The sequence below is a fragment of the Pinus tabuliformis genome, chromosome 1_2 (assembly GCF_031772625.1).
Source record: "Pinus tabuliformis cultivar Carrire ecotype Pingquan chromosome 1_2, CPIR1, whole genome shotgun sequence".
Classification (NCBI taxonomy): Eukaryota; Viridiplantae; Streptophyta; class Pinopsida; order Pinales; family Pinaceae; genus Pinus; species Pinus tabuliformis.
In genome coordinates this window covers 962438658-962582836 of record NC_142298.1, presented here as the reverse complement: position 1 = coordinate 962582836, position 144179 = coordinate 962438658, and positions in this window count along the sequence as shown.

Below are 144179 nucleotides of genomic sequence, written 5' to 3'. Positions count from 1 at the left end.
AAAACAACTCTTCCAGCAACATCCCACCGACATTCCAACTTGGTAGTTATCTTCTTGGCTAGTGTTAGTCAGCCTGGCGCCTTTGCCCAGGTTAATATTTTCGAAATGCAAATACCTATCGATAGAGACGTGATTATATATATAAAATAAATAGATTAATTAAACAAAGTGCATTGATTTTTATTTTGAAATTGTAATTCGCATACCACATACAAAAGGCATCGTGAATCCATGATTTTTATATTGAAATTGTCAATCGCATTATAATTTCGAAAATCAAATAACGGTTACCTATCGATAGTGACGTGTGTATATATATATAATCAATTAATTAATTATTTTGAAATTGTAAATCGCATACCACATAAGGGATCGTGAATCCATTATTTTTATATTGAAATTGTAAATGGCATGCAATCATAAATGCACGTTTAGTCTTATATATATGGTACGATTTTTCTGTACATTTACTCTTATTTCCTAAACATTTATTACATTTTTAATCTCTTTGATTTGTTAGTGATTTTAGAGTGTTTATTTTTTTTAATTATAGAAATAAGATTTTGAAAAATTTTATTAAAAAAAAATATTCACCCAAATTGTATAGATTGTATTGGTTTTATAGAGGTTAATCATCATTATCATTTTGTAACAAACTAAAACCTTAATACCCGCAACTAGTTATTTATATAAAGAAATGAAATGAAAATTTTATTTATTTATTATTTATCATTACACTTTATAACATTTCCTTAGCACTTTGGGTTAGTTGGTGGTGTAAGCACTAATCCCCAGGTGTACAACCTGTAAACGTTCATTTGGCCACCTGCAAACATTCATTTGGCACATGATTATTCAGTGTTGGATAGTTATAATTGAGTTTTTATTATTATCTATGTTTTCTCCATTAGAGTTTAGGGTTGTCAACCTCTGTTTTGATGGGATAAGCTTAGCTTGGGTAATGTACAACTCTGGTCAGAGCTCCATTAATACTTGAAATGGATAATGTTGAATATTGTCTTTTGAATTAGATTTCCATAGCGTGACATTCTTAGTATGTTTTTTCCTCATAAATATGGTTAAAGAAGTACTTGTTAATTCCCACAGATTGACTGGATACGGGTTCTGGTTCAATAACATGGTAGGCTATTAAATTTTCAGTGCGACAGTTTATAATCATAAAATAATAGGAATAGTTGCTCTTCTATTGTAATCTGTCCCTTTACTTAAGGTCTAAAATAGCTTATACATTTTGTTTCAGTGAATGGAAATAAAATATTGTCATTGCCTTTTTCTTTTTATGCAATGATGTATGTAACTATCCGACAATACTGAAAATGTAACGAAATATAGTATGCTTACTATTATCATTGGCATAGTATTACTAGTAATTCATTAGCATGTTAACTTGTTCATTATGTAAAATAAAGCAAATAATCTTTTTCCTACTGATAATTATTAAACACAGAAACACTACTTATCTGTTTCCCGGCTTTGCTTGTAAACATGCACATGTTTCGCCTACTTGGAAGGTCTCACCACCCAGCCATGGATTTGGTAATTATGTCCAGAATCTCGCTCCAAGCTCTTCCAACTCCTGACAATGGCTAAAATGGTTTGGTACCTTGGGCATCAGGCTTATGTCCAGCCTCAAGTCTCGTACCCCTTGGCTTTCATCCATAGTCTTTTCTCACTGGCTAATTTGTCTAGCTTAAGGAAAAACCATTCACAGCATAGTTCCTTCTTCCACTTTTTCCCAACCCCCCCAGGTTTCTATCATTTTTCTTTTTGAAGGAAAATATGGGCAATTGCTTGTAACTATTTCAGGAGTTATTTAACCGATTCTTCAGTTCTTTTACAAACTAATCAAATTATTTTAATTAATAATTAGCAAAATATGTTCTAGCTTTACAGCCTAATTCTTTTAACAATCCAGGCTAAAACAGAATAAAATTGATAGCAATAAGTAAATGTCGTTGCATCCTTGGGTGTTACAACTCCCTCCCCTTGAGAGGAACACCGTCCCTAGTGTTCTTTCAGGCAAACAAAGTCAAATAGGCTTCCTGCATAGCTTCTTCCTTTTCCCAAGTAGCCTCATTTGGGCCAAAATGCTTCCACTGTACTTTAACCTAGGTGATGGCTCATTGGTTTCTCTCTGATCAAGGATACGAAAAGGCTCTGGCAGAAATTCTCCCTCGGGTTCGACCTGCACAAAATATAATCTGCAGTCGGAATTTTTTTTTAAAAACATCAATTTATCAGTTACTGATTTAATTCTTTTATTACCTATATATTCTCCTAGTTAATAATATGTTGAGGGTTGTACATATATTTTTTTAACAAAGAGACATGAAAAACATTGTGGACTCGGATATGGCCTGGGAGTGCTAGCGTGTATGCTACAGGTCCAATCCATTCTAAGATTTGAAATTGTCCATAGTACTAGGGTGCCAATTTAGCACAACTCTTCCACTGTAAGGTACTTTTCCAGGGTTTGACTTTCAAGTATACATGGTCTCCAAACTGAAATTTCTTATAAGATATCTTCTTATCAGCATAAATATTTTTCCTATCCTGGGCGGATTTTAAATTCTTACAGACCTTTTTAACTATATCTTCCATTTCGGCTAACATATTAGGGCCCAGTGTTAGTATATTATTAGGGCTATGGCAATCTGTGGGTACCCTGCACTTTCTTCCATATAATACTTCAAAAGGGCTCATGCCCAGGGAGTTGTGATAACAGTTGCTGTAGGTAAACTCCATCAGGTGGAGGTAGTCCTCCCACTTATGTGGTTGTTGCATAACAAACATTCTCAACATGTCTTCCAAAACCTTATTGATTTGGATTTAAACCGAAACGCAACAAATTACAGATATAACCATAAATACAAAGATGTAGTAGAAATAACACTTCATTTCATTAATATTAAATACTTAAATATGCTTACAAACACAATGGAAATAAGACTAGCTCGGGCGATGTAAGCTTATCTATGAGAAGAGATGTGGTGGCTACATGCCACAAAACTGTGTTACGATGAGGCTCGAATGCCTATTTATTGTTGAGAGACAATGGAAAACCATGAACATCCAAAAACCTAACCCTAGGAGATGAAGTGCCAAACTATGGGCCCCATTTGGGTAAATTGGTGCATCAATTTCCCGGGGTCGTAACTTTGGCATACAATCTCCGTTTCACGTGCAAAATACCTCGTAAGAAAGATATATCCAAGGACTACCACTTTTGATTGAGAAACATTGGTCTAAAACCAATGTTGCTCCAAGTTTTCGCAAAATAACATTATTTAGGTCCTCAAAACGGCTACGGAAGTTCACGACTTGAAAAACTGCCAAAAGTAGTAATTTGTGCTACAAATAAGGAAACTGAAAAACTGAAAGAAACAATGGTGTGGGTCCAAGTGGAATAGGCGGGTGGCCACCAATATCCGCCTCGATCATTCCTGCCCCCTTAGGAAGTAATGGTCCCCATTGCATTGAGTTCCTCCATGAGATGAGGAAACTTCTACTGAACTTGGCCCCTGTTAAGCCACTTTCCCTGGTGAAGGAGTTGGCTTGCTTTGACAACTCGATATAGTTGGATCATTTTTTGTCAGGTGTTCTTGATGTGCATGTCCATTATCTGATTAGTTGTGGCTTGCTCCATGCAATTTGGATTTAACTATGTAGGTGTGAGTTGTTCTGCAATGTCTGATGTGTCCAACAATGGTGGGAAGTATGGTTGAAGGCAATCCACATTGAACACTAGGTGCAGGCCAAGGAATGGGGGAATGTTGAGCTCAAATGCATTGTAACCCACGGCCTTCGTAATGGTGTAAGGACCATATCAAAGTGGTATGAGTTTATGATAGGCTCTGGTAAGGCATTCCTTCTACAAATGCAACCAGACTTTGTCGCCCACCTGAAACTTGTGTGGCACCCGATGTTGATCATGTCGTTGTTTGTACTTGGCATTTTATTTCTCTAGAATGTCATGGACCAGCTGACGTATACATTGGATGTGGTCAATGAAGTTGTTTGCCTTATCAACTTCTGACTAGACATGAGCTGATTCTGCCTGAGTAGTGTTGAGTCCCAAACTTACATCTTCCCTATACACCTTTTTAGCCTTCTTTTCCAGTTACTTGACCCACCAAGCTGTCAAATCATTGCATATTAGTTTAAAAAGAGCTTATAAAATGGTTTCCTAACTATGTCTTGTGACTGCTGTTTGATTTAGATTTTTGTTCAATCAGCTGCAGAAACTTGTCACTTTCCGCAGCCAGCTCAAGTTTCCGCAGCCATTTTGTTGAAGTCCATGTTACAGGTGTCTACTGGAGAATCTGGCCACATGGGCAAGCTGCAAATGACGTGTACATGGAGCGTGTCCCCTTGGTTCAGCCGAATCACTCACAAACAGCCATGGTCAAGGACAGTCAAAGCAGTGGTCAACATAAGAGTTTTGCGGTGGCACGACTCTGTTTTTACCACGTGAAGATTTGCGTGGCAAGTTCCTCAATCTCCGGAGGTGTGCTAACACCTGTGGATCGATCCGTGAACCAAATCGAACAGCCACCACTCCATAGATTTAATTGTCACGGCTACCATACTGCTAGATCTCAGGACGTGGATATTCACGTGTCTGTTTGGCAGCGCAGAATTTAGGAATTAGTTATAGCATCCTCAGTTATAAATAACGCATTATCATACGCTTGATAGCTAGCTTTTTATATGTAATCTTGATTGTTTTTACAAGCCCACTGTGTCGTGCTATATCTTTATCTTATGACTGCATTTTAATATATGAGAAGACAACGTTCTTAAGTTCAATTCGTGACTGAGTATTGATTGGCCGAGGTTGCAGAGGGCCCCTGTACACCAAGGCTCTGTATCTACTATATAGTTTCTTGCTTGCTTTCATTATGTTACTGCTTTTATAATCATTTGCTTGTATATATTACACTGTTCTGATATTCATGTTAACTGCTGTCCATCTTTTCTTTTATGCTTTCTCATGATTGTTAACTAATCAGTGTTTTTCTTTCAGGTTCTTGTAGACAGCCCGGGCAATTTACATAGTTTTTAATGACTAATGACATGAAATCATCTTGTCCTTCTGCTGATTTATGATTCTGAGTTTTAATTCCAGCATTGTCATTTCTTTCAGTTCTGTTTTGCTCATTTACTTTCATGCAATTTAGATATCATATTACTCCATTTGTTTATGATTACCTCCTATAGCCAAGCGACTCAAATAGTGAGGAATCAGAATATTAGTTGATGTAGTATGATTTAGTTTACTTTTCTGCAAGTTAGTGATTAGATTACTCATGTCATTTTCAGAGATTGAAATATGAATGCGTAGTTTAATCTTAGTTTCATTTTATGCAATTTCATTTCATGCAATTTAGATATCAGATTACTCAATTTGTTTATGATTACCTCCTATAGCCAGAGCGAGTCGAATGGTGAGGGGTCAGAATATGAGTTGAAGTAGTGTGATTTAGTTTGCTTTGCTTACAGTCTTTGAATTGCTTTGAGTTCAGTTTTTTTCTCTTTTTATACAGCAGCAAGGATACTGGGCTTCATTGTCACTAGCTCACTGTTTTGGTACATTTTTTTTTTTTTTTTAGGAATTGATTTCATCACAGCCAGTTTGAAAACCTTTTTGAGAACTTTAAAGTTTGGAAAAATCATTGTAGAAGTCACCATTGCCATCCATACTTGACTTTCAATTCTGTCATCTCACATTAGGGAATCAACAGAAGATAAACCCAAAAACAAACCAAAAACTCAAAAACGACAAAGAAATAAGAAATCGGTTATCTTGCATATACAGTGCACTTCACTTCAGCAGTTTACGACTCTCGGATTGACATTTTAAATAGCAATTTAGGACACACTAAATTGACCAAACATTTTGGCGCCGTTGCCGGGGAAGTGAAACTGGGTAGCCAATTTCTTAAAAAAAAAAAAAAACAAGAAAATTTCAAGGGAGGTAAAAATTGATAACTTCTCAAAGTATGCTCTCCTCTTGCACCTAGTGTGATCTGGAGGATCAGAAAAGAGAGTTATTGGTTTAATAATTTTTTGAGTATGCTCTCTTCTTGCACCTAGAGTGACCTAGAAGATCAGAAAGAGAATTATTATCCCAACTTGAAGAAAAATAAAAAATGACATGCATAGAGCAAGAGATTCTAGGGGAATGTTTTTAGCTAGGGCCAAGAGTTCGATTTTTACAAATCCATCTACTTCAAGGAATAGACAAGAAACACCTCCATAATCTCCAATGCACACTCCTAGCCTTAGGATTCCTGGAGTTCAAGAGGCAATAGTTGAATTAGGAGACTCTCCCACACTATCCACCGAATCTGAGTTAGGAAAAGACCCTTTCTTTACTTCTATAGGAAAACACATTGTAATTGAGGAAGTAGAATCACCTGAAGAAGAAGAGGGAGAAATTCCTCCTCGTTCGCCATTGGTAGAAGAACCAGAGGACTCTGAGGTCTTTGAGGAAACTGTCATGACAGAGGAAGTAGTAAATGGATTTGGTAGAGGTAGAGGTAGAGGAGGAGGAGGAAACAATGGAGAAGGTAGAGGTAACAATGGGGGAAATAGGGATGGAGATAACTAATTCGGATTTCCTATAGTTGATGAGGATTCTCGAGTAACAATGAAAAACATCTCACCATCTGTCCTCCCAAACTTTCATCGGTTACGAAATGAGGATCCTGAAACATTTCTATTTCAGTTTGAAGTCATGTGTCGAACTTATGATTATCTGGAAGACTCTCAAAAACTCAAATTGTTTCCTTCAACATTAAAGGGAGCTGCTTTGAAATGGTTCATGGGATTAGTCACTCAATCCATTAGGACTTGGAATGATATGAAACAAACATTTTTGGATAGATACCTGGACTATTGTATGCCCACCAATCACAAGGATGAGGTATTCAAAATGGTGCAAAGAGAAGATGAAAACTTGGAGGATTTACTTGAAATATTTCAATACAACCTAAAAAGAGCAAAAATGAATAACTTAAATGAGGAAACCTTGAAATCCCTTCTATTAAAAGCCATTAGAGATGAATGGATAGATATTTTGAACATCATGGGGAAAAGGAGATTTATCTCAACTTCCACTTCATGATATAGCAGAGCTATGTGTCCATCTCTCAAGGGGAAATCTAAAACTGGAAAAGGGCCTAGAGACCCTTCTCTCATTAGAGCAAACAAATCTGCAACTGGATCAGTAAGTAGGGCTGCGATTGGCAACATGGTTGATGAATTCAAAAATGATATTTTAGGGAGTCTTAGTGAGCAACTAGACACCCTTAATATACAAAAAAAGCAAAAAGCAGAAGCTAAAGCTTTGGCCATCTTTTGTCCAAAATGTAGAAAGAAACATGCTCTAGGGGAATGTCCCCTGGATGCAAAAGTTGTAGAAACATGTGTGATTTGCTCAGAAAACCATGAGACCAAGGATTGTCCTTCAATTCCTGGGCTCAAAGCTGTCTCTTAAGAAGATCTAAATTCAATTGAGTCTCTCTGTTTTGTTGCAAGGAGACCTTGGCAGGGGCAACAAAATCAATCGTTTAACAATTCTATGAACTTTCAACCCCCACCAAATTGGAATCCTTGGCAACAACCTTGGTCCCAACCTCAAAATCCTTTTCAATCATGGGTACAAGGTATGAAAAATCCTTATGGGAGATTTGCTCAATTTTATCAATGTCCTCCATCTTTTCAAAATCAACAAGCTCCACAACTTCCAAATCAAAATCCACAATTATCATTGCCATTTCCACAACAACAACAACCTTCTCAACAGAATCCAAATTCTCAACTCTTGCTTCCATTTCAACAGAAGACAAATCAACTACCTACCCAGCCATTGCCGAACCCCAACAATAAAAACCCTCAAAATGCTTACATGGTATAAGGACAACAATTTCCTACCTATATGATTGTTCCTCTTAATGATGTACAACTCAGATCTGGTAGAGTTTTAGACAAGCCTTCTATAGATGCTCAAAAGAAAAGCATTTTTGAGGAAGACTCTCTTGAAGCCAATAAAGTTTCTAAAGCACCTCTTCAAAACCCAAGTACTCAAAAAGAAAAAGAAAAAGAGTCAACCCCCACAACTCCTATAGTTGAGCAACCTGCATCTTCATCTACACCTCCTTTTCTTGAAAGATTACAAATTGACAAAGGGGTGGAAAAACAAATCTTGTTGCCTGATTATGATTTTCTAGATGAATTAAAGAATGTCTGTATCAAGATTCCCTTGTTACAAGCCATTAGAGAGATTCCTATTCTAGCAAAAACAATAAAGGAGTTGAGTCTTAAAAGACCAGGAAGGAAATCAAGAGATACAAGAAGAATCCACCTGGTAGGAAAAATTGCAGATATCATGATGGGAAAAATTACTATGCAGAAGTATGTGGATCCCGGTAGTCCAATTGTTAAAACACATATCAATGAGATAGAGATTCCAAATACTTTGATTGATTTAGGGACTGCTATCAACATTATGAGTAGACAGACTATGGAACAGCTAAAACTTCCTAATCTTCTTTTTACACCTACTTTACTGCAACTTGCAGATCGTTCAATTATTAAACCAGATGGTGTATTAGAAGACATTTTGGTTTCCTTAGATTCTTGGGAATATCCAGTAGATTTCATGATTTTAACTCCCAAGAGTAATCTAGGAGGACACCCACTCATTTTAGGAAGACCTTGGCTAGCCACAGCTGATGCTTTTATCAGTTGTAGATTTGGGGATATGTATATTTCTGATGGTAATTCGACAAAGAAATTCAATTTGTATCCTCCAGCAAAAGCAATTACAGAAGTAGGGGATAATGAATGGGTTGATGATGAGGATACTATACAACCTGTCTTTACCATTTCTGAAATCAGTGAAGATAGTCAAATTCTGAACACATTAGAAAACTTTGAAACATCTTCAGAATATGACCACACACAATTTCAGTTAGATTATGACATTGAGTATCTATCATCTAGACAAATGTCTCTTTACTCTATGGAAGAGTTTGGTAGTTCCGCCATTGAGATCTTTCCAGGTAAAACATTGAATATTAACAAAAACTTGGAAAAATCACAACAAGGAGAGCTAACCAAAATCTTGCAAAAACATTCTACTGCATTTGCATGGGAGTATACTGATATGAAAGGTATTGACCCTAAAACTTGCATTCATCACATCTACATTGAGGAAAATAGTAGACCAATTAGACAACCTCAGATAAGGATGAATCCAAACCTTAGGGAGATAGTGAAAGAAGAGCTCCAAAAACTACTCAATGTAAACTTCATTTATCCAATTTCAGATAGCCGATGGGTTTCTCCTTTGGTTATAGTACCTAAAAAGAATGGTAAATGGAGGGTATGCATTGATTACAGGGAATTGAACAAAGCAACTTTGAAGGATCACTTTCCTTTACCCTTTATCGATCAGGTATTAGATACTCTAGCAGGCAAAAAGTACTTTTCATTCTTGGATGGTTTTAGTGGCTATAATCAAATTCAGGTAGCACCTGAAGATCAAGATAAGACCACATTTACCTGTCCATGGGGAACTTTTGCCTACTGAGTGCTTCCTTTTGGATTATGTAATGCACCCGCAACATTTCAAAGGGCAGTACTAGGAATTTTTTCTGATCTAATCCATGATTGTGTAGAGGTTTATATGGATGATTTTACAGTTAATGGTGATTCATTTGAAGAGGCATTAGAGAATTTGGAAAAAGCCCTTATAAGGTGTAAAGAAACAAACCTTTCATTGAGTCATGAAAAATGCTTTATGATGTTTATTGAAGGTATTGTTTTGGGACATCATATTTCAGGGGATGGGATTAAAGTTGATAGATCAAAAGTTGAAGTCATCTCCAAGTTGCCTATTCCAAATTGTCAAAAAGATGTTAGAAGTTTTCTAAGATTTACTGGGTACTATAGAAGATTTATAGAAAACTTTACCAAAATAGCATCTCCCCTCTTCAAATTACTTACAAAAGACTGTGAATTCAAATGGGATCCTGATTATCAATCAGCATTTGAAACTTTGAAAACAAGAATATCTGAAGCACCTATCTTGAGAGGACCAAATTGGAAACTTCCTTTCCATATTTCTACAGATGCTTCAGATACAGCTCTAGGAGCTTTGTTGGGTCAAAAGGATTTAGTTCCTTATGCCATTTACTATACCAGTAAAAATTTGACTCCCACTAAGTTGAACTATACTGTGACTGAAAAAGAGTTCTTAGCTGTTGTTCATGCAATCAATAAGTTTAGACATTATATAATAGGCTATGAAACTTTTGTCCATACTGATCATTCTGCAATTAGATATCTAATGAACAAACCTGCTACTAATGGCAGAGTTACAAGATGGCTCTTACTTTTACAGGAATTCAATATTAATGTGTTGGATAGACCAGGGAAACAAAATACAGTAGTTGATTTCTTGTCTAGGATCCAAAATACTAATGAAGATTCTCCTGTAGAGGATAAGTTTCCAGATGAATATTTATTTGCAGTAACTACTAAGACTCCTTGGTATGCAGATATTGCTAACTATTTGGTTACAGGGAAGCTACCTCCACATTTATTTCCTAGTGAAAAAAGAAGAATTATTCAGGAGAGTTCAAATTATTCATGGATTTCTAACGAATTGTTTAAAACAGGGCTAGATTGTGTAATCAGAAGATGTGTTCGGGAAGATGAAATGCCCGACATACTCAAGGCATGTCATGATGAACCATGCGGTGGACACTTTGCTGACAAAAGGACGGCCTATAAAATCCTTTCTTTAGGATATTATTGGCCTTCCCTCTTCAAAGATACAAAACAATATGTCAGAAGGTGTGACAGCTGCCAAAGAGTAGGGAAACCGACTCTTTCAAATGAAATGCCATTACAACCACAGGTACTCATCTAACCCTTTGAAAAATGGGCTTTAGATTTCATTGGACCCATTAATACACCATCTAAACAGAAGAAGTATATATTGGTATGCACTGATTATGTCACTAAATGGGTAGAAGCCAAAGAATTACTTTTTGCTATTGAAAATTCAGTTGTTAATTTTCTTTATGAGGATATTTTTACTCGTTTTAGTGTCCCAAGAGAAATTGTGACAGATCAGGGAAGTCAATTTACATCTAACTTGATGGAGAAGCTGATGGAAGAATACAAAATCAAGCACAGAAAATCTACTCCTTACCATCCGCAAGCAAATGGCCAAGTGGAGTCTACAAACAAAGTTATTGAGAACATCATCACCAAAACTGTTCATCTACACAGAAGAGATTAGGCAGAAAGGCTCCCTGAAGCCCTGTGGGCCTACAAAACTACATGGAGGAATACAACAGGACATTCTCCCTATGAACTTGTTTATGGGAAAGAAGTCCTGCTCCCCATTGAGTTTCAAGTCAAGACTTTCGAGATGGCAGTTTAGTTGGGGATGAACCTATCAGAAGCCCAAAAGCACAGAATGGAGTAGCTGAATGAGCTAGATGAGATCAGACAAGAAGAAATCCTAAGAACTGATCTAGTTCAACATCAAAGAGCTAAGTGGCATGACAGATACATCAAAGAGAAAAAGTTTCAAGAAGGAGATTGGGCACTACTGTTTGATTCCAAGTTTAAAGACTTTAAAGGTAAATTTCAGACCCATTGGTTTGGGCCATATGAGATTGATAAAGTCTTTAGCAATGGAGCGGTAAGAATCAAGACCATTGATGAATTTCAAACTCCTCTTATTGTGAATGGCCACAGATTGAAAATTTATCATAAGCCACTCTCAAAAGAGGAATTTGTCAAAATATTTCAAGAGAATTCTGCAATAAGGCTGGTGAAGAAGAATCCTTCTTTCCCACCAGCCTAGCCTTTGTTTCTTTCAGTAAAAAATAAAAAATAAAAAAATAAAATAAAATTGTATAAGCCTGAAAACCAATCACTGATTGGCGGTCTTATACAGGAAATGTAGAGTGAAAATCAGGGACACCTGACACTCTATATTTTCCAAAAAAAAAATTCTCCCCTTCTTTTTCATTTTCACTCCACCTCATTTTCCATTCCACTCCATATCCATTTCATTTTCATTTCACTTCACTCCGCTTCATCTCATTCCATTTCATTCATTTCATTCCATTTCATCAATAAATGTCTCTTTCAGGACCATTTCCACTCAGTTAGTTATTATTTAACTATCTTTGTTCATCCAAGTGGGTGCTGTGTCAGTTTCCGTAGCTGGAAGCAGTTTCCGCAGCCAGAAGCAGTTTCCGTAGCTACCACTCTATTTTTCAAATTTACAGTCAAAATGTTAGTGCAATAATCATGAAAATGCAGGTGTGATTGAGCATATGCTATGAAGACATGGAGCATCTCCAAACATCAATAAAGAGTAGTTGGTTAAAGGCTAATGGACAACAAATGACAAGGATTCCAAAGGTATGAGCAAAAATTTCTTTCAAATAGCAATTAAAGGCACAATTTTGCATAGTTGTCAAACCATAAAAGCTCTACTATGTGCAATGATTATCACGATAGCTCCATTACCCATTACCATCCCACGACATTATTCCACAAACCATGCATTTATTCCTTAATGGTCTCATGATTGATTTTCGGGTTTAACTCATAGTCGACTGCACTTTCATACCCCACTTGTAATCATGAGATGTGACCTATTTCATTACGGCTCCTCTCCACCACATTTTCCGCAGCCATTCATTAAACGTGTAACATTTCGTACGCAGCCGTTTAATTCAAAATCCCGACTTCACTCCATTTCCTTATCATTCTGTTAAGACCATCTTCTTCACATACGTCTGCACTTCATTTTGTGAACTCACCTTGGCTACTCATCCTCTGTTTCCGCTTGCAGTTCTGGAACACTCTCGTTACCTGTTATCCTCCAATTGCATCCACTGTATTTTTGCCATAAACCCTGCAACCGAGCCACCTTACCTCTGCTAAACCCTCACACGCAATTGAATTTTCAGTTGAATTTCAAAACAGAGGAAAGAATGGGACGATTACTAAGGGCAGAACCAGAAGGACCTAAGTACTTAGAAGGTTACCCTCAAGCAAAAGATTTGCTGAAGAAAGCAAAATGGTTACGCTTCATCCAAAAATTTAAGGGCCATAATAAAGAGGTAACAAAAGCCTTTGCACGGTCTTTCGACGACCAGATGGTGGAAATTGGAGACTTGAAGTTCACAGTCACTGAAGCAACAGTAGCAGCTGCCACAGACTTGCCCCAGGAAGGTGAGCGTTGGTTTAAAAACAAAAGTGTGGATGAGCAGGCATGGAGAATTATGTTACGTAACCCAGGTATGGATGTTACTGTGTTTACAAGAGGAATTCTTGTTCATGCATTGAAAGAAGAATGGGCCAGCTTGTTGTTAATCATCCAAAAGTTTATCACTTGCGAAGGACATTTTGGTTCAATGTACATGTATCATGCTAGTTTACTGATGAACTTCTTAGAGAGTCAAACTCTTAATTTGCCTTATTTCTTACTGCTGAGTTTGAAAAAGATGAGTACCACAGTCCAAAAGCACATAGGAAATATAGAACCTCATTTATATCATCATGGACTTGTAAGGATTCTCATTGAAGACCAACTGAAGAAAAACAAAGATACCTGGGAACGATTCTTAGTAAGAAATTACTTTCAAGAGCCATCTGAGGCACCTGAAAGTAGTACACCAAAGACACCGAGAAGGAGTAGGAGAAAAGAAAAGAGTGCCATAGTCCAAGACTCTCCTATTACCAAAACTCAAGAAGTTGGTCAAAAAGAAAAGGAGAAAAGAACTAAGGACAGGAAACAGAGAAAATTGAAAGGCAAAAGAAACATAGAAGAAGTCTACCAATCACCTGAGCCATCTATAGAGGAAGACTATCAAACATTGTCTGAGAGACTAGTGCATCTTCAAAAACAAGCTGCTACAGCAAAGAAGAAGGAAAAAGGAAAATAGAGCACAAAAGAAGGGAGTACTAGTCCACAGTATTTAAGAAGGAGCAATAGGCTTAGAGGAACGGGGAGTAAAACACAAGTAAAATGACCCCACTTCATTGACTTGGGTGGGGAAGCACCTGAGAAACCTCCCGCTGGCCATAGTCCATCTCATCCTCAGCCAACTATTGAAACTAGTCCTCTAGATGTTGATATAAGCCCTTCTTGGTCGGAATTAGAAAGCAGTCCTCCTCCTCCACAAGACTTTGAAGTCAATCCAAGAAAAACACCCGAAATAGATCCAAGTCAACATGAGGTGTATGACTACCTTGAATCTTTAGAAAAGACAGCTGCAGGCCCGAGTACCACTCTGCCCCACATGACACAAGATGCACAAGTCCAATCCTTAAAGCAAGAAGTATTTGAATTAGAGGTTCTAAATAGGCATATTAAGCAAGAAAATGAAGCACTTAAGGAGCAGAGCAAAGTGGACAAAATTATTCATGATAATACTATGCTTCATTTGGGACTATGGCAAAAGAAGAACAAGAAACTAAAGAAAAAGTGTAGAAAGTTGAGCAGAGAATTAATCAATCTCAAATTCAGATGTCTGATAAGGAAACCCAGGATGGTGGTAGCACCAAGAAAGAAGAGAAGAGGACTGGATGTACTAGCAGAGGCTTCAGAACATATGGATTAAAGGGGAATGACTAAAATTTTGGTTGCATGAGGACATGCAACACCTTCACAGTGGGGGTATGTTGAGTCCCAAACTTACATCTTCCCTATACACCTTTTTAGCCTTCTTTTCCAGTTACTTGACCCACCAAGCTGTCAAATCATTGCATATTAGTTTAAAAAGAGCTTATAAAATGGTTTCCTAACTATGTCTTGTGACTGCTGTTTGATTTAGATTTTTGTTCAATCAGCTGCGGAAACTTGTCACTTTCCGCAGCCAGCTCAAGTTTCCACAGCCATTTTGTTGAAGTCCATGTTACAGGTGTCTACTGGAGAATCCGGCCACATGGGCAAGCTGCAAATGACGTGTACATGGAGTGTGTCCCCTTGGTTCAGCCGAATCACTCACAAATAGCCATGGTCAAGGACAGTCAAAGCAGTGGTCAACATAAGAGTTTTGCGGTGGCACGACTCTGTTTTTACCACGTGAAGATTTGCGTGGCAAGTTCCTCAATCTCCGGAGGTGTGCTAACACTTGTAGATCGATCCGTGAACCAAATCGAACAACCACCACTCCATAGATTTAATTGTCACAGCTACCATACTGCTAGATCTCAGGACGTGGATATTCACATGTCTGTTTGGCAGCGCAGAATTTAGGAATTAGTTATAGCATCCTCAGTTATAAATAATGCGTTATCATACGCTTGATAGCTAGCTTTTTATATGTAATCTTGACTGTTTTTACAAGCCCACTGTGTCGTGCTATATCTTTATCTTATGACTGCATTTTAATATATGAGAAGACAACATTCTTAAGTTCAATTCGTGACTGAGTATTGATTGGCCGAGGTTGCAGAGGGCCCCTGTACACCAAGGCTCTATATCTATTGTATAGTTTCTTGCTTGCTTTCATTATGTTACTGCTTTTATAATCATTTGCTTGTATATATTACATTGTTCTGATATTCATGTTAACTGCTGTCCATCTTTTCTTTTATGCTTTCTCATGATTGTTAACTGATCAGTGTTTTTCTTTCAGGTTCTTGTAGACAGCCCGAGCAATTTACATAGTTTTTAATGACTAATGACATGAAATCATCTTGTCCTTCTGCTGATTTATGATTCTGAGTTTTAATTCCAGCATTGTCATTTCTTTCAGTTCTGTTTTGCTCATTTACTTTCATGCAATTTAGATATCATATTACTCCATTTGTTTATGATTACCTCCTATAGCCAAGCGACTCAAATAGTGAGGAATCAGAATATTAGTTGATGTAGTATGATTTAGTTTACTTTTCTGCAAGTTAGTGATTAGATTACTCATGTCATTTTCAGAGATTGAAATATGAATGTGTAGTTTAATCTTAGTTTCATTTTATGCAATTTCATTTCATGCAATTTAGATATCAGATTACTCAATTTGTTTATGATTACCTCCTATAGACAGAGCGAGTCGAATGGTGAGGGGTCAGAATATGAGTTGAAGTAGTGTGATTTAGTTTTCTTTTATTACAGTCTTTGAATTGCTTTGAGTTCAGTTTTTTTCTCCTTTTATACAGCAGCAAGGATACTGGACTTCATTGTCACTAGTTCACCGTTTTGGTACATTTTTTTTTTTTTTTTTCTTAGGAATTGATTTCATCACAGCCAGTTTGAAAACCTTTTTGAGAACTTTAAAGTTTGGAAAAATCATTGTAGAAGTCACCATTGCCATCCATACTTGACTTTCAATTTTGTCATCTCACATTAGGGAATCAACAGAAGATAAACCCAAAAACAAACCAAAAACTCAAAAATGACAAAGAAATAAGAAATCGGTTATGTTGCATATATAGTGCACTTCACTTCAGTAGTTTACGACTCTCGGATTGACATTTTAAATAGCAATTTAGGACACACTAAATTGACCAAACAAGTAGCTGCAAATGGTATGGCCACATTAATGGGACATAGTGGCTAGAATCTCAAGCCCATTTGAAAAGGGTTGTGGCCAGTCGAGCTGTGGAGAGCCCGGTTATAGCTGTGTTGGACATAGGGAAGGCTCTCATCCCATGTGCATGGATGCTTTGAGTTGTACATATGTAGAATGTGTATGATCATCTTGTTGATGTCCTATGTTTCGCCATCAGTTTGGGTATGGAAAGTTGTGGACTTAGTGAGCTTGGTGTTCAACATCGACCAGAGATTGGACCAAAATGTACTGAGGAACCTACTATCCCGATCTGAGATGATAGATTGTGGGACCCCAAAGTGTACCCACACTCATTCAAAGAAGAGTTTAGCAGTGGCTTCTGCTCTGATATTCTTCTTGTAGGCCGCCATAATGGCCATCTTTGAGAATCTATCGACGACCATAAAAAACAATCATTTTCGTGCTTAGTAGAAGGAAGGCCTAACATGTAATCCATGGAGATGGATTCCCAAGGTTGAATATGGGTAGGTAGCGGAGTATAGAGGCCTTGCTTCTAGATGGTAGGTTTGGCAATAGCGTAGGTAGTGCATGATCTATTGCACTTCCCAAAATCTTGTCGAAGATTCAGCCAATAGAAATACTTTTGCAGTATTGCCACTATTTTCTTAACCCCTAAATTCCCAATGGCCCGACTATAGTGCACTTCCAAAATCATCTTGGCTCGCTTTCTTGAAGGGACACAAAGGTGTCCCAGGTGGCATAACATGGCATCCTGGAGGTGAAAATATGGAACTTGCTGGCCCTCCAAGAGCATCTAGTATGGGTGGTCGAATTCCGGGTCACTTTTGTAGAGAAGTGGCCAATCAGAAGTCTCGTGCTCACAAGAGTTGAGTATGGTGGTTAACGCCATGATCGGTGGTCAACTGAGACAGTCTGCAACATTATTGGTGCTACCCTTCTTATACTTGATATTCAAATGGAACCGCTGCAAGTATGTGAACTTCTTTTGATAGCGATCATTCTACAACTTCCCTTGCGTCTTTATGAACTGCAAGGTTTAGTGGTCTATGTGAATGATCATTTCCTTCCCCAAAATGTAATGCTTCCATTGTCGGTAAGCTTGCACAATGGAATACATCTCTTTGTCATAAGTGGGATACTTTCGGACTGTGTCTGAAAGTGTCTCACTGTGATATGCCACTGGATGCCCCTATTGAGTAAGGTCTGCCCCATTAGCATAGTCAGAGGCATCTGTGTCGATCTCAAATGGTTGTTGCAAGTCTGGTAAAGTGAGCACTGGTGCAGAGCAGAGGCAATGTTTCAACTCTGCAAATGCCTTCTGTTGAGATTCAGACCAAAAGAATTTTTCTTTCACTCCTCCCTTGGTGACTTGACTCAAGGGCCAAGTGATATGAGAGAATCCCAACACAAACTTGCGATAGAAATTGGCAAGACCCAGAAAGCTGTGAAGCTCTGTCAGAGTGGTTGGGGTTGGCCAATCCCGAATGACTTGGATCTTGGATAGATCCACATGCACCCTTCTTTCATCAATAATGTATCTCGGATACTGAACCTAGGTCATTCCAAAAGTGCATTTCTCCAAATTAGCACATAGATTATGTTGCCACAGTGTTTGGAGAACCTGTCGGATGCGGTGAAGGTGCTCTTCCTCACTCTGGCTGAAGATCAAGATGTCATCCAATTATACCACTACAAATGAGTTGGTGAATGGCCACAAGATGTCATCCATCAACCTCATGAATGTTGCAGGAGCATTCGTCAACCCAAAAGGCATAACCAACCTTTCGAAAAGGCCCTCCTTGGCTTTGAAGGAAGTCTTCCACACATCGGAGGGTTCGATTGGTATGTGGTGATAGTCGGACTTCAAGTTGATCTTGCAAAAATATTTTTCCCCCTTTAGTTGGTCCAGAAGGTCATCAATCCATGGGATCAGGTACCTATTCTGGACAATGATCTTGTTCAACGCCCGGTAGTCAATAGAGAGTCTCTAAATCCCATCCTTCTTCTGTACCAACACGATCAGGCTCCCACAGGGCGATGAACTCAGATGGATGTGACCTTTTTGCAGAAGCTCGTGAATCTGACTCTTGATTTCTTCGTTCTGTAGAACAGAGCGCCAATAGATTGGTCCATTGGGCAGCGGCACAGATGGGGTCAGATCGATGGAGTGCTTGACCAGACAGTGCAAAGGCACCCCTGTGGGGGAGGTAAAGATGTCCTCGTACTCCTCCACAACCTTGTCCATTTGTTGTTTCCGTGCGAAGGGACCCTGTCTAGAGGTTGTGGCTATCGTCTTCTTCTTTCCCTAAGGGCGTATCATCAGGAAAATGAATTTCCCAGTTTCGGAAATGAGCTTACTGCATTGCTTTCCAATAACCAAAGAGATGGCGGTAGGCGGTGCTACCTCCATATCCTATACAACTTATTTCCTAAAGTAACAATAACAACATGAGGCCTTGACTCATACACAACATGTCGCTTCCATAAGTATGGTTTGCCTAATAATACATCACAAAAATCAAGGGGAGCAACATCACATAATACATCATCTGTTAAGGGCTTGATGTTGTATGGAAGGCGACACTACTCGCTCATGCGAAGATATTGTCCTTGGTGAAGCCAATCGATTATGTACGGTTGTGGACGTGCTATGGTTGGTATCCCCATCCGATTCATGACCTCTTCCGAAATGAGGTTTCTCTGGCTCCCGCTATTGACAATGAATTGTAGCGAGGAACCCTTTACCCATATTAGGGAGTGGAAGAGGTGCTCCTCCTCCTCTGGATCTTCGAGTTCCTCCTTCTGGATCTTCGCGGTGGCAATGGTGGCATTGGGATCCGCATCGATAATCTGTTTCCCCTTTTCATTCCACTTGTTGGGTTCTGACTCAAAGTCAGAACATGCATCTGATTCCGAAGCCTTTAGCTTGGCCACCAGTGACTGCTTGGCCCAACACTCACATGTGTTGTGAGTGGAGCTCTTATGGAACTCACACCACTTTCCTGTGTCTTTCTTCGGCTTCGCGGTGTTGTTCTTTGCTTGCGGCTTTAGTGGGTTGTCCTGGGCTACCCCGCCTTGGCTTTGTCCTTTGTTCTGCTCTTTGCAGGCACCTTTTCCTTGCTTCGGATTCGCAGTTCCAAATTCTCACTTCTTCTATTTAAACTTTTGCTCGATCTTGACAAGATATCGATATGGCATGCCAAGCGAGGAGATGTCTAGGAATTCTATCTTGTGCTGGATGTACCTGTGTAGGTAGCCGCGGTACTTGAGAACCAAATTCTTCTCAGAACCCTTGATACCCAACTTCGTGTGAAGGGTATGAAAAACATTGGTAAACTCTGGAACATCTTAGTCCCTTCCTTGTCGCAGCATTGTCCACTTTATGTATTTATCCTCATAGCTCCCGACGCGGTATTACTGCTCCTTGATGGCATCCCGGAATGAGTTCCAAGTGGGTGCAACTGAAAACAGTGAGTTCGTACATTCATCCTTATGGTCACAGTAGGTTTCCCACCAGTCCCTGACGTGGGGGGCTACTTTGAGAAGTACAAAGTGAGCTTTTCTGGGCTAGAAAAATCATGAATGGAAAAATATCCTTCTATCAGATTTAACCATTTATCTATAACGTCTACATTTATCTGACCCTCAAATATGGGAATGTCAAAGTTAACTTGTTCCTTAAAGGGTGTGGCACCTCCAAAGTAGCTACCAGAAGTAGATGCGTCAACCTTGGGTAGTCGCTAAAGGATCTGGGAAAAGTTATCAATCATCACATTCCTTTGTCTCTTGTGGGCTTTTTCGAGCAAGATTTTGATAGGATCTCCTACCCCCTCATTGTTATGCTCTTAACCTGCAAAATGGTACCCAAATACAGAATATGCGAAGAAAAGATACCCAGAACATAGAATAGCAATGATTTTATTATTCAGAGAGTAATGTTGACTTGCCTCTTCGAGGGGGCAACCTCCAATAGAGCAGAGCTCGATTACAAAATAAGACACGATGCTCCTCGCAGGGAGTCTCTATCCTTTATATATGACTCATACATGCAATACCATGGGCCAATACCGTGGGTTTTATTAATACCATCTATCTAATACTACGGCCCATTTGTAACTAACTGTGGTTCCATCATTAATTGTGGATTAACCACTTACAATTATTAATATGGGCTTTATTGAATCTTGACTATGACGTGATCCCATTACATAAATAAGGGGGTTAGGGTGGGACCCTAACATGCCCTCCCCCTTAAGACTAGCCTTGTCCTCAAGGCTGAAGCTGCGGAAACTACTAAAGAATAGTGGCTGGTTCCCAATTTGCATCTTCTGGAGAGGTGTCTTTCCATTTGACGAGGACTTCCTTAATCATGCGTCCGCGCAGTTGCTTGTCTCGTGTGTCTAGGACCTGTTCGAGTTGAAGCAAGATGGACCCTTCTTCGTCCAATTCAGGTAGACTAGTCTGAATTCTGCAATTGTTCCCAATCACTTTCTTGAGGCATGAGACATGGAAAACTGGATGGATTTTTGCAGTAGGTGGCAAGGCCAACTTGTAAGACACTTCTCCAATGTGCTGAAGTACTTGATATGGTCCATAGAATTTGGGAGATAGTTTCTGACACCCTTTGTCTTTGAGTGATGTTTGCTTATATGGTTGTAGCCGTAAAAAGACCTGATCCCCTTCTTGAAATTGGCGCTCTGAGTGATGCTGGTCTACCTGTTGCTTCATGCGGTTCTGAGCTTGATGAAGATTCTCTCGAAGATGGGCGAGCATGGTTGCACGGTGTTGTAGGAGTTGATCCACTGCTTGTACTTTTGAGCACCCCTTGAGATACAAAGTAGGTGAAGGCGGGAGTTGACCATATACTGCTTCATAGGGAGTCATTTTGGTGGTGGCATGATAGTTGGTGTTATACCACCATTCAGCTAGAGGTAACCACTGTACCCAAAGGTGTTGCTTTTCTGAAGTGAAACACCTAAGGTAGGTTTCTAGACATTTGTTGACGGCTTCAGTTTGACCATCTGTTTGCGGATGATAGGAAGTACTGAGTTTTAGTTGAGTGCCTTGTATTCTGAAGAGTTCCTGCCAAAAATTACTGGTGAAGATCGGGTCGCAGTCAGACACAATAGAAGTGGGCATGCCATGCAATTTGAAGATCTGATCCATGAAAGATTGAGCAACCAAAGTTGGTGTAAATGGGTGGGGTAGGGCGCAGAAATGAGCATACTTCGACAGTCGGTCCACAACCACCATGATGACTGACTTGTTCCCTAACTTTGGAAGACCTGTAATGAAATCCATAGAAACCTCCGTCCAAATTGATGCCGGAATGGGCAATGGTTGTAATGTGCCTGGTGTGTTGACGGTTTCCCCTTTGTGGCGTTGATAGACATCGCATTCTGCTACGAAAGTAAGGATGTCCTTTTTCATGCCTGTCCAAAAAAATGATCTTCTGGTGCGAGCATACGTCTTCTGAAAGCCCGAATGTCCTGCAATGGGAGATGAGTGCAATTCTGCCAAAATGCGACTTTTGAGGGTGGATGTTGGTGATATTACGACTCTATCCTTGTAGCGAAGAATATCATCCTGCCACGAGTAGCCCTTGGTGGAATTTGGATCTACCTGCAATTGAGAAATGAGTTGGGAGAGCCCGGGGTGTGAAAACCATTCCCTGCGAGCCTCTTCAATCCATTCTGGAATGGGGAGGGAAATTGCTAACAGAGTACTTTCCTCCTCAAATCGGTGAGATAATGCATCTGCTACACTATTGTCTTTCCCTTTCTTGTAAATGATCTCATAATCATATCCCAGCATTTTGGCGAGCCATTTATTTTGTTGTGGGGAGGATAGGCGTTGCTCCAAAAAATATTTAAGACTGTGATGATCTGTGCGGATTTGGAAATGTCGCCCCAATAAGTAAGGTCGCCAAGTCTCGACTGCATGTAAGATGGCCATCATTTCCTTCTCGTAGGTAGATTGGCCCAGATTCCTCCCACTTAGTTGTTGGCTTGTGAAGGCCAATGGTCGCCCTTCCTGCATTAATACCGCCCCAATACCTGTACCCGAAGCATCACATTCAATGACAAAAGATTTGGTGAAGTCAAGTAGTGCTAAGACTGGAGTGGAACACATGGCATTTTTTAGAGCTGTAAAGGCCTGTTGTGCTTCCTCATTCCAAAAGAATGAATTTTTCTTTAGGAGTTGGGTGAGGGGCTTCGCTATGCGACCATAGTTGTGGACAAATTTACGATAATAGCCTGTGAGACCCAAAAATCCTCTCAAGCTCTTCAAGGTCTTAGGTTGAGGCCATTCCTGCATTGCTTGGATCTTTTTGGGGTCCACCTTGACACCTTCACGCCCCACAATGTGGCCCAAATACTCTACTTCTGCCATGCCAAACGAACACTTGGACATCTTGACAAATAATTTATGCTTGTGGAGCAGTTGCAAGAGTAGATCTACATGCTGAAGATGTGTGGCCCAAGTGCAACTATAGATGAGGATGTCATCGAAGAAGACAAGGACAAATTTCCTGAGATATGGTTTGAGAATGTGGTTCATAAGGCTCTGAAAAGTAGAGGGGGCATTACAAAGACCAAATGGCATGACCAGGAATTCATAATGGCCTTCATGAGTTCTGAAAGCAGTCTTGGGAATGTCGACTTCCTTCATGCGAATTTGGTGGTAGCCTGAGTGAAGATCCAGCTTAGTGAAGAATTGAGCCCCATTGAGTTCATCCAGCAAATCATCAACCACCGGGATGGGAAATTTATCTTTGACTGTCAACTTATTGAGGGCCCTGAAGTCGGGACACATCCGCCACTCCCCATCTTTCTTGAGCACCATGACCACTGGGGATGAATAAGGACTAATGCTGGGACGAATGACACCTGCTTCCAAAAGTTCCTTGATGATTTTTTCTATTTCATTCTTTTGGGTGAATGGATATCTGTATGGGCACACATTTGGGGGTTGGGCCCCTAGAACCAAGGTGATGCTATGATCATGTTCCCCTCGCGAGGGTGGAAGCTCATGAGGCTTGTCAAAGACCGGCAGATGGTTATTTAAAATCTGTTGCATCTCAGGATGAATTGGCAGAGGCTTGGTTTCGACTGCCTGGATGGCATTAAATTGAGTTACAACTCCATGATTGCCCATTTTTAACAATTTTTCCATCCTATGCGAGTTGATGATAGAGGGGGCTCCCGCCTGGAGTCCACGGAGGGTATGTGTGTAGTTGTTCTGCTTAAAATGCATATATAACTCCTGGAAATCCATTGTGATTGGCCCAAGAGTGCGGAGCCATTCAGCGCCGAGGACAACGTCGCAACCCCCCATGTGTATGGAAAACATGTGGGTTTTCAACTGATAATCCCCCATTTGAAGTTTGACATTTTCACAGCGTCCTTCACATTTCATTGTGCCTCCATCCACAATTTGAACTTGGAAGTTAGAAACTGCTCGTACAAAACAACGCACTGCTTTTGCGACTTTTTGATGGATGAAATTATGTGTACTTCCACTATTAATCAAGACTACTACTGGGCGATGTTTAATAAAACCTCTGATTTTGAGAGTTTGAGGGGAAGAAATTCCTGCCAAAGCATGCAACGAAATAACTGGTTCATCAGAGACATTGTCCTTTTGGTTGTCTTCTTCTAGCGGCTCATGTTCCTCCAGTGGTGGATCTTCCTCTGTTGAGCTGTAGTCAGTGGCATCAATTTGAAAAAATTTGGGCTCCTTGCATTTATGACCTGGGGAGTATTTTTCATCACAGTAGTAACATAGGCCTTGCTTTCTTCTTTCGGCCATTTCCGCAGGTGACACCTTTTGGACCTTAAGTGTTTGAGTCGTGTTGTGAGCCTGTGGGGGGCGACCTTTAGCGGAGAAATTTGGGCGACTGTATTGGGCTGCTAATGCACTGTCCACGTTACGAGCTACCTTGAAAGCCTCCGTCCATGTGGGAGGGTGGTGTAGTAGGACTTGGGCTTTGATAGCTTCTTTAAGACCACTGATAAAACATTCCGTGTAGAACACATCTGAGAGACCCCAAGTGCGGAAGGCTAAGGCTTCAAAAGCTGTAATATATTCATCCACTGTACCAGTCTGTCAGAGCTTAGTAAGACGACCCAAAAAAGATGATTCCTGGTCAAAGTGGTCTTGAAGAGCTTTGGTGAATTTGGTCCAAGTCCTAAAAGGTCCAGTGCAACGTTGATGCCATTCCCACCATTGCCACCTTTCATTGTCCAAGTACATGCTCCCCAACATAAGCTGAGTCTCATCATCGAAGATGTGATTCAGTTTGAAATACTGCTCCATTTGTGCTATCCATGCCGACGGGTGAGAACCGTCAAATTTATGCATATCCAACTTGGGAGGTCGCTGACTGGGTTGTTGGTGGGTGTGCCAGACGTGAGGAGAGTGGCTAGACTCACCCTCATTGTGTCCATTGCCATTATACGCCTCCTCGTGGGCTTGCTCCTTGCCCTTCGGGATTATTTTCTTGACCATGCTACATAGTCCGCTATGCTGAATGTGGAGGGATTGCACTGATTCTTCAAGTTTGTCCATCCTTTCATTGGCCATCGCTTGAGCTCTAGTTTCTACCATACACCAACCTGATTTTTTTGAAAATTGGGACCGTTTTTTTTTTTTTTTTTTTTTTTTTTTTTTTTTTTTTTTTTTTTTTCTGAAAACTCCTCCTAACGGAGTGCAGTGGCCAAATCCTCAAAATGTCAATGCGGCCAAAAGTCCTGCAAAAATTATACCCCGGTATAGGAACCCTTCACAACGACTCCGATCTGGTGGATCTGAGAGATCTGAATGGCGGATCTGATAGCTCTTGGCGGTGGAACAGACTGCTTCTGCAGATCTGATGGATCTAATAGATCGGAATGGCTGATCTGCGAACTCGAGACTACGGGACTGATGTCTGCTGCTGCTGCACCCCTTTGCACAAGCGGATCTGGAAGAGATGATGTGTGATCCCCCAATAGAAAAGGGAACTATGGTCTTGAGGAGTGTTAGGTGCTACAGATCGCAATATACATAAGGGTCTAGCAGTAGTACTCGGCCCAATGTTTCAGGGCTCTAACTAAGGAGGATCGACCGTACACTTAGCCGTACAACCCGACTACCCTATCGTACGGGCAAGTAATCTCTCTGAGTGCTGTTCTCGGTGTACTGTAGCTGCAAGACGGCCGACGGTTTATCTATGGCGAGGTTTCAAGGGAGCCTAGGGGGCTTCCGATATACCCAAAGGGTACGTGGAAGACAGTCCGTGCGCGGTTCTATCTAATGCGCTACTACTCCAAGGGGTACCCACAGGGGTTACAAGGGAGTCCAACAGACGTGACCACCTCTTGTATTTCCTGCGTGCATGCCTCCCCAAATCCGCAGGTTTATGTGCTCAACGACAGATCCCGTGGTTTAAAGACGCCGGAACACGTCTCTAGCCAAACAAAAAAAAAAAAATTGCTAAGAAATGGAGATCCCACCGGCCCTGGAAAGTGCTTTGATACCACTTGTTATGCTCTTAACCTGCAAAATGATACCCAAATATAGAATATGCGAAGAAAAGATACCCAAAACACAGAATAGAAATGATTTTATTATTCAGAGAGTAATGTTCACTTGCCTCTTCGAGGGGGCAACCTCCAATAGAGCAGAGCTCAATTACAAAATAAGACACGATGCTCCTCGCAGGGAGTCTCTATCCTTTATATATGACTCATACATGCAATACCATGGGCCAATACCGTGGGTTTTATTAATACCATCTATCTAATACTACGGCCCATTTGTAACTAACTGTGGTTCCGTCATTAATTGTGGATTAACCACTTACAATTATTAATATGGGCTTTATTGACTCTTGACTATGACGTGATCCCATTACATAAATAAGGGGGTTAGGGTGGGACCTTAACACTCATCCTTCTTTTCATTCACCATTGGAGGCCATCAGGATTTGTGACGTTGGTCTTGCAAAGGTTCGACTAGTTCAAGCCCTAACTCCTTATATCCCGACCTTGTTGGGAACATGCAAAGAAAAATAGAGAAAGATTAGACCCCTCTGATACCACGGGTCCGGATTTGAACAAGACCACAACAAAGTATAGATATAACCATAAATACAAATATGCAGTAGAAATAACACTTCATTTCAATAATATCAAATACTAAAATATGCTTACAAACAGAATGGAAATAAGACTAGCTTGGGCGATCGTAGCTTATCTTTGAGAAGAGATGTGAAGGCTACATGCCTTTGAACTATGTTACAATGAGGCTCGAAGGCCTATTTATTGTTGAGAAACAATGCAAAACCCTAAACATCCAAAAACCTAACCCTAGGAGATGAAGCGCCAAACTATGGGCCTCGTTTGGGTAAATTGGTACATCAGCTTCCCGGGGTTGTAATTTTGGCATACGATCTTTGTTTGACACACACAATACCTCGTTATAAAGATCTATTCGAGGACTACAAATTTCGAGTGAGAAGCGTCAATATATATCCCATGTTGCTCCTGGTTTTCCCAAAAAACCTCGTTTACGGCCTCAAAACGGTTCTAGAAGTTCAGGACCTGAAAAAATGCCAAAAATAGTAAATTGTGCTACAAATAAGGAAACTTGAAACTGAAAGAAACAATGGTGGGGGTCCAAGTGGAATAGGCGGGTGGCCACCAATATCCACCTAGTTCACTGATTTACCCTCTTTGTTTGGTCATCCATCTATGGGTGGTAAACTGTACTAAATTGAATCTGGGTACCCAATCCGGAGAAGAGGTTTTCCTAAAACTTGGATATAAATTTTACATCCCTTTCTGAGATTACTACTCAGGGTATCCTGTGTAGCCAGAAGATTTCCCTCATAAATATGTCTGCGATCTCCACCATCTTGTAGGTGGAATTTATGGGTATGAAATGAGCGGTTTTTCTTAGCTTTCCCACTACTACCATGACTGAGTCATGCTGCTTCTTAGTACGAGGTAACCCGGTGATAAAGTCTAGGGTGATCGTCTCCCATTTCCACTCAAGAATGGGTAATGGTTGAAATAGACCGGAAGGGTGCTAATGTTCTGCCTTCACCAACTGGCATTCTAAGCATTTGGATAGATACTTAGCCACATCCTTCCTTAATGCTAGCCAAAAATAATTTTTCCTGATGGAAGAAAACAATTTCTGGTATCCTGGGTGAGTGGCGTATGGCTTCCTATGGAATTCATTCAATAATAATTGCTTGACAGAATTCTGGTTATGAATATATATTATGTTTATGAATGTTAGCAATTTGTTGAGATTAATACCATAATCTGACTGTTCCCCTTTTTCTTGAACTTTCGAGGCTTGCTGCCAAAGAAAAGCATATTCAGAGTCTTTGGGAGATGCTTCTCTGATGACATCCGGTAGGTTAGATCATACTTGGTTTTACTGCACTTCATAAATACAATGTAATTTTTTGCTTAGTGCATCAACCACTCGATTTTCCTTCCCCTTAAAGTATTTCATGTCAAAGTCAATTTCACTCAAGAATGTGGTCCATCTGGCCTGTCAAGCATTTAAACTAGACTAGTTAAAGAAATTTGTAAGGCTGCTATGATCGGTTAATAACAAAAATTTCTTTCCTAGGAGGTAGTGTCACCACATTTTGAGTGCGTGTACTACTGCAGTCAACTCCAGATCATATGCAGAGCATCACTGCTCATAATCTTTAGTTTGCATGATTCATAGGCTATAACCTTCCCTTCTTGTGTTAATACACCACCGACACCCTCCTTACTTGCATCTGTGCATACCACAAATGATTTTTTCGGATCTGCTACCTTTAGCATCAGTGTAGTAGTAAGTAATTGCTTTAACTGCTCAAAACTTTGCTGACATTCCACTGTCTAGTGGAAGGCACACCCTTTTTCTGTAGTGAGGTCATAGGAAAAGCTATTTTTGAAAATCCTTTAATGAATTGGTGGTAATAACCCGCCAGGCCCAAAAATGATCTAATGTTAGCAACGTTTTTTAGAGTGGTCCATTCCATAATAGTTTTGATCTTTTCTGGATCCACCATTATTCCCTCAGCTGATATAACATGGCCTAGGTACTGAATTTGACTTTTGTAAAAATCACACTTGCTATACTTTGTATACAGCTGGTTGTCTCGCAAAATCTGCAATATTATTCTCATGTGCTTCTCATGCTCCTCTTGATTTTTTTAATAAATTAGTATATCGACCATAAAAATCAGTACAAATTTATCTATAAATCGCTGAAAAATGTCGTGCATTAGGCTCATGAAAGTGGTTGGAGCATTGGTAAGGCCAAAAGGAAGTATCATGAACTCGTAATGGCCGTAACGAATTTGGAATGTGGTTTTGCAAATGTCTTCATCCTTTATTCTGATCTGGTGGTAGACAGACCTTAAGTAAATTTTTGAGAATACACATTCCCCTGCACTTGATCAAATAAATCATCAATATGGGGTAAAGGGTACTTATTTTTGACAGTCAGTTTATTTAGCTGACGATAATCAATGCATAGTCTTAAGGTTCCGTCCTTCTTTCGCACAAACAACACAGGGGCTCCCCAAGGAGACACACTAGGGCGAATGTACCCTTTATCCAATAGTTTTTGAAGCTGTATTTTGAGTTATGTTTACTCATGGATGCTCATGTGGTAAGGATATTTCGAAACAGGAGCTTCTCCAGGTATTAATTCAATGGTAAAATCAATATCACGCCTAGGTAGCAATCGAGGGATGGATTCAGGGAACACATCTATGAAATCCTGAATTATAGGAATATTCTCCAATGAAGTCATCTTGTTTCAGTCATTGGTGTATCCTGCTTAGAAAAAATAGATTTGGCAACCCTTTCTAATGCATCTTCCTAGCTGGTTAGCAGTAATAGGATGTAATTTAATGCTTTTCTTGATCCGTTGAATTTCCTTTCTCTGCCCCGACTCTGTGAGGTAGCTTATAGATTTCTCTTTACAATTAACGAGGAACCAATGCCCTTCCAACTAGTCCATCCCTATTAGTACATCATATGAACCTAATGGGAGTATATTTAGATCAACATGGATGGGTTGTCCTGAAACTATTATAAGGAAGTTTTCTATTTTCACGGATACCCTTCTCTTTGTTTTGGTGGTTAGCTGAAGTAGCCAAGATTTCTTAAATTTACTATTTTGCAGTTGACATTTCTCTACTACTTTAGGAATAATTTAGCTTAGGTTAGCACCCGGATCAAATAAAATAGAAAGGGGTTGATCAGCTATCAATAGAATAAAGGAAGTAAAACCAGATATGGTATTTATTCAGGAGACAAAATGTTCAATGGAGAAAATAAGAGAAATTCACAATAAATGGCTAATCAAGTATGAATATTTGGAGGTTAAAACAAATAACTCTGTAGGTGGGATTCTCACTTTGTGGGATCCACAGAAATTAGGAATCCTGGACGCTGAGGCATCCAGGAACTATCTTTCTTTGGTTTGTAGTCCCGTAGGGGATAAGGAGACTTACATGTTAACTAACGTGTATGGCCCTCAACAGCAAGCAGATAAACTCAAGCTTCTCACCTCCTTGGAAGGTCTCAGAGCTCGCTATCCCAACATACCTTGGATTCTTGCAGGGGATTTCAATATGATAAGATCTCTTTCGGAAAAAAAAAAAAAGGAGGGATGAGACAGCTTGGTAGGGACTTTGAAGCCTTCCAAGACTTCCTCATGAACATGGGACTGGTGGACATAGAAACCATAAATGGAACCTTCACTTGGAACAACAAAATAGGAGGGTTTCCCAAGTGGCCTCAAAATTGGATAGGTTTACTATTTCTGAGGATCTCATACTCACAGGATCAGCACTCACAGTGTCCATTCTGCCCTTTGGAGGCTCGGATCACTAGCCTGTTCAGTTAGAAGCTTCCTTAATGGGCACTCCAAGGATTAGGCCTTTCAGATTCGAAAATTCCTACCTCCTTCACCCTAATTTCACTAATAACATTGCCACTTGGTGGAAGGAGGATTTGAATATTCAGGGTACCAAGATGTACATGCTCCAGCAGAGACTGAAATATATCAAATCCAAACTTAAGGACTAGAACAAAAATGAATTTGGGGACATCATCAAGTCCAGAAAATGTACGGAACAGAAACTCGAGGAAATCAATCAAATCAACATCATAGAGGGCTTCAATGAGGAAAGTTAGAACCTAACTGATTCTCTGTAGAGAGAATGGGATGAGCGCTACCTCCAAGAGGAAACATTTTGGAGACAAAAATCCAGAATCCAATGGATCAAGGAGGGAGAAAGCAACACCAAGTTCTTCCACAAATCCATAGGGCACACAACAAAATCACAAAGCTAAAGGATTCTCAAGGGATTGAGCTTGTCACTCACAAGGACATGGAAGCGACCCTAGTACACCACTTCTCTAACATTGCAACAGAACCAATGGAAGATAGGACTAGGTACATTGATAAAATCACTCAGCACATTCCCAAGTTGGTCACAAGGGAGGACAACCACAATCTCAACAGGCCAGTCTTGGAAGAGGAGATCAGTGAGGTGATCAAGGAAATGCAGAATGGAAAAGCACCAGGCCCAGATGGTTTCAATGTTGATTTCTTCAAAGCCTGCTGGGATACAGTTAAACAAGACATCCTAGAGGTGGTGGAAGACTCGAGACAACATAAAAAGGTTATGAAAGCTCTGAATGCGACCTTTATAGCTTTAATCCCAAAAAAGGAGAACGCCATTACTCCGGAGGGATATAGGCCCATCGCCTTATGCAATGTGGTGTGTAAAATTATCTCCAAAGTGATAGCCAATAGACTCAAGCCACTGCCACCTTCACTCATCTCAGAAGAGCAAACAGGCTATGGGGAAGGAAGAAAGATTCTTAAAAACATCATCCAAGCACACGAGGTTGTTCACTCTCTCAAAAGCAACAAGCAAGCAGGAATGTTCATTCAATTGGACCTTGCAAAGGCCTATGACAAACTCAACTGGTCTTACATAAAATCCATTCTAAAAGCCTATGGCTTTGACCAAAATTGGATTATATGGGTCATGGCACTAGTCACCTCAACCAGTTTCTCCATTCTACTTAATGGAGCTCCCTCTAACACTTTTATACCTTCCAGAGGGCTCAGACAAGGTGATCTGCTTTCTCCCTTCCTCTTTGTCCTCGTGATGGAAGGGCTAGGGAGGGCAATCAAATTGGCAAATGTTGAAGGCAGAATTTAGGGAATCAAGCTTACCCTGGATGGAGAGGCTAACACTCATCAACAATTTGTGGATGATACTATGCTGCAGGGCATACCCACAGTTAGGGAGGCAAGGGCAATCAAAGAGATCTTAAACGATTTCACTATGGCAGCAGGCACAGAGGTAAGCCAAAACAAGTCCAAAGTTTTCTTCTTTAACACTCATATTGCTATATGGAGGAACATTACTAGGATTCTTGGTTTTCAAAGGGAACAATTGCCCTCCAAATATCTGGGCATACCTCTTACTGACAAACCTCTATGTAAGAAAATATGGGAACCAATTTTAAACAAACTTCAAAACAAAATCAGCAATTGGACTTGCCGTGCTTTAAACTTAGCAAGAAGACTGGTGCTCACTCAGGCGGTTCTGCAAGCCATTCCAATTTTTATGTTTGCAGCTATCCTTGCTCCACAAAGCATTAAGCAACAAATAAGAAGCATACAAAGAAATTTTCTGTGGGGCAGATGGGAAAAGAAAAGTAAGTGGGCTCTAGTTGCCTAGGACAAGCTCTGTAAACCCAAAAGCCATGGTGGTTTAGGGCTGGAGGATCTGGAAACTCTAAGTAAAGCTTCGGGTGCCAAACTATGGTGGCGTTGGATCAAAGATTCGAGAGCGCCATGGGCCAAGCTTTGGACACAAAAGTATGCCAGACATTGGTAGGAATATGATCTCATCAGAATGACTGGACAAATCAAAGGCTCTCACATCTGGAACCTTGTGTGGGAGAACAAAAGTATTGTTCAACAACACTGTTTCTGGGAAATTAGTGCAGGGGACTAGGCTCACTTCTGGGAGGACAGTTGGCAACAAAAACCCATCATAAACAAGAGTGAACTGGTAGCACTCAAGAGAGATACAGTGAGCAAAGGACTTTTACTAGTAAAATATTTCTGGGATCAGGGGAGGGAAAAGGAAAAATGGAGGAAATGGAAGAACCTAAGTTATAATGAGGAGAGTCCTTTGAAGGCCATGGCAGAGGCTCTAGCCAAGGATTTAGAGCAAAGAAGGATTATGGTCTCCTCCTCACCTAACCAATTAAGATGGGGAAAGAATAATGAAGGAAACTATAATCTCAAAGAGGCCAAACAGGTAGTCACAGGTTTCAACTCTGTAAATGCTAAGAAAGTTTGGTAGGATTTGTGGCAAACTCCTTAGTGGATAAAAATAAAACTATTTATCTGGCTGGTGCATCAAAGGAAAATTCTCACATGGGATAACCTTCTCAAGAAAGGTTTCATTGGACCCTCTAAATGTCACCTTTGTGGCTCGCAAGAGGAATCGATCGAACACCTTCTAAATCTTTGTTCTTTCTCCACTAAAATTTGGGACTGGGTTGCCTATAGCTTCAGAAAGACTAACAGGGATAGGCTCAGCATATCCAATACTTTAACAAACTGGAGAAAGAACTTCTTAGACAATGAAATCATTAACAAGGCCTAGATGCTTGTGCCAGGCTTTGTCATCTGGAATATTTGGAAAGAACGAAACATGAAGATCTTCAAAGACAAAGCCAGGGAGCCCCTGCTTATCATCAGTCAAATTTCAAAACAACTCAAGGAAACTGTTAGAATAATTTTGAAATCAAACCCCTCAAATCCTCCACTACCTCATGAGATGCACATTTTTACCACTCTGGATCTTCAATCCCTCATCCCTCAAGGAGTTAAGAAGAATGTGAGAACTATAAACACTAGGGATAGGGGATGGCAATCCCCTCCTTAGGGCTTCTTCAAAGTTAATATTGATGGAGCCTCCAAGGGCAAACCCGGGCAAGCTGGCTTGGGGGGTGTCATAAGGGATTCTAAGGGGCTGACAAAGTACATTTTCCATGGCCACCTAGAAAAGGGTACCAATAACATGGCTGAGCTTCTGGTGCTAGATCAATGTATGGAGATCCTAGTGGAAACAAATTTACAGAATGTTATAATTGAGGCAGATTCGGAACTGGTCATCAAAGCAGCAAAGCAAATTCAAAATGGAACCTCGCCCAACAAAGTGTCCAAGCACTGGAAGATACTATAGGTGTTTAACCATATCCAATCTCAATTGCAAATCCTTAAAACAATAAGATTTGTCCATGTCAGGAGGAAGGCAAATATGTTGGCAGATAAGTTGGCCAACAAAGGCGTAGCTAATAAAGTCAGGGATTCACGGCATCCATGGGATTTACTTTCTGTAGGGAAGCTACGAGAGGACTGTGCCACACTAGCAAATATAGATTGGGGTTTGTGGATGGACAGTGCTGACAAGGGGGACAGGGGTGGTGACGATATTGCCTAATTTGTCTTCGTTTTATGTTCATGGGGATGATGGATGCAGGCTCTGAGTCATACAATGATATGAATTGGGCTCATTTGGCTCAGTGGGTCTCTAATGGCGACTCCTATTGGACAGCTCAGATAGGCCGAATGCAGCTTAGCCGACGGAAGGGCGTGGATGTTCTTCTTTTGGCATTTTCTCGAATGAAAAACCACAAGTGGTTTATCGCACAGGCTCTAAACGGTTTCTGGTTTTGTGGTAGGAGCATGTGATTCCACTCAAGACATGACACGTGGCATCGTGATGAGAGAGAAAACTGCTCTCATCATGCGGTTAACCCCCGTGCTTCTCGGCTTTGTGATATCATCGAGGGGCATTGGATTGGGACGCTTCCCTCAATGGTTAGGATTAATCGAGCAGGTTACTCAAAGGGGATGACGCGTGGCTTACCCCCAGGCTTCTTGGTCATGTGTTTCCCACGCAGGCCATTTTCTTGTCCTCTTCGGAGGGGATTGCTCGTCCTTACTGCGTGCGGGCCTTTATTCTAAGGCTCAGGTCTGTGGAATTTTGGTCTTGTTCCCGTTTTCTCTTAAGACTCTCATTCTTCTGTTGTTGTGTCTGTAAGAGGGGTGGAAGTTAGCGCTTCTTTGGCCTGGTGGTTTTTATCCTTTTTCTTCTTTGCTGCCCTACTTTCTGGGGCTTCCTATACATAATGTAACTTACTTTGTTTAATAGAAGGTTTGTCTCTTACTTAGCAAAAAAGAAAAGAAAAAAAAGCCTAAGAGTGAAAAATGAAAAATGAAAGAAATTCCTTAACAACATTTTGAGTATTTAGTCGAAATAATGTTGAATTATAATTCAATTCTAAATCCCTTTTACTAGAGTTAATAATATACAGAAAGGGAAAACTCCAAAAGTCCTTGAATTTTCCTGAAGGAATTAAATAGTATGAATGTTCTTCTTTCACCTACAATCGTAATATAATAAATTCGACAAGGTAGTTGAGATAAGGGTAAAAACATATTCTCAACCCTCTCTCTCTTGTGACAATATCGACCCAAATAAAATGAATGCAAGGTAAATATGAGGCTTGGATTTGAAAATTAAGAGTAAAGGAGAAAAAATTACCTCAACAATAAACTAGATAGCAAATAGAAGGGTTTGGACAAATGCTGTACATGCCACCTGTACAACATAATGGTTTGTGAGGAAACCCTCTCCAATGTCAAAAAATGAAAATTAATTCAAAAGAAAAGAAAGGCCTCATCGAATAATACCTCTAAAGAAGAAATTGAAACCCAAGCGACTCGGTCGAAGGCCATTAATTTCCTAGTAGTGGGCTCATTGTTTTTCCTTCCTAAAGAAATTGAAAATTACAAAGAAATAAGTAAGTTACATTACAGGGAGATAAATTTAACAAAAGCCAACAAATACAATGCAAAAATACCAAATATAATGTACTTGTGAAATTATAAAAAGACTAGAATGAATCCTAATGATACAGACATTCCTTCAAGATGAGTTATAATTGTAGTGGAGGCCAAATGGCCATAAAAATATGACCCTGACCAATGATACTTTTCCAAACCACAAAGCGGTGCTCTGGTGGATTCAAAAGACAAATGAATTTTAATGAGTAGGGTAAGTAGATTAGGTTTAACCCTAATCAATCTTTGCCCTCCAATATTACAAACAAGAACTCCATCGTTGAAAGTGCCCAAGTACCAAGAGTCAGATGGGCTTACATGGACTCCTGAAGACAATAATTCTCTAACTAGATAATTGGATTCATTATTTGAAAGTGGATTATAGTAATCTACCATTTAAATATAAGAATTATCATGAATATGAACATTTTTCCCAAAAGGTCCAAAAGTAAAAGAAATCTAGAAAAATAAAGAGGAAGAATAGAAATGACAACAACAAAAAAGAAGAAAGGGTTCCCTATGGAAAAATACATCCACAAGTAGACAAAAAGGAAATGGAATGGGACCTAAAAGCCAAAGTTAAATAATTATCCTCTAGAAAGAACAAGGGTTTGGAAGGGAACATATTTGATACCCTCAATCAAATAGACGAAGAAGGGGAAATCCCTAATCAATTATACCAAGATATCTAGTTGGTCAAGTCCCAACACACTAGCTCTAAGGTTCAAAATGACATGCCTCCCATTGAATATGTTCAAACTCACAAAAATTTAGTCATGGAGGAAGAGGCTATATCAGATGAGTAACAAGTATTTCATTCCCCTAGAAACACTAGGAACTATCAGGGATCTTTGGTTTAAGGATTTTCATATGAAAAATGAGAAATTGAAATGGTAATATGTAAAAAGCTACATAAGAAAGTAGGTTTCTACACTAATAGAGATGTTATAAGTGCACATGTAGAAAAGTATAAAGACCCAGACTATTGAAGGTCATTGGAAGAGGCCTTTAATATATCCCCTAAACAAACCTAAGACAAGGACTTCGGAGCAGAAAAAGAAGCTACACATCCAAAAAGGAGAAAAAAAGGAAGGTGATATTGCACCTGCAAAAAATTTGAAGATGAATGCTTCTTCCTATCCATCCTTTTTAGATGTGTTAAAAAAAAATTCCAGAACCTCGCCTCTTTTAAAAAGAGGTAGGAAAGACTCCAAAGAAAGAAACTCCAACTCCCAAAAATCTCCAAGCTACTTCGATTTAGTGGGAGTGTTTTTTAATTATCCTTGATCAGGCTCTATTTTTGTATTACTTTGTGTAAAGGACCCAAAGATGTTGTCTCGCCTCTTGTCAGTTAATATGTGTTGTAAACTGTATCAAATTTTGCAAGTATTTTGTCATATTGATGCATATAGACATAATGGTTAACCAAAAAAAAAAAAAAACTTTTTGATCCATTGGGCATTCCAAAGAATTATGTGTAAGAATAAAATAAATAAAATAATCTCTCTTTTATTGTAATTAAACTTATCTTTTATTATAATTATTATATCCATAATATATTTTTTATAAATATAAGATTCTCATTCAAATTTTTAAAAAATATAAATCACAAATAATATAATTATGTAATCCAAATCATGTATTTTCAAAACTAATACCAAACTATATACATATTTCTCCATCAATTATCAATCATACTTAACATCGTTTTTTTTAATGGACTTGGGTTTTTCTTCTTGATTTTCCAAGTTCTGTTCAAACGTCTTTGCGAGAATCACTAAAACCATAATTAAAGTTTTGGTTTTCTTCTTCCGCTAATTATTTTTTGATTTTCCTTTGGATGGAAATTTGTCTTTGAATATCATTTGGAACGATTTCTATAAATAAGTATTTGTCCCACATATATATATATGTATATATATATATAACTGTTTGCCAACTATATATTTGTTTATTTATTGCAAAGTATGTAGATCAAAATAAAAGTGGTTATAACTTATAAGAACTAAGATTTATTATTATAGAAAGTGATTATATCTATGCAAATGGAGGTAGAAATTAGTAATTTTGACTCATATTTTTATTAAGCCAAAAAAGAATTAAATACCAAAGAGGTTGGAAATCTATTTATTAGAATCTAACGAGCGTCATTAGTTTGAATAAAAAAATTGATGTAGACCTTTTTGAAAAAATGAATCATGTGAATATTGATATAAAATTTATTATTCAGATTTATGTGAAACTAACTATTTTTACTATTTCCTAAAATTCTAAACTTAATTATAATAAAATATATAATCATTATATGTATTATATAATTTTAAAAATAAAATAAAACTTAAAAATAAAATAAAATTTTAATAAAATAAAATATGAATTTTATTTTTATTTTTAATTTTTAAATTTGTTTCATAATTTTCTTTATTTGTCATTATTACATTTAAATTATTAATATTTAAAACATTAATATTTCCTTAAAATTATATAAAATTTATAATAAAATAACCTACACTATCTAATAAGTTATTACCTTTAAAAAGGCTAAATACTTAGTAAATTTTTCAAAACCCTTACATGGCATCTGTGAATCAATTAAGAAACAGTTTAATGTGTTACTCCAAAATTAGTTGGATTTTTAAATACTTAGTAAATTTTTCAAAACCCTTACATGGCATCTGTGAATCAATTAAGAAACAGTTTAATGTGTTACTCCAGAATTAATTGGATCTTACTGCGTAAACTTTCAGTCGTCCTCAAACAAATTATACTTTAAAAGTTAAATCACAATCAATTCAAAAGCAATTAATGTTAATGTGATTCATAACATCACATTAAAACTCTTTAATAAATTTTCGATTACATTTTTACGTGCTGTTACCGATAAAAGATAATCCGATACCCATAAAAGATAATCCCAAAAATTATGAATATGATATCTTAGCTTCAACGTATTTTTATAGAATTTTAGTAAAAAGTTAAACCTTATCCAAACAGCCCGAAACAATCCAAAGAGATTGCAAACAAATTCTAATGGAAAATGGTCTATAAGCGTGCAGTTTCTTTAAAGTCGTTTAAGTTTAAAAAGAATAAACACCTAATATTTAACTGTGTCCTGTTTGCTGGTAGCATAAATGGCAAAAATAAACATATTGGCAAGTTTTTGTGCAGAATGAATCTATCATTGGAAATTTGTGTCCAAATTTGAGTGGCACTACTTTCAAAATTGTGGACTATTTCATGGAGAATGGTCTTCTTAAAGTCAGTGGACTATTTCATGGAGATTGGTCTTCCTAAAGTTAACAACATCAGGTGTCATTAGGTTTATAAATCCCTTGACAATATCTACCCCATTGGTTATTTAGACGGAGCCTCGGTTGGAGGGGAGTGCGGATGTGGAGTTTAGATTTTTTCGTTTTTCTGTTTTTTACCATTCTTTTTTATCTGGCGGTTTGGGTTCCAATACAAGGGCAGAGGTTTTGGTTTTGTGGGGTGTCCTGTGGAGTGTCCTTAAATGTGCCTTGTGGTTTGGGTGAATGAAATTGTTATAACAAGGATTTGAAAATGACCACAAACTGGATCAAGGAGTACACTCTCTCACTGTGTAGTTACTAACCCACTTGCTCTTGCAAATTCAAGCCATAAAGGCTTGATTCCACTCTATTTTTTTCTGTCACATCTTTAGGAAGTGGAACTCTCAAGGGGACCAGATATGAATGCATTGATTAGGGATCAGTCATCAGCTTTGAGTCCTTTGTTTTTGCACTGAGAGAAGTTTCTCTTTCTTGACAACATCTTTTGGTAATTGAAATCTTGATGCTCTGTTTTGATTAGTATGGGGCTTATGCCGTCTAGATTGCTGGCCTCTTGGGATGTTTTTGTGAACTGTGTTTTTTGTATTTTCCTAGTTGATTCTGGGGCCCAAATTTAGCCCAGAGTAATTTTCTGTCTTTGGCGAAGTCAGTTTATGATAATTTAAAGTGTTGAAGAGACTTTGCATATGTAACATTTTTTATATTATAAAAAATTAAAAAAAACCTTTGTATATCTAAGTGATTAAAAGTTCAATCCCTTAAACATGTCTTACTAGGTAAAAACAAACAAACAAACACCTCCGTATCCTTCAATCCAATCCAATAAAACAAATATAATAGCAATGACGTTTTGAATAAATTAACTCAAATAAATAAGAATGTAATTTTAAAATATAATAACAATGACATTTTGAATAAATTAACTCAAATAAATGAAAATGTAATTTTATAATTTTTTAAAAGAAACAATCAAGTTACTTTTTATTAAAAGAAATAACCTTTCCAAGGACAATTCAGATTTTAAATATAGAGATTAACGAAAAAAATAAAATAACTGAAATAAACAAATTGATAACGGGTACCTCTGAGGGGAAGATTTACATAATCAGGTCACGATTCAACCCCTAAATACAACAGGATATCAACAGGAACGAAACTTTAAAAATAGTACAATAAACGGTTTCCAGTACAGCTTTCCGTAGATCAGTTTTATAATTTTAAATAATTTAATTTAATTTTTCAGGTTACGAATCCGTGTCTTTAACGGTGTATCTAATCACTATTTTAATATGTATTTTCTTGTGGTTGCAAAATAAGTTTAGATGTTTATATAATAAAAATTATTTACTTAATAATATAAAAATTGGTAACAAGGTTATTTATTTTGACAAATAATAAGCAATTACAGTAATTTTAAAAATAAATTTATTTTCACCTATAACCAAGTAATTATTAAGTAATTAGAACGATTTCAAGAAAAAAAAATAAAAATTATATTTGAAAACATACCAACCAACTTTTTGAGATTCTAGATATTAGTCAGCCTGACGCCTTTGCCGAGGTTAATAATTTCGAAAAACAAATAACGGCTACCTATCGATAGAGACGTGTGAGTATATATATAATCAATTAATTAATTAAACAAACAAACTCCATTGTTTGAAATTGTAAATTGCATACCACATACAAAAGGCATCATGAATCCATGATTTTTATCTCGAAAATGGTACATCACATGTCCACGTCTAGTCTTATATATGTATGGTAATATTCTTACATTTATTTTTATTTCCTTAACATCGGTTACACTTCCATACGATGACGTGTGGCTTTACGGTCAGGTCCGTAGGGTGAAACCCGTGAGACACATAATATCCTGTTATGGTGTGTGGTTTAAGGAGTAAATATTTTTTTAGCGGAGAGTAATCTCTTTTTTTTTTAATAGCAGTTTCAATTATAAAAATGAACGATTTACTACCTGGTATAAATTTCCAATTTCTTTTATTTATTAAGTTAATCTAATTATAGTGATTTTGGAGTGCTTAATTCTTTCCTTGATTTTGAAGAATTCATTAGTTTCACTGAAGATTAATCATCATCATCATTTTATTTAATATTTTATATATAAATTAGATAAATGTTTTGATAAATTATGATTTTGTTTAATCCCTAAATTTAATAAAAAAAACCTTTAAGTTAATTTGTATTATTGACAAAATAATACAAACTTAGCATAAAATGGAGAATAAAAATGTATTTATCTTTTATTTTAATAAATTCAATATAAAATATATTTTTTTTAAGTTTTAACAATTTTTTTTTAATTTATCACATTTAATTACAATGAACATGTTTATTTTGGATTTGTAGAATTTTAAGTTAATTATTAATAATTATTAGATGGATGGTAGGGATTTAACCTCCATGAAATATTGTAAAATATTTTTAGTAGTCTACACAAATCAAATATTAAGATTTATCTTCGAAATAATTATATTATTTTTCCTTTTTTAATTAAATCGATTAAGTAAAAAAAATGTCATATGAAGAAGGGTTATAGGAAAAGAGTTATGTTTTTTTGGGTATGTGGTATTGATGAGGCATGGTATTAACCCATGGTCTTGTAGAAAATATTGTTTACAAATTAAAAATCTCCATAGTAAAGTGAGATTAATTTCCATGTATAAGAATATTTCCCATGTTTTTTCAAATGTATTTACTTTTCACACATATAATAATAATAATAATAATAATAATAATAATAATAGTAGTAGTAGTAGTAGTAGTAGTTTATTTAGATTTGTGATATTTCTAATTTTAACAATGTCATATTTTTTTTTTTTTCTCTGCAAATACTAACTTCTATTAACTGAAAGGCAAAATATTTTTACATATCATCGAGGCATGGAAGCACTCGACAGAATAGAACTGCCCCATTACAGACATACGTTGGGGAAACCAGTTACAACATGCAAGAAACCAGATATCAGACATAGAGAGAGACATGTGTTGCCGAGAAGGAGAACTGAGCCAGCATAGAAACACAAAAAACATTGCAGCCCAGCATATAAAGAGTTACCAAATACCCACCTGGGAGTCAAAAAACAGTATGACAATTGCATAGAAACTTGACCACGAGCCTGAAACAGAAGCTGAAACAAAAAGAGACAGACCCCGGTGGTGCTACTTTTCCTTTGCTGGGCCATGGTCCTTCTTCTCATCCAGACCTATATCACCAGTCTTCAGACCTTCATTGCCGCTTAGATCGCTGTCAGGGATTGCTATGGCATGGTCTGCCTCGCCATGAGTCTTGTCCTCAGCTGCAGGTCCAGTATCTTCAAGGGGGGGGGGGGAGGATTTTTGAGAAAATCCTCCTGTTCAGCTTTCTCTTTTTTCCAATTCTCCATGCTGTCTTTGTCCGAGGAATGCGGACTTCTTGTAGAAGGGTCAGGGGCGATGCAGGCCAAAGGGGAGACAAGGTTTTCCTCTTCCGAGAGGATGATGGTGATATGAGCAGTGACCAGGGGCCTATGCAGATTACTCTGAAATTTAAAGTGCGTGGTTTGGAAAGCACTGTTAGGAATAGGTTTACGACCAGAACCTACAGAAGGCCCAGCTTCATGGACGGGGGAGGGATTGAAAGGTTCCGACGCCGTTTCCATGGCATGACCGACTGGAGGATGCAAACGACTGTCACGACGCCCCCCTGAACGGTGCCTCTTGCCCGAGCGGACCATGATGACAGACAGGAGGTAGGGCACAAGTGAATTATGGACGGGATGGCCAACAGGATGGAGTCGATTGAGGCAAGAGGGATGCCCAACAGATCTTGCGACCGATACAACAATGTAACAGAGCTCACAAACAACCACAAAACTTGCAGACGATAACACAGAGCATGAATCTAGAACAGGGGAGAAATTACCCTTGATGGAGTTGGCTTGGAGCTCGCGGCAGTGAACCAAATTCAGACCATCACCCACAGCCTCCGTAAACCAAGGTCCATTACCGCGTAACTGAGCACAAGGCTTGGCGAGAAAACAGTGGAGCGACATGATTATAACAGAAGGAATGTTGCGACGATCAACGCAGAACTTAAATGCGGATCCGCCACCCGATCCAGCATTAATACTCTTTCCCTGCTCGCATGAGTTTACGTCCCGGGAGGCCACGCTGCTCTGCAGCTGGCAGTACTGGGCATTAACTTCGTGCATGGAAAACGGTGGAGTCGGTGATGCCACCCGGATCTGGGAAAATTTCTTCAATCTCAGGCATTTCTTCCTGCACAAGATTATTGAAGTTGAGGAGTTGAGAATCAGAGATTAGATTTGCAGGTGATCCAACATGTAGATGCCGCCCACAATCAACTCCCATATTAGCCAAGAGGTCTGCAACTTTGTTCCCGTCCCTCCGTATGTGTTTCAAGGAGATCGCTCTATGGGAGGAAAACCAGCGCTCAATATGCAGTAGCCGTTGAGCCATTCTCCAACTGTTACTGATCTTGGAGGAAGGGGATCCCTGTAGAATTCTCGAGACCATCTGGATGAGGATTTGAGAGTCACCCTCTATTAGGAGCGGGAAGAGATTCCTATCTTGCGCTAGAAGTAGCCCCTGCCAAAGACCTTCTAACTCTGCTGAGTTATTGGTGTCCCACCCTTGTGAGCCTAAGAAGGTTATGATATTAGCTCCCTTATAATCTCTGAAGATCCCTCCAAATCCAGAATTCCCTGGGTTACCCTTTGATGCACCATCAAAATTTAGTTTATACATGTTCCTGGGGGGAGGGAACCATTTCGCCGTTGAGGGACCTCTCGGAGGCTTTGTTCCTTTGATCAGTTGTTCTTGCTTTCTGTGGAAGTTCCAGTTATTCCATATTGATTGTTCCTGAGGGAGAGTGGGGAGATCCTCTTGGTACCATGTTTTTAGAGATATGGTTTCTTCAATGTTTTGATTAATGATTTTCCATATGTCATCCAGTGGTCTGGATTGATTTTTGAAAATTCTACCATTTCTCTCCTTCCATATGGCCCATGTTACAAAACCTGGGATGAGCTTCCAGAGAAAGTTCAAGATCTTGCTTTGAAAGGGGCGGGGGTCCCAGTTGCATATTGTAGCCGTTATATCTCCATTGGCTCCTCCCTCTTTTTGACAACGGAAGTTTATTTTTTGCCAGAGCTTGTGTGCCAACGGACAGTAATACATGAGGTGTTCAATGGTTTCCTCTTCCTTTTTATAGTTGGGGCAAATGGAGGGGCCACTGAAATTTCTTTTTCTCAAATTATCCCATGTGAGAATCCTCTTATGACAGAGGAGCCAAAGAAAGGTAGACACTTTTGGCCAGATGGATGGATCCCTTATTTTGCTCCAGAGCGGATCGGGCCTTATTTGATCTTTAATGAGTATATTGTATGCTTCTCTAGTGGAATAGGTTCCTCTTTCTTCATATCCCCATCTAAGAATGTCTTTTTCCTCAGAATACTGTATTTTCCTTTTTGTTAATTCTGTATCCAGGGTTTGCTGGTCTTGCCTCGTCCCCTGTGCTATGACCTGAGTCGCTTTGAGCCACTCTCTGTAGTCTTGATGTGAGGTATTGCGCCAAAAATTCCTCACCGAGTTTTGGGGGTGCATGTCCTGTTCCAAGGGAACATTTGGTGGGAAAAGGTCCCTGAGTTTAGGCATCTGTTGCCAAGAGTCGTCCCAAAATCTTGCATGATCACCATTCTTCACTTCCCAAAAGCTGTGCTACTGTATGAGGTTCTTGTGCTGTTTGGCTGAGTTCCACATGATTGAGCCATTACTAGTCTCTGATATTCTGATGAGTTCCTCCCTTGGACAATTTCCCACATATTTGGCTGTCCATAACAGGGCCCAAGGAGTGGGAGGTTCCGAAAGCCATTTCCACCAGATTCGAGCTCCCATAACAGCATTGTTGTGAGTGGGGTCTCTTAAACCAATGCCACCTCCTTTCTTTGGAAGGCAAGTGGTTTCCCATTTAACAAGAGCCCATTTGTGTCGAAGTCCACTACTGCCCCAGAGAAACGCTCTTTGGAGAGTTTTGAGTTCTTTGAGAACCCATTTGGGAGCCGCCAGGATGGAGAAGAGGTATAAGGGCATGGCTTGAAGGACAACTTTAATCAGAACAAGACGGCTAGCCATGTTAAGAGATCTGTGAGTCCAGGAGGAGAGCCGCATTTCCAGATTATCTAGGAGGGTTCTCCAGGAAGAGTGCTTTAAGCCGGAGGCTATGAGCGGGGCTCCAAGATACGAGGAGGGAAGTTTGGCAGAGGAGAAGCCTAGGATTCGTAAGATGGCTGACTGGGTAACAGAGGGAGTATGAAAGAAGAAGATTTGAGATTTGGAGTGATTGATAGAGGCACCAGAGGCTTCCGAGAAGTCTGTTAAAAGAGTTTTAAGTTGTCTGGCCTCTTGGACTGAGGGATGCCCGAACAGCATATTATCATCAACAAATTGTTGATGAGTGAAAACAGGGGAGTTGTGAAAGGAGAGGCCTTTGAGACGGACAACTTGCTGAGCATGTTTGATACTTCGCCCTAGACCCTCCGCCATAATGATAAACAGGAAAGGGGAGAGGGGGTCGCCCTGCCTGATACCACGGGTAGGATGAAAGGTCGCGGAGGGTATGCCATTAATTAGAATAGAGAAGAATGAGGATGAGATGAGGCTCATAATCCATCGGACCCAGGAAGCATCAAAACCAAATGCTATAAGAGTCTTTTCAATATACTTCCAACTCAGGCTGTCAAAAGCTTTGGAAAGATCTAGTTTGAGTAGCATACCTGGCTTCTTGGAGATCTTCAGGGAATGAATTATTTCATGAGTGAGGATGATCCCATCCGTGATCTTCCTTCCTTCAACATATCCGGATTGCTCAGGCGAGATGATGAGTGGAAGCAGGAGCTTGAGTCTGGAGGCTATAATTTTAGAGACAATCTTGTAGATAATGTTGCAGAGTGCTATCGGCCTGTACTTGTCCGGCTTGCATGGCTTCTCCACCTTGGGGATCAGGGCTATGAATGTAGCATTTATCCCTGGAAACATCCATCGGAGAGAGCGAGACTCTTCCACCACCTGCCAGACCTCAGTCTTGATTAGGTCCCAAAAATTATGGAAGAAATTAGAGGTGAATCCATCTGGACCTGGGGCTTTGCCGGCTTTTAGTTGTCGCACTGCTATTTCCACTTCTTGAAGATCAACAGGCTTGAGGAGCATTTGATTATGCTCTTCTGAAATAAGTCTGGGGATATTGCCTGTAATTTTTTCTATGGCTTGAGATCTGTCTATGTTTGGTTCTCTGTGCACTTGCTTGAAATAATTTAAAAGTTCAGACTCTATTTCTTCATGCTTTTCCACTCTGATGCCTTGCTCGTTTTGAATATGAGTGATATTGTTATGCATCCTGCGCTGGATTGTGGTGCTATGAAAGAATTTGGTGTTTTTCTCTCCATCTTTGAGCCACCTGATTCTTGATTTTTGCCTCCACAACGTTTCTTCCTGCTTTTCCTTTTCTGCAAGTTGCAATTCAAGGGTTTTTTCCTGTTCTGCCAGGTCCTCTGATCTGCCCAATGTGATGATCTTCTGCTGTAGTTGCTTCATATCCAACTCAATGTTTGCTTTCCCCTGAAAGATATTTCCAAATGAAGTGTGATTCCAGTGCTTGATCTTACCTTTTAGGTGCTTAAGCTTTTGTTGGAATTGGAACATTTTGGAGCCTGGAGGAGGATGGAAGCTTTTCCATTCTGTGTTGATTAATTTGTGGAAGTCTGGATGGGTCATCCAGAAGGCTTCAAAGCGGAAAGGCCTGCGGATATTGTTTCCAGGTCGAGACCAATGAAGTGAAATGGGCCAGTGATCGGATCCCGTGAAGGGCAGGATGGAGGCTGCAAAATCACCCCCCAAATGAATGGCATTGTCAGAGAGTAGGAATCTATCCAGCCGAGAGGCTATTTGCTGGCTCCCTGCTTGTCTATTGTTCCAAGTGAAAACTCCATTATTGGAAGGGAGGTCGATAAGCCAGTTGTTTTGGATGAAATCCTTTAGAAGCGATCCTTCCTGAGAACTTCTGCATCTGCCCCCTCTTCTTTATTCCTGTATTGTGACCATGTTGAAATCACCTCCTGCGATCCATAGTGGGAGCAGTCTGTTCTAGTTGAGAACCGAGATGGAGTTTAGGATCTCCACTTTTCGAGATGTTTCCTGTGGGAAATAAACATTAGTTAAGAGGCCATGTTGGTTTGTTCCTATGATATGAAAAGTTGCTTGAAGGAAATTCCTGTGTGCATGAAAGTTGTTGAGCATGATGGCTCTGGAGTTCCATATAATGGCTAGGCCTCCCGAGGCGCCATTTGCATCTACTGCTATGTTATGACACCCGGGCCAGAATTTAGCAGCTAGTCTATCAAGTGCATTGGAATCACACTTTGTCTCTTGCAAGAATAGAACCTGAGGGTTTTCTTGCTTTAACATGTTTTTAAGGATTCGGGTTTTCCTGGGGCCATTGAGCCCTCTTATATTCCAAGAGATTAGCTTCATTGAGAAAGAGTGTTTTCAGGACGATAGTACTTGGTTAACTTGGCATACCTGCCTGATTCCACTAAGATTTGACCAACCTTGATTGTTCTCTGAAGAATGGTTTTCCTTCCTCGTTTTTTGATATCTTTGGCTATGAATCGTCCATCCCAAGGGCCTCCTGTCTGTATACCCAGATATTTCTGCCTCTATGCCCGAGATAAAAATTCTTCTAGATTCTTCAGCTGTCTTGCTAGAATGTTGTCGAAGTTGTTTATGGTGCAGGCCTTTTCGAGACCGGGAAGGTCTAGATCTCCAATGTCTATAGTTTCTGTTTCTTCCTCCATAATTTGAGAGTAATCTGGTTCTTCCATTGGTTCTTCTTCTGAGCGAACATCTGGGTTTGGGATCTCCAGTTGCATGGCTTGAGCACTCCATAATATTTCTTTTTGTTTGTCTGAGGTCGAAGCCTCCTTACCTTGAGTGTCTGCTTGTGATATTGAGGGTTTTCCTCCTTTTGAATGGTCATCATTCATGGATTCTGGCTCCGGCAAATTCGTTTGCATTTCCATCTGGTTAGCTAAGGCATCAAAACTGTTGCTTGTGGATGGCCCTGGTTGACTGGTTTGCGCTACCTTTGGTTTTGGAGCATGTTTCTTGTGGGTTCTCCGGCGATTCGTGACCTTGATGAAGCCACCTGCTTCAGAGGCTTCCGGATCCGAGGCAGGAGGGGGTTTCTGTGTTAGAGGACAGTCCCTGAATAAATGCCCAAGGGCATGACATCTTCGACATCGAAAGGGCACATGTTCATAGTCAATAGTTTGTATCCATTCAATGTCATAGTGAGAAATGCTTACCGCATCTGGGAGAGCCTGATTGAGATTCATGTATACACAGATTCTAGCATAAGAAGTATACCTGCATGTTTTCGTTTCCTCCGCTGTTTTGACAAACTCACCCAGGGTGTTTCCTATCGCCTGTAGGGAGTCTTCCTCCCAGTATTCCACTGGGAGTGAGTATAAGCGGATCCACACCGGAGCCCAGCTGAGGTCCTCCTTATCTGGGTTGAAGCGCTCCACCCATCCTTTGAGGAACAAACCAGCGGCATTGAAGAAGTAGGGTCCTCCGTCAAGAACCCTATTTCTGTCCTCCAAGCAGTTGAAGATGGCAGTGAAAAACCCTTTCGGCCCCAGCTGCAGGGTGATATGCCCCTTAGGGTGCCATTTCGCGTTAATCCAGCTTCTTAAAGCTTTTTCGGTTGGCCACAGACCAATGAACTTCCCTATTAGAGCATGATCTTTCATGAACTGGATCCTCGCATCGATTCGATGGCCTGGTAGTTCAACCCTTGGGCGAACCGAGGCTACTGGTTTGCATGTAGCAGAATGAACTTCTGGTGATTTTTCCTCTTGTCTTGCTTGCTGGCTTCCCGAAACTTCATTTTTCCCATTCTGATTTGTGGCTCCCTTTCCTGCCGTATTCACGAACTGTTCATTGTCGCTTTGTGGGGGAGGTTCATCACCCCCCCCCGGCTGGGGCTCCATGAGGGTGTGTACCCTCAGTCCGTTAAAGAGAAGGACCTGAATCCGTCAGTGATTGCAGAGGGCTGCAGATTTACAGAGCCTGTCGTCGCTGCAGGTGTTCAAACCCTAGAACCTGCCGTCACTCATTCTCTCAGAAAACACCTGATACAATGTCATATTTATTATGAGGTAAGTGCTTTGATGTTTTTAAAGCATTGATGCCTATCTACATTTATCAACCAACCATTTAATTTATATGGTTGTGCTACTTGTTATTAGCAAGCCTAGATTTATCTTAACTCTAGATATACCAAGTGTCAAGAGGGATCAAATATCTTTTCATTCTAAAAGAAGTTTTCATATCAAGAGATTTGATCCCTCTCAGCGCTTGGTGCATTCGAAGTTAAGATGGATCTAGGCTGGTTTAATTTCCCCATTTAAATAAGCTACATTCCACATGAATACCATGAGTCAATATTATGGGCCATTGCTATTATTATTATTATTATTATTATTTATAGGATTATTTTTATTTGATTATTTTTACGCCGTAAGGCGTTTCCCTCTTAAATCAACTCCCCCAACTGCCTTTCTATCATAATCTTCACCATCAGATCCATTGTTAGACGATTAAATGTGTTTCGACCATTAGATACTACTAACAGTAACCCAACTAAATCTTGATTTACACTATTATAACCATAATCTCATTTGAAATTATTTCAACTTTGTTTGTTGGCTCGGCTGGGTGCATCTAACCCTAAGCCTGTTCAAGCTGCATGTTCTTCCAGAATCTCATCCCATAGGCACCTGAGATCGTCGGCCCCCAAGGTGGGCTGTTGCGGTTGAGACCCTGGAGGCCCCTAGCACTGGGCTGGTGGAGAAATCAATCAATGCTATCCTGGAGGCCACCAACACTAAGTTGGTGGAGAAATCGATCAATGCTATCCATTTTCTAGTCATCAATGTTGTAGAGAAGGCCAATTTTGGGCACCCTGGGTTGCCTATGGGTTGTACCCCAATGGGTCATATATTGTATGATGAGATCATGAAGTATAATCCCAAGAATCCCTATTGGTTTAACTGGGATTAGTTTGTGCTAAGCGCTGAACATGGGTGCATGTTGGAGTACGCTCTCTTGCATTTTGCGAGCTACTTGTTATTGGTATTTGTTATAGGTAGTCGCAAAAGCAAAGCTTGAATTTTGAGCATTTGGGTAGCTGAAGCTACCGTGCATCTGAACTAGGTTGTCCTTGGATTCCTTTCCCATGCCCTCTTCCTTAACTATCTCACAGGATTCTACAGGCTTTGTCACTGCCACCGCATTGAATAATGTCCCACAGTTTAAGCACCTGAGCTCCTTTGCCTCGTCAGTGGGGCTCGGCTTCAGTAAATTCGCAGGATTAAAGCTTCGGTCACATGGTAAGGTTGCCTACTCTTCCAAAAGCTCGTCCCATAGGCGCCTGAGATTGTTGGTCCCCAAGTTCATCTAGGTTGCTGTGGTTGAGAGCCTGGAGGCCACTAGCACTGGGTTGGTGGAGAAATCGATCAATGGTATTTGTTTTTTGGCCATCGATGCTATCGTGAAGGCCAATTCTAGGCACCTTGGGTTGCTTATGGGCTGCGCCCCAATGGGTCATATATTGTATGATGAGGTCATGAAATATAATCCCAAGAATCCCTATTAGTTTAACCGGGATCAGTTTGTGTTGAGCGTTGGACATGGGTGTATATTGGAGTACACTCTCTTCCATCTAGTGGGCTACTCATTATAGGTAGCGGTAGAAGCAAAGCTTGAATTTTGAGCATTTGGGTAGCTTAAGCTGCCACACATCTGAACTGGGTTGTCCTTGGATTCCTTCTCCATGCCCTTTTCCTTGACTATTTCACAGGCTTCTACAGGCTCTGTCACTACCATCGCATTGAATAATGCCCCACAGTCTAAGCGCCTGAGATCCTCTGCCTCGTCAGCGAGGTTCAGCTTCAGTAAATTCGCAGGATTAAAGCTTCGGTCACATGGTAAGGTTGCCTGCTCTTCTAAAAGCTCGTCCCATAGGCACCTGAGATTGTCGGTGCCCAAGGTCATTTGGGTTGCTGCGGTTGAGACCCTAGAGGCAACTAACACTAGGCTGGTGGAGAAATCGATCAATGTTATCCATTTTCTGGCCATCAATGTTGTTGAGAAGGCTAATTCTGGGCACCCTGTGTTTCCTATGGGTTGCGCCCCAATGGGTCATATATTGTATGATGAGGTCATGAAGTATAATCCCAAGAATCCCTATTGGTTTAACCAGGATCGGTTTGTGCTAAGCGCTGGACATGGGTGTATGTTGGAGTATGCTCTCTTGCATCTGGCAGGCTACTTGTTATGGGTAGTTGCAGAAGTAAAGCTTGAATTTTGAGCATTTAGGTAGCTTTAACTGTTGCTCATATGAATTGGGTTGTCCTTGGATTCCTTCTCCATGCCCTCTTCCTTGATTATCTCACAGGATTCTGCGGGCTCTGTCACTACCACCGCATTGAATAATTACCCACAGTCTGAGCGCCTGAGCTCCTCTACCTCATCAACAGGGTTCGGCTTCAGTAAATTTGCAGGATTAAATCTTCAGTCACATGGTAATGTTGTTTGCCCTTCTAGAAGCTCATCCCATAGGCACTTGAGATCGTCGGCCCCCAAGGTCATCTGGGTTGCTATAGTTGAGACCCTGGAGGCCACCAGCACTGGGCTGGTTGAGAAATCAATAAATGTTATTTGTTTTCTAGCCATCGATGTTGTCGAGAAGGCTAATTCTAGGCATCTTGGGAGGCCTATGGGCTGCGCCCCAATGATATATTGTATGATGAGGTCATGAAGTATAATCCCAAGAATCCCTATTGGTTTAACTGGGATCGGTTTGTGTTGAGCACTGGACATGGGTGTATGTTAGAGTATGCTCGCTTGCATCTAGCGGGTTACTTGTTATAGGTAGTCGCAGACACAAAGCTTGAATTTTGAGCATTTGGGTAGCTTAAGCTCTCGTGCATCTAAACTGGGTTGTCCTTGGATTCCTTCTCCATGCCCTCTTCCTTGATTGTATCACAAGCTTCTCTAGGCTATGTCACTGCCACCGCATTGAATAATGCCCCATAGTCTGAGTGCCTGAGCTCCTCTGCCTCACCAGTGGGGTTTGACTTAATAAATTATTAGGATTAAAGCTTCGGTCAAATGGTAAGGTTGCCTGCTCTTCCAGAAGCTCATCCCATAGGCGCCTGAGATCGTCGGCCCCCAAGGTCATCTGGGATGCTGCAGTTGAGATGTTGGAGGCCACCAGCACTGGGCTGGTGGAGAAATCGATCAATGCTATCCATTTTGTAGCCATCGATGCTATCGAGGAGGCCAATTCTGGGCACCCTGGGTTGCCTATTGGTTGCGCCCCAATGGGTCATATATTGTATGATGAGGTCATGAAGTATAATCCCAAGAATCCCTATTGGTTTAACCGAGATCGGTTTGTGTTGAGCGCTGGACATGGGTGTATGTTGCAGTACGCTTTCTTGCATTTGGCAGGCTTCGACAATGTGAAGATTCGTATGCTTTATCTTCATTTCTACACAAAAATATCATAAGCTAATTGGGTTTTTTGGTTTGTTTTGATCAGGTAGTTTTATTGGTTTATAACTATTGTCAGAACTTTATTTGGAATTCTAAGAGAGATTGAGATTGACTATGTTTGGTGTTTTGATTTTAAATTGAGATATTTGATGTGTACTAGCAAAGATCCGTCAAAAGCGGGGTATTCACTTCGAGGTTGTGAAGGTCAAGGTTACATATTCAAAGGTCCAATATTTTATTAGTTCGCTATATCTATGAATTTGAGATATGTATCCTTATAGAAAGTCCCATGCTCTGGTTCATGAATAACTGTAGAAAACATTGCAACTTCATAACATCCATAAACTTTTGTTTGCAGAATAAAAAATGGCCACTTTAAAACAAATCTTTTCCCTTCTGGTAATAGCATCATCTTATGATTCTGTGATCCTATATGGAGGATCTCTTTGGATTGCAAAGTGTTTCTTCATGGCTGTGTTTTGTGTATGGGTATTCACTGTGGAATGTCAGCAAAAATAAGTTATCATGTTAATAATACCCCTTTTACTCTAGCCCCAGTACAATAGGAGGTCTCTGAACTTTCCCTGCTGCTTAGGAGCTGCCACTGATATATGTTGAAGATTCAATGGCCACAAATGAAAATACTCCAATTCTGTAGAGCATTTCCACTTCTCACAAGCAAGTATACCCATCTGCTAAGAGAAAACAACGAGATAAATGTCTTGGGATAAGGGGCTGTGAAAATATAGAAACCCCATCACTTGTGCAGCACCATGAGAGCATAGGCTTATAGCTGGAAAAAATACTGTTATTCCCTTTTTTTAATGGTTAGGCTTTATGTTCCCAAAAAATTTCCCTTCTCTATGGTATTAATAAGATCCTTTCCACTGCATGACTTTTTGGTTTATATCTGCAACAAGCCTTTTCTGTCTAAGATGACAATGACATTTGTCTTTACCAGTTGGCCACCCCTTGGGAGAAAGGCTAGAGCTCCTCTGTTGAGAATAAATTGAGAAAATAAAGTATTCCCCTCTTTTTCATGTAACATTATTTGCAATTAACTTATGTTGGTTTTCAAAGTACATTGACTATTAAGTGTCTTCGTCTAAATTGCAATCCATCTACTGTATGAACCTGTCCAATTTGCTTGTGCAAGCTTCACAAGCCATGGCAAGAACATCGGTGCCAAAAAAGTGTAGAATTACTTTGAAGACCCAGTTTTGTAGCTCAAATCAAGAGAATTTTTTTTAAATAACAAAATTTAGCATGTTGCTAATGTATGTAGTATCCAAAAAAATTATGTATAGAGATGACAACCTGTCTATAACACTTCATCTCCTCTATGAACACAACTGCACTTCTTCCAAGAATCTAATGTGCATCGATTAAGTGCATGGATAAATAGCACTCAAGGCATTGTGGACAATTTTGGCTTTAAATCTGGTTGGAATTATGCTAGAAGTCTGAGTTCCACCTGTGAGGGGAACTTTGCACATGAAACTTAGCTCTTGGAGATTTTGGCCAATTTAAGACAAAAAATCATCAGAATGCATAGAAATGGGGCTCACCAGAAAAAGAGACTGCCGAAAAATGGGGCAATCTTAGTGCCCCATATCACATGCTTCAATTAAGAAACAAAATTTTCCCACATTTCACTTGGAAAATTATATGCAATAAACTGGTTCCAGTAAAGCCCATTAAAATTTCAATGATTCAAGTGACAACTTCAGCCAAATTAAACCTAAATTTGTATTTCCTCTCACATCTTTTTGCAATGCATTTTAGAATACCATTGCTAAGAGTGAAAATTTCTAAATGGAAACTTGATTCTGTAATCTTACTTTATTGGACATGTACATCATTCACAGTGCAATACAGATCCAGTGCAAGCTCTGTAATTTGCTTCTAACCTTTTTGTGTATGGTCTCTCTACTCTGTCAAAGTTTAAAAGCACTTATAATGTATACTATAATCCATTCAATGTGACCATAAAATGTGTTATCCATTTACTCCTACTGCAATACAATTCACTGGATTTTCTCAAAACACTTTGTAATTACACTTCATTTATCTTTGGCATTGCACCTAATTATTTCAGGTTATTCACTACATAGTTTTTAAACTCAAGCTCAGACACGAAAACCCTAAGGATTAGCTTGGACTCCAATTCTGACTCAGATCAACCTAGTTTCGATGACTCAATCCACCAAAAATACATAAAAATAATTAGACACTGATGAAAAAAATATTTTAAGGATTTCAAACCATTAGAGATGAAATATGTCAAAATCTGTTCATTTATATGCCATGTAAAGATGAATGTATCAAAATAGCACTGATTGCAATACATATCAGTGACAAATACATAATCAATGAGACTTTAAATGGCCTCTTGAATCCGAAAACATGCTACAAGCTATTAACCTATTACATATTACAAATCATTACTCAACATGATCATGATCAATCATCACACTCAAGATAGTTGTTAACCCAGATCTAAGCTCAAGCCTCACAACTATTGTTGAAGATTTCAGCACTGCTCCAAAACTCCAAATGATCAATAAGACATGTGATCAGAGTGGGGGTGGGGTTCTTCTTTATAACATTTTTCTAGGGTCTAGAGATTAGGGTTTTTTGTTAAACAACTTTAAAATTCCAAAACAGAGAGGCCACACAGAGTGTTCCTGGATCTACTCAGCCAAGTAGGGACAGAGTCAAGTATTTTGGTACCAATTTACCTGAGTCCTGCTTTGAGTCAGCCACTTCAGTACCAAACCAACCCACCAAAACAATTTGAAGGCTGTGTCAATTCAACCAGCAATCAACTCAGCCAAGCTTGTTAGGATATTCCGACACATAGGATATAGTTAAGTTCAACTTGGTCTAGTATAGAGTTAGGTAAAGTGTCTTTCTTTACCGTTGTACATTTTGTAACTTACAATCCGACGGTCACGATATGTAGTGATCCGACGGTTCACTCTCACCTCGGTATTACCAACACTTGATCCGTGGCTTGACACCCGATTGGTCCATGAGTTCTATTTAAAGCGCATGGAGGGTCATTGTTCGGGTAATCCGTGCATGAGAGAAGCTTATGTAAATTTTCATTCTTTGATTAATAAATTGCCTGTAGTACCCATGTTGGGATAGGCCGTGGACTGTTTCCCTCCTTGCACTTTGAGGGTTTTAACCACGTCAAAAATACTGGTGTATTGATTTGAGATCTGGTTGTGAGCGGTGTCCTTTTGGTGTTCTTTCTGAGGAACTTACCCTGTAAATTCCTACATGGTATCAGAGCTATTTCAGGGCCGCGTCCGTTGCTGATCCAAATCTGAAGCCGGTAGAACTGCATGCGGCTGTCATTTCCTAGATCTGTTGTTTCTGACTGCTTTCAGGCCGAGAGGACTGCTCTGTTGCGTTCGGAGCATCTGTTCCAGTGAGGAACCCCTTTCGTTTCACGCGAAAAGGTTTCCAGTAGCCCTAGCTGCGTCATTTTTCAGATCGGGAGGTATACAGTGTTTTTGCAGTTTACTGTTATTTTCTCTCTGCTTATTTCGGTTTCGATTTATTTAGCCTTTTTTTTTAACCGGATCTATACCTTTCATTTCTGCGTATGCTCTTTGCCCTGCGACTCTGTGCGATCTGGGCAAATCAGAAATAGAAAGGAAGGATTTTTCTCATGCGTATGCCCTTTTCCCTGCACCTTAGTGTGATCTCGGAAAATCAGAAACATTGAGAAAAATATTTAGTTTTTCGGCTAAAACTAACTTTGAGATTTTTTTTAAAATATCTAGTTTTTTGGCTAAAGCTAACTTCGAGCCGCAAGGTTCGTTTTTCTTTGCATATTCGTGTTGGGTTTTGTGTTTTGTGTTTTGTAGGAAAAAAGAGCTTTCTCAAGGCAAGCACGCAAACCAAGGCCCCCCCCCTCTCTCTCTCTCTCTCTCTCTCTCTCAAATTTTTTGTATAGATCAATTGGTTCAAAGCTATTTTAAGAGAATAGAGGTCTTGGGTTCAAGTCTCCATTTTGTGGGGGCGGATTTTTTTTTCATTCCCGCACATTCGCGCACTTTGTCGGCAACGTCAACAATTTTTTTTCAAAAAGCCATAACTTCTTCATCCGGAAGCCTTTTTCAGAGTCGTTTTTTTTAAAACCGACTATTTTTTCGAGATCTATCCATTGGAACACTTACTTTTTGCATCTTCAGCTTCAATTTTTTTAAAAGATGGAAAGTCCATGCCAAGTCATTCTTGACAGCACTAACTACTTCCAATGGGTAGCCTACATGGAAGATTTACTTAGAAGTAAAGGTCTCTTCAGAATAGCCACAGACCAAGAGAAGAAACCAAAAGATGAAGACAAGGCTGCAAAATGGGAAAATAGACAAGATCAAGCACGTGGTTTGATAGGGATGTCTATTTCTCCTGATCTTAGATTCCACATTGCAGAACTTGAGACTCCTCATGAAGCATTAGAAAAACTCGCTAAAGTTTTTGGGATTAAAAATGAAATTAGAGCTCATCAACTTGAAAATGAGTTGCTTACTTTGGATCCTAATAATTTTTCTTGCATTGAAGATTTCTTGTCCAAATTCAAGACCCTTAGATATCTCTTGGAAGGTGTTAAAGTTAAGAAAGAAGATGGTAACCTTATTTATTCCATCCTTACTAAGTTGGGACCAGCCTACTCTGTATTTGTTTCCACTTTCCATTCTACAAGGGAAGCTTTCATTTGTCAAGGAAAAGACTACAAGGCCCCTTCCTTTGACTCCTTTTGTGATTCCTTAATAAGAGAACAAGAAAAACTCTTACACCTTGGTCTTCTTAATCTTGGAAACTTTTCCACAAAAGCGTTAGCCGCCCAGCAGCAACCAAATTCAAAGAATCCTAAGAAGTCATATCCTCAAAAGAATGGTCCTAAACCAACTTAGCCTCAAAATGAAAGATCATTTCAGCAAAATGATAAGACCAATAAAAACAAATGGAAGAAGACTGATAGACATTGTAACTTTTGTAATCGAGATGGCCACTTAGAATCTAAATGCTTTAAGAAGATGGAAGCCTTGGAAGCCGCAATGAAGAAACATAACATCCATGTGGAGCCTACTTCAACTTCAACTTCCGGAATGGCACTTTCTGCATGTCGTTGTCAATCATCTCAGTCTGGTTATGCATTAAATGTATCTTCTTCTTCTTCTCATTCTCATGAGTGGCTCATTGATTCTGGAGCCTCTTATCACATGGCCAAAAACCAAGCCATGTTTTCTTCTTTAAATGATTGTAACACCAAAAATATATATGTTGGTGATGATAGATCTCTTAATGTTGTAGGGACTGGAACTGTTCATCTAGACAATGGTCAGTTTAATGATGTATTATGTGTTCCAACCTTATCCTGCAACCTTCTATCTGTCTATCAGATAACTCATTCAGGTGAAGGTAAAATTGTTGAATTTTCACCTCATGATGTTGTAATCAAGGATCTAAAAGATCCTAAACAGATTCTAGCTACTGGTCTTGCTGATGATTCCACAAGGTTGTATAAGTTTCACAACTTTGGGTCATCAAATCTTCCCTCAGTATTTGTTGCTCATAATGATGAAGTGAGCAAACTTTGGCATGAGCGATTTGGTCACTTAAACTATCGCTCCCTTCAGCATCTATGTAAAGAAAATATGGTGACAGGTCTTCCTATGGTATCTTGCAGAGATGGTGTTTGTTCCGGATGTGTACTCGGAAAACATCATCGGGACAGTTTTGACAAACGTGCCTCTTGGCACGCCTCAGCCCCTTTACAGCTTGTGCACAGTGATTTATGTGGTCCTCTTCCTGTTGCTTCATTCTCTGGCTGCAAGTACTTCTTAACTTTCATTGATGATTTCTCCAGACGCACTTGGGTATACTTCTTAAAACTCAAGAGCGAAGTATTTAACACATTTTTGGCCTTCAAAGCCTTTGTTGAAAAACAATCTGGACATCAAATTCTTAAGCTAAGAACTGATAATGGTGGAGAATATGTTAAAAACACATTCATCAACTTTTGCACCGAAAATGGAATTCAAATGCAACATACTGTTCCATACACTCCACAACAAAATGGTGTAGCTGAAAGGAAAAATCGCACCTTAAAGGAAATGGCTAATTGTATGCTGCAATCTAAAGGACTCAGTCTTAGTTTTTGGGCCGAAGCAATTAATTGTGCAAATTATATAATCAATCGCACTCCTACTAAGGTTCTAGAGAATATCACTCCAGAAGAAGCTTGGAGTTCCATTAAACCAGATGTAAGTCACTTTCGTGTGTTTGGAAGTGAAGCATGGGCCCATATTCCAGATGAAAAGCATAAAGCTTTAGAACCTAAGAGTGAGAAATGTACTTTTGTTGGATATTCTGAAGATGTAAAAGGTTATAGACTTATTCCATTTAAGTCCAAAAATGTTATCATTAGAAGAGATGTAAAATTTGATGAAAATAAATCGGCCTGCGAGCCTAGTCCGGCGGATGTGCCACCTCTTCCTATCTCTTCTACTTTTGAAAACATTTCTTCTTCAGATGATGAAAGCGAGGATGATAATCCTCCCCCACCTTCTCAGGATCCTCAACTTCCAAGATGGGTCCGTGCTACTCGGGATGCAGCAGGTGATCTTGCCGGTGATCCTACAGATCAGCGACGTACACGTTCTCAGTTTGAAAGAGCCTCTTCTTTACTGGCTCAAGCTCCAGTAAATCATGATCCTGACACTTTTGCAGAAGCTTCAGGCCATCCACATTGGGAAGCAGCTATGAATGAAGAATATCATTCATTGTTGACAAATGATACATGGGATCTTGTTCCTCTACCAAAGGGACGCAAACTTGTAAGATGTAAATGGGTTTACAGAACCAAGTATGGACCAGATGGGAAAATTGATAAACATAAAGCTCGTCTTGTTGCTAAGGGCTTTTCACAGGTTGAAGGCATTGACTACACTGAAACCTTCTCCCCTGTTGCCAAAATGAACTCTATCCGCCTTGTTCTTTCCCTTGCTGCCTCTTTAAAATGGGAAGTCCATCAGATGGATGTTAAATCTGCCTTCTTGCATGGGGACTTGCAGGAAGAAATCTATATGGAACAACCCATTGGCTTCATACAAACAGACTCCAGCCTTGTTTGTCGACTTAAGAAATCCCTTTATGGTCTCAAGCAAGCTCCTCGAACTTGGTATGCCAAAATGGATAGCTTTCTTTTAGAATCTGGCTTTTCTAGGTGTCATTCTGACAATACTGTCTACACCAAGAAAGTGGGCAACTCTCTTATCATCCTTGTTCTTTATGTTGATGATCTTATTCTTACTGGTAGTGATCCCAACCTTATAAACCATGTGAAGTCCAGCCTTAAAAAGAAATTTGAAATGACAGACTTAGGACACTTACACTATTTTCTCGGTCTTCAAGTCTTGCAATTCAAGGAGGGTATTTTCCTTTCCCAGTCCAAGTATGCTTGTGATATTCTTCGTCATTTTCACATGGAAGACTGTAAGCCAGCCCCTTCTCCCTTTCAGTCTGGAGTCAAACTTTCAGTCTCTTGTACTTCTCCTGAAGTTGATGCTACCTTATACCGTCAACTTGTAGGAAAACTCTTGTATTTAACCCATACTCGTCCTGACCTTTCCTTTGTTGTTGGCCTTGTTGCTCGTTTTATGCAAAACCCCCGTGAAAGTCATTGGAAAGCAGCTAAAAGAATACTTCGTTATGTTCGAGGTACAATACAGTTTGGGATTCATTACAGTGCCAAAGCAGCTCCTCTATTAGTTGGTTTCACTGATTCTGATTGGGCTGGTGACCCTGATGATCGGAAGTCTACTGCCGGTTATGTCTTCACTCTTGGTTCAGGACCTATTACATGGGCTTGTAAGAAACAGGCTGCCATTTCTCTTTCGTCAGCAGAAGCAGAGTATCGTGGTGCCGTGGAAGCTAGTAAGGAAGCCTTGTGGCTTCGTCAGATCCTATCAGAGTTTGGCTTTGAGCAGCAGCATCCAACCACACTTTGGTGTGATAATCAAAGTGCCATTCAGCTATGAAAAGATCCAGTCCAGCATCAGCGCAGCAAACACATTGAACTACACATGCACTTCATCAGAAAGCTCATTCATGACCATGTTCTTGAAGTGCAATATTGTCCAACAGATGATCAGGTTGCAGACATCTTCACAAAGGCTCTCACAGAGGCGAAGTTCACTAAACTTCGATATATGCTTGGAGTTCAGGAAGTTGTCACTAAGGGGGGATAGGCTCTAGTGCCTCCTTCCTTCTCCTATTGTGTCATATTTGTAAATCCTTCAATCCTATCCCAAGTTGTTCTTAAGGGGGGATGTTAGGATATTCCGACACATAGGATATAGTTAAGTTCAACTTGGTCTAGTATAGAGTTAGGTATAGAGTTAGGTAAAGTGTCTTTCTTTACCGTTGTACATTTTGTAACTTACAATCCGACGGTCACGATATGTAGTGATCTGACGGTTCACTCTCACCTCGGTATTACCGACACTTGATCCGTGGCTTGACACCCGATTGGTCCATGAGTTCTATTTAAAGCGCATGGAGGGTCATTGTTCAGGTAATCCATCCATGAGAGAAGCTTATGTAAATTTTCATTCTTTGATTAATAAATTGCCTGTAGTACCCATGTTGGGACAGGCCGTGGACTGTTTCCCTCCTTTCACTTTGAGGGTTTTAACCACGTCAAAAATACTGGTGTATTGATTTGAGATCTGGTTGTGAGCGGTGTCCTTTTGGTGTTCTTTCTGAGGAACTTACCCTGTAAATTACTACAAAGCTGACCAATTCGAAGTCAACTTGAACTGATTTTCAAAACTACTCAAATTACTCTGTAATCACACTCCATTTACTGTTGTCATTAAGCTTAATGGTGTCAGGCTATTCAATACTGTACATAATAATTTGGAATCACACTTTATTTAATGTTTTCATTGCACCCTAAACTATTCAATACTGTTATGAAGTTATTTGCGATCACACTTATAATCTGTAATCACACTTTCTTTACTATTATCATCGCACCCTAAACTATTAAATACTGCTATGAAGTCATTTGTGATCACACTTTATTTACTATTATCATCACTCACTATTAGAGAAGCTATTCAATACAGTTGTGAAATTATTTGTAATCACAATTGTCATTGCATCCTACTAGTGCCAAACTATTCAATATTGTTGTGAAAATATAATATCAAGTCCCAAAGGGACAAAAAAAAATATTGTAAACCATCAATTTTGTACTGAAGCTTGAGTAGTGCATATCATTCACAGAGGATACCCCAAGCCAAACTTCGTAAATACAATGTATGTATATACCAACACACATCAAAATTCAATAAATAGATACTAGTCCTAAGAAAAAATTCAGCCAAAGTAAAACAATGTTGAGCTCTGTTGTGCTGCGATTTTTCTTCTAGTGCAGAAGAATTATCATCATTTACATGCATGCACACATCAAATTGATGTGAGAGCTCTTTATTATTAATCCCATCAGTAGGATAAGTACAACACTTTCCAAAATTCTAAACAACCCCATCAACAACTCTCTCTTGTGTCCTAGGAGCCGCATACATGTCATAATCCTAAGCTACCCGCACCATCATGTATTCATACTTATGCTGAAGAAAAGAAAATAGCTATGTATATGTGCAGATGATTCGTCCGCGACAAGATTTCAGTCTCGTTCAAGCTTACATGCTAGAAGTTCAGACAGAGAGAAACACAACCACACAGACATATGCGCACACATTCATTTTCTATGCATGAAATACATTTCATATGAGAATGAACTCATAACCATGATCTACATGACAGAACAACCATTAGTGTTCTCATCATTGAAAAGATGAGTGGCATAATAAGCAGTTGGATAATTAGGATTCGGCATTGGATATGGTGGCCTTTGTGGCATCATCATGTATTTGTCATTCATATTATTCTTGTACCCTGGGTGGAAGCTGTAATTACCATATTCATAGCCTCCAACATAATAATAGTAACCACCACCAACTCGTCCATGCATTCCATTGGTGCCACTTCCATCATCCCCATAACCATTAGTGCTTACTTCAAGATCAACTTCATTCCCATTTTTCCCACCCTTCTTTCCTCCACCACTATTTCCCCCACCACCACTGCTCCCTCCACTTTTCTTCCCTCCACTACTGCCACTTCCCCCATTCTTTTTACCTTGACTGCCATCGTCTCCATCTCCAGCATCACCCTCACTTTGGTTGCCTTCCCCATCGTCACCTCCATTTTTCTTTCCCCCACCACCACCACCTTGGTTTTGATTTTGGTTTCCTCCCACTCCACCTCCACCTTTCTTCCCTCCACCATTGTTTTTTCCCTCACTTCCTCCGTCGTCGCCGCCGCCTTTGTTCTACCCCTCATTGCCTCCACCTCCTCCACCCTTCTTTCCACCACCACCACCACCATTGCCACCTCCTTTATTTGGCCCGTCACCATTACCACCTCCTTTATTTTGGCCATCACCTCCACCCTTATTTCCACCACCACCACCACCATTGCCACCTCCTTTATTTGGCCTATCACCATTACCACCTCCTTTATTTTGGCCATCACCTCCACCCTTCTTTTGGCATTCATCGCCTCCACCCTTCTTTCCTCAACCACCATCACCACCTCCGCCCTTCTTTCCTCCACCGCCATCACCACCACCACAATTGTTCCCATTTGGTTTATCCTTCCCTTCTTTGCCTTCATCCTCCTTTCCTCCTCCTCCCCCCTTATTACCCTTCTCTAGATTTGGTGGCTTCTCATCCTTTTCCTCTTTCTGGCATTTCTGTGGCTTTGCATCTTAAAGATCAAATCGAACTTTTTGTTCCTTCTGGCTCTTTTGCGGGTCATTTTGTTGTTTCTGCTGAAAGTCAAGATTGTATATATATCTAGAGATGTGCACTGCATGGACAAAGATCATCTCATTGTGGAGACAAATATACAAAGGAATGTCAACATGTGGCAATACACTTGTTCTACTTTAGAAAATAGATCTTCATGAAAACTTCATTTGGTCAAAATTCTCCACTTGCAACCTCCTCAAGTCACCACTTTGAAACTTGTTGTTCACTGATAAATTGTTGTTGCTTATTTTTAGACTTATTTTCTGTCAAAAACAGAGGTCTACCCACCTAGTAGCCTATATCAAACATTGTTTCTTCTACACACCGCTTGACCTGCTGTCTATTTTCAAATATACTGTCCAGACTGTGGCCTATGTACAGGTCTCCACAACCTTGAAGATCTACTCTCTATTTCTCTTCTAAAACACCTTACAGGCCTGCAACCTAAGTTACTCACATCAACAAGTATGTACTGAGACAATCACTGTAAACTTTCTTCTATTTTCTTCTTTTCGATAAGGGCTGCTGCCTATTTATACCACATAATTACCACAATTTTGATCACAAGAAGTTTGATCTGATAAGGCTTACAAGCAAGCATTTTAATGGGCTCAGCCTACTCCAAGAACAGGGTAAAACAAAAAACACAGGACTCTTGCAAGAGTAAAAAAACTCGACCCTATCATACCACAGAAGAATACCCACAAAAAAAAACTTTGCAATCCTCCCTTAGTCAGCTCAGCCTTCTAACAGACAAAGTAGTCCACAAAACTCGATTCTTCTCCTCAAATAGCTCAACCTTCTCCTTAGCTCGGATCTCCTGTGGTCTATCTCAGACCTTATTCCTTAGCCAAATTATTTTTTGGTGTCTAAATTGAGCCACATGTGTGGATATAAATACTAGTTTTTGGGGCTATCTTGGAGCCAACTTGTCACCTTTTGAATTGTCTTTTTAAGTGGGGCTGACTTGACCACTTAGATAAGCCAAATTTTTCTATTGACATGGTGTATATATGTATGCATAAAAAAAATCATTTTTCCTCAACTGTGATAGAAGGGTCTTCTAAAGTGGACACCTTTGAGGGGGGAGGCACCTTTCTCCTGGGCGTAAAACTCCATCCTTCTAGGTTTGACATCTTTCTTCTACATGCTCCACATGTTTGATTTAAATCATTTACTTATAAATGTTCCAAAATATTAATGAAGAGAATTTTCATAAATCCTTCACTTTGAACATATACTAATTGGAAAATTTTGACTTCTTTCTTCTATGGTATTGTTTCTTATGCCATTGTCTTACCGGGTTTCCTTTGCAACATATGGTGCAAATGCTAGTTATTTTATTTTGACTAGTTAAAATGTTTACATTACAATACATTAATCTTTTTGTTTAATTTTATTTTTTAATTTTTATTTCATTTTTGTCTTTATGTAATTTGACTTAGTCAAAATGTTAAACATTACATTACAACGTCTTTACCATACTAGGTTGGAGAGAGTCTCTGAGAGCAATAATCAATCACTCTAACAATATGATATTCTCCATTTCTCACTCAATAAACCATTCAAAATTCAATACATACATAATAATCTTCTTTAATATTAAAAAGTATTTTAGAAAAGCATTGATTTATCTAAAAGAGTTATTATTTTGTTTTTATTTTTATTTTTATTTTTATTTTTTATTTAATTTGAGATATAATTAATTAATTAGAATATCAATTAAATTTATTTGGCATGGTGAAGAGAAATGATGGAGAACTTCACCCAAATTTAATTCCTATCAATATAAAAAATAAAACGTATAATTTCTTAAGTGAAATATAGAAATATTTATCTATTAAAATTAAAAATAAAATTAAATTTCTAATTTCAAAACAAACTACGCTCGTTATAAGAGATTAAGATCTCAATACATGCACAACTGTGATCTTTTGTATCATCCATAAAAACAAGTCTTACAACAATATCTCCACGGACAGACCGACTCAGTGGTTATCTGTTTTGTTATTTTTAGTCAGCCCGACACCTTTATCATTTCAAAAAGCAAATAACGACTGCCTATCATTTGGAACTATTCATGAAATATCATTGGAATATTAGAGATTTCTTTCCAACTTATAAAAAAATGTTAGTGGTTAAAGTCCACATGATGAACCTTCCCAAAAAAGTCTCCTAAAAATTCCTAGGAAAAATTTGTTAAATATATTAACATAATGGGAGAGAAATATTATGGTAATCACTTAGTTGGAGAGAAATTCTATTTGGAGTGACAATTAGAATAAATGACAATGGGAGAGAAAGACGTGCTTTAAAAAAAAAAAAAATTGAAGAAAAAAACTAAAGCAAAAGGCCTAGGAAACAAGACGCGCAAACCTTAAAGCAGTATGCTACTAAAAATATGTTCAGAATAATCTATATTAGAAACCACTTAGGAATTAAATGGGTTGTTGATTCCTGAAGTAAAGGTCTTAGCTCGGGGGGAGCTATTCAAGATAGTTCGTGATTGGGTAGAATGTGCTATGTTCTTGAATATTCCCCAAGTAGTAACTACGTTATATGAAATTTTATTTTTGTCCTATTGTTGATTCTATATTGTTTAATGATAAATATTGATAGAATATATGAAATGATGCATATATGTAGTCAATTTTGTAGTTCATATTGTAGTTCTGCATGCATAGTCTAATTGTTCTTCTATATGTTATTGTTAATTGTATACAATTTCTATATGCATGCATGGAAGATAAAATTGTCAAAAGTAATAGTTATAGATGGGAATTGTGATTGTTTATTATATAGATATAAGATAGATATTAGAGAATCCTTCTCTCTTTGTTATCGACACAATTATTTTCCCTTTGAAACTCTTATGGGAGAAAACCTAGATAGAAGGTGAAGTCACTTTGCACTGGAGGGAAAATGTGCAAGTATAGAGAAAGAGGTACTCTCTTATGGAGTTACATGTCAATTGTGTTTTGTATGGTTGCTACATAGTCTTAAAACTCTTTATTTTTCTCTCTCACTTTCTATTCCTAGTTTCTTTCCTCAACTATGGAACAAAATAAAATAATATAAAAATATAACCCCTATTCTTCGTAGTGGCTTGGTATTTAACATAGTCCAATAACCAACTAAAAACAAGGTTTGGTTTCCTTAACCCTAAATTGAGTTACAATTTTGGATCTTTTAGAGTCCTCTTCAATCTCCACATGTGGCTAGCCCCATATACATGAGTAATAGAGCTTTGTAACACCCCTATGTTTTTCTTTTTTGCCCATAACTATTTTTAGACTCTTTAATATTGTGGAACTTAATGGTTTTGGAGGCCAATATAGAAACTATGTGATAATGTAATTATGTTTTATATATTGAATTAGTTAATGGGTTGTTTGGAACTATTCATGAAATATCACTAGAATATTAGAGATTTCTTTCCAACTTATAAAAAATTGTTAGTGATTAGAGTCCACATGATGGACCTTTCCAAAAAAGTCTCCTAAAAATTCATAGGAGAAAGTTGTTAAATATATTAACATAACAGGAGAGAAAGATTATGTTAGTCACTTAGTTGGAGAGAAATGCTAATTGAAGTGACAATTAGAATAAAGCACAATGGGAGAGAAAGACATGCTTTAAAATATATATATATATTTTTCGACGAAGAAAAACTAAAGCAAAAGGCCTAGGAAACAAGATGGGCAGACCTCAAAGTAGGATGTTGCTAAAAATATGTTGAGAATAATCTATATAAGAAACCACTTTGGAACCAAAAGGGTTTTTGATTCCTGAAGTAAAGGTCTTGGCTCGGGAGGAGCTATTCAAGATAGTTCGTGGTTGGGTAGAATGTGCTATGTTCTTGAATATTCCCCAAATCATAACTACGATGATATGAAATGTTTTTTTGTCCTACTGTTGATTCTAGTTTGTTTAATGATAAATATTGATATAATAGAAGAAATTATGCATATATGTACTCAATTGTGTAGTTCATATCACAATTCTACATGCATAGTCTAATTGTTCTTCTATATGTTATTGTTCACTGTATACAGTTTCTATACGCATGCATGGAAGATAAAATTGTCAAAAGTAATTGTTAGAGATGGGAATTGTGATTGTTTAATATATAGATATAAGATAGATATCAGAGAATCTTTCTCTCTTTGCTATAGACAAAAATATTTTCCCTTCGTAACTCTTATGGGAGAAAACCTATATAGAAGGTGAAGTCACTTTGCACGGGAGAGAAAATGTGCAAGTACAGAGAAAGAGGTACTCTTTTATGGAGTTACATGTGAAGTGAGGCTTGTATGGTTGCTACATAGTCTTAAAACTCTCTATTTTTCTCTCTCACTTTCTATTCCTAGTTTCTCTCCTCAACTATGGAACAAAATAAAATAATATAGAAATACAACCCCTATTCTTCCTAGTGGATTGGTATTTAACATAGTCCAATAACCAACTAAAAAAAAGATGTTGGCTTAAGGGGGCCTGACCTAGGTTCAACCTTAATTAGCCAAACAAATCCCTACACTAGTAGCCCTTTTGGCATCAGCCTGCGGAGTGCGGACCGAAGTCTCACCCAAAGCAGTATGGGGGGATGCTGGAACCAAGTTTCCACACCCTGAGATGGTTGTGATGTCATTTGATTCCTTCTATCCCTGCCTTCGCATAGGTTGCTTCTTTCTAGGGCTTGCAAGATGAGCCCTCTATTCCGTTCTTCCATACCACCGCGAAAGGGTACGATCAACCTTCACGCAGCCCTAACCTGTTGCTCAGGTACTTTCGTGCTGCTATGGCAAGGTGCCATGTAGATTCCCCAATTAGTCTAAGTCATTTTCTTGTCTTATCAAATACTTAAAGTTAACACCACGTAAGAAGATATTCGTAATTGCATTCAATTATTCAATTTAATTGCATTCATTCGCGCATCATATAAGCTTAATAGAGGAAATTCATACATAAAATATCCAAACACATTAACAGAACAAAGACACAGAAATTGTAGAATATCTTCTTTTATTAATATCTTCCAAGTGTTACAACTTTTGTCCACCCTCTACACACAGCTGCAGGGGTCCGCACACTTAGCTGCAGACTTCTACCTTAGGCCTATGCACACTCAGCTGCAGAGCCTCTACCTATGCTACAACCCAAGACTTAGACTTCTTGCTCCAAATCTATGACTCTATTACATGATGTGTCATTCTTTTTTTTTCTAAAACTACTTAGAGCTTAGCTCTTTTTATACAACCCCATGGTCCGTGGACCATGGGTAGATTTCTTACAGCCGACTTTAATTTACAAAACTAAGGGCGGACTACCCTTTTTGACACATAACACCTTCGTGCTCCGCGACCACAAAATGTGGAGTCTTTAGAATTATATTACAAAAATTCACTTAAACATGGGCTTTTAACCCCAAAACTTCCCTTGGGGGATCCAGCTCCCAATAGGCCCCCAACACAAACATCGTGACTCACCCTCGAGTCAATTGGTAGGCATGGATATCTTTGCGCGAAGCCCCTCCAGCTCGACCCGGATGAGAGCAACCTCGATCGTGCACTGAGCTGCTGCCTGCTTCGCATCTTCAACTGTCTTCTCGGTTACTGCTCCTGCGTCGTCAGCTTGAAGATTTTTTTGCATCAGTTGTAGAGTCACAAGCTTGCCTTTGATGTTTCCAGTGACTGTGTAAGCTTCCTCTAGCCAGGGCTTTAGTTGTGCCTTCAGCACTGCCTCCTTATGCAGCACTACATCCACCTGCTCCTTCAGTTGCTTAGCTTCCTGCAGCTTGGCTAACCTCTATGTCAATGCGACGGTTCGTGCTATGCCCTTAACTTCATCGTAGTGTTGTTGTAGCTCACGCGCTTCCGTCTCTAGCCTCTAGATGTTTGGGTCCTCCTGCACACTGGTTAGGACCTCAAACGAGTGCTCGAACAATTGTGTGCAGTCTGTTACTACACTCTCCACCACCGTGACGGCTTCTGTGACAGCGGTTGCCCTTTGTTCCTTTACCTCTCACGGTGTTGAAGGATGGGCCCTCAAATGGAGCTCTATAATCTCTAGGTTTAGCTCCAACTGAACCTGCGTTATCTCTGTCTGAGTGTCGCGCACCCCTGTGGCCAATATGTGGATGCAGACCTCGATTGGCTCCTCCTCCAGAATGGCCAACTATGGGACCATTCTGCATGCCTCCTCCACGACTTGCATGATCTTCTTACTCTGGTTAGTTGCCTCAGCCTCAACAACGATGGAAACATTTCTATGTAGGGCCATTTGTTCGTTGTTTATCCATTGTTCGTTGATCACCTGGAAGGCATGGTGCTCACGGGCCTCAACTCTACAATTACTTCATCCTACAAGAGGTGGAGTGCTTTGCGCAGAAGCACTACCAGGTTTAGTCCAACTCCCTTCAAGGCATTAACAACGAGCCTGTCAACCTCATTTTCCGTGTTTAATGACCCATCTGGTAGCACTATCACACTGGAAGCCTTCGTGCGAAGCATATCGGCAACCTCTGAAGTGTCGATGGCCAAGCTGGTAGACACCATACCATCTTGTGATGCGCAGATCTGTAACTCCTACAACCTGGTCTAGACGGCCCCTAGTACAATCTGTTGTTGCTTTTCAAATTATTGCAGGGCTTACATGGTGACATCTCTGACTATGTAACCGACGTCATATAAGTCACCCTCCATCAATTTGATAGGGTCCAGCGAGGTCTTGGTTGCTTTGGATTTCTTTATGAAACCTCCCTTCTCCAGCTCTCTCGGATGCTTAATGTGGGTGGACGTCTCCTGAGCATTTGCGTCGTGCTGCCCTCTGTCCTCCTCTTCGGTGTCAGGTGAAGGTGACCACATGCCTTTGTCAGAGCCCTACTCTATGCCACCTATCTGTTGTCCTACTTCCTTTCCTACCTGTTCCGCCTGGGCCTTCTCAGCGGCCTCCTTTTTCCTCTTTTCGACTAGCTGTGCCATCTTCAACTTGGCCTCCTCCTTTTTCTTCTGTTCTGTGGACTTGCTTCCACCCACCACCAAGTCCATGGTAGTGCGCCACTCCACTACCCATTTATCAAGCACCACATCGATGGAATCATTTGTGGCCAGGTATCGCAAGTCATACCGCTTCTGCATAGGGTCCTTTCACGCCCTGATTGATATTCGATGGAAATCAACTTTAAACTCGACATAGCTCTGTAGGTTAGCGTATATCATGGGCAACAATTGCGGCTTGCAATTGATAGCCATTCTGATATTCATTTCCATCAAGATCAAGAAGATCTTGTTGGTCACCCACAGGGAAGCGTACTTCACTGCTTTAGGAAGGTGTCACGCGATCGAAGGGAATTGGTTGTCCTTTGGTAGCTCCCATGCTACCAGCACAATCGACAGCAAGAGCCACACATAGTGGAACTTATTTCTTTTCTCTTATGCTTCATGACAGTTTGTCAGGAACTCTCCGCGAAGGTAGTCTGATCAGTTAAACAGGACTCCTTCCACACACCTCTGTGCGAGTGCGACGACAGGCACCGACACATCATCAACGCAACACTTCCACATCACTTTCCCTGCAAGGATCTTCATTACTACCTTCCCAGCGGGGTCGCAGACGCTAGAGATAGCATACTCGCATGACTTCTTCACCAGCTTGAATTTCTCCTTCATTGATTCTACGAGCACCTTCTCGCCACCCTTGCTGCCAAAGATCATGGCTGGATTTTCGCCTGTATATGGAAAGCACATTATGCGGTGAATCAACATTTTTTTGATGGGTATCAACTCTTCCAACCACAGTCACCCATCATGCACCAAGCATAGCAGCTGCTTGATGACCAAAACTATCACCGGGGTGCGGTTATAGTGCAGCACCCAAAGTAGGTTCAGCAATCCTACCTTCTCTACCCTGTTGAGCCGTCTCCACGGCTCCAAGGCGGTCATTTCCATATTTGTGTCGATGATGTGGTGCATTAGCTGCTCAGTCGCTAAGTGTGGGAACTTCTCGTGGTCCGCCAAGTCCCAGTCTTCAAGCTTCAATATCAACACTCGAGCCAAGCACAGACCGTCGAAAGTAATTTCATCCGGTAGCAGAGGGGTTTGTAGGGGAGTCTTACTCTCATCAATGTCCTTTGGGACCTTGGACTTAGGCTTGCGCAGAGGGACATACTCCGGCAACCATGTAATAGGGTCCGCACCCTGGGTTTCAACCTCCTCTACTTCCACTCCCACATCCTCATCATCCATCGGGATGTCTTCAATATCCTCCTCCTCTACTTCTAGGTTTATAGCCTTGCCTTTCTCCTGGGCAGTGGGCTTTGGTGGGTTTCTCCTTAGTGATGTGCGCACCGGTATGGTAGGCTACTTGCCCTTCTTGTCCTTCACAGTCTCCTTGGTTGGGGTTAGCTTCGATCTTGGTGTTCTTGACAATTTAGGGACCTCCACCAATACTTTAGCCACTTTTGGAGCAACTACTTTGGCCTCCATATCTATTTCCTTCACATTTTCCTTAGCTACCACTTCTTCAGTGTTCATAGATGTTGTGCATGTCGACATGACGCTATTCACTAATTCCCGTGTCTCCTTTAAAAATTGTTCAAACACCAGACTCGCTATCAAATCTTAAAAGAATTCACAGTTCATGTGTACCTGAGAGCGCAACAACTCAATTATCAAAATGCCAAGTGTTTTAAGTTGGGCGGCTACTTGTAATTTATAGGGCATTTCAAATTAAAATCTGACCGTTCCCCCCAAAATCGGTCCATTAATGTCGGATTGGTGGCAGATTGTCAAGGATATAAGCCATAAATTTCGTCTTAAATGTCAGTCGCTCACTCCATTTGGCCTCACTTCTGCCGTATTTTCATGAACAGTGACTTTAACGGTCACTTTCCGACCGACCTGCACGATTTCTCCCTAGGTAGTGCAACTCCATCCATGCTGTCGCAGACGGAGTCACACATCCTTGCTTCGCACCATCTTCCAATCACTCAGCTCCCCAACCTGGGCAGTGTAGTTTATGGTCCCGTGCCTCCTTTCAACTTCCTAGAGTGCTAAGACTGTTCTACTTTCATTTAGACACATGGTCGGATGGCCGATGTATGGCTTCAAGCGACTGCCATTCACCTTTCCTAGGAAGGATTCTCCATTCAATTTGACTAGTTGTACCACTCCTCCGTTGGTAATCTCCTTAATGACATAAGGCCCTAACCAGTGCATCCTAAGCTTCCTTGGAAATTTATCAAACTTACTATCATATAGCAAAACTAGGTCATTTAACTTAAATGAGTGCAACTTAATGTGTCGATCATGCCATGCCTTTTCGCGCTACTTTTGGACCTGCTGGTGAAATCCTAATAAAAAAATTTCTTCCTCCAATTCATCCCATTGTGCGAGCCTCTCCTTTAGGGCTCCATGACCCATCATACCTGTGAGCGCTAGTATGCACAGGCTAGGCACGATATACTCCATAGGAATTACCACTTCCATACCATAGACAAGGCTAAAAGGCGTTTGTCTAGTCAACTTCTTGCATGTCATTTGATAAGCCCAAAATAATGCAGGTATGCATAGGTTGCAATCACTTCGTTGAGCATTGAAAACCTTGGTTAGCGTGCTTTTGAGCACTTTGTTGAATGCTTCCATCATCCCATTATCATGTGGGTGATAAGGCGTACTCTTCTGGTGGTATACCTGAAATTCCTCTGTTAGCGCATTAATCGTCTCATTCAGGAAGTGTGTACCACGATCACTCATCAAGATGTTCGGATAGCCAAATCGCGTCAATACATGCTCAAATAGGAACTTCGCGATAGTCGCACCCATGCAATCCTTCATCGGCTACTTTTCTGCTCAACGAGTCAAATGCTCCATTGCGGTGATAATGTACCTTGCTCCCATCTTTCCTTGTGGCTGAATGGGTCCTACAGAATCTATCTCCCACTTCTCGAAGGGTTGCAACATCATTTATGGATTCAAAGGCATCTCATTCCTCTGTGATAGTTTGCTAGTCCTTTGACACACATCGCATGCCTTGCAATATGCTTTTGAGTCTTGATCAAGGGTTGGCCACCATAACCCTGTGCACAGAATCTTCTGTGCAGTTGCTCTCCCTGCATAATTGCCTCCTGCTGCGCCCCCATGAGCGTCCGCAAGGATGTTGCTTCTTTCGAACATAGGTACATACCATCGTAATATCTCATCAGTCCCCGTCATGTATAGATGCTAAGCAATGACAGAGAAATCTGCCGCACACACCACTAATTCCTTCTTTTGCTGGATAGTGTATCCTTCTGGTGCAGTTCCTATTGTTAGGAAGTGTATTATATCCTTTAAATGACCATCCGCGATGCGCATTGCAAATATCTGTGTGTTAGGAAAACCTTCTTCCAAGTTAGCAGGTTCCTCCCTTGTTTTGATGCATGACAGATGGTCTGGTCCCACGTTCAATTGTCTAGGCTTCAGAACCACTTCAAAATCATACTCCTAGAACAATAAGATCCACTTGCAGATTCTCCCCCCCAACACAGGCTTATTGACCAAGTACTTCAACACAGAGTGATCCATATACATCTTAAAATGGCCTCCCAGCAAGTAGTGGCTATACTTCTAGAGCGCATACACCATAGCTAGCCCCTCACGCTTGGTGGTGGAATAATTCTTCTCCGCTTTGGCCAAACGTGTGTGTAGATCATCCTACTCATCATACTTGTCTATCATTCACATATTCAACTTTCCAAAGCGAGTTCTCATCATCCTCCAACATCCACACCAATCACAAAAGCTTCTCTTATGCGTACCCCACCATCTTGCGGGCATAGCGCGCAGTGCCCAGTCCAATGCCTAGAAGCACTGTTTTCCGGTACCTCCCTTTAAAATGCATCCAAAAAGATATTTACCTCATTTAGACCATCATAAGTAAGAAATTTTTTTACCTTTGAGGACAAACAATGTAGTGATCGGGCCATCATGTTGCAATTCAGCGTAGTTACTTCATGTAACTGATTCTCCTAGCATTCTATTTCTTCATTGGAATCTGAAGTGCAGGAACTCTCACGATCCCATGTAACCTATCCATCCGCTGTGGGATTCGCCCAATATTTGTCTCATGCTATTATCTTATAGATACATTCCAGATCGTCATCACTTTCATAATCGTAAACTGGTTCTGTATAGCGCAATCCTTCAGCAAGATCGAGGGGTACTACTATGTGCAGCGATTTTTTCTCAAAGATCATCTTTCGCTTCTTCATATTGATTACCCTGTTCATATCAGTAACCTAGTCAATTCCCAAGAGCCTAGGATAGGGATTGTTGTCATCCACTGTCTCTATTACTTCAAAGTCAGCCAACGCACTTGCTCCCTCAATATCTACAGTCACCCCCTGCAGCCACCCCATGGGGATGATCTTCTAGTGATTTGCTATCCTTAGCTGAATCGGAGACCATTGCAGCATAGGTCTCTCCATTCGCTCCCAAGTCTGCTTTGGTAGGACGTTCGTGTCTGACCCCAAGTCCAAAATAACCTGATTCATTTTATACTCTCTTATCTGCGCGGTTAGTCTCATTTCCCATCCCTTCCTTATTTTATGCTTGCCAATCTTTTGTACTGCATGTGACTCACCTGGCGCGGCTCCAGTGCATCTATTGATGAGCACTTGTAACCCTTTCACAACCTTACTATCATGCAGTAACTTCATACAGGTATCCAGGAAAGTTGTGAGCATAGAGGGGTCCATCTCCTGCTTAGGCTTATCCTTGCTTCCTGAGGTGGAGGCCTGAGCGAAGCTCTTCTTAGATTCCATGAAGGTTTCACGTGCGCACTCCAAATTGAACTCAGCCTCCTTCGCTGGAGCTTTGCGAACCCATGTACTGTCTTCTGGCTGTTTCCCCTTGTCATCTCCTATCGCAATTCCACTTCGGAGCACTATATTTACATTTGGATCCTCTTCGCGCGGCTCAGACCTCATCATCTGCAGGTTCTGAGTCAGCGGAGGTGGTAGCACCCCTTTGTCATGTATCCTAGCTATCAACATAGGAAAATCTTCTGTTTCATGATCAAACAGCGTGGAATACTTACACGACAGACGCGTTGGATTAGTGCAATCATGGTCATAGTGTCCTGGTCCTCCGCAATTGTAGAAAATCAACTGTCCTCAACCTCTACCAGCTCCTCCTCTGCCTCGGCCTCTTCCGCGTCCCTGATATCCTGTCCGCGCCATCCCTGCACTCTGGTCGAGGGGTCATGTTTCGGCCTGAACCATATAGGCGGGAGTTCTATCCATCATCAATTCATAGCTCATGCAAGTATGCTCATCATGTCCTACAGACCTTGCAGAATAGTTGTTACGGTGCCTGTATGAACTACTGTAACAAATGACAATTATTCGTGGCATGTTTTCATGCTACCTGATAGACAGCGCACCATAATGTAGGCCCCACATTAGGTCCTTCTTGAGCTTCTAGCCTTAAAGCCATCGATCCTCCTCCTGCAATATAGTTCGCAAAGACTAGGCAATGGTCTTTGTCATGACCTTGACTCTTGCATTTTAGGCACCATACCTTCTCGCCCACCTCTGGTTGAACAGTCCTGTCCTGCTTCAAACTTTGCATCTCAAGGCACAAATTCTTCAACTGCACATGGATCTGCTGAACTCCTAGATTTGGATCTTGCATCAGAGTTTCATGTAGCCTCATGGCAATCTCCAAGGCCTCTACTTGAGTTGTTATCTTCTGCTGCGACAACGCACTCCTTAAGTGTGGTAGTAGCAAAGCTACAAACCACTCGTGATGTTGTCCATCTGTCAAATTCATGTTGGCTTCGCAGATTTTACACTTTAACCTCTAATCTAGTTCCCAAGGCGTCTTGCCTGGTTCCATTGCAATCTCTTTGAATCCTACAATCGAATGCGCCTCAAAATTAGGCCTACTAAATTCTCTATTCAGTGCTGCTTGGATGTCTGCTACTCCAACATTCTAGTTATCATTAGAGTATTTAATATACCAAGTCAACACGCGATGTTGCAGAGCACTAATCAGTTTCACCTTATTTATATGATCATCTATAACACCTTGAGCTTCCCATACAGCCCTCACATCAAACTAGAATTGGTTTGGGTCCTCATTTCCCAAGCCTTTGAACAAAGGCAACTTCATTGTATTTGTCATACTGAACTGTAGTGGAGGTGAAGGTGGTACTGGTGAAGTTGGAGGTGATGGTGGTGAAGTTGGAGGTGGTGTGGGCAGAGGTGGTATTCGCGGGAATCCTTGTCTTATTAACTGAATAGCACTTCACGAAGAAACCTTTGTTATTTCTTCCTCGTCACCTCGCAGAGGAGAAATCAATGGACTATACTCTCGACCCTTTTTTCCTTCATTCCTGTAAGTTTTTCTACTTCGCGTAGTCCCGAAAATCAAGGTCGCTGCATGACCCGTTTTTCGCACAATAGCATTTTAATCCAGGTATTCAAAGATTTTACGTACTTACCTTGCGGTCCTTTAAGGCTTCACTACTCCCAACAGATCAGACCCACTCATTTGAGACGAAAAACTATATGTATTTGACGATCATCTTGACATTTACCATGTTGAGAGGACAACTTTAAATAATATGGTTGAGTTTAGCTTCGAGGAATAATTAAATTGGTGAGTTTTTGTTGCTAAATATTTATTTATTTTATTGGAAGGTCAAAGAGTCAAGAGTCAAATTTGCTAAAGACTTTAAATTTTTGGGAGGTCAAAAGATCAAATATCCTCGACTTCTTTAAAGTTAACCCTTACTAATTTGACGGAGAATAAATCCCAAATTGATTTTCCTGTGAATGTAATAACCATTCAATATCAATAAACCAAATTAAAAAAAAACACACAAAACAAAACATAATTAAATCTGAACTATGATAATGATAACCTTGGTTTATTCATTCTTCTCAACGCAGCCTTGACCTTGCACAAGACATGAGGCCGCTTGACTATTCTTCTGCAACACCCCAACTTGAAGCGATCATCGTCCGCCATTACAAAACCTCTGTAGAGACGAGCCCTTTTGGCAGTGGGGCTACCCCAATCGCACTGCGGATCAGGCTTTCCATGGGTGCCCAAAGATACAACCCTCTTCTTGTGGGATTCGAAGAAAGGTATGAGTAAAAGAATATCCCATCACGGTAATGAAATCACCAGATTTCTTCCTTCGGGTTTGATTTTCTAGAGATTTTTTGTAAGGGAAGAAATTGTTACTTGAGAAGTACTCAACTGCATAGAGTCTTGCTTGAGATTAGATTACAAAATTTGTGAGTGCCAAACTTTCCACTAACTAAGAAATCTTTCTATTTACACGACGAAAAGTGAAAAGCTGAGCGGAACAAAAGAGTTGAATTATTGTTAAGATATCAAAAACTGCTGTTGTCTGCATTTAATCGTCGTGTTAGTTTTCTAGATAGACTTTACTAACAGATAAACTTAATATAAAAGGGACCATTAAGTTTATGGCCTATTTTCCTTTTATTTTTCAACGACAAAATCACAGAAACTTAATATAGAATGAACCGTTATAGGTGTATTTATCCTTTATTTTAATATATTTGATAAATGCCTATTAATAAATCTAATATAAATAAAAAGTGCATTTTCAGTTTTAACGGTTATTTTCTTTTTTATTTTAGTTTAACATAGTTAATTATTATTAATAATAAATCACTACCAAAATAATATTCTTCGCTTCTCAACGCCACTTTTCGAACTACGAACCATTCAAAATTCAATGCATATCCAGAGTATCTTCTTTATTATCAAAAAGAGTATCTTCTTTATTATCAAAAAGAATTCTAGAAGATCATAAATTATGTGCTTATGCGAGTATCGTATTGTTTTGTTTTGTTTTTTTTTTAATATTTATTTTCTTGTGGTTGCAAATTAAGTTTAGATGTTTATATAATAAAAATTATTTACTTAATAATATAAAAATTGGTAACAAGGTTATTTATTTTGACAAATAATAAGCAATTACAGTAATTTTAAAAATAAATTTATTTCCACTTATAACCAAGTAATTACTAAGTAATCAAAGCCATTTAAAGAAAAAAATAAAAAAATAAAAATTATATTTGAAAACATACCAACCAACTTTTTGAGATTCTAGATATTAGTCAACTTGACGCCTTTGCCGAGGTTAATAATTTTGAAAAACAAATAACGGCTACCTATCGATAGAGACGTGTGTATATAGATAATCAATTAATTAATTAAACAAACTCCATTGATTTTTAGTTTTTGTAGAAAGTTTATTTAAACTCTCTTTTGGCTCTTTTCTTAGCCTTCCTTTTCTTTACCAAATGATCATCCAATGTTAATTCATACTTGCTGCATATGGATTTTCTGTCAGGCAGTCTGGAAAGTTTTTCCAGAGACTTATTTACCTTTGAGCTAGTACAAAGACTGACTAGTGTCTTTGTAATGAGAGAATAAATCTCTCCCCATGTGTATGACTCGAAAGGTAATTGAAAGACTTCCTACATTCTTATATAATCAACAAATTTAGATGGCAGAGCTGCAAGATATACTTGTTTCCATAACAAGTTCTTTGAGTCCTTGACTTCATAGACTCTCTGCATCCAATCTCTATGGAAGTCATCATATTGGGACATTTTATGGCACTTTAAATTCATCAAAATAACTTCATTTTTATCAACAATTTCTGTTTCACTTCCACACCAATGTTCCAAGATCATTGATGTAAGTGCTCCTACCATGTTACTGATAACTATGCCATCAGGATTATGTATTACATCTCCTTTCTCATATTTAAGCACTTCTGCTTCCATTGTTTCTATGAGTTTTGAAGATGATTCTGTCTCCCACCACCTGAGGAGTGTCCTTGTGAAACACTGAATAATTGCCCTGCAAGCATCAATTTCAGATTTCCCTCTAAGACACATGAGTTTATACTCGGTATACATTATGTCAATCATTTGTCTTATTTGACCAACACTCATGTTATCTATATTCCATTCTCTGTGTGAATCAGGGAAAAAGGTGTGTGCTTCAGGAAGCTTTCCTTTTCCTTCTATGTCAGGTGCAGGATATTTGGTGAACCTATGCTCAAGAGATTCATATATGGGAAAGATCTGTGTATCTTGCCTTTGTTGTTCTCTCCATTTATCTGAATCTTCATCCTTAAATAAGGATGCAATGGTGATTTTATTTGTAGCCTCAGATTCTGAAGATGTGGCTATCTCTTTAGGAAATAATGCTGGAAATTTATCTATAGATTTCACTGGATCTTGAATTCTTATGCTTCTTTTACAAGAAAGGAGTTTGGCACTAGTTTCTCAATTTTAGATAGACTTATCTTTTCCATTTTGTTTGTTAAACCAGTTAGAATTTGTTTAGTTGTATCTAAGTGATCAACTAAATTTTCTTCGACGACTCCTATTTTATTCAAAGAATCTCTTGCATAAGAATGAATCATACTGGATTCAAACTGTACATTGTTCAAACATCTATTTACATCATTAAGTGATACTTGGACAGTATCAATTTGTTCCTTGACTTCTACTGATTTAGCCACATTCATTTCTAAGCCTTTTACTGCAGTATTTGTCCAATTCAGCTGTTCACTAGCTTTCTGTATCCGACCATCAATGCCTAAAGCATTGTCATCTTTCTGGACCAAAGGGATAGCTTTGGCTGCATTTTGATTTTCTCCTATGACAATTCCTTTGTAAGGAGGAAAGGTCGTAGGGGTTTCAACTTTGGATCCATCTAGTGTAGTCCAAGCATGCTTGCTTGCTGAAGTGCTGGTTGAACTAGTGAAGACATTCAGGGGAGCAATTTTTTCTTTCCATGAATAGAAAGATATCCAAGTGTTATTCATCTCCATATAATGCTTCCAATCTTCAGCAAACTGTTTCTTCTCTATGGGTGTATAATTCTAGTCAAATTCATCTGCTTGAGGATTAGTGTACAGATCCCAGTTTAACATGGCTTTCATCCATTGGGCACTAATCTCAGATTTCAAGCATCCATCCATAAGAGAGAAGAATTTATGGATTTCCATTACTGCAGGCTTTTTGCAGTCAGAAGGAACATGGCGAAATCTGCAATCTGGAATCAGGCCATGTGCCTGCTCAAGGTATCCCAAACCATATCTAGGCTTGGCTGGTCTCATTGAACACATTATTTCTGTCATCCTTGGATCTTCTCCTTCTATGGTAACAATTTCATGCATCATGAGCACATGATCAACATCCGGTTCATGTGGGAAAGGGATGTCTGAGCATTTGGGATTTGGGCATGAATTGACAGGTGTAGTTGGAGGAGCCATACCAGTTATGGGATTATGGTTTGTATGGATTTCAGATTCTACCAGGGTAAGCAAATTTACATGTTCTTGACAATCTGGACATTTGACTTCTAAAGAACAGTCATTTATAAGCTAGGCTAATTCATACAAAGAATTATGTCTATAAGAAGATGAAGTAGAACAAGCTATATCTACAGTAGAAGGATCTCTGTAATGCTTGGATTGTTTACAGGCTAACTCTATTCTTCTCCGATCAATGGTAGATCTTTTGGGGAATGATATAACTGCAGAAGACATATTTTCTGTGATATCGACGGAGGTAATGGCTTTAGGAATAAGAGGCTTAGGATTATTTACAACCCAGTGTTCTAGAAATATCAAGTCTTCCCATCAGATGGTCTGATGCTCAATTTTTTGATTTTTTACATCAATGAGAACAACTATACTTGACCTAGAGTCCCTGCTGAGTGTATGGCGGATGGCTGGCCAAAGGGTATTAGTGTGTCGAAAAAAGCCTTTGGTTTAGATGGCAATATTATTTCTCTTTTTCTTCATGTCGAAACCAGTGGTTTGGATCTGGAGTTGTAAGATCTGGTCTATGGTTTCATCAAAGGTATACACAGAGAAATTGGGGTAACAATCAAAGTATACTGGGCCATCGGATAGAGGAGCAATAATCCCGCCTATTAAGGAATCTATATACTTATTGTGCGTCATATCTCTGACAGTAGCTAGCACAAAAGTATTTAGGCCTTTATGTGTTAAAGCATTGATTCCTACTCGGATACATCCTAAATGCAAATAATTTGTCTTTAATCTCTTTGCCTCTACCTGTAATTCTTTTGGTTTCAACAAAGATATAGTTTGTAAATTATTAGAATTTTCCTAAATCTGACTGACAGACTCTTTAATGCTTATTCTAGTGGCTGCTATTAGATGAAAAGTAGAAAGGTCACTATACACTTCTGAGGGAGCTATTGCAGGTAGTTCCCATCGGGCCGAAGGCTGGGGTTTTTCATATGAAAGTTCAATAGAATTTAACACTCTACGAGAACTAGTATCAAACATCTCCCATAAAGCGTTCTCTTCAGCCTGAGAATCTCTCTCTTCTAGTTCTCAGAAAGAAATTGATTTCCGGGGAGGGTCCATTCTTTTAATGAGTATAAGATTTTTAGAATACCGACCTCTGAACCAGACGTTACTGGCTCTGATACCAATTTTCCAGCAGGGGCTTCTGGTCACAAGCTTGCTACAGTGATGTGCTACAGTGCTGCTGCTACAGTGCCGCGCGCTCCGCGCGCTATGCTGCTATCACTTTTTCTGCTGACTTGGCCTTGCTGTGTCTCTTCGATTATCTCTGATTGCTGACTCCTGGTGAACTAGTGGTGAAACTACTCAGAACTTTCACGCTCTTACGGCCTCAACAATGGCTTCCTTGACTAACAACGTCCTCGACGTCCCTTCGTTCCTTTGGCGAACTTCCTGCGAACTTCCTGTGAACTTCGGATGTAAGCTTCAGGGACAACTACTACCACAACAGACATTATATATGTGCAAAGTATTCAGATACAGAATGGTATACTCATTTTATTTCAGAATGGATAAAGATTTTTACAGAGAGATTCTTTACAGAGATTGACTATCTTCACATTTATCGGACTTTATGTCGTTCTCAAGGAACAAGCAATACCAAAGGCTACCTAGCGAAAGATAGGCTCTGCCTCAGAATATGACACAACTCATTTATAGACTGGAAGACTCTCTAATTGATTCGACCACTTTAGGTTCTCACCAGTGCCGAGCGTACTGATGCGCAGGATCCCAAATCTCCTAAGGACTTGAGTTCTTCTCGTGTTGCAAGCAGATCAGATAGAATGTCCGTAGATGCAGAGCAGGAGAGGCACTCGACTAGACTCAAACACACAAAGACTTGGACTCACTCCAAATGCGAATGCCTATGTAATGGACCTTACCCTCCTTATATAGGAAATGAGGGGGGACAAACATCACTATAGGTCATCCGTGATCTGACCTATAGGCAGATAGAATCATTTCTTTCGGATAATGCTAGGGCAACGTCCGCACAAAGATTATAGTCCGAAGGATGGAATAGTTGCTTTCGGGTAATGCCAAAGCGACATCTGAACATAGATTCTTGTCTGGAAAAGTAATTCTTATGGAAAATAACAAAGTGGATGCTTTTCAACTAAGCCCACGAGAAATTAATGCAGACAGAACAAAGTGGATGCTTTTTCGTAAAAGCCCACGGGAAAAGTCATAATTTATTTCCACTGTGAATGCCTTGGTACAACAAATCTCACAAGAAATCTGGTCACAATTTAGCCATTGCGACTGGTTCTTGTACAACATGGACTGAAAATCCATGTGAAATGTCAGAATACTGTCAGTTCAGGGAATCTGTCTCTTTTGTATAACATTTCATCCCAGGCTTTTGTATAGATCCTGCGGACAATCATCGGTTTCCCTAGTACAATTTGATATTGGACTTTGGTTAATACAAGCCATTCCATATGTTCTCTCATATATTCTTCAAGGGAATTATTATAGGGTGATGACCTGTAAGTTGACCATTCACCTTCAGTCATGTTTTTAACAGTGTTATAAACAGGGTGAATACAGTCTATGGCACATTGCTCAATACATGGTTTACAATGGTTTTTGCAGTAGTTCTCATGCCACACAGGATCCATTGTGGTTCTGCTTACTCCATAATCAGTCCACCAGTCTCTGAACCACTTACATTGCTGATATCCTTGATAGTGACCAATGACACTGAATTTAAGTTTGGTGTAGTAGGTTTCTACTTTGTCGTCCATGTTGAGGAAGTCCCACCAAAGCTGCTTGTAGTCTGCAAAATTGTACACTGTATCGGGAAATATGATCTTAGGATCATTCCTTGGCCATCTGGCAGCAGGTTGAGTCCGAACATGTCCAGGCTCATTCCAAAGATCTCTTGTTCTGTATATGCAGACATATCTTTCATAAATGCCTGTGCTGCGTCCACCATGGTACCAAATAGTGGCAATGTCATGAAAGTTTTGCTCCAAAGCCTGTCGTGCAAGCTCAGCATCTCGTCTTGCTTTATCGTATATCATATCATGAATCCACTTGCCTCCTTTAGGGTACACTTTTCTTTCTAGGACAAAGTGTTGGAGATCTATATGAGGCTGCAAGTTGGCATCTAACACTTTTGTGTTTCTGAGCTACCAGGTGGGTCTCCAGTTTCTCTTATATGTTTCCCACTCCTAGTCATCTGGGATATTCCTTAAGACTTCTTGTTTTTGGTGCTAGTCCCACTCAATGATAATCATCATGACATGATCTTTTGATTCAATGTATTCTCTGCTAAGAAAATCAGGGAGACTGTTGTCTTTACCTTTAATATGCTCCACCTGAAAATCAAAGTTTGCAAAAAGAGCTTGCCATCTGGAAAACTTGGCTTCACCGGCCTTCTTGATGTCCTTTGTAGTTGGTTCTTGTCTATGATGACATCTGGAAACTTATCTGCAAACTCTAAAGCATGTTTCTGCAGAGAAATATGCCCATTGCAGATCGTATGACCCAAGAATTTGATAGTAGTTTGAAATATCTCTATCTTCTTTTTGTTAAGCACCAAACTATTGTGCTTAACCAAATTCTTAAAAATATTTACATGTTTAAAATGTTCTTGGATGTTCTTAGAAAATATTAATACGTCATCAATATATACAATCAGCCAATCAAAGTATGAATTAAAAATACCATCCATTACCTTTTGAAATTTTGATGGAGCATTCTTGAGTCCAAAAGGCATGACGTTCCATTCATAATGTCCTACTGGTATACTAAAGGCAGTTTCGAATTTATCTTTTTCAGTAATGGCCACTTGCCAAAATCCTGCTTTCAAGTCGAACTTTGAGAAGATTTTGGCACCAGCTATCCTCCTGATTAAGTCTCCTTTATGTGGGATTGGATAGGTGTCATTAGCTAGGACTGAATTTAGAGGCTTATAATTGATGACTAATCTAGAAATGCCTTTGATCTGTTCAACTCTCTTATTCACATAGAACCCATAACAGTTCCAAGGACTGTTGGAATCTCTGATAAATCTTCTACTGAGGAGCTACTGAATTTATTTCTAGAAAAGATCTCTGTATTATTTGCTCATCGAAATAGCTCTGCTCTTACAAGGTTTACCAGTGTATCCTTCCTTGTAAGGGAGTTCGACTGTGTGCTGCTTCCTGTGCCAAAAGGCATTAGGTTCCTATGAGCAGCATTCTTCTTCTAATTATTTCTTTAATTCTCCAATTTTGGTTTTGATCTGGGGTGATTTGAGCTGTTCTTTTTTTTTTGTGTAAGTCAGAGATTTATATTAACAGAGAAAAACTATAGTACAAAAAATCTGCACTAGCAGATCGAGGCCTGAAGAAAATAAGCCAAACATTCTGATTCCCACCCCTAAAAACCACAAAAATGGCTATTACCTGCACACCACGCAGGGTGGCTGTTTCTGCTATCTAACAACGCTTGTGAATAGAAAATACTGACACGAGGACCGCAATCCTTCAACCCGCATAGACTATGGTAATGACAAAATCCCATATTTTGGGGAGACCAAAGAAAACCGATCAGGATATATGAGCATACAGGAAGAAGGATGAGAGATAACAACAGAACCCAAGAATTAAGGAGACTGCCCGAACCTGCTCATCGTGTCTAAGGCCTGTTCCAGCACATGGCTGTCAACTCTTGCTTGCAGGGAGTGATAGCTGCGGCATTCCTCCTGCTTTTCTTGCGGCAGGCCTCCAGTTTGTCTTGCATCTGGACTGAGCGTCTGCCTGAGGAGCTTTATGAGCACCGTAACTTTCTTGGACAGTGAGTCAACCATCTCATGCACTGCAGTGACTTTGAAATCCAAAGCTTCATAAATGGCATATAGACTTTTCATCTGTGCCTCCGGGATCACCTGGTCATTCTGGGGGAGCTTTTTACTGTCTTCCGTTGCTTCCAGAGCACGCGCTAGCAGGGTTTTGACTCTCCAGCTTTCCGCTTGAGTACGCACAAACTGAGTTGCGCGCTTAGTGACTGTGCCAGGATCTTGAAGCCAGTCGACTTCCTGCGCTATATCCTTCTCCGACCGCTTTCGTTCTTCTTCTTTCACCGAGGCCTCCAATTCAGACAGCTTGCGTTTGTTCTTCGCCGCTGTCCTGGTTTCATACATCTCCCTTGCTGTTTGGAGTTCCATGTTCACCTTAACACTGCGGCAGCCATCACCTTCCATACTTATCCTAACACTTGCAGCGTAAGACCTGGCGCTGAGAGTCGAAAATGGATGAACCGGAGCGATGCAGTGCAAAATTCTGTTCCTGGCTATGCCTCCACTCGCTGCTAAATAGTTGATCTGGAGGATATTGCTCATGACCACCCGAATTGCCCGAAACGACGTGGATGTACTGACATAATTGTTGCTGCTTTGAAATGTGTTTTCCGAGTGGTGTATCCAACCTTTCACATTAATGTTGCCTCCTCCTTCTCTAATCAGAGAATGCCATGTGTCCTCCAACTTGCTGTGGTGACGGCGGTGATCGTTGCGGCCCATCATATTAGATTTGTTTCCTTTATTCCCCTTCTGTTGCCATAAACGCACCGGAATTACCTGTCCTTTTGTTTTCTGCCAACTTTTAATGTCCGTGCCCACTTCTTTGTTCTTCATCATGAAGAGAAACCCGGTGTCAGAACGCCTTCCGGTTGAGCCCGGTTGGCATTATCCTTGTCTTGTTCGGCCAGCTGGATGCACTTCCTTTTCAAGTCTGGGCAGTTCACCTGCTGCCAACAGCTGTCCCATTCCCTATTTTGATTATCGATGCCATGGTTTGCTAGGTGGTCCGCAATCGCATTTGCTTTGCGCCTCACCGCCTGGAAGACTAACCCTCTCATACCGCTGATCAACTCAGCTATGTTTTCCGTCACCTTTGCTAATCTCCAATGCTTCGTGGCTTTGCTTGCTTTGGTTCCGCCATAGATTCTCTTAGCCACAGATATTACCAGGGCTGAGTCACCTTCAACCACCGCTGTATAATTCTGCATGTCTCTTAGAATCCGTAGTCCCTGTTCTAAAGCTGCAAACTCCATTTCATTGTTCGTCCCCTCTCCCAGTGCTTTGCAGTAAATATGAAGAATGTCTCCTTTATGGTCTCTTATGATTCCTCCAATGCCCGCCATCCCAGGGTTTCCTCTGGATGCGCCATCAAAATTCAACTTCAGCCAGCCCACCGGCGGGTAAATCCAACTGCTGGACTCGGATTGCGGGCTTTGCTGGCTCCTCGACGTAGCCATGCTCTGGTTGGTGTGCAGCTGGAAGAGTTTTAGAATCCGTAAGTCACTAGATGACGGCTTCTCATTAGTTTCCTCTTTTACTTTTACTTGAATTAACTGTTTAATATTTCTCATGAGAGTGTCTATGGCATGCTCTGTGTTTCTGTATTCATCTTGGAATATTCTCCTGTTACGCTCCTTCCAAATGGTCCATGTTAAAAACCCGGGCAGAACTTTCCAAATGTTGTTGACCCTGGAGTTTTTTGAGAAGTTTTTTTGCCAATTTTGTATAGTATCCTGAATGGACTCCCTATTTCTGTTAGAGTTTAGCATTACACCCTCCGCCCAATTCCATATATGGCAAGCCCAGTCACAGGAATTAAATAAATGATTCATTGTTTCTTCCTCTGCCATGCACATTGGGCATCTGGACGGCCCATGAAAGCCTTTGCTGCGTAGATTTTCCCAAGTCAAGGTTTTTTTCCTCATTAAAAGCCAGAGGAAAGTTTTGATTTTTGGCCAAAACAGGCCGTCCCACACGTTATGACTCCAGGGTGAAACCTCCCTTTGCTCTGTAATTTCTATTAGTTCCCTGGCTTCCTTGAGTGAGAAATTTCCGTTACCCTTCATTCCCCATCTGAGCTGGTCCTGTTCGTCCGTCTTCCTTATTTTCCTTTTGAGTAATTGGTCAGTTAGATGCTTTGAACTGTCATCTTCCCCATTGCTGTTATCCAAGTCAAATTTTATCCATTCTCTCCAGATGGGATCCCTGCTATTCCAGTCCCAGTATTGGTTAACTCTGTAACGACCTTCGTGTTGACATTTCTGCTTGAGCTGATCGAGTTCGGGCTTTTCCAGTTTTGGGAGCTGCTGCCACGCATCTTCCCAAAAAAGCGCTGAATGCCCATTCCGGATCTCCCAGAAACTGTTTTCCTGTACCAAGTTGTGATTTTTCCGAGCAAGATTCCATATGGGTGATCCCTCAGGAACCTCCTGAAGCCTAATAAGATCATTACTGTTGTGTTCGGGGGTATATTTCTCTTTCCAATGTCTTGCCCAGGGGAGATGGGGCTCTTTTATCCATCTCCACCAGAGTTTAGCTCCACAAGTCATGTTGATGATTGAAGGATCCACTAGATTTAGGCCTCCCATAATTTTTGGTTTACAGAGTTTATGCCATGCTACAAGCGCCCATTTTTTCTTCTCCCCATTACCATTCCATAAAAAGGATCTTTGGATTGTTCTAATCTGTTGGAGGATGCCCTTGGGGGACGGCAGCATGGAGAGAAAGTACTGAGGTATAGCTTGCAGAACAGCCTTTGTGAGAACAAGTCTCCCCGCAAAATTAAGTGCTCTGTACGTCCAGTGCTTGCACCTTTTCTCCAGGTTAGCTATAATTCTCTCCCAGTGCACTTTTTGCCAGGGTTTGAGAGTTAGCAGTGCTCCCAAATATCTTGAAGGTAGACACCCTTTTCTGAATGCAAGTATATTAGAGAGGTGCTTCTAAATAGCTGGATGAGTATGGAAGAAGTAAATTGTGGATTTGGAAAAATTAATTTCCATTCCGGATGCCTTGCTGAAAAGATCAAGGATTTTCTTATAAGCTAGAGCCTCTTTCACTGTGGGGGTTCCATGTAACATCGTATCATCCACAAATTGTTGGTGTGTTGTTGCTGGCAGAGAATCGATAGGCTGAAGGCCCTTGATTTTCCCCTCTCTTTTTGCTTTGGCTATAAGTCTACTGAGACCTTCCATAAGAATAACGAACAGGAAGGGGGAGAGAGGGTCCCCCTGTCTTATTCCCCGAGTAGGTGAAAAGGGTTCAGAGGGAGATCCATTAACAAGGATTGAAAATCTGGATGACTTAATAAGGGCTAAGATCCAATTGATCCATAGTTTGCAAAAACCGAAGGCTTTTAGAATGGCTTCTAGATATTGCCAACTGACTTTGTCATAGGCTTTCGATAGATCAAGCTGCATTAGCATTCCTGCTAATTTCCTAGTTTGCAGGGTGTGAATCATTTCTTGAGCTAGAAGAATATTGTCTAAGATCTGTCTCCCTTCGACATACCCGGATTGCTCTTTTGATATGAGGCCAGGAAGAATCGGCTTGAGTCTATTAGCTATAACTTTTGAAATAATTTTATAAATGACATTACACAGAGCAATTGGTCTGAACTTCTCAGGAGAGTTTGCTTCTTCCATCTTTGGGATAAGCGCTATGAAGGTTGAGTTGAGAGATTTGAGGATGGTACCAGATTTCCTAGAGTCCTCAACAACTTCCCATATCTCATGCTTTACTAGGTTCCAGCAGGCTTTGTAAAAATTAATGGTGAAACCATCCGGTCCAGGGGCCTTATCACTAGGCATACTTCAGACAGCTTCCTCCACTTCCTCTAAGGTTATTTCTCTGCTTAGAGCTGAGTTCTGAGCGCCGGTGATGGTTTTGGGGATGGCTGAGATGAGCTCCTTGATGGCATCCTCTCTGTTTGCTGACGGTTCCTGGGCAATACTACTGAAGTGCCTGGTTAGTAAAGCCGCTATGTCTTGGTGATTCTTTAAAGTTTCACCATTCTCATTCTTGAGTTCCAGAATTCTATTCGCACTTCTGTAATCTAGTGCAGATCTGTGAAAAAATTTGGTGTTCTGCTCACCCTCTTTAAGCCACCGAATCCTGGATTTCTGCTTCCAAAGAGTCTCTTCCTGCTGACAGCGTGTATGCCACTGACCAGTTAGAACCCTTTCCTGCTCTGCAAACTCTTCATTGTTGTGCCCTGAAGCCCACGCTTTGTGAATCTGTTCCAGTTTGTCTTCTATCAAGGTTTTCTCCTTAAAGATATCTCCAAACTCCGTAATGTTCCATTCTTTGATTTTGGCTTTTGTGTACTTTAGTTTCTTCTGAAGGTTGAACATTTTGGAACCCCCTCCAATCACTGGTTCAGACCACCATTTCTCTACCAGATTGAGGAAGTTGGGGTGATCCAACCAAAATTTTTCGAATCTGAAAGGTTTATTCCTGGGGGTACCATGGATAGCTGCTATTAAAGATATTGGCCAGTGGTCAGATCCTCCACTTGGAAGGATATCTGACTCAACTAGAATACCATTCATAATGATGCTCTCTGAGATGATAAATCTGTCCAGACGAGAGGCAATCAGCCTATCTCCCCCTCGTCTATTATTCCATGTATAAGTGCCACTCTTAGGTGGGATATCCACCAGTTTGGCACTCTCAATGAAATTTGTAAATAATTCAGCATCCCTGCTGAGTTTTCTTATTCCCCCTTTCTTCTCCAGAAGAGTGGTTATCATGTTAAAGTCACCCCCCATGATGCACTTGGAGTAAGGATGTCTAGAAATTAAACTTGACAGAGACTTTAAAAAAGTTATTTTATCCTCTATCTTCTGGGGTCCATAAACATTTATACATAAGAAGGATTCAGAGTTACCTGTGGGTTGGGCTTCCACGGCTATAAAAGCTCTGGTTGCTTCTGCTGATATGATTTGAAGCACTCTTGAGTCCCACAACGTGACTAGACCTCCTTCTCGCCCCTGACTTTCTACTTCCATGTAGTTAAGGTGGTTTCCAAGCTGCTTTTTGATGTTAGCCGATTTGAGCTGTTCTTTGATTCTCAAAGTAGATTTCAGATCTTTGAGATCTGACAGTCTGGCTTCAGCTCTATCCAGATCTTGTACAGTGTGTACCATTGTAGAAACCCTATGATTGGAGATATATGGAAGTTCAATTTTCTTTCTTGTCCCTTTTGAAGTGGGGATAGATATAAAATATCCAACTTTTCCTCCTTTGAGTCTGAGGGACCCATGAGGTTCTACGGTTGCAAGAAAGACATTACCAAGTATGCAGTCTACTTGAATGTCAGCTACTGCAAATTTCAAATAAAAACAATGGCTATCAAAACAAACAGATGCTTTGGGTACTTCATATCGGAGTTTTTTACTACCGAAGCCTATTACTTCTCTTTCTGCAGTCACGCAATATTTTGCTGGGATATTTTTCATATTCAGAATATTAATATCTGCTCCTAAGTCAATAAGAGAAATCATTTCAAACATTTGGCCTTTTATGCAGATATTGACTAAAACATGATGCGGTTGGTATGAGATGGTTAGTAGCCTCATATCTCTGAATCCAAAATTTGGAAACTTCATACCTTCAGCAATTTTAACTTCTTGATTACTGTTGTATGAAGCAGTATTCCATGGTTGATCATCATCTTCTTCTTTTGCCATCTGTTTCCCTTTTTGTATTTCTGCAACTTGAGCTTTTATTGCAGAAATTTCTGTCTTGAGATTATGAATCTCTCGACTGACTTCTCCTAGAGTAAGTGATCTTACTCTATCAGGCTTCTGCTGATGCCTTTGGAATGATTTTGTATTTCTTTCATATGATGCATCAATGAATAGAGGTTTCTTACCTGAATTGTTCGAAGCTTTTGCTTTTAGCTAATCCATAAAAGCTTCAGTCAGCCAATTTTTCATCTCTCCATCCTCCATGGCTTAGATTTGTGAAAGAACCTTCTTTTCTTCTTCTTCTGTAGCGGCCATAAGGACTTTTTCTTTCTGGGGCTTAGGCTTTTCCCCTTCTTCATCATTTGATTCGCTGAAATATTCAGAATCAGAATTATATTGAACATGACATGCACATTCTTCAGAATCATAACATAAAAAATCTGAATATTGCCCCATATGAGCATGGAGTTCTTCTCCCGATGAAGAACTAAAAGAATCATAAGAAGACTCATCTATTTGATGCTGCTAGGCTATGTCTCTGATTGTGACATTCGGGCAGCGTTCTGTGTTGTGAGCATGAGAACCACATTTCATGCACACTATTGGTCTTCTTCCTTCTTGTTTTACTTGTTTGTTTCTTTGGGCAAAGACTTGGGATTTATTTCCCTTGTTTAGCTTTGACTCTTCACCCTTTGGACATCTAGAGGAAGTGTGTCTAGTTTCTCGGAAAGAAATTGATTTCCATCCACCTATAGGTCAGATCATGGATGACCTACAGTGATTTTTGTCCCCCCTCATTTCCTATATAAGGAGGGTAAGGCCCATTACAGAGGCATTCACATTTGGAGTGAGTCTGAGTCTTTGTGTGTTTGAGTCTAGTCGAGTGCCTCTCCTGCTCTGCATCTGCAAACATATTGTCTGATCTGCTTGAAACACGAGAAGAACTCAAGTCCTTAAGAGATTTGGGAGCTTGCGCATTAGTGTGCTCGGCACTAGTGAGAACCTAAAGTGGCCGAATCAATTAGAGAGTCTTCCAGTCTGTAAATGAGTTGTGTCATATTCTGAGGCAGAGCTTATCTTTCGCCAGGTAGCTTTCAGTATTGCTTCTTCCTTGAGAACGGCATAAAGTCTGATAAATGCGAAGATAGTCAATCTCTGTAAAGAATCTCTCTATAAAAAGCTTTATCCATTCTGAAATACAATGCGTATACCATTCTGTATCTGAATACTTTGCGCATATATAATGTCTGTTGTGGTAGTAGTTGTCCTTGAAGCTTACATCCGAATTTTGCAGGAAGTTTGTGGGAAGTTCACCAAAGGAACGAAGGGACGCTGAGGCGATTGTTAGGCGAGAAAGCTGTTGTTGAGGCTGTAAGATCATGAAAGTTCTAAGTAGGTTCACCACTGGTTCACCAGGAGTCAGCAATCAAAGATAATTGAACAGACATAGCAAGGCCAAGTTAGCAGAAAAAGTGACAGCAGCATAGTGCACGGAGCACGCGGCACTATAGCAACGGCACTGTAGTAGCACTATAGCAGTACTGTAGCACATCACTGTAGCAAGCTTGTGACCAGAAGCCCCTGCTGGAAAATTGGTATCAGAGCCAGTAACGTTTGGTTCAGAGGTCGGTATTCTAAAAATCTTATTCTCATTAAAAGAATGGACCCTCCTCATAAGCTCAAGGTCGGTCGACAATGCACCCCCCCAGAGAGGGGATCTCGCCCGTTAGCTTCCTTACACCTCGCAGGTTTTCAAACCCGCCGACTTTCACACATGTTAGATTCCTTGGGATTTCTTTCCCTTTTTTAGCTTTGACTCTTCACCCTCTGGACATCTAGAGGAAGTGTTTCTAGTTTTATTGATATTTAAATTGTAAATTGCATACCACATACAAAAGGCATCATGAATCCATGATTTTTATCTCGAAAATGGTACATCACATGTCCACGTCTAGTCTTATATATGAATGGTACTATTCTTACATTTATTTTTATTTCCTTAACATCGATTACACTTCCATACAATGACGTGTGGCTTGACGGTCAGGTCCGTAGGGGGAAACCCGTGAGACACATAGTATCCTGTTATGGTGTGCGGTTTAAAGAGTAAATTTTTTTTTAGCAAAGAGTAATCTTTTTTTTTAAGCAAGTTTGGGCTTTTACTAAAATCATAAGAATGTATGATTTATCACATGGTATAAATTTCTAATTTTATTTATTTATTAAGTTAATTTAACTATAGTGATTTTGGAGCGCTTAACTTTTTCTTTTTTATTATAAAAATAAGATTTTGAAGAATCCATTAGTTTCAGTGAAGATTAATCATCATCACCATTTTATTTAATATTTTATATATAAATTAGATAAATGTTTTGATAAATTATGATTTTGTTTAATCCCTAAATTTAATATAAAAAAACCTTTTAAGTTAATTTGTATTATTGACAAAATAATAAAAACTTAGCATAAAATGGACAATAAAAATGTATTTATCTTTTATTTTAATAAATTCAATATAAAATATATTTCTTTTAAGTTTTAATATATATATTTTTTAATTTATCACATTTAATTATTACAATGAACATGTTTATTTTGGATTTGTAAAATTTTAAGTTAATTATTAATAATTATTAGATAGATGGTAGGGATTTAACCTCCATGAAATATTGTAAAATATTTTTAGTAGTCTACACAAATTAAATATATATTTTTTCTAAGTAAAACTAATCTATTTACAAAGACATAATGTACAAAGAGGCTCCGGCCTTAGCGGTACTGGGTCGATTGTGTGACCATTTTGTGCATCAAACCTTGAAATTGCGACTGCCCCAGATGGGGAAACCAGTCCAAGAACGAAATTAGGAAAGTTCATACTACCCTCGCAGGGGTGACAGTTCCAAAATTCAAAAATTGTAACCAAAAGACTATAAATTACAGTAATACATCTACAACTTTACTCAGAATTTTCCACAATTTAACAGCAGTGGAAACAAAATTCAAAATTTTCGTAACCCGAGTTGGAAACAAAATTCAAAAATTGACCCGACATGAAACGAAGTTCAAAATTGTCATGAACGAAACTAATCAGAATCAGACTCAGGGCCCACCACGTAACCTGGCATGCAGCTGCAAGGTGGCTTCTATTGGCTTTTCCTCCACGATTGGACACCAGCCAAATTCTTCAGAACCCTTGTCCTCTGCATGGCTGCCACCTGTAGTGTCCCCTGTTTGAATGCCTTTGTCCTTACTGGTTACTTCGCCTCCCAGTGTTTGCTGTTTGTTGTTAGACAGTTTGTTCAGGTCTCTTAGCAGGTGGCTGGAGCTCGACTTCCCTGGAAAGATGCCAAACGAAGGATCCTAGTTAATTTCTCAGTTGATCGTTGGTATGGGACAAGAGGCAGGACCTCTCTGAGATCCACCATGACAGTGGCAATTATGAGCGGCTTGTCCATGGCACAATGAAACTGGAATTGCGTTTGCTGGGAGTGAGTAGTGGAAGCGATGTGCTGGGTTAATCCCCCTGCACTACGAACCTCACTAAAGCCCAATCTTCCTCGGCCGCTGCAAGTGTCCAGATACTTTCCAAGGAAGTGGGAATTGGAGGGGCTAGGGGGAGGGGAGACAGATGGGGAGGTTGAGACAGAAGGGGGTTGGGACAAAGGGTGAGTGGCACCTCCTCGACTACCACCACGTTTGCTCCTCATTCTATGATGATGGCGCATGGTTCTTTGATTGGAAGGCTGTTGTGAGCGGTGAAAAGCAGGGTCAGGAGGCAGGCCAAGAGCGACAGAAGGAATGAATAGGGGAGCAGGGGAATTCACATCTGGATCAGAGGAAGGGGATGAGACCTCAAAATGCAGGTGGCAGAGTAAGGAATGAGAGAAATAGTTACCATTGCCCAGGTCGATGCAACAGAAGAGCCTGCAACGTCTTCTACTGGCAGTGCGAAGGCTCGGCTCTATTACAGAAGATGGCAGGAGCAATTGAGAGGCCGAATAGGGGAATGAGGGCGACTCTGCTCCATATTTCTGGAATTGTATGGAATATCTTGATTTTCCAAATTGGTTAATGGCGCTGGCCTGAGAGCCAAGACTTGCCATAAGATCACACAAGTGAAAGCGCAGGTAGTCATACGGATTAGCCAGCTGCTTGTCTGGCGGCCCATGCGCATTAAATTCTTATCTACCACCTGCATCCGAGGTACACAAATTAAATATTAAAATTTATCTTCAAAATAATTATATCATTTTTCCTTTTTTAATTAAATCCATTAATTAAAAAAATGTCATATGAAGAAGTGTTATAGGAAAATAGTGACGTTTTTTTGGGTATGTGGTATTGATGAGCCATGGTATTGACCCATGGTCTTGTAGAAAATGTTGTTTACAAATTAAAAATCTCCATAGTAAAGTGGGATTAATTTCCATGTATAAAAATATTTCCCATGTTTTTTCAAATATATTTACTTTTCACACATATGTTATTTCTTTTTATAATAATAATAATAATAATAATATAATTTATTTAGATTTGTGATATTTTTAATTTTAACAATGTCATATTTATTATGAAGTAAGTGCTTTGATGTTTTTTAAGGATTGATGTCTATTTACATTTATCAATCATTTAATTTATATGGTTGTGCTACTTGTTATTAGCAAGCCTAGATTTATCTTAGCTCTAGATATACCAAGTGTCAAGAGGGATCAAATATCTTTTTATTCTAAAAGAGGTTTACATATCAAGAGATTTGATCCCTTTCAGGCTTGGTAGATTTGAAGTTAAGATGGATCTAGGCTGGTTTAATTTCCCCATTTAAATAAGCTACATTCCACATGAATACCATGGGTCAATATTATGGGTCATTATTATTATTATTATTTATAGGGCTATTTTTTTTGACTAGTTAAAATGTTTACATTATAATACATTAATTTTTTTGTTTAATTTTGCCCATGGGGCTTTGGATTGACGGTGAATGGGTGAACTTAAGGCACTCCTTGATATAGTTCACTAGTTCAAATCCCTCGTGGGTGATTACCTACCAAAAAACTTTGTTTAATTTTATTTTTAAAATTTTATTTCATTTTTATCTTTATGTAATTTGACTTAGTCAAAATGTTAAATATTACATTACAACATCTTTACCATACTAGGTTGGAGAGCATATCTCATATCAATAATCAATCACTCTAATAATATGATATTATCCATTTCTCACTTAGTAAACCATTCAAAATTCAATACATACATAATAATCTTCTTAATATGAAATTTTTTTTAGAAAAGCATTAATTTATCTATAAAAAAATATTATTTTGTTTTTATTTTTGTTTTTATTTGTAATCTTCTTTTAATATGCAAATTTGCAATAATTTTAAAAAAAAATATTTATTTTGAGATATAACTAATTAATTAGAGTGTAATTAGGTTTATTTAGCATGGTGAAGAGAAATGATTGAGAACTTCAACAAAATTTAATTCCCACGGATAAAGAAATTCAATATAAAAAATAAAATATATATATTTCTTAGGTGAAACATAGAAATATTTATCTATTAAAAAAAAGAAATAATAGTTTCAAAACAAACTACGCCGGTTATAAGAGATTAATATTTCAATACATGCACAGCCGTGATCTTCTGTATCATCAATAAAAACAAGTCTTACAACAATATCTCCACGGACAGGCCAACTCAGTAGTTATCTGTTTTGCTATTTTTAGTGAACCCGACGCCTTTAACGTTGTTAATCATTTCAAAAAGAAAATAACGACTGCCTATCGTTGGCGTGTGGATTGACGATGCCTTTTGTCTGCGGTATGCGATTTACAATTTCAAAATATTTAATTAATTAAAATTTAAATCGTTTTTAAAATGTATTAATAAGTTTAATATTTAAATAAAACTTCAAACATTTAAATTATGCGCATTATATAATTTAAAATTACAAATTAAATTTTAAAATATCTAATAATATCTAATAAAAAAACCAAAACAAAAAAAGTTTAACTATAACATAAAAGATTATAAATCTTTATTTATATAAATTATAGAAAATGTTAAAAATAACTGGTAAATATTCTCATTGTGAAGGGGAAATAACTTCTATTTAGGGTTTATCAGATTTACGTCAGAATTCTGCAGACTTCGCATTGGTTGTCTCCGACCGATAGGCCACGTTAAAGAAGATCCTCTCTTGTGTCTTTGTTTGTCGTATAACATATAAGAGGTGGCGGCTCCATGAGCGACCCCTCGCTTGGCTGGGGGGCTCCCTCCTTCAACGATGCAGTGAACCACACGACTTCTATCTAGCTGAGTCAAGCATGGTCCGGAGCCAATGCAACAACGACCACAAAGGCCCCCGTAATAGGGGCGTAATGGCAGGCACATGGTCGCAATTGCTTCCTCCCAAAAGTGGAAAAAAACCCCAAGTTCGTGACTCGAAGCAACCGTTCGTGGAAAAATCTTGTCACTACATGAAAGATCAGGTCCTAATTTGCAAATTCTTGGGCATTTTCCCCCGGAGAACAGGACATTATTCAGTGGATCCAAACCAAATGGTCCCCTTGCGGGGATCGAGCTTCGCCTCAAAGCCAAGGGTTTTTTTAGGGTAATCTTCGCAGATATGGAATAGAGGAACCAAATTTTTGAAATTGGACCATACTTCATGAACAATAATAGACACAAATATTTTCCCCTCGAAACTCATATGGGAGAAAACTTGGATTTTTGGTGTTTGGAATCGATTTGCAAAGAGTCCCGCCCGTTTTTTTTTTTCTCTCACTTTCTATTCCTAGTTTCTCTCCTCAACTATGGAACAAAATAAAATAATATAGAAATATAACCCCTATTCTTCCTAGTGGCTTGGTATTTAACATAGTCCAATAACCAACTAAAAATAAGGTTTGGCTTCCTTAACCCTCAATTGAGTTACAATTATGGATCTTTTAGAGTCATTTTCAATCTCCACATGTGGCTAGCCCCATATACATGAGTAATAGGGCTTTGTAACACCCACATGTTTTTGTTTTTCGCTCATAACTCTTTTTAGACTCTTTTATTATTTTGGAACTTAATGGTTGTTGAAGCCAATATAGAAACTATGTGATAATCTAATTATGTTTTATATATTGAATTATTTAATGAGTTGTTTGGAATTATTCATGAAAGATCACCAAAATATTAGAGATGTCTTTTCAACTTATAAAAAATTATTAGTGGTCAAAGTCGACATGATGGACCTTCGCAAAAAGGTCTCCTAAAAATTCCTAGGAGAAAATTGTTAAATATATTAACATAATGGGAGAGAAATATTATGTTAATCACTTAGTTTGAGATAAATTATAAGTGGAGTGACAATTATAATACAACACAACGGGAGAGAAAGTCGTGCTTTGAAAAAAAAAAAATCGAAGAAAAAAAGTAAAGCAAAAGGCCTAGGAAACAAGACGGGCAGACCTTAAAGGAGGATGCTCCTAAAAATATGTTGAGAATAATCTACATGAGAAACCACTTAAGAACCAAAGGGGTTGTTGATTCCTAAAGTAAAGGTCTTAGCTTGGGGGAGGTATTCGAGATAGTTCGTGGTTGGGTAGAATGTGCTATGTTCTTGAATATTCCCCAAGTAATAACTACGGTTATATGAAATTTTGTTTTTGTCTTATTGTTAGTTCTATATTGTTTAATGATAAATATTGATAGAATAGATGAAATGATGCATATATGTACTCAATTGTGTAGTTCATATTACAGTTCTGCATGCATAATCTAATTGTTCTTCTATATGTTATTGTTAACTGTATACAATTTCTATATGCATGCATGGAAGATAAACTTGTCAAAAGTAATTGTTGGAGATGGGAATTGAGATTGTTTAATATATAGATATAAGATAGATATTAGAGAATATTTCTCTCTTTGTTATAGAAAAAAATATTTTTCCTTCGCAACTCTTATGGGAGAAAACCTAGATAGAAGGTTAAGTCACTTTGCACGGGAGGGAAAATGTGCAAGTACAAAGAAAGAGGTGCTCTTTTATGGAGTTTCATGTGAATTGTGGCTTGTATGGTTGATACATAGTCTTAAAACTCTTTATTTTTCTCTCCCACTTTCTATTCCTAGTTTCTCTCCTCAGCTATGGAGAAAAATAAAATAATATAGAAATATAACCCCTATTCTTCCTAGTGGCTTGGTATTTAACATAGTCCAATAACCAACTAAAAACAAGATTTTGTTTCCTTAATCCTCAATTGAGTTACAATTTTGGATCTTTTATAGTCCTTTTCAATCTCCACATGTGGCTAGCCCCATATACATGAGTAATAGGGCTTTGTAACACTCATATGTTTTTCTTTTTCACCCATAACTGTTTTTAGACTCTTTAATTATTGTGGAACTTAATGGCTATGGAAGCTAATATAGAAACTATGTGATAATGTAATTATGTTTTATATATTGAATTAGTTAATCAGTTGTATAGAACTATTCATGAAAGATCACTAGAATATTAGATAATTCTTTCCAAACTTATAAAACCTTGTTAGTGGTTAAAGTCCACATGATGGACCTTCCGAAAAGAGTCTCCTAAAAAATCTTTGGAGAAAGTTGTTAAATATATTAACATAATGGGAGAGAAAGATTATGGTAATCACTTAGTTGGATAGAAATTCTAATTGGAGTGACAATTAAACTAAAGAACAACCAGAGAGAAAGACGTGCTTTAAAAAAAAAGAATATTTTTTGAAGAAAAAAAACTAAAGTAAAAGGCCTACAAAACAAGACGGGCAGACCTTAAAGTAGGATGCCACTAAAAATATGTTGAGAATAATCTATATGAGGAACCACTTAGGATCCAAAGGGGTTGGTGATTCCTGAAGTAAAATTCTTAGCTCGGGGGGAGCTATTTGAGATAGTTCGTGGTTGGGTAGAATGTGCTATGTTCTTCAATATTCCCCAAGTAGTAACTATAGTTATATGATTTTTTTTTTTTGTCCTATTGTTGATTCTATATTGTTTAATGATAAATATTGATAGAATATATGAAATGATGCATATATGTAGTCAATTGTGTAGTTCACATTACTGTTATGTATGCATAGTTTAATTGTTCTTCTATATGTTATTGTTAGTTGTATACAATTTTTATATGCATGCGTGGAAGATAAAATTGTTTAAAGTAATTGTTAGAGATGGGAATTGCGATTTTTTATTATATAGTTATAAGATAGATATTAGAGAATCCTTCTCTCTTTTTTATAGACACAAATATTTTCCCTCCGAAACTCTTATGGGAGAAACCCTAGCTAGAAGGTTAAGTCACTTTGCACGGGAGGAAAATGCGCAAGAACAGAGAAAGACGTACTCTTTTATGGAGTTACATGTGAATTTTGGCTTGTATGGTTCCTACATAGTCTTAAAACTCTCTATTTTTCTCTCTCACTTTCTATTCCTAGTTTCTCTCCTCAACTATGGAACAAAATAAAATAATATAGAAATATAACTCCTATTCATCCTAGTGGCTTGGTATTTAACATAGTCCAATAACCAAATAAAAAAAAAGTTTGGTTTCCTTAACCCTCAATTGAGTTACAATTTTGGATCTTTCAGAGTCCATTTTCAATCTCCACATGTGGCTAGCCCCATATACATGAGTAATAGGGCTTTGTAACAACCCTATGTTCTTCCTTTTCACCATAACTATTTTTAGACTCTTTAATTATTGTGGAACTTAAGTTGTGGAAGCCAATATAGAAACTATGTGATAATATAATTATGTTTTATATATTGAATTAGTTAATGAGTTGTTTGGAACTATTCATGAACAATCACTAGAATATTAGAGATTTTTTTCCAACTTATAACAAATTGTTAGTGGTTAAAGTCCACATGATGGACCTTCCCAAAAGAGTCTCCTAAAAATTCCTAGGAGAAATTTGTTAAATATATTAACATAATGGAAGAGAAAGATTATGTTAATCACTTAGTTGGAGACAAATGCTAATTGGAGTGGCAATTAGAATAAAGCACAACAGTAGAGAAGACGTGCTTTAAAAAAAAAAGAATATTTTTCGAACAAAAAAACTAAAGCAAAAGGCTTAGGAAATAAGACGGGTATACCTCAAAGCAAGATGCTGCTAAAAATATGTTGAGAATAATCTATATGAGAAACTACTTCGGAACCAAAGGGGCTTTTGATTCCTGAAGTAAAGGTCTTAGCTCAGGGGGAGCTATTCAAGATAGTTTGTGGTTGGGTAGAATGTGCTATATTCTTAAATATTCCCCAAATAGTAACTACGGTTATATGAAATTTTGTTTTTATCCTATTGTTGATTCTTGTTTGTTTAATGGTAAGTATTGATAAAATATATGAAATGATGCATATATGTACTCAATTGTGTAGTTCATATTACAGTTCTGCATGCATAGTCTAATTGTTCTTCTATATGTTATTGCTAACTGTATACAATTTCTATATGCATGTATGGAAGATAAAATGGTCAAAAGTAATTGTTAGAGATGGGAATTGCGATTGTTTAATATATAGATAGAGGATAGATATCGGAGAATATTTCTCTCTTTGTTATAGACACAAAATTTTTCTCTCTCACATTATATTCCTAGTTTCTCTCCTCAACTATGGAACAAAATAAAATAATATAGAAATATAACTCCTATTCTTCCTAGTGGCTTGGTATTTAACATAGTCCAATAACCAACTAAAAACAAGGTTTGGTTTCCTTAACCTTCAATTGAGTTACAATAATGGATCTTTTAGAATCATTTTAAATCTCCACATGTGGCTATCCACATATACATGAGTAATAGGGCTTTGTAACACCCCTATGTTTTTCTTTTTCGCCCATAACTACTTTTAGACTCTTCAATTATTGTGGGACTTAATGGCTGTGGAAGCCAATGTAGAAACTATGTGATAATGTAATTATGTTTTATATATTGAATTAGTTAATGATTTGTTTGGAACTATTCATGAAAGATCACTAGAATATTAGAGATTTCTTTCCAACTTATAAAATATTTTTAATGGTTAAAGTCCACATGATGGACCTTCCCAAAAAAGTGTCCTAAAAACTCGTAGGAGGAAGTTGTTAAATATATTAACATAATGGGAGAGAAAGATTATGTTAATCACTTGGTTGGAGAGAAATGCTAATTGGAGTGACAATTAGAATAAAGCACAATGGGAGAGAAAGGCATGCTTTAAAAAAAAAATCGAAGTAAAAAAACTAAAGCAAAAGGCCTAGGAAACAAGGCGGGCAGACCTTAAAGCGGGATGCTGCTAAAAATATGTTGAGAATAATCTATATGAGAAACAAATTAGGAACCAAAGGGGTTGTTGGTTCTTGAAGTAAAGGTCTTAGCTTGGGGGGAGCTATTTGAGATAGTTCGTGGTTGGGTAGAATGTGCTATGTTCTTGAATATTCCCCAAGTAGTAACTACAGTTATATGAAAAAAAAAAAATCCTATTATTAATTCTATATTGTTTAATGATAAATATTGATAGAATATATGAAATGATGCATATATGTAGTCAATTGTGTAGTTCATATTATACTTCTGCATGCATAATCTAATTGTTCTTCTATATGTTATTGTTAATTGTATACAATTTCTATATGCATGCATGGAAGATAAAATTGTCAAAATTAATTGTTAGAGATGGGAATTGTGATTGTTTAATATATAGATATAATATAGATATCAGAGAATCTTTCTCTCTTTGTTATAGACACAAATATTTTCCCTTTGAAACTCTTATGGGAGAAAACCTAGATAGAAGGTGAAGTCACTTTGCACGGGAGGGAAAATGTGCAAGTACAGAGAAAGAGGTACTCCTTTTATGGAGTTACATGTGAATTGTGTCTTGTATGGTTGCTACATAGTCTTAAAACTCTTTATTTTTCTCTCTCACTTTCTATTCCTTGTTTCTCTCCTCAACTATGGAACAAAATAAAATAATATAGAAATATAACCCCTATTCTTCCTAGTGGCTTAGTATTTAACATAGTCCATTAACCAACTAAAAACAAGGTTTGATTTCCTTAACCCTCAATTGAGTTACAATTTTTTATCTTTTAGAGTTATTTTCAATCTCCACATGTGGATAGCCCCATATACATGAGTAATAGGGTTTGTAACACCCCTATGTTTTCCTATTTCCCCCATAACTGGTTTTAGACTTGTTAATTATTGTGGAACTTAATGGGTGTGGAAGTCAATATAGAAACTATGTCATAATGTAATTATGTTTTATATATTGAATTAGTTAATGATTTGTTTGGAACTATTCATGAAGGATCACTAGAATATTAGAGATTTATTTCCAACTTATAAAAAATTGTTAGTGGTTAAAGTCCACATGATGGACGTTCCCAAAAGAGTCTCCTAAAAAATCCTAGGAGAAAGTTGTTAAATATATTAACAGAATGGGAGAGAAAGATTATATTAATCACTTAGTTGGAGAGAAATGCTAACTGGAGTGACAATTAGAATAAGGAGTTGTCTATAATGCGACTTTTTGAGATTCCGGTGACGGAATCCGGCAGAAGAAATTGAGATGAAATCATGATTTGTTGCAGTTAAAATGGTTTTTTAACTACATATTCGGATTCAGCACCCTGAAAAACCCCTGGGACGCTTTCATTGTGCAGAAACTAGTTATCAAACTTCGATTTCAATAAATTACTGCCGGATTTTCACCGGAAAAAATCGCCGGAAAAGCTTTCAAAAAGTCGCGTTAAAGACTACGGCTTAGAATAAAGCACAATGGGAGAGAATGACGTGCTTTAAAAAAAACTAAAGCAAAAGGCCTAGGAAAGAAGGCGGGCAGACCTTAAAGCAGGATGTTGCTAAAAATATGTTGAGAATAAGCTATATGAGAAACCACTTAGGAACCAAAGGGGTTTTTGATTCCTGAAGTAAAGGTCTTAGCTTGGGGGGTGTTGTTTGAGATAGTTTGTGGTTGGGTAGAATGTGCTATATTCTTGAATATTCCCCAACTAGTAACTACGATTATATGAAAAAAGAATTGTCCTATTGTTGATTTTATATTGTTTAATGATAAATATTGATAGAATAGATTAAATTATGCACATATGTACTCAGTTTTGTAGTTCATATTACAGTTCTGCATGCATAGTCTAATTGCTCTTCTATATATTGTTAACTGTATATAATTTCTATATGCATGCATGGAAGATAAAATTGTCAAAAGTAATTATTAGAGATGGGAATTGCGATTGTTTAATATATAGATATAAGATAGATATTAGAGAATATTTCTCTCTTTGTTATCATTAGAATTTTTTATATAGATGAGGCTCTCTGGTCGTAAAATTTTAAATTTTGTGTATTTCTACTAGAATAGTTGATATTTTTAAACTATGCTACAGATAAAAAAGAAACAAAATGTTGTAATATAGTAGTTGTTTCACTGACTTAAATTATATGAGACTTCATTCTAGGTCTATGAATAAAATATGTTTATAATGGAATGGAGTTGTTTCCTTTTGTTAAGGAAACATGGAATGTCCATATTATTACTATCCCTTAATTAGATATATGCTTCTATTTTTAAGTCTAGCTAGAAAGTTAATAGAGTATAGTGCATTATTATATGCATGTACTTCTGAATATAAATTATATATTTCTTTTAACTCTTGTATTGATTATAAAAATCATATACCCTAATAGCTTGATATTCCTCCTAACTAATAAGGGATACTGGAAGTGATAGTACAGGAGAAACAAATCAAAGCTTAGCTAACAAGTGACTAGCACAAAGAAGATTAATATAAGAGAGTACATAAACTAAATTGATAAAATAAATAATCTCACAAAGCCTAGAAAATACCTTTAATGTATATTTAGCATGATTGGATTAGTTATCCTCACAGAAATAAATGTCAGCAAAGGATGGTCATAGGTAGAGTAATAATATAATATCATAACAAAATAGAAATTGTGTTAGATCTACATTTGCATGAAGAGCAATTAACTCTCACTTTCATTTCAACAAGGAAACACACAAAAAAATCTATAAATTATATCTTTTATGTAATATTTATACAAGAATGATTAAATTATCTTGGTTGAATGTAGTAGCATAATTAGTGCATGATGAATACAAAAATATTTTGCATAGTAGATATTATAATATTTACATAGTAAAAGAGAATAATGTTAAATGTTGATTTAGACTCGAAATCATTGTAATATAGAATGCAATTCACCCCAGAACAATTGTGTAACTAGTATGAAAATATGTATATGAACCATACAAATCTGAGAGGAATTGGGAAAGCACACAAAGAGTATATGATGTAGAACTGTGACAAGGTAACAAGCCATATCAGTTAAATCCAAAAGGAATAGGAACCAATTCCTTATATATCATGTAAAATGCATACAATACTCTCAGATATAAATTGCATCAAACGCCTCGCATATGCCAAGGAAAAGAAAGTCTACAAATCTGATAAAATATTAATTCTATATTGATCCACTAAATTAAAAAAAATCTATTTAGTCAAGGCCCATGGTCAAAATATTCATTAGCAATAAAACCTCATGTCATGACGTTGGTGTCGAACCCTGGCATGATAAAAAATAAACAAAAAAAAAAAACTTAAGAAAACCTTGTATTGGGTTCTAAAAAACCTTAGTCAAACCTACACGTGGTGTGTCTCGGTGTAATCACACAGAGTAAGGCCAACCTGTAGGTAAATGACAAAGGAATCAAAGTGTTGAAAAAGAAAAATGAAACTTTTAATCCAAAGCGAACAAACATCCCTTCTCATAAAGCCAAAATCCATACCTGAAAACAAGAATTCACGAACTAGGGTTAGAACCCTAGGGTAATTAGAAAATTAACACATGAAAGGAGAAGAAATTTTAGAGGAATTATACTTGTTATTGAGGAGGTCACGCCTTCGCTCCAGATATTTTTCCTACCATGAACAGGAGAATATATTAGAGAATAGGAACTAAAAATATTTGCACAACAAAGACAAACTATTGATATGTTATATACGTTATTGAAAAAAAAAAAACGAAAAGTGTTAGGGTTTTGAAAAAAAACTGAAGAGAAAAAAATGAACTTAATAACATTTTGAGTATTCAGTCGAAATAATGTTGAATCATAATTCAATTGTAAATCCCTTGTCCTAGGGTAAATAATATGTGGAAAGGGAAAACTCCAGAAGTCCTTGAATTTTCCTAAAGGAATTAAACAATGCCAACGTTTTTCTTTCACGTACAATCGTAATACAAGAAATTTGACAAGGTAGTTGAGAGAAGGGTAAAACCATATTCTCAGCCCTATCTCTCTTGTGATAATATCGACCTAAATAAAATAAACCCAAGGTAATTATGAGGCTTGGATATGAAAATTAAGAGTAAAGGCGAAAATTACCTCACCAATAAACTAGATAGCAATTAGAAGAGTCTAGACAAATTCTTCAGATGCCACCTCTACAATGTAAGGGTTTGTGAGGAAAATCTCTCGAATGTCAAAAAAATTAAAATTAATTTAAAATCAGAGAAAGGCCTTGTCAAATACTACTTTTAAAGAAGAAATAAAAACCCAGGCGACTTGGTGAGAGGCCATTAATTTCCTAGTAGCAGGCTCATTGTTTTTTCTTCTTAGAGAAATTCAAAATTACAAAGAAATAAGTAAGTTACCTTACACGTAGATAAATTTAACAAAATTCGAAAAATACAATGCAAAAAGAGCAAATATAATGTACTTGTTAAATAAGCAAGAGACCAAAATGAATCCTTATGCTACAGGCATTGCTTCGGGATGAGTTATAGTTGTAATGGAAGCCAAATGGCCATAAAAATCTGACCTTGACCAATGATACTTTTCCAAACCACAAAGCGGTGCTCTGGTGGAGCCAAAAGACAAATGAATTTGAATGAAGCTCAGAAGAGTAGGGTATGTCGATTAGGTTTAACACTAATTGATATCTGCCCTCTAATATTACAAACAAGATCTCCATCGTTGAAAGTGCTTAAGTATCACGGTCACATGGGATCACATGGACTTCTCCCGAAGACAATAATTCTCTGGCTAGATAATTGGATTCATTATCTTGAAGTGAATTATAGTAAACTACCATTTACATATAAGAATTATCATGAATATGGACATGTTTCCCAAAAATTCCAAAAGTAAAAGAAATCTAGAAAAGTAAAGAGGAAGAAGAGAAATAAAAACAACAAAAAAGAAGAAAGAGTTTCCTCTGAAAAAATACAACCATAAGAACACAAAAGGAAATGGATTGGTACCTAAAGGCCAAAGTTAAAGAATTATCCTGTAGCAAGAACAAGGGTTTGGAAGGGAACAAATTTGACACTCTCAATCAGGTAGATGAAAAAGGGGTAATCCCTGATCTATTGTACCAATATATCCAGTTGGTAAAGTCCCAACATGCTAGCTCTAAGGTTCAAAATGACATGCCTCCCATTGAATATGTTCAAACTCAAGAAAATTTAGTCATGGAGGAAGAGGCTACATCAGATGAGGAACAAGTATTTCATTCCCCTAGAAACGCTAGGAACTATCACGGATTTTTGGTTTAAGGATTTGAATAGGAAAAATGAGAGACTAAAAGGGTAGTATGTAAAAATCCGCATAATAAAGTAGGTTTCAGCACTAATAGAGATGTTATAAGTGCACATGTAGAAAAGTATAAAGACCGAGACTCTCGAAGGTCATTGGAAGAGGCCTTTCATATATCCCCTAAACAAACCTAAGACAAGGAATTGGGAGCAAAAAAAGAAGCTACACCATCGAAAAAGGAGAAAAAGAAGGAAGGTGATATTGCACCTGCAAAAAATGTTGAAGATGAATGCTTCTTCCTCTCCATATTTTTCAAATGTTTAAAAAAAAACTCGAGACTCTCCCATCTTTTAACAAGAGGTAGGAAAGACTCCAAAAAACAAGAAGTATGAAAGACTCCAAAGAAACAAACTCCAACTCCCAAAAAATCTCCAAGCTACTTTGATTGAGTGGGAATATCTTTTGAATATGTGTTGTAAATTTTATCAAAATTTACCAGTTTTTTGTCATATTGATTTTGAAAATCATAAATCACATAAACATTTAATCTGAAAATAGTTTAATATGTTACTCCAAAATTAAATCTTATCAAAATTTACAAGTCTTTTGTTATATTGATTTTGAAAATCATAAATCACATAAACATTTAATCTGAAAATAGTTTAATGCGTTACTCCAAAATTAATTAGTTCTTACTACGTAAACTTTCATTCCTCAGTTTAAAAATTAAATCACATTCAATTCAAAAGCTATTAATGTTAATGTGCTTTATAACATCACATTAAAACTCTTTAATAGATTTTCGATTACAGTTTGATGTGCGGTTACCCATAAAAGATAATCCAAAAATTATGAATATGATATCTTAGCGTCAACGTATTTTTATAAAATTTTAGTAAAAAACTAAACCTTATCAAAACAGTCGGAAACAATTCAAAGAGACTGGAAACAAATTCTAACGGGAAATGGCCTATACGCATGCAGTTTCTTTAAAGAGATTTAAGTTTAAAAAGAATAGCAACATGATATTTAACTGTGTCCTGGCTGTTGGTAGTATAATTGGTTAAAAAACGTATGGGCAAGCTTTTGTGTATCTTGCTGGAATTAATTTATTTTTGAAAATTGGCCCCCATGTCACTACTCTAGGAATTGTGGATTATTTTATAGAGATTGGCCTTCTTAAGGTTAGCAATATCCGGTATTGTTAGGTTCATAAGGGTTTTGACAATGTCTGCCCAACTGACAACGTCTACCCATTTGAGTGTGGAGTTTTGATTTTCTTTTACCCTTTTCTTTCCTACCCTTTTGTTTCCTATTATTTTTTTTTTGGGTCCGGTGGTTTGGGCTCCAATACAAGTGTAGAGGTTTTGGCCATGCGGAATGTTTTAAATGTGTCATGTGGATTGTGGTAACAAAGATTCGAAAGTGACCCTAAAATAGATCAATGGAGTGCACTGTCTTATTGTGTCATCACTAACCCATTAGCTCCCGCAAATTCAAGCCATGAAAGCTGGACTCCACTCTATTTCCTTTTGTATCTTCAAGGAACAGAATTCTCAGGCAGACCAGCTATATAAGAGGGTCATCTCCTTGCTTCCACTCTATTTCTTTTTGTATCTTCAGGGAGCATAACTCCCAGGCAGACCAGCTATCTAAGACGGGCATCTCCTTGCTTCCTGCGTTCATTAGATACGAAAGCATTGATTAGGGATAAATCATCAACTTTGGGTTCTTTGTTTTTGAGTGAGGGAAGACCCTTTGGGTTTTGGCGTGAGGGAAGTTGATCTTTCTTGACAGCATCTTTTGGTAGTTGGAATCTTGATGCTCTATTTTGATTGGTCTTGGGCTTATGCCATCTAGATTGCTGGCTCTCCTTGGAATGATTTTTTGAATTGTGTTTTTTGTTTGGTCTTGGGCTTATTCCATCTAGATTGCTGGCTCTCCTTGGAATGATTTTTTGAATTGTGTTTTTTGTTTGTATTTTTTTAATTGGTTCGAAATCGAGAGTCAGACTAAAAGATTTTTTGGTTTTTGGTGAAATCATTTTTTTATAGTCAAAAGTGTCAAATTTTTTTTGCATAGATAACATTTTTTACATTATAAAAGAATGTTATTTTTCCTATTGAAAAAACCTTTATTTATCCAAATAATTAGAAATTCAATACTCTAAACATGTCTCACCAGCTCAAAAAAAACTTCATATCCTACAATCAAATCCAATAAAAGCCAATATATTTGCTCAGACATTTTGAATAAATTAACTCAAATAAATAAAAAAATCTAATTTTATAATTTTTCAAAAGAAATAATCAAATTCCGTTTTTTAAAAAAAAAAACCTTTCCAAAGACAATTCAGATTTTAAATATAGATATTAACGAAAAACATAAAATAACTGAAATGAATAAATTGATAACGGGTACCTCTGAAGGGAAAAATTACTTAATCATGTCACGATTCAACTCCTAAGTACAACAGGATATCAACCGGAACGAAACTTTAAAAATGGTAAAATAAACGGTTTCCACTACATTTTAAATAATTTAATTTAATGTTTCAGGTTATGAATCCCTGTGTTTAACAGTATATCTAATCACTATTTATTGAAAATCTCACAAAAGCCATAATCAGTGTCTTTAACGATAAACACCTATTGGTCCAAGATCTCATATATATTTAAACCACATATTCAACCAGTACACTTAATGACTCTTCATTGAAAATCTCAAAAAAAAATTAAACCACGGATTCAAAGACCAATTCTCATGAAATTTTCCCATATTAGAATATGTTTTTAGTGACTTGGCAAAGCCCCAATACATCAAATCACACATATTTCTTAAAATTAAATTAAATTATAACAGAATTCTTCGCTGACAGATTCCATAACCCCTACAAATCAGTCAATAATGTTTACAACTATAACGATATGATAGAGTGCATAGCTAACAGGCTTCACTACTCCCAACAGATCAGGCCCACACATTTCAGAGGAAAAACTATGGATTTGAGGATTATCTTGACATTTACCATCTCAATCAATCCATGCGGAGAGAACGGCTTTAAATAATATTATTGAATCTAGTCTTAAGGGATAGTTTAATTGAATTTAGTTCTGAGAGATAGTTTACTTGGTGAGTTAAGGTTGCTAAGTATTTTAGGGGTGAAATCTCTTCCAAGTTTTTAGAGTTAAATTTGTTAATTGGGCAATCAAATAAATTCCAAAATAATTTTTTTTTCATAAATGTAACAGCCACTCAGTATCTATAAACCATATTAAAAAAACACAAAATAAAATATCAGTATCTATAAACCATATTAAAAAAACACAAAATAAAATATAACGTAATTGAATCTAAACTATAATAATGATAACCTTGGCTTATTCATTCTTCTCAATGCGTCCTTGACTTTGCACAACACATGAGGCCTCTTACTTATTCTTCTGCAACACCCCAACTTGAAGTGATCATCGTCCTCCATTAGAAAACCTCTGTAGAGACGAGCCCTTTTGGCAGTGGGGCTACCGCAATCACACCACGGATCTGGCCTTCCATGGATGCCCAAAGATACAACACTCTTCTTTTGGGAGGATTCTCCGCGCTCAAATTCATCACGGATTCGAAGAAAGGTATGAGTAAAAGAATATCCCATCACGGTAATGAAATCACCAGATTTCTTCAATATGGTTTGATTTTCTAGAGATTTTTTTGTAAGAGAAGAAATTGTTTCTGGAGAAGCTTTCAAGTATATATAGTTGTCTTAGATTAAATTTTAAATTTATGGGTACCAAACCTCCTCACTGCTATTAAACCACAGCTCCAAAAAATCTTTCTGTTTCCACGATGAAAAGCTGAGCGTAACAAAGGAGTTGAATTATTGTTAAGATATCAAAAACTGTGTTCTATCGTCCTGTTAGTTTTATAGATAGACTTTAGTAAAAGATAAACTTAATATAAATGAACCGTTAAAGAAGTATTTTATCTTTTATGAACCGGTAAATGCCTATTAATAAATTAATAAATTAATATATAGTGCATTTTCAGTTTTAACGGTTATTTTAATAAATTATTCCTCATAATCAATCACTAGCCATATAATTTTCTCCACTTCTCAACGTTACTTTTCGAACTATATATATCCATTTTTAAGGTCACAGCCAAGCCAGACACCAATATTGGTGTATGAGACCCCCTTGTTTGTGGGACAAGGGACCCACCTTCGCGTAGCGATTTGACTGCTAAGTCTACGAAGGCATACATACTCTACCCCCCTCTGGTTTTGAACTGTAAACCATTTAAAATTCAATACATATCCAGCGTATCTTCTTCATTATGAAAAGGAATTCTAGAAGATCATTCGTTTATCTGCTTATGCGAGTATTGTTTTGTTTTGTTTTTTTTTTTTTAATATGTATTTTCTTGTGTTTGCAAAATAAGTCTAGATGTTTAAAAAATAAAAAATATTTACTTAATAAGTCTAGGTTATTTATTTTGCCAAATAAGAAGCAATTAGAGTAATTTTAAAAATAAATTTATTTTCACATATAACCCAGGAACTATTAAGTAATAAGAGCGATTTTCTGGGCCTGGAGTATGCCCTAAAACTGCTTCTGCTTGGCTAAGAGCTCGTCTTCCTCGGACGTAAGGAAACAGGTTAACGGCCCAAGACCCAGAGGCATCTGGCAGGAGTGAAAGCCTGCTCCCTTACGGACCACCAGCGGGTTATTTCAGGTGGCGTGGTTTTCCTTGATAACAATGATGTGTCAACTGACTTTTGCGGATAGCAGCCAGAGATGGCTGTCCACACTGTTGGTTTGACAAACTGAGTTTGATAGGTTTTTCCACCTTTTGAAAAAAAAAAAAAAAAAAAAAAGAGCGATTTCCGGGCCTGGAGTATGCCCTAAAACTGCTTCTGCTTGGCTAAGAGCTCGTCTTCCTCGGACGTAAGGAAACAGGTTAACGGCCCAAGACCCAGAGGCATCTGGCAGGAGTGAAAGCCTGCTCCCTTACGGACCACCAGCGGGTTATTTCAGGTGGCGTGGTTTTCCTTGATAACAGTGATGTGTCAACTGACATTCGCGGATAGCAGCCAGAGATCGCTGTCCTCACTGTTGGTTTGACAAACTGAGTTTGATAGACTTTTCCACCTTTTGAAAGAAAAAAAAAAAATAAGAGCGATTTCAAGAATAAATTAAGTTTTTTTATATTTGAAAACATTCAAACCAATTTTTTGAGATTCTAGATATTTTGACAAGAAACTACTTTTCGAGCTATGAACCGTTCAAAATTCAATGCATGCACACTATAATCTTCTGCATTATGAACAAAACAACTCTTCCAGCGACATTTCCACCGACATTCGAACTTGGTAGTTATCTTCTTGGCTAGTGTTAGTCAGCCTGGCGCTTTTGCCGAGCTTAATAATTTCGAAAAGCAAATACCTATCGATAGAGACGTGATTATATATATAAATTCAATTAATTAATTAAACAAAGTCCATTGATTTTTATTTTGAAATTGTAAATCGCATACCACATACAAAAGGTATCGTGAATCCATTATTTTTATTGAAATCGTAAATAGCATGGCATCATAAATGCACGTTTAGTCTTATATATATGCTACGATTTTATGTACATTTACTCTTATTTCCTAAACATTTAAGACATTTTTAATCTCTTTGATTTATTAGTGATTTAGTGATTTTAGAGTGTTTATTTCTTTTATTATAGAAATAAGATTTTGAAGAATTTTATTAATTTTTTTTTTATCAAAGTTGTATAGATTGCATTGATTTTACAAGGTTATTCATCATCATCATTTTGTAACAAACTAAAACTTTAATACCCACAACTAGTTATTTATACAAAGAAATGAAATGAAAATTTTATTTATTTATTATTTATCATTACACTTTATAACATTTCCTTAGCACTTTGGGTTAGTTGGCAGTGTAAGCGCCAATCCCCAGGAGTACAACCGCCCTGTCTGCAATAACTCTTCCCTCACTGGCACACCTTGGATAGCAGCGCCCCACTAAAGTGGAGAGAACTCCAAGGCTTCCAACTGACACTGCAGTCCTTCATTAAATGTCAATGAGAGTGGTTTTTAGAAAAATCTCGATTCCCGACACCTGGCCTCATCTCCACCGTTGGATCTGAGGAGATCTACGGTCTCCATGGCTTGGAACGTAGATCAGTGAGTTAACACAACTCTCAGCGAGGTCAGGGGTCATTTGGTTATGCAGAGATGGTTGAACTTTGGCTCTGCGACAGAAGGTGACCCAGATGGCGATATGGTGGGATGGCACAACTTCCCTGTCTAATTCACCTCTACAAGCTCACAAGTATAGCGTAGAAACGCCACCAGCCCCAAATCTCACCTAACAATGAAATCTTTCCTTATTTGATATATATATTTTTCTCTGAATCACTCTACTCGGCTCATGTATAGGTAGAAATGTCGATAGCAGGACTTTGGCTTCGAAGGAAAGTGTTTTCAGTTTAACCTGTAAACCAGAGGTAATGGTGATATGACAGGAGTGATTTCATACAAGGCTTTTCCCTGAGAACTAGTTATGATAGTATCTTCTATTTCTGGTGTGCTTTGCCTCCTATTGCTCGATAATTCCTCTTTCAGGTAATCTTGCTCTCTATATCAACAATTATCAGTTAATACTCTTTCGATTTGTTTTTTGGGCTTACTCTAACGTGTTAAAATGCCTGCAGGTACATTCTATTGTAGTATATATGAATATGCATACCGAGTAGGAAGTTTCAAAGTGAGACCGAATTCTTACAATGGTTACTACCTTTGATTTCAGGTTGGTTCCCCTCCGACTTGCCTGACGAATGAGTTCCAGGTGACAATCTCTATTTAAATGAAGGATTGTTTGTTTTTCCTTGTGTTAATGTCTTAAGGTTTCTCTTCGGTCGAAGTGCTACGACTTTTCATTAAATATACAATTTTTGGTTATTGTAAAACAAAAATGATGGGTGATGGATGCACCCATTCTTTATCCCGATACTACTCTTCTGTATTGTCATTATGGGGTTGCATACATATAATTTAACTGAGGGTTTATATAACATTGTTGTGATTATGCACTTTTAATTTCACTTTGTTTCTTTTCTTTTCATGAAGGCTCGCCGTTAGAGTATTTCCTAACATTGGGTTGGCCGCCTGTAAACATTCATTTGGCACACGACTATTCAATTTTGGATAGTTATAATTGAGTTTTCATTATTATCTATGTTTTCTCCATTAGAGTTCAGGGATGCCAACCTCTGTTTTGATGGGATAAGCTTAGCCTGGGTAATGTACAACTCTGGTCAGAGCTCCATTAATACCTGAAATGGATAATGCTGAATATTGTCTTTTGAATTAGATTTCCCTAGCTTGACATTCTTAGTATGTTTTTTCCTGGTAAAGATGGTTAAAGAAGTACTTGTTAATTCTCGCAGATTGACCGAATACGGGTTCTGGTTCAATAAGACAGTAGGCTATTAAATTTTTAGTGCGACAATTTATAATCATTAAATAACAGGAATAATTGCTCTTCTATTGTAATCTGTTCTTTTACTTAAGGTCTAGAATAGCTTATACATTTTGTTTCAGTGAATGGAAATTAAATATTCTCATTGCCTTTTCTTTTTATGCAATGATGTCTGTAACTATCTGACAATAATGAAAATGTAACGAAATATAGTATGCCTACTATTATCATTGGCATAGTCTTCCTAGTAATTCATTAGCATGTTAACTTGTTCATTATGTAAAATAAAGCAAATAATATTTTTCCTACTAATAATTATTAAACACAGAAACACTACTTATCTGTTTCCCTGCTTTGCTTGTAAACATGCACATGTTTCCCCTACTTGGAAGGTCTCACTACCCAACCATGGATTTGGTAATTACGTCCAGAATCTCCCTCCGAGCTCTTCTAATCCTGACAGTGGCTAAAACAGTTTGGTACCTTGGGCATGAGGCCTGTGTTCATCCGCAAGTCTCATACCCCTTGGCTTTCATCCACGGTCTTTTCCCACTAGCTAATTTGTCTAGCTCAAGGAAAAACTATTCACAGCATAGTTCCTTCTTCCACTTTTTCCCAACCCCCCAGGGTTTTGTCATTTTCCTTTTTGAAGGAAAAGATGGGCAACTGCTTGTAACTATTTCAGGAATTATTTAACCGATTCTTCAGTTATTTTACAAACTAATCAAATTATTTTAATTAATAATTAACAAAATATGTTCAGGCTTTGCAGCCTAATTCTTTTAACAATCCAGGCTAAAACATAATAAAATTGATAGTAATAAGTAAATTTCATTGCATCCTTGGGTGTTACAGCTCCCTCCCTTGAGAGGAACACCGTCCCTGGTGTTCTTTCAGGCAAACAGAGTCAAATCGGCTTCCTGCATAGCTTCATTCGTTTCCCAAGTAGCCTCATCTAGGCCAAAATGCTTCACTGTACTTTAACCTAGGTGATGGCTTGTTTCTGCAAGATGGTTTCTCTCAGATCGAGGATACGAAGAGGCTCTGGCAGAAATTCTCCCTCGGGTTCAACCTACACAAAATATAATCTGCAGTCATAATGTTTTTTTTAAAACATCAATTTATCAGTTACTGATTTTATTCTTTTATTACCTATATATTATCCCAGTTAATAATATGCTGAGGGTTGTACACATATTTTTTTAACAAAGAGGCATGAAAAACATTGTGGACTCGGATATGGCTTGGGAGTGCTAGCTTGTATGCTATGGGTCCAATCCGTTCCAAGATTTGAAATGGTCCACAATACCGAGGTGCCAATTTAGCACAACCCTTCCACTGTAAGGTACTTTTCCAATGTTTGACTTTCAGGTATACATGGTCTCCGAACTAAAATTTCTTATGAGATCTCTTCTTATTCACATAAATATTTTGCCTATGCTGGGTGGATTTTAAATTCTTATGGACCTTTCTAACTGTATCTTCCATTTCTGCTAACATATCAAGGCCCAGTGTTAGTCTATTATCGGGGCTATGGCAATCTTGGGTACCCTGCACTTTCTTCCATATAATACTTCAAAAGGGCTCATGCCCAGGGAGTCGTGATAATAGTTGTTGTAGGCAAACTCCACCAGGTGGAGGTAGCCCTCCCACTTATGCGGTTGTTGCATAACAAACATTCTCAACATGTCTTCTAGAACCTTATTGATCCAGATTTAAACCGGAATGCAACAAATTACAGATATAACCATAAATACAAAGATGCAGTAGAAATAACACTTCATTTCATTAATATTAAATACTTAAATATGCTTACAAACACAATGGAAATAAGACTAGCTTGGGCGATGCAAGCTTATCTATGAGAACAGATGTGGTGGCTACATGCCACAAAACTGTGTTACGATGAGGCTCGAAGGCCTATTTATTGTTGAGAGACAATGGAAAACCCTAAACATCCAAAAACCTAACCCTAGGAGATGAAGAGCCAGACTATGGGCCCCGTTTGGGTAAATTGGTACATCAATTTTCCCGGGTCGTAACTTTGGCATATGATCTGCTATAGAAGTTAACGACTCAAAAAACTACCAAAAGTAGTCAATTGTGCTACAAATAATGAAACTGAAAAACTGAAAGAAACAATGGTGTGGGTCCAAGTGGAATAGGTGGGTGGCCACCAATATCCACCTTGATCATTCTTGCCCCCTTAGGAAGCAATGGTTCCCATTGCATTGAGTTCCTCCATGAGATGAAGAAACCTCTACTAAACTTGGCCCCTAGTGAGCCACTTTCCCTAGTGAAGGAGTTGGCCTGCTTTGACAACTCGATATAGTTAGATCCGTTTCTGTCAGGTGTTCTTGATGTGCATGTCCATTATCCGATCAGTTGTGGCTTTCTCCATGTAATTTGGATTTAACTTTGTAGGTGTGAGTTGTTCTACAATGTCTGATGTGTCCAACAATAGTGGGAAGTATGGTTGAAGGCAGTCCACGTTGAACACTAGTGCAGGCCAAGGAATGGGGGAATGTTGAGCTCAAATGCATTGTCACCCATGGCCTTGGTAATGGTGTAAGGACCATATCAGAGTGGTATGAGTTTATGATAGGCTCTGGTAAGGCATTCCTTCTACAAATGTAGCTAGAATTTGTCACCCACTTGAAACTTGTGTGGCACCCGATGTTGATCATGTCATTGTTTGTACTTGGCAATTTATTTCTCCAAAATGTCATGGACCAGCTGATGTATGTGTTGGATGTGCTCAATGAATTTGTTTGCCTTATCAGCGTCTGACTAGACATGAGCCAAATTTGCTTGAGTAGCTGCAAATGGTATGGCCACATCAATGGGACATAGTGGCTAGAATCCCAAGCCCACCTGAAAAGGGTTGTGGCTAGTCAAGCTATGGAGAGCCAGTTATAGCTATGTTGGACATAGGGATGGCTCTCATCCCTTGTGCGTGGATGCTTTGAGTTGTACATGCGCAGAATGTGTATGATCATCTTGTTGATGACCTTTGTTTCACCATTAGTTTGGGTATGGAAAGTTGTGGACTTAGTGAGCTTGGTGTCCAACATCGACCAGAGACTGGACCAAAATGTACTGAGGAACTTGCTATCCCGATCTGAGATGATAGACTATGGGATCCCAAAGTGTACCCACCCTAGTTCAAAGAAGAGTTTAGCAGTGGCTTCTGGTGTGATATTCTTCTTGTAGGCTGCCATAATGTCCATCTTAGAGAATCTATCGACGACCATAATAAATGGTCATTTCCATGCTTATTAGAAGGAAGGCCTAACATGTAATCCATGGAGATGGATTCCCAAGGTCGACTATGGGTAGGTAGTAGAGTATAAAGGCCTTGCTTCTTGATGGTCAGTTTGGCAATGGCGTAGGCAGTCCAGGATCTGTTGTACTTCCCAAAATCTTGTCGAAGATTCAGCCAATAGAAATACTTCTGCAGTATTGCCATTATTTTCTCGACACCTAAATGCCTAGCGGCCTGACTGTAGTGCACTTCCCAAATCATCTTGGCTGGCTTTCTTGAAGGAATACAAAGGTGTCCAAGGTGGCATAACATACCATCCTGGAGGTGAAAATATGGAACTTGCTAACCCTCCAAGAGCATCTGGTATGGGTGGTCGAATTCTGGGTCACTTTTGTAGAGAAGTGGCCAATCAAAAGTCTCATGCCAACAAGAGTTTAGTACAGTGGTTAACGGCATGGTCAGTGGTCGACTGAGGCAGTTTGCAACATTATTGGTGCCACCCTTCTTATACTTGATATTCAAATGGAACCGCTGCAAGTATGTGGACCGCTTTTGATGGCGATCATTCTGCAACTTCCCTTGCATCTTTATGAACTGCAAGGGTCAGTGGTTTGTGTGGATGATCATTTCCTTCCCCAAAATGTAATGCTTCCATTGTCAACAGGTTTGCACAATGGAATACATCTCTTTGTCATAAGTGGGATACTTTCGGACTGTGCATGAAAGTGTTTCACTGTGATATGCCATTGGATGCCCCTATTGAATAATGTCTACCCCATTAGCATAGTTAGAGGCATCTGTGTCGATCTCAAATGGTTGTTGTAAGTCTGGTAAAGTGAGCACTGGTGCAAAGCAGAGGCAATGTTCCAACTCTGCAAATGCCTTCTGTTGAGATTCAAACCAAAAGAATTTTGCTTTCACTCCTCCCTTGGTGACTTGACTGAAGGGCCAAGTGATATGAGAGAATCCCAACACGAACCCGTGATAGAAATTGGCAAGACCTAGAAAGATATGAAGCTCTGTCAGAGTGGTTGGGGCTGGCCAATCCCGCATGACTTGGATCTTGGTTGAATCCACATGCACCCCTTGTTCATCAATATTAAATCCCAGATACTGAAACTGGGTTATTCCAAAAGTGAATTTCTTCAAATTAGCACACAGATTGTGTTGCCACAGTGCTTAGAGAACCTTTCGGATGTGGTGGAGGTGCTCTTCCTCACTCTAGTTGAAGATCAGGATGTCATCCAATTATACCACTACAAATGAGTTGGTGAATGGCCACAAGATGTCATCCATCAATCTCATGAAGGTTGCAAGAAAATTCTTCAACCCAAAAGGCATAACCAACCTTTCAAAAATGCCCTCCTTGGCTTTGAAGGAAGTATTCCACACATTAGAGAGTTCGATTGGTACCTGGTGGTTGTTGGACATCAAGTTGATCTTGCTGAAATATTTTTCCCCCTTCAGTTGGTCCAGAAGGTCATCAATCCATGGGATTGGGTACCTATTCTAGACATCGATCTTGTTCAACGCCCGATAGTCAATAGAGAGTCTCCAAGTCCCATCCTTCTTTTGTACCAACACAATCGGGTTCCCATAGGGTGATGAACTCAGAGGGATGTGACCTTTTTGCACCAGCTCCTGAATCTGACTCTTGATTTCTTCATTCTGTAGAATGGAGGGCCAATAGATTAGTCCATTGGGTAGTGGCACAGATGGGGTCAGATTGATGGAGTGCTTAACCTGACAGTGCAACGACACCCCTGTGGGGGAGGTGAAGATGTCCTCGTACTCCTCCATAACCTTGTCCATTTGTTTTTTTCGTGTGGAGGGACCCTATCTGGAGGTCGTGGCTACTGTCTTCTTCTTTCCCTAAGGACGTATCATCAGGAAAATGAATTTCCTAGTTTTGGAAATGAGCTTATTGCATTGCTTTCCAGTAACCAAAGAGATGGCGGTAGGCGTTGCTACCTCCATATCCTATACAAATTGTTTCCTAAAGTAATAATAACAGCATGAGGCCTTGACTCATACACGACATTTCGCTTCCATAAGTATGTTTTGCCCAACAATACATCACAAAAATCAAGGGGAGCAACATCACATAATACCTCATCTATGAAGGGCTTGATGTTGTATGGAAGGCAACACTACTTGCTCACATGAAGATCCCGTCCTTGGTAAAGCCACTCGACTGTGTACAGTTGTGGATGTGCTATGGTTGGTATGCCCATCCGATTCACGACCTCTGCCGAAATGAAGTTCTTTTGGCTCTCATTGTCGACAATGAACTATAGCTAGGAACCCTTTACCCACATTAGGGAGTGGAAGAGGCGCTCCTCCTCCTCTAGATCTTTGGGTTCCTCCTTCTGGATCTTCATGGTGGCAATGGTGGCATTGGGATCCGCATCAATAATTTGTTTCCCCATTTCATTCCCCTTGTTAGGTTTTGACTCAATGTTGGAACATGCATCTGATTCTGAAGCCTTTAGCTTGGCCACCAGTAACTGCTTGGCCCGACACTCATTGTGTTGTGAGTGGAGCTCTTATGGAACTCACACCACTTTCCTATGTCCTTCTTCGGCTTTGTAGTGTTATTCTTTGCTTGTGGCTTTGGTGGGTTGTCCTGGGCCACCCCGCCTTGGCTTTGTCCTTTGTTCTGCTCTTTGTAGGCACCTTTCCCTTGCTTCGGATTCGTAGTTCCAAATTCTCACTTCTTCTATTTAAACTTTTGCTCAATGTTGACAAGATATTGGTATGGCGTGCTAAGCGAGGAGATGTCTATGAATTCTATCTCATGCTGGATGTACCTGTGCATGCAGTCGTGGTACTTGAGAACCAAATGCTTCTCAAAATCCTTGATACCCAACTTCGTGTGAAGGGTATGAAAAACATTGGTAAACTCTGGCACATCTTAGTCCCTTCCCTCTCGCAACGTTCTCTACTTTACATATTTATCCTCATAGCTCCTGACAGGGTATTACTGCTCCTTGATGGCATCCCAGAACGAGTTCCAAGTGGGTGCGACTAAAAACAGTGAGTTCGTACATTCATCCTTCTAGTCACAGTAGGTTTCCCACCAGTCCCTGACGTGGGGGGCTGCTTTGAGAAGTTCAAATGTGAACTTTTCTCGGCTGAAAAAAATCATGAACAGAAAAATATCCTTTTAGCAGATTTAACCATTTATCAACAACGTCTACATTTATTTGACCCTCAAATATGGGAATGTTAGAGTTAACTTGTTCCTTAAAGGGTTTGGGACTTCCAGAGTAGCTACCAGAAGTAGATGCATCAACCTTGGGTAGCTGCTAAAGGATCTGGGCAAAGTTATCAATCATCGCGTTCCTTTGTCGCTCGAGGGCTTCTTCAAGCAAGATTTTGATAGGATCTCCTGCCTCCTCATCCTTCTTTTCATTCACCATCAGAGGTCATTGGGATTTGAGACGTTGGTCTTGCAAAGGTTTGACCAGTTTAAGCCCTAACTCCTTATATCCCGACCTCGCTGGGAACATGTAAAGAAAGATAGAGAAAGATCAGACCCCTCTGATACCACGGGTCCGGATTTAAACAAGACCACAACAAATTACAGATATAACCATAAATACAAATATGCAGTAGAAATAACACATCATTTCAATAGTATCAAATATTGAAATATGCTTACAAACAAAATGGAAATAAGACTAGCTTGGGCGATCGTAGCTTATCTTTGAGAAGAGATGTGACGGCTACATGCCTCTAAACTATGTTACAATGAGGCTCAAAGGCCTATTTATTGTTGAGAAACAATGCAAAACCCTAAATGTCCAAAAACCTAACCCTAGGAGATGAAGCACCAAACTATGGGCCTCGTTTGGGTAAATTGGTACATCGGCTTCCCGGGGTCGTAATTTTGGCATACGATCTTTGTTTGACACACACAATACCTCGTTATAAAGATCTATCTGAGGAATACAAATTTCGAGTGAGAAACATCAATATATATCCCATGTTGCTCTTGGTTTTCCCAAAAAACCTTGTTTATGGCCTTAAAACGGCTCCGGAAGTTCAGGACCTGAAAAAATGCCAAAAATAGTAAATTGTGCTACAAATAAGGAAACTCTAAACTGAAAGAAACAATGGTGGGGGTCTAAGAGGAATAGGCGGGTGGCCACCAATATCCACTTGGATCACTGATTTACCCTCTCTGTTTGGCCATCCATCTGTGGGTGGTAAATTGTACTAAATTGAATCTGGGTACCCAATCTGGAGAAGAGGTTTTTCAGTTTTTCTTAGCTTGTCCACTACTACCATGATTGAGTCATGCTACTTCTTAGTATGTGGTAACCCAATGATAAAGTCTAGGGTGATCATCTCCCATTTCCACTCAGGAATGGGTAATGGTTGAAATAGACCAGAAGGATGCTGATGTTCTGCCTTCACCAACTAGCATTCTAAGCATTTTGATAGATACTCAACCACATCCTTCCTTAAGCCTGGCCAAAAATATTTTTTCCTGATGGAAGAAAACAGTTTCTAGTATCCTGGGTGAGCGGCGTATGGCTTCTTATGGAATTCATTCAATAATAATTGCTTGGCAGAATTCTGGTTAGGAATATATATTATGTTTCTGAATGTTAGCAATTTGTCAATATTAATACCATAATCTGACTGTTCCCCTTTTCCTAAGCTTTTGAGGCTTGCTGCCAAAGAAAAGCATATTCAGGGTCTTTGGAAGATGCTTCTCTGATGACATCTGGCAGGTTAGATCATACTTGGTTTTATTGCACTTCATAAAACAATGTACTTTTCTACTTAGTGCACCAGCCACTCATTTTTCCTTCCCCTTAAGGTATTTCATGTCAAAGTCAATTGCGCTCAAGAATGTGGTCCATCTGGTCTATCGAGAATTTAAACTAGACTGGTTAAAGAAATTTGTAAGGCCGCTATGATCAGTTAATAACAAAAATTTATTTCTTAGGAGGTAGTGTCACCACATTTTGAGTGCGTGTACTACTGCAGTCAACTCCAGATCATATGCAGAGTATCGCTGCTCATAATCCTTCAGTTTGCATGATTCATAGGCTATGACCTTCCCTTCTTATGTTAATACACCACTGACACCCTCCTTACTTGCATCTGTGCATACCACAAATGATTTTTTCAGATCTGCTACCTTTAGCACCAGTGTAGTGGTAAGTAATTGCTTTAACTGCTCAAAACTTTGCTGACATTCCACTGTCCAGTGGAAGGCACGCCCTTTTTCTATAGCGAGGTCATAGGAAAAGCTATTTTTGAAAATCCTTTAATGAATTGGTGGTAATAACCTACCAGGCCCAAAAATGATCTAATGTTAGCTACTTTTCTCAGAGTGGTCCATTCCAGAATAGTTTTGATCCTTGCTAGATCGACCGTTATTCCCTCAGCTAATATAACATGGCCTAGGTACTGAATTTGACTTTTGTAAAAATCACACTTGCTATACTTTGCATATAGCTGGTTGTCTCGCAAAATATGCAATACTATTCTCATGTGCTTCTCATGCTCCTCTTGATTTTTTGAATAAATTAGTATATCGACCATAAAAATCAGTACAAATTTATCTAGAAATCACTAAAAAATGTCGCGCATTAGGCTCATGAAAATGGTTGGAGCATTGGTAAGGCCAAAATGACGTACCAAGAACTCGTAATGGCCGTAACGAGTTTGGAATGTGATTTTGTAAACGTCTTCATCCTTTATTCTGATTTGGTGGTAGACGGACCTTAAGTCAATTTTTTAGAATACGCTAGCCCCTGCACTTGATCAAATAAATAGTCAATACAGGTTAAAGGGTATGTTATCATCGAAATAGGACCCTGATAGGCTGCTGATCAGACTATCTCAGTGTAACTATTTCAAACCAATATTTTAGCTAAGGCTTAGCCTCCTTAGCCTGAGAGGGCTCTCTCAAAGGGTTAATGATTTTGATTAAAGATATGGATAGATGGATAACTCTATGGTTTGTGATTGTATATGTTTATAGGTTGAAAGATGAAGGTTGGCTACCATTGCACTATGGAGTCAAAGTATGTCTCAATACCACAGCAAGATCAGCTTAACATGAAGTCAGGGAATAGAGAGTTTTTATACATCAAAAAAACAAAGATACAATGCAAGGAAACACAGTTTATAAATACATGAAGGAAGTTAGAGCATCATTGATGAGTTCTAAGTAACATGTATTCATACCACTGCAAGTTAGTGAAAGAGGAAAGCCATGAGACAATAGGACATTAAAAAATCTCTTTGAATCCTGAGTAGTGAAGCCAAAACATTCTACCTAGCATGGAAGTCAAGGCATTATAGAGTTCAAGTGCAGAAATGCAAATATAAAACAGTGAAATACATTTAGTTTATTTATGAAGGAAGTCAGAGCATCATTGATGAATTCTGAGTATCATAAGTAAACACCACTGCAATGTAAGTATTGGAAGATGCCATCAAAAAAAGAACATACAAGAACTCTTCATGAATCTTGAGTTGTCTAAGTAGAAATTCTGCATTAGGTTAAAAATATACACAGTCTGCACATAGAGCAGTAGCTGAGCCAAAAAGTCTCCAAAATCTTGCTAATTCGACCTCTTGATTTATATATAGCATTTACAACATGTATTCCTTCATCCCTCATCAAGATAATTCGAATCTGCTATGAGTGACACCTATTCTAACCATAAAACAAACCATTAATTAGAACTAGGTGTTAACTAGCAGTGCTAGTGACCTAATACAACTAGGAGTGTAACTCCTTATTATGATTACAACAACCTTATCTAAACATTGAAAGCATTATTTGATAGCTGCAAACTCATGAGGTTGAATTTGATGAAGCCTCCCACGTTTTCACCTTACTGCTGATGATAAACCCTAGAAATTAGGGAACATGTTTCCCTGTTTTTAGGTTTAGGATCTTTGAAAACTGGCACGTGGGACAAAGCCTTTATCTTCTCATCCATGACATATTTTACGTAATTGAAGGAGGTTTTTGTATTCCATGCTGTCTAGAACAAAAACCTCTCTTGGTTTTTTATAAAAATTATCCAACTATCCAGAATCTGTCCTTGAAAAGCACATGTAAAACAGGAAAAATCTGTTCTCTAAAATTATGGTTTCAAAGAAATCTTAGTATCTCCCAACTGAAAACACTTATGAAGAAAGTGAGATAGGCTATTGTATATGGAGAGAATATGAATAGAAATCTCATTCAAAATTCCAAAATACCTTTTCCTGTGACCAGAAACTGATCTTGAAAAAGACTGCTCAAACCAGAAGACAAAGCTTGACTTTCAGTAGTTTCGTAGCGCAAGTTTGACCATAAATTCCTCCCACCTTAGAACGAATTTGAAGAAACTGAAAGACATTTTTTTTATTTTAATATGTTAGGAAGAAAAACCTCTTTCAGTTTTGAAAATTTAGTTCTCAGATGAGCAGGAACCCTTCTGGAAGTTGACTAGTAAAAGCAAAAAACAGAGTCTTTTATGCTGAAACAGGCTGCTTCAGGGGTTTCGTAGCACGCTACGAAAAATCCTAGTTCAGAATCCCCGATTTTGTAGCGCAACCAGTGAAAATTCTGGGTTTTGCGCTATGAAAACACCTAGAGTGAGTTTTTCACTACGAAAACCTTGACACAAGTTTGACACATGGAACTTATGTGTGATGTGGGACTAGTGATAGGCAAGAACAGAGTATTGAACCTATTTGACCATACCAACAAGACTCTCTTTTAGATCTTAGACTCTAAAACAACCATGGAAAGACTAGACCAAGACTAACATCAATCCTTTGGAATCAAACTGATGTCAAAACACATGGTGAGGCTTCTAGGACATGGAATGAGGCTGTGAAACTTTTTTTTTTTGGAAAAGAGAATGACACTTATTGAGATGATATGACTCAAAACCTATAAGACTATGACTAGAAACAAGGCAAACTTTCCAAAGCTTAGAAACAAAAATCTTAGGGTGATAACAGGGTACTTATTTTTGACAGTCAGTTTATTTAGCTAATGACAATTAATGCATAGTCTTAAGGTTCTGTCCTTCTTTCGCACAAATAACATAGGGGCTCCCCAAGGAGACACACTAGGGCGAATGTACCCTTTATCCAAAAGTTCTTGAAGCTGCATTTTGAGTTCTGTTAACTCAGGGATGCTCATGTGGTAAGGATATTTCGAAATAGGAGCTTCTCCAGGTATTAATTCAATGGTAAAATCAATATCACGCCTAGGTAGCAATCGAGGGATGGATTCAGGGAACACGTCCACAAAATCCTGAATTACAGGAATATTCTCCAATGAAGTCATCTTGTTTCGATCATTGGTGTATCCTGCTTGGAAAACATAAATCTAGCAACCCTTTCTAATGCATCTTCCTAGCTAGTTAGCAGTAATAGGATGTAATTTAATGTTTTTCTTGATCCCTTGAATTTCCTTTCTCTGCCCCGACTCTGTGAGGTAGCTTACATATTTCTCTTTACAATTGACTAGGGACCAATGCCCTTCCAACTAGTCCATCCCTATTAGTACATCATATGAACCTAAGGGGAGTATATTTAGATCAACATGGATGGGCTGTCCTGAAACTATTATATGGAAGTTTTCTATTTTCGTAGATACCCTTCTCTTTGTTCTGGTGGTTAGTTGAACTAGCCATGATTTCTTAAATTTACTGTTTTGCAGTTGACATTTATCTACTACTTTAGGAATAATGTAGCTTAGGTTAGCACCCAGATCAAATAAAATAGAAACAGGTTGATCAGCTATCATACCTTCACATTCGATCATGGTGGGTTGTTATTCTGCTTCATGATCGTTTAGAGCATCGTTAATTCTGGGCATGCTTCTTGCTACGTCTCCAACTGTGGAGGACTCTTGCATATTCAAAAGTTGTTATGTTCTGGCCCTGTGAAATCAATTTTTGTAGTAATGGGATTCTCCACATCCCCAACATTGTAGAGGTTGTTTTGGTTGTTGATAATTTAAAGGTTTATTGACTCTCTCCCACTGTTTATTCTCTGTGTAGGCTATAGCTTTTGGTTGGTTCCTTGGAAACTTGCTGAGCATTCTTTGTTGTATATTCTTTCCATTAGCATTCCTTATCTGTCTTCTTGGGGGTAAATTCATTTCTTTTCTACTTATGGCCCCTTTGTACCCTTTATTCTTCTGTCTCATTTGCTGGTAACAGATGGGGGCTTTTCGAACCGCATCATCAATTGTCCTTGGATAATTGAAATCTATTTTTTCATTCATAAAATTGGACAGACTGCTGATAAATCATTGAATCTTGGCTTTTTCTTCTTGCATATATGGAATGTATCGTAACTGAGAAGTGAATTGCTTCATGTATTCATCCATGGTCAAGGTTCCAAACCTTAGTTCATGGAATTCCTTTGCCATTTCATCATAGTACTTCTCTGTTAGATACTTATCCTTGAAATGTTTATGAAATTCCTACCACGTAACCTATTCCTCATCAAATTTTCAGACAGTTTCGATTTCCTCCCACCAAAGGGTGGCATTACCCCTTAATTGATAAACTGTCAATCGTGCATTAAGTTTTTCAGTGTAGTCATAAATATAAAAGTACATATGTCGATTAACCAAACTTCGACTACTTCTTCAGATTCTCCTTCAAAGAGTGACAGTTTAATATTTTTAAATTCGCCTTGTAATTCCACTTTTTGTTTATTGGTTTTACATTGGTCGGAAACATTATTGGAACATCCTTTCTCATCTTCTCCTAGCACATCAACTGATTCTATGTTATCCTCACCATGGTGGGTTGTTGGAGTCCTTTCCCTATCCTCTGCACGGGGATCTGATCCTTGTTGATTTTGTCTGTTGGAAAAACTTTTGAGGATTCTTTCTTGTTCCTGCCTTAGTCATTCGTTGTCCGTCCTTAGACTTTTCATCTTTGCATGTAATTGTTGAACTGTTTCGAGTATAAAAGCATTGGCTTGGCGAGTCTCCTCTCCTAGCTATATCCATATGTTTGGGTTGGTCCGTACATACATTGCTTATGGCTGGTTCAATGTCCTGAAACACCTCTACATTTCTGTCCTCTTGGGTGCAGACCTTTGTCTCTGTGTTCAAAATCACACTTACTCGATTGATATTATAGATTTATATACAAGCATATTTTTTTGTTTGTTCATATATTTAGGTATATATATTGAGCCCATAAGTCTCAGTGTTCGAACTTGTCGCTCTGATACCATTTGTAACAAACTAAAACCTTAATACCTATAATGTTGGGTCCCTATACTACTAGTGTAACCCCTCATTTTTATTAGTACAACCCCCTTATTATATTGTTGTGCCCATGTAGTCCCCATATTTTTATTATTGTGCCCCATAGAAGACCACTATTGTTATTATTGTGCCCTTACATTATTATGGTTATGTGTTGGGTCCCTATAATACTAGTGATTACCCCATTACTATTGTAGTTATACCCCTTATTTATATTGTTGTGCCCCTATTACCCCCATATTGTTATTTCTGTGCCCCATAGAATCCCTCTATTGTTATTTTTGTGGCTTTATATTATTATTGTTAGGTCGGCTGGATTATATTGTGACTCCTTAGACTCCTATATATAGAAAGGAGGTTTTGTCATTTGTATCATCCAAGAATTGTTCATTTATGTAATGTAAAGGAGGTTTCCCCCTCGAAGAGGCTGAATTCTAAGGCGTGGATCTCTCTTTTCTATCTTTTTGTGAGCTGGTTTCATAACATTTGGTATCAGAGCTTTGGATTCTAGGGTTTCGCTGCTCCAAACAGGTCATCGTGGAATTTTCGCTATAACTTTTTTTCTGTGACGTTTCAGAAGTCGCAAAAAAAACCCATTTGAGAAGAATTGCGCTGAACCTTGGGTCCGAATTTCAGAGCTTTTCGCGTGATATTTTCGGAGATATGATCTGAGGAAGTTGGTCTTTTTGCAGACTCCTGAATTACATTCAAAACAGGTGACCTGGGGAAAATCGTCATAACTCTCTCTCTGAGGATCGGATTGAAATTTCGTAAAAGGTACAGAAAGAGGACGGACTGTAGTTTCTTGTATGTGTGTTTCAGATTCAAAGGTTGAAACAGTGACTCGTGGCACGTCGTACAAGTTCGCTCTACTGAACCAGTCTAAAAGCAAGTCACTGTGGGAGATTTCACATAACTCTTCCTTGGAGAATCCAATTTGGCTCAGACTTGTGGCATTGGAAAGAGGACGCAGAAGGCTACTACAGGTAGCAATTTCAGAACTGGATGATCCGAAATTACAGAGATACATCAGATTCAATATCAGGCTTCTATAAAGTGAAAAAAGGTGTGTAGTTTTTTTTTAAATTTTTATGTAAGCTTGGTTTAACGGAATTCAAAGGGCATAGTAAAGCATTATTATCGGTAACTGATGCCCCGAGGAAAGAAAATGCAAACACCTAGTAAGGAACCTGAAAGCTCTAGCATGACTCATGAAGAAGAGGAAGAAATGCTACATGATATATCAAAATTACAAGAACAAGTGCAACAAATGTCACGCTCACAAAAGCTAACAGAAGCTAAGATAAGTGGCGTGGAATCTAAGATAAATGGCGTGGAATCTAAGATAAATGGTGTGGAATCTAAGATAAAGGGCATGGAAACTAAGATGGAGGATTCGATGGTAAATTTGAAGATAGATTTGGAGACAGACATGGAAGAATTGAAGAAGTTGCTACAAGAAAGGGTCACTAATGGTGAAAAGGTAGTAAAGGAAACTCATGATGAGAACAAAAGAAATGTTAATCATGATTCCATAGACTCTAATGTTGGATCGAAGACTCACCATGTTCCAAAAATCGATATGAGGAAGTTTGATGGCAAGGATCCCGCCACATGGATATTACAGATGGAGCAATTCTTCGATCTCAATAATGTGCAAAACACACAAAAGGTACGTATGGCAACTTTATATTTGGAACCAAATCAGTTTGTATGGTATCAATGGCTTTGTTCTCGTAAACAATTTATCACTTGGGCAATTTTTACGGAAGAATTGATAGCACATTATGAGGATACAAAAAGCAACACTTTTTTTAGCCAATTGATAAGTCTCAAACAAAAGGGTTCAATAATGGAGCACATTGAGGAGTTCCAAAAATTGAACATAAGGGTAAAAGATATTCCAGAGGAGCATAGGATTGATGTGTTCATAGGGTCTTTAAAGGATAATATCCAACATGATGTGCGCCTTTGGGAACCTGATTCATTAGAGAAGGCATTCAGGTTAGCAAGAAAAATGGAAAGCAAAATTATGGCAACTAGGAAGCATACCACTCACAACTATAAAGACGGAAGTGTTGTTGCCCATAGTCTTCCACAACCTACAAGGTTGACACCACAACAATTGGAAGAAAAAAGAGCAAAAGGGCTTTGTTACAATTGTGATAGCAAATACACAAAAGGTCATAAGTGTGCTGAGAAGAAATTATTCTACATAGATTGTGAAGAGGAAGAAGAAAAGGAGCAAGAAAGGTCAAAAGAAGAGGATATATTCCAGGAACAAAGCCTAGATGAAGAACAAATAAATCCGACCATATCTTGTAATGCATTGGCGGGAATTACCACTCCTCAAACCATCAAGATAGAAGGACAAATCAAGAAGAAAAAGGTAATAGTGTTGATTGATTCAGGAAGCACCCACAATTTTATTCATTGTAGGGTAGCAAAAGAATTGAATTGCTTCCTATATCCAGCACCAGAGTGTCAAGTGATGATTGCAAATGGAGGAACAATAAATTGCTCTGGAAAGTGCCATAATATCAAGCTATCCATGGGAGAATATGTATTGACTAGCCCAATGCTTTCCATTCCAATGGGAGGTGCTGATGTTGTACTAGGAGTCCAATGGCTACAATCCTTGGGTACAATAGCTTTTAATTTTCAAGAACTTTTCATCAAATTTTCTTGGAAGGAAAGGAAGTTGAATTAAGGGGTATTGCAGGGAAACCAGGAAAGATAATCAGCTCTAATGGTATGACAAAGCTTCTAAAAAAGGAGCAAAGAGGTGTAATTGCACAATTATGTTCGCTAGATGTTTCCACATTGGAATCATCTATTTCTCCAGATCTCCAAAAAGTCTTGGACAATCATTCCAAGGTATTTGAGACTCCCAAAGGTCTCCCACCTATGCGTGATCATGATCATGCTATTCATCTGATTCCAGGAAGTGTTCCTCCAAACATCAGGCCGTACAGATATCCCTATGTCCAAAAAAGTGAAATTGAACGTATGGTTGCAGAAATGCTAGAGGCTGGTATAATTCAACCGAGTCAAAGTTCTTTCTCAGCTCCAGTAGTATTGGTGCACAAGAAGGATGGATCATGGCGCATGTGTCCAGATTATAGGGAGCTCAACAAGCTCACTATTAAAGATAAGTTCCCCATTCCTGTCATTGATGAATTACTGGATGAATTGCATGGATCAATTTACTTCACCAAGTTGGATCTTCGTTCGGGATATCATCAAATCAGAATGAAGATTGAAGACATTCCAAAAACGGCATTTAGAACTCATGAGGGTCATTATGAATTTTTGGTCATGCCTTTTGGCCTTACCAATGCACCTTCAACATTTCAAGGTTTGATGAATTCAATTTTCAAACCATTCCTTAGAAAATTTGTGTTAGTATTTTTTGATGATATACTAATCTACAGCAAGTCTTGGAAGGATCATGTTGAACATGTTGACAGGGTGCTACAACTATTGGAGGAGAAACAATTATATGCAAAAAGATCCAAATGTTTCTTTGGAGTCCAGGAGGTGGAATATTTGGGTCATATTGTATCTCATGAAGGAGTTAAGGTAGACCCTAGCAAAATTAAAGCCATTAAGGAATGGAAAATCCCCACATCCATAAAGCATCTGCGAGGATTTCTTGGGTTGACAGGGTATTATCGCAAGTTTGTTAAGAATTATGGGAGAATAGCAGCACCTCTAACAACATTATTGAAGAAAGATTCATTTTCATGGACTCCGGAAGCAACAAAGGCCTTTGAACATCTTAAAGAGGCAATGTGCCAAGCACCGGTCTTAGCTACACCGGACTTCACAAAAACCTTTATTGTGGAATGTGATGCTTCAGGAAATGGAATTGGTGCTGTTCTAATGCAAGATGAAAGACCCATTGCTTTTGAAAGTCGTCCAATCAAGGGAAAGTTTTTAAGCAAAGCTATTTATGAGAAGGAAATGTTGGCAATACTCCATGCACTTAAGAAATGGCGACCCTACCTAATGGGAAGACACTTCAAGGTAAAAACGGATCATGATAGCCTTAAATACTTTTTAGAACAAAGATTATCCTCTGAAGAGCAACAAAAGTGGGTCACAAAGATGTTGGGTTATGACTTTGAAATCATCTACAAAAAAGGGAAGCAAAATGTGGTGGCAGATGCACTCTCAAGAAAGGATGAGGATGTGGAAGCATTGTTGTGTGCCATTTCTATTATCCAACCAGATTGGATAAACGAAGCAAGGGAGGAATGGAAGAATGACGAAGAAGTGTGGGCACTTATTCGAAAGCTACAACAAGATTCCAGTACTTCTGATACATTTAGCTGGAAAAATGATTCGTTATGGTACAAAGATCGCTTATACCTCTGTAAGAATTCCCAGCTAAAACAAAAGATTCTTATGGAATTGCACACTTCTCCCTTAGGAGGGCACTCAGGATTTTTAAAAACTTACCACAGGGTTAAGAAGGAATTTTTTTGGGATGGCCTTAAATCAGATATTCAAAAGTTTGTGGCGGAATGTTTGGTTTGCCAACAAAATAAAGTTGAAACAATTAAGACACCGGGTCTATTACAACCTTTATCCATTCCAAGCCAACGTTGGGAGGAGGTTTCAATGGATTTTATCACAGGTTTACCCAAGTCTGAGGGAAAGAGTGTCATCATGGTGGTAGTTGACAGACTTACCAAGTATGCACACTTTTGTGCATTATCACATCCATTTAAAGCCAGTACAGTTTCTACTGCATTTATGGAAACAGTTCAAAAGCTACATGGAAACCCAAAGATTATTGTAAGTGACAGAGATCCCATTTTCACTGGAAATTTTTGGACAGAATTATTTTCTTGTCTTGGTACTCAGTTAGCTCATAGCTCATCTTATCATCCTCAATCTGATGGGCAAACTGAGATAGTAAACAAATGTTTGGAAGGATATCTTCGTTGCTTTGTATCTGATAAACAGACACAATGGGTCAAATGGTTGCCTCTGGCTGAATGGTGGTATAACACTTCCTTCCATACAGCAACAAAAATGACCCCATTTATGGCACTTTATGGGTATCAACCACCATCCATCACATCATATTTAAGAGAAAATTCTAAGGTTCAGGCAGTGGAACATCACATCGAACATCAACAACAAGTCCTCCAACTCTTAAAGGATAACCTCGTGTTGGCACAAAATAGAATGAAACAACAGGCAGATCAACATCGCAGTGAAAGAAGTTTTGATGTAGGTGATTGGGTATTCCTACGGCTACAACCATATAAGCAAATGTCCCTAAAGCAAGCTAAGAAGGATAATAAATTATCACCAAAGTATTATGGTCCGTACAAGGTGTTGCAAAAGATTGGTACTATGGCATACAAATTGGAGCTTCCTGCAGCTTCTCGATTGCACCCAGTTTTCCATGTTTCATGTTTAAAGAAGGTTATAGGTGACAAGCTCCCAATTCAAACAATATTGCCAGAACTTGACGAGGAAGGAAAAATTATATTGGAACCGGAAGCAGTCACAGAAACAAGAACTCGACAGCTACGAAATCGATCAATTTCAGAGTATCTTATCAAGTGGAAGAACTTATCCGCTGAAGATTCCACATGGGAGGATGAGAATTTTATGCAGAAGTATCCAGAACTACTCAAGCGTTGAGGACAACACTTTTTTGAAGGAGAGGGGCATGTTGGGTCCCTATAATACTAGTGATTACCCCATTACTATTGTAGTTATACCCCTTATTTATATTGTTGTGCCCCTATTACCCCCATATTGTTATTTCTGTGCCCCATAGAATCCCTCTATTGTTATTTTTGTGGCTTTATATTATTATTGTTAGGTCGGCTGGATTATATTGTGACTCCTTAGACTCCTATATATAGAAAGGAGGTTTTGTCATTTGTATCATCCAAGAATTGTTCATTTATGTAATGTAAAGGAGGTTGCCCCCTCGAAGAGGCTGAATTCTAAGGCGTGGATCTCTCTTTTCTATCTTTTTGTGAGCTGGTTTCATAACATTATGTCGTCTCTAAGTATACTATGTCACCTTAGACTCCTATATATAGAAAGAAGCTCTTGTCATTTGTAGCATCAAAGAATTGTTCATTTGTGTAATATAAAGGACGTTTCCCCCTCTAAGAGGCTGAATTCTAAGGCATTGATCTATATTTTCTATCTTTTTGTGAGCTGGTTTCATAACATTTGTTATCAGAGCTTTGGATTCTAGGGTTTCGCTACTCCAAACAGGTCATCATGGAATTTTCACTATAACTTTTTTCTATGACATTTCAGAAGTTAAAAATAAAACCCATTTGAGCCGAAATCGTTTTGAACGTTGTGTCCAAATTTCATATCTTGTTTCACTATATTTTTGTAGATATGATATGAGGAAGTTAGGAATTTTGCAGACTTCTGAATTACATTCCAAATAGGTGATCTGGGGAAAATCGTCATAACTTTTTTTTTGACAATCATATTGAAATTTCGTAAGAAGTTTCAGAAAGAGGGCGGCCTATAGTTTTATGTATATCAGTTTTAGGTACTCAGATCGAAATAGTGACACGTGGAACTTCGTACAAGTTCACTCTACTGAACTAGTCTATAATCAGGTCATCGTGTGAGATTTTGTATAACTCTTCCTTGGAGAATCCAATATTGGTCAGGCATACGGTGTTAGAAAGAGGAATCAAAGGGATACTGCGGGATGCAATTTGAGATATTCGAGATCCGCAGTTATAGTGATAAAATATATTCAATATCAAGCTCTTACAAAGTGAAACAAAAAGGTGTGTAATTTTTTAAAATTTTTCATAAGGTTGGTTTGAAAAATTAGTTTGAAGGAATTAAAAGGGAATAGTGAAGAGTTATTAGCATTAATTGATGCGCCAAAGAAAGAAAATGGCAACACCTAGTAAGCAAATTGAAATCTCTAGCATGACTTGTGAAGAAGAGGAAGAAATGCAACACGATATATCAAAATTACAATACCAAGTAAAACAAATTTCACTCTCACAAAAGGTAACTAAAGCCAAGATGAATGGCATGGAAGCTAATATGAATGTCATGCAAGTTAATATGGATAGTGTGGAAGCTAAGATGGATGAAATGGAAGCTAAGATGAATGGCATGGACACTAAGATGGAATAATTGAAGATAAATTTGAATACATTGCTATAGGAAATGGTTACTAATGGTCAAAGGGTAGTAAAGGAAACTAATGATGAGAACAAAAGAAATGTTAATCATGATTTCATAGACTCTAATGTTGGATTGAACACCCACCATGCTCCAAAAATCGATATGAGGAAGTTTGATGGCAAGGATCTAGGAACATGGATACTATAGATGGAAATTTTTTTCGATCTCCATAATGTGAAAAACACACAAAAGGTACATATTGCAACTTTGTATTTGGAACCAAATCAATTTATATGGTATTGATGGCTTTTCTCTCATAAACAAATTGTCACTTGGGCAATTTTTACAGAAGAAATGATAACACATTATGAGGATACAAAAAGCAACACCTTTTTAGCCAATTGATAAATCTCAAACAAAATGGTTCAATGATGGAGCACATTGAGGACTTCCAAAAATTGAACATAAGGGTAAAAGATATTCCAGAGGAGCATAAGATTGATGTGTTCATAGGGACTTTAAAGGATAATATCCAACATGAGGTTCGCCTTTGGGAACCTCATTCATTGGAGAAGGCATTCAAGTTAGAAGAAAAATGGAAAGCAAAATTATGGCAACCAGGAAGCCTACCACTCACAACTATAAAGATCTGTGTTGTTGCCCCTAGCCTTACACAACCTACAAGTTTGACACCATGAAAATTGCAAGAAAAAAGAGCAAAAGTGCTTTGTTACAGTTGTGATAGAAAATACACTAAAGGTCATAAGTGTGTTGAGAAGAAATTATTCTACATAGATTGTGAAGAGGAGGAAGAAAAGTGACATGAATGTTAAAATAAGAGGATATAATCTAGGAACAAACCCTGGATAAAGAAGAAATGAATCTGACCATATCTTGTAATGCATTGGTTGGAATTACCACTCCTCAAACTATCAAGATAGAAGGACATATCAAAAAGAAAAAGGTAATAGTGTTGATTGATTCAGAAAGTACCCATAATTTTATTCATTGTATGATAGCCAAGGAATTGAATTGGTTCCTATATCTAGCACTAGAGTGTCAAGTGATGGTTGCAATTGGAGGAGCCATAAATTTCTCTAGAAAGTGCCATAATATCAAGCTATCCATGGGAGAATATGTATTGAATATCCTAATGCTTTCCATTCTAATGAGTGGTGCTGATGTTGTACTAAGAGTCCAATGGCTACAATCCTTGGGTACAATAGGTTTTAATTTTCAAGAAATTTTCATGAAATTTTGTGCGGAAGGAAAGGAAGTTGAATTAAGGGGTATTGCAGGGAATCCAGGAAAGATAATCAGCTCTGATGGTATGACAAAGCTTGTAAAGAAGGAACATCGAGGTGTAATTGCACAATTATGTTCACTAGAGGTTCCCACATCGAAATCATCTATTTCTCGAGATCTCCAAAAAGTCATGGACAATCATTCCAAGGTATTTGAGACTCCCAAAGGCCTCCCACTTATTCATGATCATGATTATGCTATTCATTTGATTCAAGGAAGTGTTCCTCCAAACATTAGGATGTACAGATATTACTATGCCTAGAAGAGTGAAATTGAATGTATGGTTGTAGAAATGCTAGAGGCTGGTATAATTCAACCTAGTCAAAGTTATTTCTTTGCTCCAGTAATACTGGTGCATAAGAAGGATGGATCATGGTGCATGTGTCCGAATTATAGGGAGCTCAAAAAGCTCACTATTAAAGATAAATTTCCCACTCCAATCATTGATGAATTATCGGGTGAATTGCATCGATCAATTTACTTCGCTAAGTTGGATCTTCGTTCAGGATATCATTAAATCAGAATGAAGATTGAAGACATTCTGAAAGCAAAATTTAGAACTCATGATGATCATTATGAATTTTTGGTCATGCCTTTTGGCCTTACCAATGCACCTTCTACATTTCAAGGTTTGATGAATTCCATTTTCAAGCCCTTCCTTAGAAAATTTGTGTTAGTATTCTTTTATGATATACTAATCTACAAAAAGTCTTGGAAGGATCATGTTCAACATGTTAATAGGGTGCTCAAAATATTGGAGGAGAAAAAATTATATGCAAAAAGCTCCAAATGTTTCTTTGGAGTACAAGAGGTGGAATATCTGGGTCATATTGTATCTCATGAAGGTGTTAAAGTAGACCCTAGCAAAATTAAAGCCATTAGGGAATGGAAAATCCCCACATCCATAAAGAATATGCAAGGATTTCTCAAGTTGACAGGGTATTATCGCAAGTTTGTTAAGAATTATGGGAAAATAGAAGCACCTCTAACAACATTATTGAGGAAATATGCATTTTCATGGACTCCAAAAGCAACTAAGGCCTTCGAACATCTTAAAGAGGAAATGTGCCAAGCACCTATCTTAGCTACACTGGACTTCAAAAAAACCTTTATTGTTGAATGTGATGCTTCAGGAAATGGAATTGGTGTTATTTTAATGCAAGGCGAAAGACCCACCGCTTTCAAAAGTCATCCAATCAAAGGAAAGTATTTACAAAAAGCTATTTATGAGAAGGAAATGTTGGAAATACTACATGCACTTAAGAAATGGCGACCCTACCTAATGGGAAGACACTTCAAGGTAAAAATGGATCATGACAGTCTTAAATAATTCTTATAACAATGATTATCCTCTTAAGAGCAACAAAAATGGGTCACAAAGATGTTGGGTTATGACTCTGAAATCATCTACAAAAAAGGGAAGAAAAATGTTGTGGCAGATGCACTCTCAAGAAAGGATGAGGATGTGGAAGCACTGTTTTGTGCTATTTATATTATCCAACCAGATTGGATAAACGAAGGAAGGGATGAATGGAAGAAGGATGAAGAAGTGTGGCCACTCATTCAAAAGTTGCAGAAGATCCCAGTTCAAACAATATTGCCAGAACTTGACAAGGAAAGAAAAATCATATTGGAACCTAGAGCAGTCATAGAAACAAGAACCAGATAGCTACAAAATCGATCAATTTCAGGGTATCTCATAAAGTGGAAGAACTTACCTGCTGAAGATTCCACATGGGACGACAAGATTTTATACAGAAGCATCAAGAACTACTCAAGCATTGAAGACAACACTTTTTGAATGAGAGGGGCGTGTTAGGTCCCTATACTACTAGTGTAATCACTTATTGTTATTATTACAACCCCCTTATTATATTGATATGCCCATGTAGTCCCCATATTGTTATTATTGTGCCCCATAGAAGCCCACTATTGTTATTATTGTGCCCTTACATTATTATTGTTATGTCGCTCTGATTATATTATGACCCCTTAGACTCCTATATATAGAAAGGAGGTCTTGTCATTTGTATCATCCAAGAATCATTCATTTGTGTAATGTAAAGGATGTTGCCCCCTCGAGGAGGTTGAATTCTAAGGTGTTGATCTATCTTTTTTATCTTTTTGTGAGTTGGCTTCATAACACACAACTAGTTATTTATATAAAGAAATAAAATGAAATTTTTATTTATTTATTATTTATAATTACACTTTATAACATTTCCTAAGCACTTTGGTTTAGTTGGCAGTGTAAGCACCAATCACCAGGAGTATAAGCACCCCATCTGCAATAACTCTTCCCTCGCTAGTACACATTGGATAACACCTCTCCATTCAAGTGGAGAGAACCCTGAGGCTTCCCACTGACACTGAAGTCCTTCATTAGATGTTGATGAGACTGGTTTTTAGAAATATCTTGAATCTCGACACCTTGCCTCATCTCCACCATTGGATCAGAGGAGATCTATGGTCTCTGTGGCTTGGAACATAGACCGGCGGGTCAACGCAACTCTCTGTGAGGTTAGGGGTCATTTGGTAATGCAGAGATGGTTGACCTTTGGCTCTACGATAAAAGGAGACCCAAATGGTGGTATGGTGGGATGGCACACCTTCCCTATCTGATTCACTTCTACAGGCTCACAGGTATAGCTTAGAAATGCCACCAGCACCAAATCTCATCTGACAGTTGAATATTTCCTTATTTGATATATATATTTTTCTTTGAATCACTCTACTCTGCTCATGTACAGGTAGAAATGTCGATAGTGGGAGTCTGTATCCGGAGGAACGCAATGTGGGTTCATCCTGTAAGCTAGAGGTAATGGTGGTCTGATCGAAGTGATTTCATACAAGGTTTTTCCTCGAGAACTGGTTATGACATTATCGTCTATTTTAGGTGCACTTTGTATCCTGTTGCCTCACAATTCCTCTTTCAGGTAAGCTCACTCTCTATACCATCACTTCCCATTTAATACTCTTTTGATTTTCTTTGGGCTTACTCTAAAGTGTTAAAATGTCTGCAGGTACATTCTGTTGCAGTATGTATGAATATACATACCCAAAATGAAGTTTCAGAGTGAGGCCATGTTCTTACAGTGGTTACTGCCTTTGATTTCAGGTTGGTTCCCCTCCCGCTAGCTTGATGAATGGGTTTGAGGGGATAGTCTCTATTTAGATGAAGGATTGTTTATTTTTCCTTGTGTTAATGTCTTAAGGTTTCTCGCCGGCCAATGTTCTACGACTTTTCATTAGATATACAGTTTTTGGTTATTGTAAATAAGAAATGATGGGCGATGGATGTGCCCATTCTTTAGCCCAATACTACTCTTCTGTATTGTCGTTATGGGGTTGCATACATATGATTTCACTGAGGGTTTATATAACATTGATGTCATTATGCACTTTCAATTTTGCTTTGTTTCTTTTCTTTTCTTTTCATGAAGGCTCGCCATCAAGGTTTTCCCTAACATTGGGTTGGCTGCCTGTAAACATTCATTTGGCACACGTCTATTCAGTGTTGGATAGTTATAATTGAGTTTTTATTTTTATCTTTGTTTTCTTCATTAGAGTTCAGGGTTGTAAATCTTTGTTTTGATGGGATAAGCTTAGCTTGGGTAATGTACAACTCTGGTCAGAGCTCCATTAATACTTGAAATGGATAATGTTGAATATCATCTTTTGAATGATATTTCCATAGCTTGACATTCCTAGTTTGTTTTTTCCTTATAAAGATGGTTAAAGTACTTGTTAATTCCCATGGATTGACCGAATATGGGTTCTGGTTCAATAACACAATAGGCTATTAAACTTTCATTGCAACAGTTTATAATAAAAAAGTTACAGGAATAACTGCTCTTCTACAGTAATCTGTCCTTTTACTTAGGGTCTAGAATAGCTGATACATTTTGTTCCAGTGAATGAAAATTAAATATTGTCATTACCTTTTTCTTTTTATGTAATGATGTCTGTAACTATCCAACAATACTAAAAATGTAACGAAAGATAGTATGCCTAATATTATCATTGACAGAGTCTTACTAGTAATTCATTAGCATGTTAACTTGTTCATTACATAAAATAAAGCAAATAATATTTTTCCTACTGATAATTATTAAACACAGAAACACTACTTATCTATTTCCCTACTTTGCTTGTAAACATGCACGTGTTTCCCCTGCTTGGAAGGTCTCACCACCTAGCCATGGATCTGGCAATTACGTCTAGAATCCCCCTTCGAGCTCTTCCAACTCCTGATAGTGGCTAAAACAGTTTGGTACCTTAGGCATTAGGACTATGTCGAGTCTCAAGTCTCATACCCCTCGGTTGTTATCCAAGCTCTTTTTTCACTAGCTAATTTGTCTAGCTCGAGGAAAAACCATTCACAACATAGTTCCCTCTTCCACTTTTTCCCAACCCCCTAGGGTTCTGTCATTTTCCTTCTTGAAGGAAAAGATGGGCAACTGCTTGTAATTGTTTCAGGAGTTATTTAATTGATTCTTTAGTTCTTTTACAAACTGATCAAATTCTCTTAATTAATAATTAAAAAAACATGTTCTTGCTTTACATCCTAATTCTTTTAACAATCCAGGCTAAAACGAAATAAAATTGACAATAATAAGTAAAACTTAGTAATAAGTAAACGCTCCCGTAGCCTTGGGTGTTACAATTTTCTTTAATATTTTGTGTATAAATTACATAAATGTTTGATAAATTATGATTTTCTGTAATCCCTTAATTTAATATAAAAAAGACCTTAAGTAATTTGTATTTTTTCTTTACTTTTATTGAAAAATAATAAAAACTTAGGATAAAATGGAGAGTAAAAATGTATTTATCTTTTATTTTAATAAATTTAATATCAAATATGTTTCTTTTAAGTTTTAACTATTTTTTTTTATTTATCACATTTAATTATTACAATGAACATGCTTATTTTGGATTTGTAGAATTTTAATTTAATTATTAATAATTATTAGATGAATGGTGGGAATTTAACCTCCATGAAATATTGTAAAATATTTTTACTAGTGTCGACAAATTAAACATTGAGATTTATCTTCAAAATAATTATATCATTTTTTCATTTTTAATTAAATTGATTAATTACGAAAATATCATATGAAAAAGTGTTATATGAAAAGAGTTATGGTTTTTTGGGTATGTAGTATTGATGAGCCATGGTATTGACCCATGGTCTTGCATCCGATATTATTTACAAATTAAAGATATCCATAGTAAAATTGGATTACTTTCCATGTATAAGAATCTTTTCCATGTTTTTTCAAATGTATGTTTCGCTTATATATTATTTCTCTTAATAATAATAAAATTATAATTTATTTAGATTTGTATATTTTAGCAATGTCATATTTATTACGAAGTAAGTTCTTTGATGTTTTTAAAGGATTGGTGCCTATCGACATTTATCAACCATTTAATTTATTGGTTATTAACCAGCCTAGATCCATTTTAATTGTAGATCCACCAAGCGTCAAGAGAGATCATCTCTGAGCGCTTAGTAGATCCAGAGTTAAGATGGATCTAAGCTAGTTTAATTCCCCTTTAAATAAGCTACATTCCACATGAATACCATGGGTCAATACTATGGGCCATTATTATTATTATTATTATTTATAAGGCTATTTTTATTTGTTTATTTTTATTTTATTTTGACTCGCTAAAATGTTTACATTACAATACATTAATTTTTTTTGTTTAGTTTAGTTTTTTTTAATTTTATTTCATTTTTTGTTTTATGTAATTTGACTTAGTCAAAATGTTAAATATTACATTACAACATATTTACCATACTAGGTTGAAGAGCATCTCTCAGAGAAATAATCAATCACTCTAACAATATGATATTCTTCGTTTCTCACTCTGTATACCAGTCAAGATTCAATACATATATTGTAATCTTCTTTAATATATAAAAAAACTCTAGAAAAACATTGATTTATCTACCGAAAATAGTATTACTTTGGGCTTTTAATTTTATTTTTTTATAAATGTGAAAATTTGCAATAATTTGAAAACAAAAGTTATTTATTTTGATATATAACTAATTAATTAGAGTATCAATTGGGTTTATTGGGCATGGTGAAGAGAAATGATTCAGAACTTCACCCAAATTTAATTGCTACCCATAAAAAATAAAGCATCTCTTACAACAGTATCTCCACGGAAATGCCAACTCAGTGGTTATCGGTTTTGCTATTTTTAGTCAGCCCGATGCCTTTACTGTTGTTAATAATTTCAAAAGCAAATAACGGTTGCCTATCGTTGGCGTCGTTGATTGACAACGCCTTGTGTCTGCGTATGCGATTTACAATTTCAAAATGTTTAATTAATTAAAACTTTTAAATTAAAATTTAAATAGTTTTTAAAATATATAAATGTAATATCCCTAAATAACTGGGTGTAAAATTATACAGTTGAGAAGGAGTAACTTGAAAAGTTACGAATCAGTTCTTAAACTGATTCTTAATTCTCCTAAAACTGAATGAAGGGATTTGGTGGTAACAACCGCACAGCCACAAGAAAAATCCCTCCAACAACCACATACTCACACAACGGTTTATTGAACCTGTCAGTTCCCTGCAACTCAAAAGTGTTGCCGTTGTTTGGCAAGGTAACGGTGAAAGCCATGAAGAAATCAAGTCCAGTAACCAGATTCGTGTTCATGTATGTTCCTTGCGCTCGGCCCACAATATGGTTAGAGGCAGATTCAGAGCCAAGAATTTTGGTTATGATATCGTTCATAACTATGACGGTTCCAAACTTGCCTGGGCTTGAAGAAGAGCCATTTAATCTCACAATTGTAAAGGAATTGAGTTTATTGT